We start from the raw sequence: 139,611 nt of genomic DNA, 5'->3' as shown, positions 1-139,611 counted from the left end.
CAAAGGCCGTTCGTGCCGTCGGTTGCGTGCTGATGATGTGCTCTGCACTCTACAGCGTGCAGAACCAAAGACAGACCCTGCCCCAGGGGGCTTGGGCTCCGATTTTTAAAGCATTTGAGGCATTGCTGTGCTCAGTGTCACAACGCTTAACTGATTTGGAGCCTAAATCTCTTCAAAAGGGATTTAGGCGCTTAGTCTAAATCCTATTGACTGGAACCCTAGAAGCCAGGACAAGGGAAAGCTAAAGGAGGGGGCAGCTCAGTGCAGGGGTCTTCACATGGGGGAGGGGGGGTGTTTGTGACTTACCATGTACTGGTATTAGGGTCATGACTGCCCTGCCCTTTCCCATATTGCTGAATGGGAGGGAAGAGCCAGTGGGGAAATGGCTTAGAACCCGTGTGTGTGTGTGTGTGAGAGAAACTCACGGGGAGGGGCAGGGGTGGGAGGGAGCATTGTACAGTGTTGCCACACGTCTTGTGGGCACCATATAATGGGCCAGATCCTCCGTCGGTGTAAACTGGCAGAGCACTGCTGATCTCAGCTGAACCACTGCATGTTGACCTTGGAGGTGTGACACCAATTTACACCGGCGGTGGCTCTGGCCTAGTCACTAGCAGTTGCTTGTGCAAAGAGGCTGGAATGGGCCTAATTTTGTTGTACCAGGCGGCTTTTTAATGGGGATCCAGCTGTGCACGTTGACAATCGGCATAGAAATAAAAAGCTCTCTATGAAGTGGAGCTCTTGAAGACGTTACCCTAACCATACAAATGCTCTCTTCATTAAAGCCTTACTGTAATGAGAATTGTGTCAAAGGCTTTGCTGGAAAACCTATTAAAACAGATTAGAGCATCTATCTGTACCATAAAGAGTCTTTCTAGAAGAACTGCCCATAATTTCCAGCTGTCACACAACAAAGACACTCCTGAAATGCCCTCCGAGCAGACATTAAAACAGGGGAAGTCTCAGTGGCATGGTCCTGCTTTGATTGTTTTCAATGTGGAAAATTCTTTGACCCTTGGGCTGTCATTGTCTGTGGAATATCTGCCTGGAGGAATTATGGTTGCAGGGCTGTTGTAGCCGTGTGGGTCCCAGGATAGTAGAGAGACCAGGTGAGTGAGGTCATATCTTTTATTGGATCAACTTCTGTTGGTGAGTGAGACAAACTTTCGAGCTTACACAGAGCTCTTCTTCAGACCGGAGCGCTGTGTATGATCAAAAGCTTGTCTCTCCCCAACAGAAGTTGGTCCAATAAATGGAGCAATTAATGACCTTTCACTAAACCGAGAAAACTATCACCTCAAATCCCAGCTGACTGTAGGGAGGAGGAGGATACTGCTCTTGCTTCCCCACTTTCGCCCCCAAGTTGGAGCATCCTCTAGCAACTCCTTCCACCGATGTTTCAGCCAGCCAATCAGACAAAGGCAAATCCGATGCTGAAACAATGGGAGGAGGTCGTTTTCACAGAGCTTGGACAAAGGATCCTAGTGTAAGAAGAGACCTTCAAAAATAAGTCGGTAGTATCTGTAGTAGGGCATGGAGACTTTCAATGAGAGCTGGTTGGGTCATATCTCTTTTACCTGTGAAATATTGACACAAATGGAAAACTGTAATTGAAAATTTTTCTATAAAGTGTTTCAGATTTTTATATACATAAAAAAAAAAAAAAACCCCACAACCAACTTCCCCCAACAAATATCTGAATTTATTTGTACAAAACTGGATTATTTTTTTTCTGTGAAAGGTTGCTACATCCGTGTCCTCTTCTACTGGGTTGAAAAAATTGATGGGGAAAAAATCTTCATCCAGCTCCGGTTGCTGCTGGAACATGAAATTGGAGAGATGAGGACAAATACTGGATGAAGGCCGAGTTGTGAGGTATCCGAGGGTGAATTTAGGAAGATTCAGATCAGCATCTATCTTTCTATCTTTCTTTTTCTTTCTAGGTCCTAATCTAATAACTGGTAAAACAGTCCCGCAATACTGGTTTTGATCCTTTTGAGTGTGGAATATAAAAGGAACACTCCTCCATATTCAGCAGCTGCGTCTGCACGAGTAACAAAAAGAGAGAGAGGCAGAGAATCTGCCTTTGTTTGAAGAGATGAGTGTGAAAAGGATCTTTTTTTTTCATATATAAAAGTTTTTGGAATTTAAAAAAAAATAGAGTGGGGGGAGATGAAAAGTGAGGAACCCCAATTCAATGTGTAAAAGTCTCCTATTGTTGGTATTTATATGGTGCCCATTACTGTTGTATCTGAACGTCTCATAATCTTTAATGTATTTATCATCCCATGCGCCTCTGTGGTAGGGCAGGGCTGTTATAGCCATCAGACAGAGGGGAAACTGAGGCACAGAGAGTCTAAATGATCTTCCAAAGGTCCCACCGGAAGTCTGTGATGGAGCCGGGAATTGAATTTGTCTCTTGAGGTCCAGGCTAGCACCCCAACCACTGCACCATCCTCTCTCTCTCTCTCAAGCCATGTTGAGGAGATGCCAGGTTGAAGAACAGACTGTCCAACGAACATGGGGCTTGGTTGTCCTGTTTTCCCCCAGGATGAGGGTTGGGGTCCCTTTGAGGAACATCATGTTGGAACGAGGGAGACAAGTGCTTTCCTAAATCAGGGCCTTCAAGCATCCCTGTACAGGACAGCACTCAACTATGTGTTTAACTTCAAGCATGTGCTTAAATCCCTATTGAATTCATTGGGACTTTAAGCCGGTGCTTAAGTGGTATCCTGAATAGGGATGAATCTGGGCTAAATTCCTCTTTCACCTATGAAGAGCAAAGCAATAAAAGCCTCGTTATTGTGCTAGTCAGTTGGATTTTATTTGTATGGTATGAAATGTATTTTCTAGTTAATGAACCTGCCACATTTATGACCTTCCCATTTTCAGTCCAAGGGAGAGAGAAAAGGAGGGAGGGGAAAAGCCAGCAGTATTTTGCCTGCAACCAGCCTCCTGACAGCAGCAGCTGCCTGGGAACCTGTGTTGACGGGTACGGAGAGGTACAACCGTGGGCTGCAGCCCATGGTCCTTCCCAGGTCAGCTCCAAGCCTACCTTCAGCACATGGGCTGCCTTGATTTAATATGAATATTGAACCCTGGGGATTGTGATTGCCAGAAAATGTGCTTCTAGCGAAATAACAACAGCCGGGGAGTTTGCATCGACCGAAGGGAGCTTTAGAACCACATGGATGGGCTCAGAGGCCCAGTTACATGTTCCTAGCATGCTCTGTGGGCTTTCCAGGCTCTGTCAAAGGTGAAGATGTGAAACAATTCCCCTGCTGGTTTCAGAGTAACAGCCGTGTTAGTCTGTATTCGCAAAAAGAAAAGGAGTACTTGTGGCACCTTAGAGATGAACCAATTTATTTGAGCATGAGCTTTTGTGAGCTACAGCTCACTTCATCGGATGCATGCCGTGGAAACTGCAGCAGACTTTATATATACACAGAGACCATGAAACAATACCCCCTCCCACCCCACTGTCCTGCTGGTAATAGCTTATCTAAAGTGATCATCAGGTGGGCCATTTCCAGCACAAATCCAGGTTTTCTCACCCTCCACCCCCCCACACAAATTCACTCTCCTGCTGGTGATAGCCTATCAGAGGCTCGTTCACCTGCACATCCACCAATGTGATATATGCCATCATGTGCCAGCAATGCCCCTCTGCCATGTACATTGGTCAAACTGGACAGTCTCTACGTAAAAGAATAAATGGACACAAATCAGATGTCAAGAATTATAACATTCATAAACCAGTCGGAAAACACTTCAATCTCTCTGGTCACGCAATCACAGACATGAAGGTCGCTATCTTAAAACAAAAAAACTTCAAATCCAGACTCCAGCGAGAAACTGCTGAATTGGAATTCATTTGTAAATTGGATACTATTAATTTCGGCTTAAATAGAGACTGGGAGTGGCTAAGTCATTATGCAAGGTAGCCTGTTTCCTCTTGTTTTTTCCTACCCCCCCCCCCCAGATGTTCTGGTTTAACTTGGATTTAAACTTGAAGAGTGGTCAGTTTGGATGAGCTATTACCAGCAGGAGAGTGAGTTTGTGTGTGTATGGGGGTGGGGGGGATGTGAGAGAACCTGGATTTGTGCAGGAAATAGCCAGGCTTGATTATCATGCACATTGTGTAAAGAGTTGTCACTTTGGATGGGCTATCACCAGCAGGAGAGTGAATTTGTGTGGGGGGGTGGAGGGTGAGAAAACCTGGATTTGTGCTGGAAATGGCCCACCTGATGATCACTTTAGATAAGCTATTACCAGCAGGACAGTGGGGTGGGAGGAGGTATTGTTTCATATTCTCTGTGTATATATAAAGTCTGCTGCAGTTTCTACGGTATGCATCTGATGAAGTGAGCTGTAGCTCACGAAAGCTGATGCTCAAATAAATTGGTTAGTCTCTAAGGTGCGACAAGTCCTCCTTTTTCTTTTTTTCGAATTCCCCTGCTGTTGCCCTGCCTTGGAGCCCTTGACTCTGTCTCACAGGGTCACGGCTTCACAAGCTGCAGAGGGTTACTGGTGCCAAGTCAATTTGTTGGTTATGGTGACAGCCTGTTGCCTGCTTTCTGTCTAAATGGAGAACCAAACAAAACAGTCCCCCTCCTCTCTCTCCTCTGGTATGACGGGCTCCTTCTCCAGATTATCAGGCCTCTGCTCCTGCACCCCCACCCACATCTCTGCGTCATGGCCTCCTGTGCTCCGTCTCGTGCCCTTCCTCGCTCCCAATGTCCCGAGCATTCAAACACTAGGAGTTGGGTCTCAAAAAAAAAAAAAAAAAAAAAAAAAAAAAAAAAAAAAAAAGAGAGAAAATCCTCATGAGGTTGGTGTGAAAATCCTGGGGATGAATGTTGGGCTCTCTCGGCTCTCCGAGCCTTTAGGATACACTCAGGGTCACATTTTCAAACTGTGAGAGCTGGAAACTTACTTAAAAACTGAGCCCAGAGGCTCACTGAATCACTGGTGTCCTGGAGCTGCAGCTGTAAAAAACACACCCAAAATTGTGGGAGGTGGCAATGCCCTTCATGTCGGGTGCCCTTGGGCCCAGGGCGGAAGGGCACTGCAAGGGCTAGGTGCCATTTTGATCCTGCTTGAGCCCTCGGAACAGGGCAGCACTGATGCAGAGGCTGCTGCAATGGGCAATATTCACCTCTGCTGTGACTCTCTTCTCCTGCATCATCCCCTGGGATGTTTCCTCCCAGTGTCGTCTCCTTACGCCTGGAAGAGCCTCCCACTTCCCCTGGGCAACGTGCCCTCCTCAGGCACCAGATCCCCTCTTTATGCCTTCCCTAAAGCCCCTCTCTGCTGGTCTGCGCAGCGTGACCTCAACGCCTACTTGTTCCTGAACTGTTGTCGCAAGTCAGCTGTGTCTGAGTTAGTCTGAGCTGTTTGGGGCAGGGACTCTCTCTCCCCATATATTCCATGGATACTTCTGCTGCCCATGCTGCAGGGAGTCATTTGCTGGAATCGTCCGGGCATAGCTCACTTAATCAATTCCCTGACGTTGCCGGGGGCTTGGGCATTGGCGCACCTCGGTCCTTCCTGCTCAGTCTATGGCACCTACTAATCTAGTCTCCTGAAGGCTGTAAGACTTTGGCCTAATTCTGGTGGGCATGGGGTTGGCTGGGTTAGTGGGTTGTGATAGGCAGGAGATCAGATTTGGGGAGCGTTTCTGCCCTCCAACCCTGACACTGAGGGAGCACTATGAATAAGGCATTGGAATAAGTAGAGATGAACCCCATCTTCAGCTGAGACCTTGCTCAAAGTTTGGGGGTGTTTGTATCTGAGGGTTTGGTGAAGGCCCATTCCTAGTACCTATAATTACTACCAGCTAGTGAGAGCCTGCAGCGTGTTACCTTTGCAGTCTGCTCTAAAGCCTATTGGAGTCAGTGGGAGATCAGGCTCTCGAACGACATCATGCAGGAGAGGATTGGGGCTGGAGTATAGCGAACTCTGCTATGAAAGGGGTGTGTGTCACGGGAGCCAGGTGGAACGGAACCGCCAGGTTCCTTCAACACGTGTAAATGGCATTTCTGGTTGCACCGAAGCCCCTGTTTGGAATGAAGTTCTTCTGTAAAAGAAAACCCCAGCACTAGGCATCTGAGCTGCAGGGCTCTGGGCAGGGGCTGTAAAAGGCTGTCGTATTTTATTATTTTCCATTTATAAAGTTTAATTGACTGACCTGCATCCTGCGTAGAGGCAGCTGTAGGATTCTGGTTGAACGAGTTAGTGGCATTGAGGACAGAGGCAGCTGGCTCCTCTAGGCGTGTGTGACAGAGAGGCTCATTTATGTGGTTTATGAATTATGTTTCACTAAAATTGACAGGACCATCTATTTAAAATAAATTACGGTTTAAAAATATGAAGGCTGTGTGATTTGTGAGATTGTCTTACACGCACACACATGACCCAGAGTCTCTCCTGGGCTAAGATCTGCTCCTACAAGATGGGAGGAGGTAGCATTAGGGAGTAAGTTGCACTTCTCCTAGTGAATTTGCCTGCTCTGACCCATCCATTTAAGAGCACCCTAGAGGCTGCTCTAGGTTTAACCATCTATGGTCTCTATGGTCTCTATGGGCCTTCCTGTTGTGCTTTAGCTCCAACACCCCTACCCCAGTGGCTTTCAACCTGTGGTCTGTGGACCCCTGGGGGTCTGCAGACTAAGTTTTCCAAAGGGGTCCGTACCTCTGTTTGAAACTTTTTAGGGGTCTGCAAATGAAAAAAGGTTGAAAGCCACTGCCCTGCAGCGTGTGGGCAGTAGGCATAGGCTCTAGCTACCCCATTAGGAGAGAATGTGTCTCTGAACCATGGGGTGTATTTCTGCATGAGCTAAGAGCGCTGAAGGGATCTCAGTGGGGTTGCATGGGGTGCGCAAGGCACGGAGGGCAGAATTTAAACACCAGTAGGGGTCTAACCCAAAGTCTCTCCTGCTCTAGGCTTATCTGCCCATCATGATGTCTGATGTCAAATGTTCTGCCTCCTTCCCTGGTCCTCATCCCCTACCTGTGGGGCGAGACTAACTCTGATTAACCTCTATTGTCCACACTCTAAGGCAGAGGAGTGGGGCAGAATGGGACCTCAGACTGTAATATGTAACTGTGGGGGTAGGCAATATGCTGTTGATAGTTTCAGAGGAGCATGGTGGGTTGTTAAGGGACAGTGAAGGGGGTCATTGAGGGGCATATAGGGTTGTGCAGGGCAGTATAGGGCAGGAGAGTTTAGCTGGAGTAAGATTTTTATCCAGATCAGAGGAAACCCCAATGTGACTGTGATCCTGGGACAAACACTCAATGGTGGTCAGGAAACCGTGCCCACAGGGCCTCTTCCCATAATCCCTTGGGGCTCAATCACAGGTACTGAACTGTGGCTGCAGGATATCCATCCGTGTCAGCGTGAGCTGGAGTCAGTGGGAGGGTCTCCTTTACTGGTGCTGCTTGCTCTCAAAGGCAAAGCTCGAGTCGCCATTACCAAGGAAAATGAGGCTGGTTTTTGGGTTGTCAGAGCCCTGAGGAAGGCTTTAGTGTTTGTGGAGGCTCCAGAACTGGCCCTTTAATCCAGGGCACTGCTGCATTCGTGCTCTGGTCAGCACCTGGTATTAGGAGGTGAGCTAGGTAGATCCCAGCTTCGGTTGTTTCTGCAGGGCTCCAGATTCCAGACTGTCCTTAGTGCAGGACTGTTCTGGGCGGGGGTTGCTTGCAGGAACGGCAGTGATGGCTCTCCTTTGTACTCAGTGTCTGTTGTGTACTGCCTTTTCCCACCTGAACAGCTCTGTGACACTCCTCACCTTGTTCCCTGTAAATGTCTCCGCTTTCTCAAGACCTCCTGCACCCCATCGGTGCTGCACTATAATTCCCAGGGGCAGTCTCCCATCAAGGTGAGGGGTGGGGAGCTGAACTGCAGCCATGTGTCAAGGGGGTTAGTAAAGTCACCTGGGCATCCCAGATAGGAAACTGTGTCCCACAGAGCCCACATGGAGGTGTAAACTGGGCTTCCTGCCCCCACCCCGCAGCAACCATGTATTCTGCCCCTCCAGGATTATGCAGAGTTCCAGCATAGGGTGGGGACACACAATTAGAACCTGCTCCAAAGCCCATTGAAATCAATGGGAGGGAAACGCCCATTGGATTAGGCTTTGGATCAGGCCTCTAGGCAAGGTAGGGGGCAAAGTGAGCCCCCAAGAGCAGGATGGTGGTGTATTGGGGCTGCCCACCACTCAAGAGATGTGTTGGCCACATACAGACAATATATTGGCTGTACAGAATTGTCAATGGACTGCACCTCTTAGGCTGCGTAAACATACATCCTCAAGTCAGCAGAGCCCTCGGTTTTGCATCACAGCGGTCCCACTCCTTACCTTGCTGGGCAGCTCTCCTGCATTGCAGAGAAGAACTCTAAAGGGACGCGCTGCTCACGTGAGGCAGAGAGAGAGGGGAGGCAGGAGAATGCCAAAGCCATGGTAAGTAAAATGCCACCTTGGGTTATTGTACTTTCAGGGCAAGGGGCTGTGATCCAGGACTCTTGAGTTTGACTCCCAACTCGTACTATGGAAAGACACATGGGCCAAAACTTTCCAAAGAGTCCACTAATTTCAGAGGCTTCACCCCTTTTTAGCTTTTAATTTAAGGCCTCCCATCACAGTCTTTGATGAACCAGAATGCGCCTACCAGAATCAGGATACACCTGTCCCCCACTTGTCACTGGGCATTAAGTGCTGCTTAGGCCACAGGAACCCGTTTGGTGGGCCTGATCTTCAGCAGCGCTCAGTCATCCGCAGCTCCAGAGGAAACCCACAGAGGCTGCAGTTGCTCAGCAAAAAAAAACAAAAACAGGCCCGGGGGCGGGTCCTTCAAACTCAGGCCAAATTAGAAGGTGAGAAACAGGAGCCTGCAATGCCTGTGGCTAAAGCCCAATTTCCATCTTCTCTCTCTGGTAGTGGTGGGGCAGCATCTGCCATCTCTGTGTCACCAGCGTGTGCCATGCTCAGGGTCTGAATAGCCCCCTTAGTAACTCTGCTAGGAGCACAGCGCATGATTCTCCCCCATCCCCCCGCCACTGCTTTGTAACATCAAAATAAATCATTTTCTATACCAAAGAGCCTGCAAGGTAATTAATATCCCAGCCATTAAATTTGGCTGTAATACGCTCAATGTTAATAAGCTAGCTAAGAGCTCTGCTGGAAATTAATAAGTTGCAAATGACCCAAGGGCTGCTGCTTCTTACCTCCTTTTCTTCCCTTTACCCACCAAAAAAAATTTTTTTTAAAATCAGAATTTAAATGGAAAAGCAATTTTCATTTATGAGCTGGTATCATTATTATTAATGGAGAATTGTAGGGACTAAAAAGCCTTTCCAGTTAATTAGAAACCTGAGCATCTCTGGGAAGGAAAGAAGAAATCCCAGCACAAGCTGGAGAGGGGGGGTGGATATAAAATGCAGATCCAAAGGAAAGAAAACATAACTTACACCTATGAGAGAGTACTTTCAAATGTATGATCTTAAGGGCCTGGCTTTCCCGTAATGCGGGACTCCAGCCACCTGGGGAGAACAGGGCTGGAGTGCAAGGAGCTGTCTCCAAGCTGTGATCGCCACATGCCCAATGTGGGGATTCCCTCTACTTCCCATGGGCTGGTCTCACTCAGGAGATTGAGAAGAGGATGACCAATCAAGAGGATGACTGAGTGATGATGGGGGCCAGAGAGTTGGTGGAGATGGAGAGGGAGCGGTTGCTGAGAGTAAGACTTTGGGAGAAGGTGCTGGTGCTCCATAGCAGTCTCTGGACGTTCTGACCCATGCTGCTCTGGCCTGTGTGCACTGGGAAGTCCCGGGGAGGGAGGCTCAGGTGGCACATGATGGCTTGCAAGAGACGTGAGGCAGAGTTCTTAAATCACGCAGCTGCCTGGCATGCTGTATTCGCGGGCACAGAGGCTTGTGGTCGCTCTTCTCAGAGCCTTATGCAGCAGTTTTGACTCCTAGCTTCTTTGGTTGGTGTCCAGGTGGAGTTTCAGGTACCTACAAAGCCCGCAATAGATTGGAAGCACCCTACTTGAAGGACTACCTCTCTCCCTGTCTCACACTGCCACAGCTGCGATAAGCAGGGATGCCAAGCCCGATCCCCTTTTTTAGTGGTCTGGGACTTGCTCTCCTCCACCCCCTGGTCCAAAATAGCCTGAATTTGGTGACCTTCTGGGCATGTGCAACTGCTGAGTTGTGTTCCCAACTAGTAGCTGAAAAATAAGGAATAAAGCCAAACTGAATTCTTTAAGGTTTGAGCTTCCAGGGCACTCACAGATTTAATTTAGTGGAGGACTGTGAATGACATGAGTGATTAAAATTAAAGACTTTTATTTTAAATAAAAGTTAGTTAAAGCAAACAGACATCCCAATATAACAGTACATCGCATTGATACCCACGGTCTGAGATGGAATGATGCATCTGTCCCTGGTCATCAGTCCATGGGTAAGAAAACTGGTGTCATCCTTTTTCTAATGGTACCGTCTGCCTACAAAAAGGGAGGTATGCTGATTTTAAACGCTCACAGTAACACCCCACAATTAATTAGGATTACGCCAGAGCTCTTCTTCAGGTCGGTGTAAGCTCAAAAGCGTGTCTCTTGCACCAACACAAGTTGGTCCAATAAAAGATATGACCTGACCCACCATCTTTCTAATATTCTGCGACCAACACGGCTACACCAACACTGCAAATATCACTGTAGACTGTGTCCAAACTATTCACATTTCATCTAAAACTCTTATTAAACCAGGTCAAGTCAACCACCTTTATGACATTACCTGGGGTTATGTCCTGCCTTATTTCCAGCTTTCCTCTGAGCTGTCTCACTTCACTTGACTCCTGTTTTACCAGGCCTCACTTGACTATTGTCAAGCCTATTTTTAGGAAATAAAGTTTTGGGCCTTCTTACATTTCAAGACATTTCTCTATAGCATAAGCAAGCCACTTTCCTCGTGGCCGCAACATGCTGTGAACATCTGTTCTGAAAGTGGGATTTTGGAGAAGGTAGAGGGTGGATCTCCCAGAGCAATGGAGTGGGGGCAAGGAGTCTTTTGGTGACTGACTAAGTTCCTGCTGAACTGATTCGTTTAATGCTGTTGACCTTTCATTGTATAATTAATGGTGTATTAGGGCTTTGGATAGGCATCTTTTTAGTATGCTATAAATCAACATAAATAAAGACTGTTCTGATTAAACCCACTGCTGGAACACACCACCGGAGACTGACGCCTCTTTGGATGAGAGGAACTGGGAGGGGAATTGTGGCAGGTTGTTAGCAGAGGTTAGTCTGTCCTAGGCAGTCCAGATGTGCATGTATGTCTCTCCAGGGACAAGAGCAGATCAGGGTAAACTTTGACGTTCTCCTAGGGTGACCAGAGAGCAAGTGTGAAAAATAGGGACCGAGAGGGGGCTGGGGGAGGGTATAATAGGTGCCTATAGAAGACAGAGCCCCAAATATCAGGACTGTCCCTCTAAAATTGGGACATCTGCTCACCCTACGTTCTCCAAGCAGTGCCAGGATTTGTGTCTGGTCACTTCTTCTCTGACCTGTTGGCATGTGGCTACGGGGAGAGGAAGAGCTTCTGCAAGCCCAGGAAAAGCAGCCAGAGCTCCCCAGTATGCCTGTCCCTCTGACCCTCTCCTGTGTGCAGCCTGAGGTACCAGGTGGCAACTCACATGATATTTGGAGGGGGTTTTGATAGCTGCAGCTCTTGGAGTCATGTGAATCAGGTGAGACTCTGGTCGTTTGTTTAAAAAGAACAAAGTGACTTTCTACCTGATGGTTGTAAAGAGAGGCTGGAAAATGTGACCCCGAATAACTTGGAAAGCAGAAGGCAAAATAAAAAACAAAACACATACTTTGGGGTTCTTTTTTAAGATCTTATGGTTTTTTAGCCAGCCTCATGATGTTTGGGGGCCCAGCTCGTGGTTTTGAACCCACAGAGTTTGACAGCTGCTAGTGCTCTTTTTTCCTAAAGTCCACGGGGCACTGCTTTGGGTGGCAGAGGCCCTTTGCTTCGTGTCTGATTCTGCTAGGCTTGCATGATTCCACCTTGTTTGACGCCCTGCCCTATGCTAGGCCATTGCAGTGACGTTTGGACCCTTTCCTTGTATCTGGGGCTGGTTTCTCCTTCCCATTACATCCTTGTGCAAGGACCGTGGGACTGCGGCATGCCTGCTATCAGCAATTGGACCTTCTTCTCCGTAGAGTCCCCCTCTTCTGGGATACATTCGTGAGCTAGGCTGTGTTGTGCCCCTCTCTGTTAAACCTAGTTGGGGGGTCAGTCAAGTGCTGCTTTCGCTCAGGCCATTCTATGGGCTGAAAGGTGGGGGGAGGGGGGAGAGGGCTGTGAGCTTGGAAATCCTCTGTTCCTCTTATGTTTGTTGTTTGTGTTGCAATCAAGTCCAGGCAATAAAGCCAACAGCTCAGCTGCAATCCGCTGGTGGCCTGTGATCCTCTGCCTTTACCACACCGGCTGCCCTATAGAGCTGGCTGTGGCTTTAGACCCTTTGCTGAGCCAATCCCTGTGCATTAAAGCCAGCCAGCTCTGGCCCTTCTGCCATCCCACCACTGCTTGTTTGTGCTGGGGCTCTGCAGGGCTTCACTTTAAGGTGATCAAAGAGCCATAGAACCTGATCAGCAGGAGAGGAGAGAATGGCGCTTTATCGGTTTTGCCTACGTGAATGCAGCGCTCGGCAGTGCATCATTAGGAAAAGTAAACGGGATTGAACTGAAAGATGAAACCATGGGGCGGGGGCGGGTTAGTACATGTACTGCATTCCTGTTTCTGGGCCAGTCCCTTGCCTTAACCCTGGATGGGCCAAGTCAGGGCAGGATTGCCTTCAAAGCAGTTTGTGGTCCTCCCTCCGCTTTGCTATGGATACGTGGCCGGCAGAGATCACGGTTTCCAGCATGCAGTGCTCCGTGAGACAACCTGCCTGGAAGACTGCCCAGGGTACGGTTGGGTATTAATAAAGAGCAGGGTAGCTGCAGTCAGCCCCACTGCATGGAAAATTAGTTGCATCCCTTCCCCACCATCCCCAGCAAGCTGCAATATGGTTCTTGGGCAAAGCCTGGGTGCCGTGAAGGCCATCAGGTGGCTTTTGCAGGAGCACTGGCTTTTGTAAGCTGCACGCCAGGAAGGAAGGTCTGACTCTCCCTCTCCCCCCCCATGCTCCAGACTGGTTTAAATTGGGAGTAACTCCACTGAAGTCAAGTGGTGTAAAACTGGTGTAAATGCAGAATCCTGCCCCAAGTTCTGCCACATGGGCAGGGTGGCTCTGTGCCCCACAAAAGAACCTAGAGCCCTGGCGATCGAGCTGGTGCCTGAGGGTTGGCGTTTGCAGTGCAAGTCCTCTGTCTGCGGGGATTTGATGAGGCCTGGCAAGCGCTCTGGGTACTAGAGGTGCTGTGCTGTGTGGATTCCTGTGAGTGAAGAGCACAAGAGCAAAGAGACCTGCGCCCAGGACACGGGTGAAAACGCGCATCTCCTGGAAACTGGTTTCCTTCCAGCCGAGGCTGTAACCCGTTTCGGGCGCTGTGAAAGGGGATCAGCTTGCCACTGAGCCATGTGCAAAGTCCTCCCAATTCAGAATGATGTCCCAGGCATCCTGTGGCAGCCTCTTTGCCTGTTTAAAATGCAGGCCAGGTTGGCAGAGAGAAGTTACCACCTGACGGCAGCTTGGTGACGCACAGGCTGGGCTGGAGGTTTGTTTGCTTCCTAATGGACAAGCACCCGCTTGGCCTCAGCAGAGGAGCTGAGGGTTGATGGGCTATAGAGAGTGAATGACCCCCTCACCCTCTTAGATGTGGTCCTGCCAGCCCAGGAGCGAGACACAGGCAGCCTAGGAGAGGCACTTGATCTGTGGGGAACTGCAGGACTTGGGCTTGCAGGGCTGTCAAGCGGAGACCTCCATCAATAGAATCCCTAATTAAAACAAAACTGAGAGAGAGAGAGTAAAGAATGGGAGCTTTAGGACTGTTCTGCTAATTAATTAAATAGTTTAATTATTTAAACCTGGCAGAAGATCCAGGTTTGTGCGGGGGTGAGCGGATTTTAAAGTTGGCGCAAGGTGCCTGGCGGTTGGGCCTTGAAGACTCTTGTTCCCTTTTTGATGTCAGTCATATCCCTGGATGTTGCATTTTTCTTTTGCGACCGCAGTAGTGGTGTGCTTGCTTATTAGCTCTGCTCTCCCCTCCGCTCATTTAGAGTGTGGCATGTACAGCGATCCTCCAGGAATCGGAACCGTCTCCAACTCGGCACATCATTATTCTGTCACTCCAGCTCCTTAGCCTCTCGTCTCTCCCCAGCCCATCCCTCTGGGACAATTAGGGAATAGCTTGTACATTCATAATTATGGACCTTTTCAAACGAGGATTATTTCCTCCAGTCTATCAAGTGAATACATATTTATAAGTTTTTAAAAATGCGCCATCCTTTGCTCAATGGAGTATAATGAATCCATCATGTAAATACATGCTCAGGTGCAGAATAAAAATCTTTAGGGCATTTCTTAAGATTATTAATAGATTTTTTTTGTATTAAACCTTTGAGATCTTGGCTGCTTTTTAAACTAAAAGCAATAATGACAATAAGAAGGATTTAACTATCCCACACTCAAATCACTTAGCATCTCTTTCTCTTATCAAGAGCATCCTGGTGTCAGATGGACAAATAGAGTCTGTTTCTGCTCTCCTTGTAACCCAGGGGGAACTGCATTTACACCAGGTGCAGGAATCACTCCAATGGAGTGTCACGAGGTAGGTGCCATCAGGCCCCTCTGAATCTGGTGGCAGCTAGTTACAAAGCGAAAATGAGTTCATTGGCTGATCCAGGAAGCAGTCTCTTCCTGGGGTGAAGACTCTGAGAATCAAGGTGCAGCTCAAGGTGGCCAATTAGAAGCTCTCTTCCTCTTTGGCCTCTGAAATATTTAGTGGCTACGGAGCTTGGAGCAGCAGCCTCGCCACTCCTGGGTTCTTGAAAGCCCAGGGATTCTTGTGGCACTCCCGAGGGCTTGCCGGTCAACCCTCCAAAGCTGAGTGCTGGGGCAGAAGTTGGCTGGTAGCACTGGGCCTGCTCAATGCTCCGTTGTCTTCCGTGGGGAGCTGCGCAGCCCAGCAATCTGCCCACGCACCCGTCAGTTGCAGGATTGGAGCTTGACTTTGGCGCTGTGTATCCTTATGTAGGTTGGCCAGCCAAGTACCAGTGGAAAAGCGGGCCAGAGGGCAACTGTGGTCTGGAGGATTGAACATAGGGTTGGGGATGAGGGGACCTGGATTCCAGCACTAGCTCTGCCAGTGATTTACTGCCTGGCATTGGGCAAGTCACTTAGCCTTTCTGTGTCTTGGTTTCCATACCTGTAAAATAGGGATATGGGCCCTTTCTCACCTTGTGTATGAAGCTGTGAGATCTGTGATTGAAAAGTGTAATATTTGCTCAGTACGTGTGCTATGCAGTTGCTGCCTTAGGACAATGAGCCATTAAAATAGCACCTGTTTCATTGAAAGCACCGCACGTTCAACAGTGCTAGTTTATAAACTCTGGTGAGTACAAAGGATCCCTCTTCTTTTGTTCTTGGTACCATGGGGAACTCTGTCGCAGGGGCGATCACTTTCTACTGGCTTCCTCACTTGTAGGATGAAATACCCTGAACATCAACCCTCTTCCCATTGCAACTGACCGGGTTCTTGTGCTGTAGGGAAGGCGTACTTAGAGACGGCGGAGGGGTTAATGGGTCACTAGGCTGCTGGGTGGGGTGCAGTTAGGGCAGTTGCTTGTGGCGATGGTTAAATAGTCCCATTTCATAGCAGTGATGGAGGAACCCTGCAGGTTCAGAGATTGGCATTGCTTTGGATGCACAGCTGAGACAGTCGAACCTCCTGCTTTCTGCAAAACTGAGCAGGAAGGAAACCTCCTTGGTGCCGCAGTTGCACTTTTGCATCTGGTTCCCCAGGTGCAGAGGTCACAGTGGGCAAAAGACTTTTGATCCATTCAGTGCTCTCTTTCAGGAAGGCGGTGGGGTCTGGGAGATTTAGCACCAGGTTGGGAGCTGGGTGACCCTGTGTACTAATTCTTGGCTCTGCCACTGACTCACTATGTGGCAAGTAGCTTCATTTTACCTTCTGTACCTCAGTCTCCCCATTTGCACAATGAGGATAATTATACCCACCTCACAGGAGGTCATGAGGGTTAGTTCATCTCTGTACTGTGCATTGAACATTCAATATGCAGCTTATTCTTATTAAAACCTAAAATAAGATTAGGGTTAAGTGTCAGTGGGACAACTACACCTGTGATTAAATTAGGCACCTAATGTAAGTGCTTTGCTGGATTGGGGCCAGAGAGCTCAGCTGCTTGCGGGATCGAGCCCTAAGTGAGAGAGAGGCTCTTGTCTCCTTAATCCCTCTGGCTCTCTGCCAGGTGGAACTTGCTGGTTCCAAACAAATCCCCAGATTGACCCTCTAATCTCATGATGCCTCTCCATCACACTGTCTGGCTTGCACCTGTGAGGCACCTTTATAAGTTTCCAAGCCAAGCTAGGAATAATTGCTGATTCCTATTATGATGCTAATTAATTGAATCCATTTTACCTTCATAGCATGCTGTTAATTAGCTTATTTATAAAGGAGAATGCTATTTTTGGATGTTAACAGTATCCTGAAGCCAGGTTTAATGTTCATAACTGATGGTGCAGAAGGGAATCCAGAAGCCTATTTGGTCTGTACAGTTCTCCAGGCTCTGGGTGTTAAAAGGGAAAGGATTATCTTTAGCCAGAGAAGTGAGAGGGCATTTTACAAACCCCATGCTAGGCGATAAATAGAAGAGGGGGAAGTCTGAGGTCCACCAGTGTCCATCTCCTTACTGCCTGGGGTACTTGCACTTGATGTCCATTAAGATTTGCCCAGTGGACATTGAAAAGAACCATAATTCTTGCCCAATATCATGAGGGGTGGGGGAAATTTTCCTCATTGCAAATGTGATGAGCAGCTAAACCTTTGCATGTAAGTAAGAGCTACTGAAACTGACCATTACTCCATACCAACCAAGACGTACCGGAACAAGTCAAGATCAGGCCCTAAATCTAACCCTATTTAATAGAGACCTGAATGAACCTTCAGCAGCCCGGCAGGAGGATATGGAGTACATAATCCCTGCATGTGTTTCTGGTCCACATGGCCAGCATTCTACTCAACCCCACTGAGAACTAGGCTGGCCCTGAAAGTGAAGGCTACAGTCCCGTGTCCCTGCAAGAATGGATGAATCAGTGAAGTACCCTCTTTCGGATGGATGGGCTGTTCTGTGTTGATGCCACTCTCAGCTGGAGAGTAAGGGAGCAGAAGAGAATAGAAACCATATAGGCTGAGGTTTTCCAAGCTGCCAAAGGGATTTGAGTACTGTTAATTTGAAGGGGAATTAGGCATCAAAATCCCCTAAGGCAGCTTTGAAAATTCCCCCCTCAAGCTGCGTGATTCTGGTGCAGATTTTGAACATCCCAAAGTTCCAACAGTGTCAGCAGTTTGGGTAAAGGGGGTGGTGTTTTGTTATCTCTGCCTTGACACGTGGATAGCCTGGTCTGTGCAGACCTGACGTGAGGAACCCTCTTCTCATTGAAAGCAGGTTTCTCTGATTGAGCTCTAGGAAGTCTGTACTTTTCCGGCTAAAATGAAGTCACCTGTATAATGTTCTTTGATCTAGTTTGGTGTTTCTCCACTGGTGGGCTGCGTCTCCCAGGGGGGTTGCGAAAGGCAGTCAGCGTGGAGGGGTCATGAGGCACCGAAAATGTTCGTGATCTAAAGCAAAGAAAATCTCTCTCCCCCACTGCCTGTACACCCTTACCTTTCAAGGTCAAGTATTCTCTCTCAACCGCTTGGAAAAGACCCTCTCTGGCGCTAGTCTTGTTAAGATCAGTGCATTTATTTTATTTCTTCTATGCTAAATGTAAGAAGAGTAGAGTGACCAGATGTCCTGATTTTATAGGGACAGTCCCAATATTTTGGGCTTTTTCTTATATAGGTTCCTATTACCCCTTCCCCTCCTGTCCCCGTCCCCCCCCACCATGCCGATTTTTCTCACTTGCTGTCTGGTCACCCTAAAGGGGAGGAGAGTGAAAATTGTTGACTTCAGTTGAACGGTGGCCAGCCTGGAAAGTCTGAGATCTGCTGATCTAGTGGCTAGGTTTGGGTAGGGTTGCCAACTTTCTAATCTCATAAAACCGAACACCCTAACCCCACCCCTTCCCCGAGGCCCCCCGCTCACTACATTCCCCCTCCCTCGGTAGCTTGCTCTCCCCCACCCTCACTCACTTTCACTAGGCTGGGGTGCGGGAGGGGTCAAGGCTCTACCTGGGGTTGAGGTTCTGGGGTGGGGTCATGGATGAGGGGTTTTGGGTGCAGGATGGGGCTCCAGGCTGGGGGGTGGGGCACAGGGGTTCAGGGTGCGGGACGAGATGAGGGCTCCATCTGGGGGTGCAGGCTCTGGGCTGGGACCAGGGATGAGGGATTTGGGGTGCAGGAGGGGGCTCCAGGTTTAGGGGGGCTCAGGGCTGGGGCGGAGGGTTGGAGCTCGGGGTTGGAGCGCGGGCTTACCTCCGGCAGCTGAGCTGCCGTGGCTCCCGGTTAGCAACGCAGCGGGGGGCCTAAGGCAGGCTTCTTGCCTGTCCTGTCTCTGTGCTGCACCCCAGAAGCGGCCAGCAGATTTGCCTTCTAGGTGGAGGCACGGCATGTGTCTCTGCGGGTGGTGCTATTCTTGCTCGCAGGCACCGCCCCCGCAACTCTCATTGGCTGCGGTTCCTAGCCAATGGGAGTGCGAAGCTGATGATCAGGGTGGGGGCAGCACACAGAGCTCCATGTTCCCCTGGCCCCCCAGGAGCCAGGCCTGCTGGACATTTCCAGGGCGCAGCACAGAGCCAGGACAAGTAGGGACTAGCCTGCCTTCGCTCTGCGGCACTGCTGACTGGACTTCTAATGGCCCAGTCGGCGATGCTGACCAGAGCCTCCAGGGTCCCTTTTTGACTGGGTGTTCCGGTCAAAAACCAGACACCCGGTCACCCTAGGTTCGGGTGTGATATGCAAAGGAACTGAAGGGAGTTAGGGGCTCATTTCAGTGGTATTTGGCAGCCTAGCTCCCTGAGGTTCTTTGAAAATCCCCATTTTAGGGCCTGATCTTGCCTATCCGAAGCTCCCTTTGAAGAACCCGGGCAAGGAATACAAGACTGAGCCTTACAGACTTGAACCAGCACTGGTTGCAGTTGATGGGAGCCTTTCCATTGGCGGATCAGATGTGCATTGAAGCAAACTGGAACTGACTGCCATGGGTTCCCCCAGCTTTCACCTTCCCTAGTATACTTTCTCCCGTGTTGATATTATCTAAGAACAGGGCTGTTTTGTAATGTTGCAACCCAAAGGTGGTGTTAGGAAGGGTTTCATGAATTGTTGTAGCTTTTTATGGTTTTGATTAAAGCTTTTTTAATATGGGCTTGATTTCTGTAGCATAAATCTGTTTGTTCTCTTTTGGTAAATGTACTTTACAATCTAATTACAGTGGACTTTACAGCCTTAGCTGAGGGACAGGATTAATTACACTCTGCCCTTGCTCGTCTCTGGGTGGCTTTTCTAATTTTGTAATTATTTCTTTTCATGTCCTTGCCCTGTGAAGTTAAGGAACCAAATTAAAATCATCTGAGAAGGTCAGGGTGGCTTTTTTACAAAACCTCCTCAGTGGCTTTTGGCATCATAGCCCCAAACTAGGGACTGTTAAGATCTGAGTCCCATTTGATCTGGATCGTCAAAGTTCAGGGGGCAAGGGTGATTCTCCAAAAGACTTTTTAGTTCTGGACCATCATTAAAAATAAATGTAAGGAAAGTGTCTTAAATACAATATTGTCTAAAAATGGATTATTATCTGTATTATAGCACCTACAGGCTATCAACTGAGACTGATGTCCCATTGCGTTAGGTGCTGTACATATGTCAGGAAGAGCTTACGGTCTAGATAGGGAAGACAAAGAAATGGTAGAAGAAAGGAAGGGTTATTGTCCCTGCTTTACAGCTGGGAATTGGGACCCAGAGAGTTGAAGTGATTTGCTCAAGGTCACACACTGGGTCTGTGTCAGAGCTGGCAACTGAACCCAGATCTCCTGAGAGCCAGACCAATGCCTTAACCGCACAACAATCCTTCCTTCCAGTCAGATTAGAATATGCTATCTTGACGTTGTTGAGGATGCACCTTACCATAGGGACACGAGCAAAGTGTGACAAATCAGGAGAATTTCAAAACGGGGGTTGCACGATAAGATGAGCCCTGTGGAAACAGTCACAAGGAGCCCATGTCATACGTGACTGGCGGCGTGTTTCATGATCAGCCGTAAACTCACACCAGGCTTCTTGGAAGATTTCCCGATACTTGAGAAATTGATTTTCATTGGCAGCCTAAAGCTCCAGAATAGCGGTGGCCTCACGTGGGTTGGCCCGGGAAGTAGCTTTTGAGGAGGGTTTGAAGGGGGATTCTTGAGAAGCAGCAGCGCCAAGCATGTATCATGTGCTGGGTAATAATACGAGAGGACTCCATGTGTCTAAAACTAGACTGGCTCTTTATTAAGAGAACCATTTATAGAGATGGTGCAACTGCAGGCAGCATTCCAGCCATGTGTACACAGACTGAGTGCCGGGTGCCTTCTCCAAACTCTTCCCTCCTGTAACCTGAGCTCTTTCTGCCAGGTTCCATGCTACAAAAGGGGCAGCGCAGAAGGAGGTGTGAGGGCAAGAATGGGAGAAGTAGATAGCAAGGGGAAGTGGTAGCATGGGAAACACTGCCAGGGCTCTGTTACAAAGCAAGGCTAACCTCTCTAAAGGGAGGTTTTCTGTAGGGTGAGCGGTTCTGTAGGGTGAGGGGTTCACACTCATTAGAAGAGAGATTTGAGCCATTTCTTTGTGGGCGGGAAATACACCCATTTCACAGGGGGAAAGGAGTGTATCTGATGCATGGGGAAAGGGCTCATATTTCCTGACCCCATCGGAGTAACACATACCCTAGCCTTCCGGGACAGCGGGCATTCACTTCTCTGTCCCTGGTGCTCTTTGTTTTGTCGTGATTTGGTCACATCCTTGTGTCTAGAGCTTTCGCCATCTTGTACAAGACACCGGTCCTGAACTCTCTGTGGGGTGATGGGTGCTTTAATATTCCCACACCACTCGCGTTGAACAGGTCACTGGGTCCTTCAAAGCACATGACCACAACCTCTTCCAGGAGGGGGCCTGTCAATGGGAATTCACCAACAGTTCACCCTTTGTCAGGGGCATTACAGTGCTTTTACAAGCTGTTTGTGAATTGAGCCTTGCAATCCCCCGGGGAAGGTAGGTAACTAGTCTCCTCGTTAGACCAATAGCCTAAATGAGGCACAAAGGGTTAAGGGCCTGCTGTTCAGAAGTGCTGAGCACCCTGCAGCTCCCGTTGGCTTCAGCTGAAGTCGAGCGCTCGGCACTTCTGGAAATGTAAGTTGTAAGCATTGCGGTGCGGAGAGCCCATGGCAGAGTCGGGAATAGAACACAAGAGTCCTGGCTGGCAATCTCCACCCTAACCACTAGCCCACACTGCCACTGTTGAGGGAGTGGGGAGAAATAGATCCTTCCAGCTCAGCAGACATAATGTAAGGCCCATTTCTCCTCTACCTGCAGATATTGGTGTGAGCTGAGAAAGTCGGAGTAGGGGTGCTGGGGAAACGCATTGGCTATTGAGCTGTTGTATGACTTTGCCATTCATCATGGCCAAAGCCAGATAAATCAAACATAATTACAGTGCTGTTTCCAGTACCCATCCAGAGCCAGGTGCAGATTCTTGTTTGTCAGGAGCAGGGATATTGGGAACGAGTAAATCCATGGGCCTTTTATAGAATTGCCTAAAGAAACAGGATACTGGCTGCTTGTAACTGTGACACTCGGGGCCAGGGCTGGGTCCTAGGGCTTCACTTGTGTGGCACGCAGCTGGCCTCAGCTCCCTTTGTAACACTGGAGGCTTCCTGGTTGTTCTTACAGACCACGCTCTTGTGTTGCCCTGCTTGTCCCTCTTCTTTCCAGGATTCGCTCCATTCAGAAGTTTAACCAGCCGCTGGGTCGGCGCTCAAATAGGTCTGGCACCGGGTTCGTATTTCAGCCTCTGGATCCCTCAGACCAAGAGGGAGCGGAACTGGGGGCTGCAGGCACCTCTAGGTCCAACCGTTTTCTAACCAGTTGCCCTCTCTGAATGCTTTGCTGTGGACACAGCTCCTCCCAGATGAAATGTCCTGCTGCCAGCTGGACACAGCAGGTAGTGTCCCGTGCTGCTAGAAGGAGGTGGCGTATTTGTCCACCCAACATGGCTGGAGTAGTTTTTTAAGGTGACGTGTGCAGGGCACAGAGAGAGAATTCCCCAACAGCTGGGGCTCTGGTGGTTCATGTGACAATTCGCTCCCGTTTCTGAGGACCGTCCCCTTCTTTCCACCCCCACCCCACCTGCCACTTTCTCTGGACCAATCCTGTCCAGCGAACGCACAGTACGTCTCCCAGACACTAACCGATGCTGAGCAATGTTGTGTTGCCTTAAAGGAGTGGCTGATTCTCCCGAGCAGTGGGACATAATGGTGAAATGAACAAGGGGGAAGAGAGGGAGGCCCCAGTATCTCTTCCCGCCCTTGGGGGGGAGGGATGGACTGTCCGGCTCTCGGTGGTGCCAAGGCGTACGGGGGGCAGGAGGAGTCTGGAGCTGGGCGGGCAGATAGGAGCTGACTGGTGGAGATAGCTCTGTGACCCTGAGGCCCCTCAGATGCCTGCTTGTAATTTACTGGGGCCCTGCAGCTTATTAACTGCAGCCCGCAGATGATTAATGACTCTCTTGTTTAATGCAAACAATCCCTCTCCCGCTGCTGCTGATCTTGCTCTTTCCTTGGCCCTGCAGGGAGGGGCGTGGGCAGCTGAGCTGACTGTGTCGCTGGGGTGGGAATAAGGGCTGGTTTGGGCCACAGCCCATCCCTGCTCTCCTCTGCTGGCTGCTCTGCGTGTCCCTACTCCCTGTTCTCCTTGCTTTGCCCTGGTCTGCCTGGCTCCCCCAAGTTGTCCTTTTCCCTGCTCTCTGGCTGGCCCTTCTACTGCTACACTTCCTCTACCTGCTTCCCCCCCCATCTCCTCCCCTCCCTCCTCATAGCCTTATTAACAACCCCATTTGTGTGCACCATCTGTTACACACAGAGACTAGACCCAGCCCTTCCAATCGAAGGGCCAAATCTGGCCTGGTTCACACCTCTCGCTCTATGGTAGACAGATAAGCCCCAAGGACAGGGTGGAGAGGGGCCATACTGGGAGCCCAGAGAAGGGGGATGGTGCAGGGAGAGGACCTCCAGCGGGGTTTGTTTCTTTGGGTGGCCTTGCTTCAGGGTTTCTTGCTCTCCTGGTAAGGGGCAGGGACTGGCACCTGCATGCGAATGGCTGGTGGAGAGTGAGGCAGGGAGCAGGATGGAGAGGAGATGGCTGGGCAGGGGCCAACAGAGACTGAGGATAGGATGGAAGGAGGGAGATGGAAGGGGGAAGGGAATGGAGATGGCTGTTGGGTTTGAGGTGGAGAAGCCCTGGAGGCTGAGATGAGGCCGGGAGAGGGCAGGGAAGGAGAGGCTGGAGAAGTTTGCCCTGGTGAGCTCCTGAGTTGAGAGAGGAGGAGCCAGAGAAGAGCCAGGAGGGCTCCAGGCCAGGAGCTCTCCAAGGGCAGGGGAAGCAGAATCCGTGGCAAGGAAGATGGTGGAGGTGAGAGGAGAGTGGTCCAGCTTGACCTCTCCCCACTGCACCCTGCCATGCCTCACCCAGCTGAGCTAGGGTTGCATTTCTGTACCGGGGCACCTCATGCTCTGCCTCCAGGAATCCCAGCCCAGGGGCTCCAGCTGCAGCTCAGTGATACCGCAGGAGGCCTTCACCACCTAATTGTACCTAATTTATGCAGATCAATACCCCTGTCAATACATATGCCTCTAGTAGCTTCACACTCGCAGGTTGAAATGACCTCCTCAGTCAGACACTGACCTAATTCCAAGTGAATTTCTCTCCAACTTCATCTCCTCCATTTAGATGAGAAACGCTGGGGGCGTAGCAGGGGAGCGTGGAGTGGCTGCAGGTTGGAGTGGGGCACAGCGGGGCCACCGTTGGTCAGATCATGGTCGGGGTGGGGTGCAGCTGGGCTCACAGCAGATCCAAGTGGGATGCAGGGGGATAAACAGCAGTGGTGGGTTTGTGATAATAGGCCCAATCAGAATAGGGAGCAGGGCACAGTGGGCTGCACAGACGGGCAGTGCAGAGACACTGCAGCATGCATGGCAGGAGAGGCTGGTGTGTCAGTGTGTAGGAAGCGTAAGCAGAGGCGGGCGCTGGGGGTGCAGCGTGATATTAGGAGCAGGGATGCGGTCGCCTGCGTGGCAGGTCAGATCAGGGTAGGTGGTAGTTCAGAGCAGGCCGCGCAGCTAGTTCCAGGTGAAAACACCGCTGTGCCTTGGCTTCCCCCCTGAAGCAGTGGCTGGGAAAGGGAGGGCAGCCCCACTCCAGCCGTGCCCCTGGCGGAGGTCTCGCGTTTTATGGGCTGAAAGAGATGGGGGCACAAATAGGCTCCTCCCGCAGCTGCTTGGAAACTGCTACGGACGCTGATCATTTTGCTTTGAGGATTTGACTTGGTGCCCTAATGATTTGCAACAAAGAGTTTACCCGGCTGTTGTTGCCAACTCCAGCAATTTCATCTGTTGTTTTTCATAAAGCCCCAGCCCCTGGAGTCATGTGAATACCCCATCATCTCAGCTTTTATTTTTAATACGTTACTAGCCCTCAAACGTTACGGCCCTGTATCTGGTGGTGTCTCTGCTCCCCGATGGATGGCTCACGTACACAGTACACACGATGCATTTCACAGTGACTGGAAACTTGCTCCTGGTGAATATTTGAGCTGTCAGAAGTAGTGGTGCTAGGAAAGCACAAACGCTCCTGGAAAGTGACCTTGAAAGAATTATGCTGCAACTGTTTGGAAAGTCACTGTAGGCTTCCAACAAATCATCCTAAGCAGTTTCCCTTCCCGCCTCCTCAACCCCTCCCGCCATTCAGATTTATTACGAGAGCTGTGGGAGTGGTTAATGAGTGGGAGGTCAGCCTGCTCCCAAGGGGCAGTGTTGGGCGGTAGGATGGGTCTGAGGGGGGGGTTGTCTGAGCTTCTGCTGGTGATGTAGTGTTCACACAGCTAATTTTAGCAAGCTACCACCAGCCCTGCCAGTGCAAGTCTGTCTACCCAGGCGGGGGGGCTCTGCACTCTGCTGTTCCCCCTCCAACACCCTCACTGGTATGCAGGGGACCAAAGGGTCCTGTTCCCACTCCCCCGCCCCAATCTAGTCAGTGGGAGTTAGGCCATTAAGTTCGATGGCCGCCAGAGTTAGGCCCTGATCTTGCAGGGTCGTTCCAGGTAACCACGAAGGGCTCAGAGTTCTGGCTCCACTAGGGCTGCGCATGGGGAGCGTTGGATGAGTCTGAGGAGTAGAGGGTGGGGGTGGCACGTGCTGCCAGCCGGGAAGAGTCAAAGCAGGGCCCGAGCTGCCCTTATGCGCAGCCACAGCAAGAGGCCACCCTTTCTCGGGGCCCCAGCATCCCATCCGCGCTCTGCAACTGAGTGGCCCTGTTTCCGTCGTCAGGAGAGAGACCGTCACTGCCTGGTCCTCTCGCCCACCCAGCCGCAGGACTGAATGGGGCGACCAGACGTTCCCTCCCAGCGGGTCAGGGCCGTGCAAAGCATAAGGCCGGCCTGCCGAGGGGAGCGAAGCAGCAGGAGCCCAAGCGGTGCTGCTAGCCAGGCCCTGCAGAGCGACTGAGCTGGGGCTGGGTCCCCGAAGCCGGGAGCGAGCGCGGGTCAGGTGCAGAGGCAGACGGGGGAAGTTATTAATTGCTCGGCACTGCCATGTTACATGGCCCATTTGCAGCTTTTCCTTGTCTGTTTTGAAACTGTGAAATGAGGCGCAGTAATCAAGGAGGGTTTTAATAACCATCCTGGCTCTGACATTTAAATTACAGATGGCATTTTCAATTAAACAGGCGCTCTCAGCAGGTTTAATTTAGCTATCAGTTCTGCTCTGTTCTTTAAGTGCTTTCTTACAAACAGTGATGAATTTCAAACGTGTTCCAACAGTGGGAGCGGGGGGCTGTGAGGGGGCGGAGCCAGCCACTGGCGAGGGACCCACGGCCGGGGTGGGATGCGACAGCTACTGTCCAATATCGACTTGTTCGCAAAGCCCCTCGCACACCCAGCTGCCTCCAAGACACTCGCGGTAAGTGGCTGTACATGTGTGTGCATGACACACTCTGCCGTCTTCCCGGCGCTGATGCTCTGTCCCTTGCACGCCATTCCCGTGCAGCCGCCCCCTGTGCGTGCGTACACCCCTGTGTGCTCACATCCTCTCACTCACTACTCCTCGAAACACAGCCCACGCTCCTCTTTCCCAAATACAACCCCCCGACAGGAACACTTATACACCCCCCACCCCCGTTGTCATTAGCTACTCTGCACAAACCAAACGCCCTCTTTCAAGCACTGTGCTCCTCGCAGGAGCTCTGGTATGGCATGTGACGGGGTTAATCACACGGATACCCACAGTTCCCATCATGTGTACAGTATGCAGTCTGTCTGTCTCACACACACACACACACACACACACACACACACACCCCTTTGCAGTTATTCAGCTGCGTTTAGCCCCCAGCCACACACACACATGTTCCCCTCTAAACCCCGCCCTGTTGGGCCTGGGGCCTCCCAGACAAGAGCGAAGTTGTGGCCAGCTCTGCAAACAGAGAAAGCAGCCAGAGGGGACCAGAAGGGAATTGGTGGGAATTATTCATTAACACTTCCTGGGCTTCCCGATGCCTGTGCTTTGCTCTTTGTTAGTTGTTGGCTGGTGACCTGTTGAGGCAGCTTTGTAAGTTTCTACAGTCCCTAGAAGCTGTAGCTTTGCTCCTAATCCCCTGGGGGGCTGTTCCCCAAGGGAGGCTGAGGGTGGCGAGCCCAGGACTACTGGTGGGAGCGGAGGAAGGGCACTGGTGGCTAGGGTTAAATTTCTTTGGCTAGGGTTAAATCTGCTAATGGAAACCCTCTCCTGCAGGCCCAGTTCTGCCCTGCTGGGTGCCCTGGGCTGCCACTTGCCCGGTGCAAAGTGTGTGGGACTCTCCACTGGCTCTGCGAGCGGCGCTCCGAGGGAAGGACACTGTCCTGCCACAAGGAGAAGCTGAACCGGTGCCTCTCCTCCCTAGGTGCTCAAAGCCCCAGTTCTGGTACCTGGAGCGGGGCCTCAGGAAAGAGCCTTAGGCCCCTCCCCATGGCCCCACTCTGCTCGTTGTTACATTAATTCAGCCTTGGGCCCCTCAGCCCTGATTTGGAGGGTCCTTCTCGGAATATAGGGATTACCAGCTTCCGAGCCCTGCAGTGCACAGCTATAGGAGAAGATGCCCCTAGGGAAAATTGCCTCCTGACTTCCATTAATGAAAGATTCGCATGCTTCAGGGCATAAGCCAATTTCTACCCATCCATAGCCAGGTCATTCAGTCCTCAGCTTCTCCCCACGCTGGCCCGGAGGGATTCCTGGATTGCTTGGGGCATGGCTCAGCAGGATGCTGTCCTCCATGTACTTAACCCAACATCTGGGGAAAGGTGCTACCTCTGTGTCAGGGTGGTGATCAATGCGGGAGAGGACTAATGTGGAATAAGGAGACTGCAGCGCATTAGGGGAGCCCGGGAGAGACCCAGAGCAGAATGAGAAGATTGTTTTACAGCAGCTGTCACAAGCAGCCTCCATCTTTCTCTCTGCTGTAAAACAGGGTTCGATAATTTCATCACCACTAATAACATTCCTAGCTATACAAGCTAAGATAATGATAAGGGTAATTGAATCTCATGCTTCGGGGATAAGCCGAGCTCCTGCGGGGGATCAGGAAGGAATTTCTTTCCCCCTTCCTCTGTGCCGCAGCTTTGCACAGCTGGCCACGTGCGCTGGAAGCCTTGGTGCCTTCCTTGTCCTTGGGCTGGGGCAGGGGCTGGAGGCAGGTCACCAGCCTTGGTGAATCAAATGTCCCCCATGGCAACTCCTGTGTCTCTCGGGGACCATGCCCCCTACTGCCCCAGTCAACGGAGAGGACTGAGCTGGTGTCTGCCTCATGCTGGTGCAATGCCAGGAAAACAAAGCCAGGCAGAAAATCGATCCTGTAATTGCAAACGAGAGAGGTGTGAGGATGGATGTGACTGATGGAGGCAATTGGCATTTCAGGGCTTTGGGGAATTATTTGGTTGAGCGCCAAGAACCTTGGCTGGTACCAGTCTCTCCTTTAAGGGCCTGTGTAAATGGAAAGAGGATGGGATGAGCCTCTCCTTTGGGGGGAGCCAGAGAAGAAGTAACATTCTTCTCCAGCTTCGTTCTCGCAGCTGGCTGGTGGCCTAGAGCTGCCCCAGCTTTCAGCAGCTAATTGAAGAGCTAGGTTGGCAGGGCCCTATTGCTTCTTGCAGACTGGTTGTGCAGCCGGGTCACCTTGTACCATGACTGCATGCTCGGCAGGCGCAGGCCGCCTCAATCAGTGGATAGGAGATGTTCCAGGGTTGATTGGGTGCTGGTGCTGGTGATTCAGTAGCGGGCTCTCTTCCTGTACTGCTGAGGTCTTTTGGATGAGACCTAAACCCTTGAGTCTGACCATATGTAGTTCTGTTAAGCTGGAGGGTGTTTGGTGGCTGCCAACCAGTGTGTCTTTTGATCCGTGGGTGGTAATAGGCCTCACTGAAGCTGTGAGGGTGCTAGTCACCTGCATTCAGGTTAATTGATGGAGCAATTAAATGCCCTTTTGTTTAGAGAGAGCTGAAACAATAGAAGCCACTGCCCAAGGTTATGGACTGCATGGGAAAACTTGAGCAAGAACTAACTCAGGAAGAATAAGAAGGGTTTCCCTGGACTGATTACCAGCACAGGGGTTAGACCTGAGTCTGTAAGAAGCAAACAGCACCTGAAAAGGCCTGGGCAGCACTGGAGAGTGTGGCTGTGGGAAGAAGCCTAGAGGGAGAGAGCTTCTTTTGGACACAGGACTGGTTGGAACGGCAAGCTTGGATGTGTGAGCAAGGGCACTGTTCCTGTTTTGTTCCTACTGTGTTCAGAGAAACAAGACTTTGTGTACATTCTTTGTCAATAAACAATATTGCATCAAGAATATACCTGCCTCAATGTATTCTCCTAATGGAAACAACACAGCAAGGCTCCGAATATTGGCTAACCGCTTGGGCCAAGGGACAAAATCATTAAAGAGCCCATGGCATTTTTCACAAGAGGTGGCGTGTTACCGTCAGTATCCTGGCCAAATTTCAACTCAGGTTGAACATCCTGTCCATTTAAATGACTCCTGCAGTTTCGACTGGATACTTTATTTTTCTTCACGTCCTGTCTCAAACTCATAGAATCCTAGAATATCAGGGTTGGAAGGGACCTCAGGAGGACATCTAGTCCAACCCCCTGCTCAAAGCAGGACCAATCCCCAACTAAATCATCCCAGCCAGGGCTTTGTCAAGCCTGACCTTAAAAACCTCTAAGGAAGGAGATTCCACCACCTCCCTAGGCAACGCATTCCAGTGTTTCACCACCCTCCTAGTGAAAAAGTTTTTCCTAATATCTAACCTAAACCTCCCCCACTGCAACTTGAGACCATTACTCCTTGTTCTGTCAACTGCTACCACTGAGAACAGTCTAGATCCATCCTCTTTGGAACCACCTCTCAGGTTGTTGAAAGCAGCTATCAAATTCCCCCTCATTCTTCTCTTCCGCCGACTAAACAATCCCAGTTCCCTCAGCCTCTCCTCATAAGCCGTGTGTTCCAGTCCCCTAGTCATTTTTGTTGCCCTCCGCTGGACTCTTTTTCCAATTTTTCCTCATCCTTCTTGTAGTGTGGGGCCCAAAACTGGACACCGTACTCCAGATGAGGCCTCACCAATGTTGAATAGAGGGGAACGATCACGTCCCTCGATCTGCTCGCAATGCCCCTACATGCTTTGTAGCTCCACATATGAGCAGCTGTTTTCACCTGGAACGAGCCAAGTGTGGGAAAGGGATGCTTGTGAGTGATATTTGAACTTTGCAACAACTTTACTTCACCTGTATCCATGCCCTTTAGCATTCAAATCCTGCAAAGGAGTTGACTCATAGGAACACGTGGTGAAACGGAATTTTAAGCGAATGCTTCTGAATATTCACAGAATGCAAATGCCAAATTCATCATTGCAAATGACAGCACTGGAAACTGGGGATCCAAAGAGTTCCTCTGATCCAATCAAGGGTCTGGAAACCTACCAGCTGACCTACATGTTCGATCAAATTGGCCTGGATTTCATATATAAGAAAGCGCAGGCCAAGAATCCTTCACGGAAATTATTCAGCAAATAATTGTGAATAACAATTTGCACACACACACACACACACACACAAAACCCCCAAACACTGATTTTTGATGATTCACAAACAGGGGTGGAAGGCAAAATTAATTTAAATAAATGCATTTGTTCTGCATTTTTCTCCCAGCTCTTTCTCTCCACCCCAGAGGTGGCTGCAATTCCACAGCCTATGAAGTGATCTTGTTATATCCTTGCTGACTTCAAAGCAGTGTTGTGGGCTTCATGACTTCACTTATGCTTGATGTGAGACTTACAGCAATTTGAGGTGCTGGGATGAAAGGTGTTAACGAAGTGCGTGGCGTTGTTCGTCAGAAATGAACACCACGATGATGTGACTCAGCTCAGTAAGTTCTTCCAGCCCCGGGCTCGTTTCAGAGCACTGTGATGGGGAAGGTGGTACTGGGGCAGGGAGGCGGAGGAGAGACTAGCAGACTGGCACAGAGTCGCATGCTCTGTTCACACACCTGAACACACACCTGTTCATCCATTCCCCTCCATCTAGCCGAGTATTTATATCCCCCCCCGCCCCAAACACACACACTACTGTAATACTTGAGCATCCTCACAACCGTTCTCTGAGGCATGCCAGTGCTATGATGCCCATTGTACAGGGGGCAGCTGAGACATAGACTAAATGACTGGCCCAAGGATACACCGGGAGTTGGTGGCAAAGCAGGGAACTGAACCCAGGTGTCCTGAGTCCTCCGCTAGCTCCCCTGGATCATCCTTCCACTCCCCCTGTCACTTCCTGCTGTGCCTTTCCTTTGCAGGAGGAAACTGAAGAAGGAAGGCGCCATACATGCAGACAGCTGACGACAGCACTTGGGGATTAATTGGGAGAGGAGTGAAAGGTAGCGGGATGGAAGGACCTTTTGGACTCGGACCCATCAAATACCAGGATCCCGAGTCCCTCCTGGGGATGCATGTGCCTCTGGAGTGCTCTGAGCTGTAGTGACAGAGAAAGCTCCCTCCCCCCCACCCCCCACTAGCCATCTCCTGGGTGCCGACCCCTCCCGCATGGGGCTGGCAGTGAGGGGAGGATACACAACCATCTCTGCATGCACCCATCTGGAATTCCCCTTATCTGGGTGAGTGGAGGAAGGACTTCCAGATACCTTCCTCCCCAAGTGAAAAGCAACCTCCAGCATGGCCTGAGCTCTCCCTGAAGTTCTCTTCCCAAGACCCCTTGTGAGGCACTGAGACATGAGCCAAGGGACGTCTGTGGTGTCAAGCACCTACTCAGATACCAAACATCTGAGAGGGGATCGTATTTAGCTGGCCAGGACCAAGCCAGCAAGAGAAGAGCTCCCAAGCAGCATGGTCATGATTGTGATCAGTGCAGAGCAGCTGTCTGCAGAGCGAGGGCTGTGATGGGGCAGGTCTGGCTGCCTGGTGGGACTCCTTAAAGGCTGATGCACACTTCCTGTCCCATGAAGCAGTCAAATCCCTGGGCCTGCCCTGGGGCGAATGGCAGCACAATCTAGCCCTCTGATTCCACGGGCTTTGTCAGCAAAACCCTTCAGTGTTTAGAGTCTCTCTGTCCAAAGCCCGCTCGGTGCATATGGCTCCAGGAGTAGAGTGAATGGTGGCAGCTGTCAGAACCTCCCTCTTATCAGGGGGCGGGGGCCGGTTCCCTCAATGCAGGAGGCAAAGGGGCAGAGAGACAAAGCGGGAGGGAGAGGAGGAATAAAGGGGGGTGGGTATAAAAACCAAGAACAAGGAAGGTAGAGAAAGAGTGGCAAGAAATCCAACAGGGAATCGGAGAGAGATGGAGGTGAAGAGAGAATGACCGGGGGGGTGGGGGAGATGAAGACTGAAAGGGCAGACTGAGAATGAGGAAATGAAGGAGCAATGGAGATTAGGGGACAGAGACTCAAGGTCTGGGCTCCTTGGGAAACACATTTCTGTGTGCAGAGGGGGAAGTGGCAGGGCATCCAGGATGGGGGAAGTCTCCATAAGCTACCCCAGACCAGCTCCCCTAGTTCAGGAAGGTCTGTACCCCTTGCACCATGCCCTAGCTGGCAGGTTGGGAACAGCTCACCCACCTCCAGAGATCTGGGCTCTCCACTGACATGAAGTAGAAGGGGCAAGTGATTCATCTCTGGCATTTGTAAAGCACTACTCACCATAGCGAGGGTGGGCACAAGCCCATAAGGAAGCAGGGGAGGATCCATGCGCTCTGAGTCCTACACTAGTGAGCTCTTCCATTCCCAACTGAAATCCTAACAAGTGGGTCAGTCCAGGTGCCCTGATGTCCGTCATTGTCCTCCTCCTGAACTTGGAATGGCCCAGCGTGGGGATCTAGCCTGGGGACGATTGCTGGACCCAGGATGCTGTCATGGAAGCACAGAGGCATTCGGGCGCTCCAGGACACTTACCTATCCTGGACCTGAGGTCAGTCTTGAGAACCGAGTGGGATGGTCCAGCCGTTCTCCCTCGGAGCCCAGCACAGGTCTACATGTGCCTCTCGCTTCTCTTGGGCTACTCGACTGCCCTTTCTATTCCAGAGTGCCTTTTGGTGGGCCTGAGATCTGGAGTTTCCGGAAGAAGGGCGCCCAGCTGAACAGAGCTTTTCCTGGAAGCAGCAGCCGACAGGGCGTTTGGTATTAATTTCTCCCATTAGCAACTGTACATTATTAATGATTCTCCTCTGACCCAGCGCTGGGCAAAGGGTTTCCGGTTCGTTATTTACTAATCCTGTCAGACGCTTTAAGCGCTTTATGGAAGGCTCCCTTTAGGAGCAGGAGAAGTTTCTCCCTCTGGAGCTTGACTAGGAGAGTTGCTTGGCACCTGCAGTTGCATTACTGATTCCTCATAATGAGGCTGCTGGAATTGATTTACAAGGAAGGCAGTTAAAAGAAAAGGCCCCAGCCTTTAGGGAGCATAGTGTGCTGGGTCTGCTGTGGCTAAAAGCAGCTTGGGTGGTAAACGTGCTCATCTGGAGATCCACCATGTTGGTTAGCTCGTGACTTGATTGACTGATAGTGGATAGACTCAACTCAAAGGGGAAGGGAAGGAGGTAGTGTCCATAATAGCTGCAGAGAGCATGCTGGGAAAGGCACATATGAAAAAGAGTGGACATAGGCTGAAATGTTGGTGTCGTCTGGCAGCCAGGGAGAAGATTGCTCTGGTTAATGTTGGTGAGACGGTCTATGTTCCTGATTAACTGAGGGTCAGGGGTCTTGGTATAAGAAACTCTGGGATTTTCGTGGTCAAAGCCCGGTGTTTCATGGAAATAGTGGGATTTGTGTCCTCCTTTTGGTTTCCTCCTTCGGTGTTGTTTCACATTCATGCAGTACAAAATCTGGATTCCTGTCTTACAGCATCTGCTTCCAGTACTCAGAATTTCTTGCAGGGCACCTTGGCATGGGCTAGCTACACTGCCTGTTGTGAGCAAGGGTCTAACGCTTGGTTGTCTGTCCCAATGAAGTGGTTAAGTCTGTACATGTGTACATGTGTGCAGGCAGTCATGGGCGTACACGCATGCTGGCAGCAAAGTCAGTCTATTCTTTGACCTGGCCTTTCTCCTTCTCTCTTCCTCCTCCTTTCTACATCTCATTCCAGCCCCAATGGTTTGAGCAAACAGAGCCATTATGAACTGCTACCACCATTCTGTGGAGGTTATTTTCTATTGGAGCTAATTATCCTTATCTAGCGATTTGCAGACACACACATTTGGTAATTTTGCAAGGTGGGGATGTGATAGTCTGGAGCAGCTAATTGGTCTACGTGGTCTCCAAGGCCAGCTTCAGACTCTTGATTACCTGTGTGGATGAGCCAGGTAATTACCGCTCTGCGTATTGAGGAAGGCAGGACTTCCATAGGAATAAGCTGGGCTGCAGGGTTAATGAGTCAATTTGAAGGTGCTCTCCCAAGTCAGTAGAGAGGAATGAATCACAGAGCATCAATTGCTCTGGAGGGGTCAGAACCTGAAAACCAGCAGTGTGGCCTAGTGGGGAGGGCACTGGGAGGCGGGTCAAGAGACCTGGTTGTATTCCCAGCTGTGCTGTGTGATACTTTGCCTCTGTTTCCTCTCCCACTCTTTAGTCTGGTCTACCTAGTCTGTGAGCTCTGTGCTGCAGGAAATCTCTTACTATGCGTTCGTACAGCACCAGGCACAGTGGGACCCTGCCCTTCATCGGGCCCATTTAGGAATACACACTATTACTAATATTAAATACTGCCAAATAAAATAAAGTGGACCTGAAATCCACACTGCTTCCTCTGCAACAAGAAAATGTTGGTGTGATTGCCATGATATAACAGGCTGAGCAAGCTCAGCTGAAATGGGTACAGTGTGGACAACAGGACGTCCTAGTTATGAGGTCCTGGCTGTTAGCAGGATTTAAAGCTGCGTCGGTTGAAGACTAGGGTCAGAAGGGGCCTGATTCTCTGTGCTGCCTTGCACCTTTGTCTTGCCATTTACACCTGTGCAAAATGGGTGTGAACCCCTTTCCCTTGTGGAGTGGAGAATTCTGGTGGGGGAAGCATCTTGCACCTGCTTTGCAGAGGTGTGTATATATATGGGCAAAATGTGTATCACATCCCCCTTTACTGATGGGTCCGGTAGAGGATAATTACCTACTACTACTGCTAGCTAATGGAGTCGCTCCTTGAGCTCCAGGGGCAGAGGTCTGTGCTGCAGCAGTGAGGACACGCGGGGGTTGTTACAGCTACCCACGTTACAGGGTAGTGGAGGATGGCACTCATGGAGTGTCCCCATGCTAGGGTGTTAGCGCTTTTCCTGGGCTGGGGGTGGGAATTGTATTCCGAGCATTGCATGTATTATTTTCTGTTTCTCTGAAGCTGTGGGTTTGACTGACTGACTGAATAAGCTTTTAAGTCCCAATCTCCATAATTAAACAGGTAGAACGGAATCGATTCCGGTCGGTGTCATTAGAGATGGATGTTCCTCTTCCCGAGCTGTTGGCTGCAGGCAGAGCAGGATGTGAAGGGCCGGAACCAGGGAGCTGGCAAGTGGGTTAAAAAGGAATCTGTGTCGGAGGCAGGAGCTGGAAAGCAGACCTGCCGAGCGGCTTTCTGGCAGGTACCCAGCGATTTAATGATGTGGTTAACATCTCAATAGCAGGGTGGTGTGTTTGCGGAGGAGGGAGATGGCACCAGCCCGTCGGGATTGATGGAACTGGCAAGAGGTTAAATGTTTACAGGAGATCCATGCGTTCAAGGGACCCCGCCACCAGCATGGCCATAAACCTCAGAGACCCAGGGACGCTCCCAGGACTAGGCCCTGCAGTGCAACAGCAGCCATGCACCCCAGCTCTGCCTCTGCACCTCAATATTAGCCCAGCACCCTTAGACACTATCTGGAGTAACACACAATTCTGCCCTACACCCTAATGTTATCCCTGTACCAGGAGCCCTCCCCATATCTGACCCCTTCACATTGTAGCAAAATATTCTCCAATGCGAGCCCAGCCTCACGCCCTGAATGCAAGGTGGCAGAGGTGACTATCGGTGAAAGGCTGTTAGCATCCCTGGGAGCAGGGCTAGCCTTGTCAAACCCTAGTGACAGCTTGGGGGCTGGCTTGGCAACTCATGTGCCAGGCCAACTCCCCCTACTGGGATGGCAACAGTCCTGATGTAGAGAGATGACCTGAGAAAAATCAGAAATTCAGAGCCTACCTTCTCCATCTGTGACAAACAGCTTTATCTCCCCCGTGGTCACAAACTCAAATGCCTTCCTCTTCATTGTATGGCAGTTGGGCCAACTTTGCCTTTCTTCAGGGCCATACGTGTGCCACAGGTGGTGGGGGAAATGGACTGTACAAAGTCTTGTTTAGCATGGGCTGGTTGGTTAGGAAGGATGGTCTAGTGGGCAGGGCACTGTCCTAAGGCTTCATAGATCAGGGTTCAATTCCTGGCTCAGCCACAGACTTCCTGTGTGACCTTAGGCAAGTCACTTAATCTACCCTGTGCTCTGACCTCCATCTGTGAACTGGGGTAACACCAAGGGCACCCCCAGCAACTTTTCACGGGGTATGCACAGCTACACTCACCATGTAATGGCGGATTGGCTCCTGTCCCACTGGGCTGGGCCTGCAAACCTGCTCTGGATGTTTGTGACCTGGTGCATGGGGCCACTGGGCCAAATTTCAGTGGCATTGTTACCTAGCATACAGGATCCTAGCGCCACTCAGGTCTGACCTGGCCCTGGGTTGTAACGGCAGTCACTGAAATTTGGCCCTGCAGCCCTCTCCATCACGACAGAGGGGCTGCGGGGCTAAACCTGAGTGGCATTGTGACCCTGCGTGCTGGGTTGTGGTGCCACTCAGTTTGAGGGTCCTCTCAAATGGGGGCGCTGGGGCAAACTGCCTCTTTAGCCCCCACTCTGGGCAGCCCTGCCCTCAAATCGGTGCCCCTCCCATGGTACATACCATTAGTGACGTGCATACAGCTGCTGGTGCCCCGGGTAATACTTCTCCACCTGGCGGGGAGGAGCTTGCGAGGCTAAATCCACTGACAATTGTGAAGCACTCGGATACTCTGGTTATGAGCGACGTATAAATACCAACCAATCAAGGCAGGCGAGACAAACACTCTACTGAGGGCATCATTCCCCACAACTCACTAGGGGCCTGTCATGTGAAGTCTGGGCATGCTCAGCACTGATGTTGCTAATTATCCTAGGTGTGGTAGCTTTAAAGCTCTTGTGTCTACTTGTATGAGAATCCCCCAGGGCACAATTAGTGCTGTAAAAGAGCATTGTCCTTAGTACTGGAGACTCACAGGCAAGAAGGAAATTTCATATATTGGTGAAATTCCCCCTGCATAACCATGGGAGGCTGGCTGAGCCAAAGTCCATTAAATTGAATGGAAGACTTTCCTTGTTGGCTTCAGTTGGCTTTGGGTCAAGCCTGAAGTGGGCAGAGTTAAGGTGAAATTCAGCGCTTTCACACCCTGCCTTGCCTGGCTTTGCAAGGGTTGTTTTTTATTTATCAACTCCAGCCACCTCGTATCGATTTTTACCCTCCTGTATAGTCTCTGCCACTTTAATAAAACGTGACCTAACGTGGGCACAGCATAAAATCTGTGGGCTGTATCCGGCTTATTGTCTGCCCTATGACCAGCCCGGGCTCCACTGAGCCAGGATCATAGCCGGCATGCAGGCGGGTGTGATGTTTTTGTGTGCGCTTCTGCAAAGCACTGGCCTTCAACCACTGCCTGCTTTTTAAAAGTTGCTTGGAGACCAAACTCAATTTTATCTAACTCGGCTGAATCTGCAGTGCAGAATTCATGGTGTGAGCAGAAAGGACGGTAGGGGTTTTTTATTATTATTATTTTCAAGGGTTTTTTTTATTTATTTTTACAAGGAAATAATTCATTTTTCTGCTGTTTGAAGAAGGCAGTAATTGATCTAGGGCTTTGCCGCTTGCCTCCCAGAACGGTTTCATTCTTAATGTAGGAATAAAACTCTGTTAGGTCAAATACACGGCAATAAATACAAGAAGCACATTAGCTTTAATATATTGGATTATTCCACTTGGTGGTGACGAAAAATCCAAGATCTAATTCCCCCAGCAACACAAGCAAAGAAAATCACTTTCCCTGTCCATTTTTCACCTCCTAAGTCATTTTTGTCTGTCAGTGCGAGCGCTGCGGGCCTCAGATGGACTCCATTTTTTTTATTTTGAACCGGTGTGAAAGAGAGAAGTATTTCCTCTAACGCCAACTAAATCGGCCACAAATTCACTCAGCGCCTTTTATTTCTGGCGGATATGGATTCCCTCTCTGGCAAGGCACTCGGTGCTGTCAACGCAGCGGGAGCGGTGATGAACTGAACAAGGTGTTTGCTTGGCTACCGCAGTCAGGCGTGGGAGAGTGACTCTGAGCTGGGCGTTCTCCTCTCTCCTCCCAACCCACCAGTGCCTGCTGGGACTCCAATGCCAGAGCACCTCTTCTAGAGCAATTTGCAAATGTGTCATCCCATGACCCATGGCTTCGATCTGGTGCCACGGTGCTCCAGGGCCATCAGCTTCCACTGGAGGCTGCCATCCTGTGCCGCCATTTGCCATTGCCGTAGTCTCTCTCTACGTGCTGTCTGCTTCCATCACACGCTACGTTCTTCCATTGTCTCCCATGACATGCCGTGGTCTTCCACTGCCAGTGTCTTTCATCAAATCTCATGGTCTCTGCTGACTCTTATGGCATGGTTTTCAGTGATATCTCAGGGAAGCAGTGGTTTCCGTTCCATCTTTTACAGTCCCAGAGGACCTGCTCCCCTATTTCGCGTCAGTTACCTGGTAACACGACAGGAGAGGGTGCAGGAAAGCCAAAGAGGCCAGGCTGGAACCTTCTCGTTAAATCTCGCCATCTTTGCACGGCGGGTGAGAAACCTCCCTCCCTCCTGTTCCATTTGCACAACCCCTGATGGTGAGGGACACCTGGAAAGCTGCCGGGGGGGGGCAGGGGCGCATGGCTAAATGCTTCTTCGCATTAAATTCCTCCGTCCTGCCAGAGTTATCGCGACACCAAAGCAGGCCACCTCCACCTGGTCCCTCTCTGCCTGTATTTGTCTAAGATCAGACTCCACAGACATCCTGCTGGCAATTAATTGGCTTTTGTTCAGCAAGAGTGAACAAGATCTCATCTTAATCTTCTTCATTATTTCTCCTTGTACAGCAGAGTCAACACAAGATTAGGTTTAATTTACAAAAAAAAAAAAAAAAAAGCCAAGTCATTACTCATCTCTGGATCGGGATGTTATCTGCTTCGCTTTGCAATACTCTGCATGGCAGTGTGAACAAGAGGAGCTGCTAGTGGCTGCAGGACCCTGGGGGGATTCCACTCACGTGGCTCTGAGATTTCCCTCCTAGCGCCCTTGGGAAGCGCCAGCTTCCAGGGGAGAATAATCTGTTTCTCAGAGAGAAGAGGCTCAGCACAGCAGAGACATTCCGCTCTGATCTCCTGGGTCCGCTGGGGATGGAGAGCCCTGGGGATGGAGCGGTGGAAGGCAAGAAAATGAGTTGACAGACTTTGCCTACCTGGTAAAGGATCCCCAGGGATATGCCCTGCATCCTGCTGCATTGCCTCATCACAGCACAGGCAGGGCTGGCTTCCACTAAACAGCCCCTCCAATGTGCCTCCCTCTGCCCTGGGCTAGAGAAGCTCCCTTAGGGGTGAGAGGTGAGTTCCGTCTTTGCCCTCCCAAGCTGATGTCCCCCGTTAGCGTGATGGGGTTTAGGATGTGGGCGCCTGCCCACAGGGTGGAGTGGCCCTAGAAAAAAAAAATCTCCAAATGTAGGCAGGTCTGGTTGGGTTCAAGGCAACTCAAAGCAGGGGAGACGCCACTGATAGGTATTCCCGACAGGACAGCCTCACGTTGTCTGGAGTCGTCCTATCGCAAGGGATCCAAAGGGGGGGTGGGAGGTTGGCTTCAGAAGTCAAGGAGTTCTTGGGGTGTGTGCACGCATGCCAAGGGGACAGCTGTAGAGATTTGTGTGTGCGTGCGTGCATACTCTCTCTGTCTCACAACCAGTCTGCTTCAGGTCCCAGCGCAGCAGAGATCTGGCATGACAAGCATGTCTCTTCCCCCCTGGTGACCCGCCCGACAATGTTGTGTGCATCTCCATGGAGCACAGCTCCCAAGTGCTACCTGGGAAAGTGTCTCATTACCGAAACCCACTTATCTCCACTGCGGGATCACTGAGCTTCTTCCCTACACTGTGATTGAACATGTCCCCAGCCTCCCGTCAGCCTGGCCCGGCACTCTCTGTGCACTGATTTCTTCGTGGCCCTCCCTTTCTGTCGTCCCCCTCAAGAGTGACAGGTGACTTTCCTGTTTAATGGGTCTTTTATTCCCGCAAGCAAAGCAGCAGTGACTGGATAACTCTGGGCTGCTCAAACGATGCAAAGGAGGTTCTCCAAGGGCACGTGTCCTGTAGCCAGGACTCGGGCTTCAGCATGCATTTGCCCCCAGCAGGCGACCCACTAATAGGCCAGGCCCAGCGCGACTGGCTGCATGGGGGCGGGATGTGAGTGAGTTTTGCAGTTGAACTCAGCCAGCAGCATGCGTCTCTCTCTCTCGTTAGCTAAGCTCCCTTTTGCACCCGTCCTGCTGAGCAGAGATGGGCAGACAGCTGATTTTTCAGTTCAGGGCGTGAAATGAAAAATCACATCAAATCTATAGAGTTGCCAGGGCTGGGTTTTTTCTCTCCAAAATAGAAAACTACAAAATGTTGTCCTGGGTCAAAAGAAATATTTTGTTTCAGCCAAAAGTTGTGTGTATTTGGGGGTCACATAGGTTTGGGCTGCTTTTTGCCCTTTTTAAAAAATAAATAAATCTAACAAAATGTCCGAATGACATTTGCTTTGAAACAGGACGTTGTTTCAAAATGAAAAGGTGAAACGTTTTGTTTCCACAAGGTCCAAAGGAAACGTTTCAACTCCTTTTAGGCGACAAAAAACAACCTGGGGGTGGTGAAACTGTTGGCTGAATTCCACCCACCTTTGCAAATCGTTGGTCGACCCCAAACTGCCCTTTTCAGGGAATAAACTATTTGTCTGAGTGCCCCAGAAAACCATCCGTTCCTATAGTATTAGCATAGCTACTCGGAGCCACTCCTCCGTCAGGCCCCAAGACAGCTAGTCTGAAGGGCCTGCGTTGGCAGGCAATAAAGCATCCACCTGCCTCTCCCCCCAGCACCCTGAGCCTTAGCGTACACCAGAGTCCGTGTCTCCCTCCTGCACAGCCAGGACCTTTGGGTTGAAGCGCAGTATCAAACAAGTGCAATCCATGTCCTGGTGAGTGTGTGGTCAGACTGGTGCTGCTAACCTCTGAGTCTGGGCTCCACGCAGAGCCCTATGGCAATCGGCTGATGCCTCAGCTCGTGATGCAATCGCAAACCAGCCGAGCGCTCGCACATCCAGGATCGAGAGGGACCTCTGTGGGTCCCGAGCAGACTGCTCAAAGGCACTGAGAAGAAACCCAGAGGCATGTGTCCTGCAGGCGCCGTCTGTCAAAAAGGGCATGTATAGAAATGAACATGGCACCATAGGCTGATCAGTCTCCCACTGACAGGTACAATCCAGAGAAAGACACAGACAGGCCACTGCCAGCTGTGACTTTTGCCAACTCATAAGCAGGGTCACGAGTTGGGACCTCTAGGGAAAAGCCGGGTGCTGCAGAAGTAATGCTGGTGGTTGAGTAGACCATACTTTTATTCCTGCGTGGTATCAAACCAATGCCCGAGCATAGCAGACGAGGGTGCCGTGCTGCTGGGGGTTCCTTGAGTTGAGCGTCTTGACCTGTGGTCAACCACGCTCTCGTTGCTCTGTTTTTGGAAGAGTGAGATGTTAGCCAGGACACAGAGATTCAGTTCTGGCTGGGTTAACTGTCATTAAACTTCCCCTGTAATTTGAACTAAATGTAATATAGTATTTCCCTTCCTATGCTAAACAGCTGTGTGTTAGTGAAGTGTTCCACTCCAGAGATGGCTGCATTCATGAACAGGGAAAGCAAGATTGCCCTTCGGTTAGCAAAGAGCTTTGGGATTCCTTTGGCTGAAATGTGCCATGGAAATGGAGACTGAATATTCCTTTAAAATTAGGATGTGCAGAAGAAAAGGAAATTGCTGAGGCTAAGCTACGTCTGGGGGGAGACCAGCTTCAGGAATTGGAAACCAGAATCAAAATACAGCATCAAATTTAAAACCTCTTCAATTATTCCAGATACTTTGCACTGCAGTGTTAACAGCTCCCAAGGAAAGAGTCCGGAAAACCGGAGAGCTAAGAGTCCTGCTTCGCTGAAGCTACAGCCAGAGTGCCCCCTGCTGGCACTGGTGCATTATAACGACCTCTGCCTGCGGCTGTTAACACACCGCCAAACTGGGAGTCTGGAGAAAATGGCGAGAGCTCGGCTGAAATCTTGGCTCTGTTGAAGTCCCTGGGAGTTTTGCCTTTGATTTCAATGGGGCCGGGATCTCATCCCCCCAGCTTTGGAGAAACGCAGGGATTAAAAGCCCCCGGCATTCCAGCCATCAAGGGCATGGAAATAATAATAATGCCTTTATACAGCTTCTTTCCTGGGATTCTTAAAGCACTCCACAAAGGTGGGAAAGCATCATTAGCCTCACTTCACAAATGGGGAAACTGAGGCAGGGAGCAGGGAAAGTGACTTGCCTAGTATCTGAGGGAAAATCTGGGGCAGGACTAGGGACAGAATCCGGGTCTCTTGACTCCCAGTACCCTGCTCTAACCAGCAGGCTACACTGCTCCCTTAAATGTCTTCATGATAGATCCCCAGAAAGGACAGCAGGGGATGGACATGTCAGGGATAGGGTGCGGAGGTAGGGGTAACTTGGCATCAGAGCAGAAGCATATCCTGGCTACCTGGGTGTGCTGATGCCCAGCTCCCTGCTGCTGCCTCAGAAAGCCACTTCATTTAAAGGGAATCAAGCTCCTCAGGAAACTGACTGAAGCAGTTGAGCTAGAGAAACACCAGATTGATTTTCCCCTCTCCTCCTCCTGTTTCTCCATCCCCCGCCCAATCCTGAATCCAGGCAGGGGAGCAAACTCCTCCATCTTGCCACAGAACGCCCCTGTGGCTAATAATAGCTGCTTCATGTAGAAAATTCAATTAGGCCCAACAAAGAGACAAATGTTAGTGCTTCCTCGGCAGGCCCCATCCGGTTCTGTTCTGTTCCTCCGCAAGTGGCTAACTGCAGGGGCTATCATGAAAGAACCCTTTCAGTTCTTGTGTCATTTATAGCTAGGGCTGGCTGGAGAGGGCTTTTCAGAAAGGAAACCTGCAGTGGGGCTCTAGCCTGGTGATTGGCCATTGTGTGCATCGGATGCCACGTACGAGATGGGACACCAGCTGTTGTGGATGCCTAGGGGTTGAATACAGGCTGTGTCTAGCGCTTTTCTCCTGGCATCTCCCTGAGCTGTTGGCAGGTTCGTTAAAGATTAACACCCTGCTTTCTCTGGCAAGAAAGTCAGTGCCGGTTTCCTGGCCACGTTTGGGTAACTTTTCTGCTTTCATAAAACCACCCCCTCATTCATCTACTTCTGCTGCAGGTTCCGACTAGAGAAAGCAGACTTCGCCATTTCCTGACATAGTTGCTGAGGGCTTGTTCGATTGCAGCCACGGTACACCCCAGAGGTGGCTGCAGTGTAATTTGGGGGGTCAAAGGCGCTGTGTAAGTGTGAGCTGCCATTACTCTCCTGGCTGCTCTTGGCCCGGGTACAGGCAGGTGCTTCACTCCTCCAGTCCCGATTTAAAAGTAGGTCTGTTCCAGAATGGCAGATGGTGGCGTGTAATCGAGCCTGGAGAGGAAGACTTTGGTGTTTCTAAGCGTTGATGTTCCTAAGCGTTGATGTTCCAGTAATGACAGGGTTTTGTATTTGTTTTACTGGGGGGGTGAGTTTGTTTAGGGGGAAAAAAGCAGAAGACCGAAAGAAAGAACAACAGAAGTAAAACTGAGACGTCTTTAACACAATCACCTCAGTTTAGGCATCCTTAGTAGACACATCCTTAAGTGAGGGGCCTTTAATCCAGCCATCCTTAATGTGTATGTCCTTAACTGAAGCATCCTTAGCCCTTCCATTTGGAATCATCCCCCCATTTATTCAGTGGTGAAGGTGGGAGGGAATTGCTGGGGAGGTCGCGTTGGTTTCCTGGGAGGCAGGGGCACAGTGTAGCAGCTGGGGCAGGGGGGGTTTCTTGGACCATGGAAGGAGGGAAGCTGAAGCAGCAGTAGGTAGCATGGGAGAGGTGGGCAGGCACCAAAGGATCCAGCTGAGAGGAACCCAGGGAGGATGTATGCTGGCTGCTGCTGCACCAGCTGGTTGAGGGGAGTAACTGCCATTGGATAAGCGCTTGGGGTGAGAAGGAACTTCATCAAAGCTGACTCTGCCACGGGCATTGGGTAAAGCAGTGTGGTTGAGTTGATAGGGCACTGGACTGGGACTCAGGACACCTGGGTTCCATTTCCAGCTGGGCCACTGACCTCCAGGGTGACCTTGGGGAAGTCATGTCTCTGGGCCTCAGTTTCTTCTTCTGTAAAATGGGGAAAATGGGCTTTGTAACGTGCTTTGAGATCTGCTGATGGAAAGTGCTATTGTAAACTCTTTGGGGGCAGGGCCTGTCTTTTTGTGCTGTATTTGTATAACACTTTGCACCGTGGGGCCTTGGTCCATGACGGGGGGAGCTAGGCACTATGGTAATACAAGTAATAAGTAAAAGCTAGGTGGGGCTGCTGTTTACAGAAAGGGCAGGAAACCCTTTGGTCACTGAAGCTGTCCATGGCTCAGCACTTCAATGGCACAGTGATGTTTAAGGGGGAGGGCCCTTCTGCTTCTTTGTCATGGGTACATTAACTCCCATTGGGTCCCAAGTACGACACCGATGGTGGAGTGTTAGCCCCAGGAATTACACTGAAGCCTGTTACATGAGGCAGCCCAAGGATCCAGCCATGCTCAGTTGGCCTAGTAGATGTATGTTGTGAACTGGGAGACAGTTGGATCTCTGAAGAGAGGGGTTGGGGGGGGGGGTCCTTGGGGCAGATTTCATTGTTGGCTGCAGGAGGCAGGTATGTGGGGCTGGCTGCAAAGCAGGGTGCTGGAACACTTTTTAGAGTGGGGGTGCCACACCCCACCCTTAGCCTTGTCTGTGCCCCCCCCCCCACCGCACCTAGAGCTGGGGCCAAGAGCAGGGCCATGGCTCTGGGAGGGGGGGATGTGGACAGGAGTAAGGGGGCCATGGCTGGGGCCATAGGCAGAGCCCTGGGCACGGGGCTGGCAGCTGGGAGCCCGCATGCAGGGCTGGGAGAGAGCCCCCAGTTGCAGGGCCAGCAGCCGGAGCCCCGTATAAAACCTGGGGGTGCTGCAGCCCCCCCCCGTACCCCTGGTCCCTGCACCTGTGCTGCAAAGGGGGGCAGATGCAAAGCATTTAGACCAGACACAAGGGACAGGATTTTCAAAAATGCCTAAGGCCATGTTGGCGCCCCCCCGTGGCACTGCTCCGGGGAAGAGTGGACGCTCCTCCATCAACAAGAGGGTTTTTTCCGCTGATGCAGTTACCCACCTCGCCGAGAGATGGGAGCTGGGTCACTGGAAGATTTCTTCCATTGGCCTCGCTGCGTCTGTGCCGGGGCTCAGGTTGGCGTCGCTCCCTCAGGCAGGGCGTGAAGTTGTTCACGGCCCTGAGCGATGAAGCTAGGTTGACCTAATTTTTCAGTATAGACCAGGCCTAAGGGAGTCAGGCACCCAACTTCCATTGCCTTCCCAGGGGAGTTAGGGGCCTAACTGGCAGAGGTGCTTTTGTACCCCCCGCCCAGCAGCCTGGCCCTGGCAGACTGACGGGTGAGTTGCTGTCCTTACCCACCAAGCCTGGATGCGTGGCGTGAGCGGCTAGAAGGACACCGGAGAGCAGCGGGGGGGGGGTGTGCTTTCAGGCGTTGGGGCGAGCTCAGAAAATCCACATCGTGGACCTGTTGTGGTACCACAGAGCCATCTGCTGGGCACAGGAGATGCCAGCCAGCCACCGTTATGGAAGGTGGGCCCCTTTCCGCTAATCCTTGTCCCTCAGAGCTGGAAAGCCTGGGCCTTTGTTTGAGCTCTTACACCAGGTGTAAATCAGGAGTGGCTCCTCTGTCTTCAGTGGAGTGACACAGGCGTCAAGCTGGTGAGAGGGGGAAATCCAGCTCCCTGTCTAAAGGCGGCAGGGGGCTCTGAAGTGCAGGCATAAAGAATAGGCAGGACCCCACTGGGACCAGAGTCACCCCCACCCTTGGATACAGGCCCAGGGCAGGCATGGTGGTAGCACGAGAATCCCCCCAGAGTACGGGTCAGGGGCGTTTCCGGGAACTCCCTCTGGAAATGGGCGGGAGTCATCCCCAGCCAGGCTCTCTAAGCACAGGGCCACTCCTCCTTTGCCCAAGGATCCTGTTTATCCTGTTGTTCCCCACAGGGCCAGGCTGAGCTACTGGGCCTCCCTCAACCTCCCCGAGGGCTCCTGCTGGCCCATCCACAGGGACTCTTGGACCTCAGGACTTCCCTTCTGTAGACATGCACCGTCAGCCAGTGGAGCGATGGGGATACCCAGTGCCTGAGGAGGTGAATGTCAAGCCTGCCCATGTTACATGGGGTGGGACCACAGGAACCAGCTCAGGTGCAAGGGATTGTATCGTGGCTGGTTGCACGGATCCCTCTGCTGCCTGTATCAATTCCCTAGGGATATTCCAGGCTCTTGTCTCTTCCACGGGGGCTGGCAGCTGATAACTGGGCTGGATATTGACTAGCACCGTGCTGAGCAGCTGAGAGAGCCCCTGTGTGCAGTAGGGCCGGGTACAGAGACCTACCCAGCAAGCAGGGAGTTAACACCAGGCTTCAGTCCCCCAACTAGGGCAAAGTTGTGAAGCAAGGGAGGGGAGTCGGGGCCCAGCCAGGGAGGCAGGTGGCAAGAGGTCTCAGACTCTGAGCAGACAGAGCCTCGTCTCCCATTCGGCAGGGGCCAGCTCACAGCCCGAGGTGAGCCCTTTGTACGAACTGTGTCTTGGCTCCTGGAGCCGAGGGGACGGGACGGGACGTGCTGAGTGAAAAGTTCTTGCTGGCCCCAGACCGGCAGCTGTGCTGTCCCAGCCCCCCGGCCCCTTCGCCCAAGCATAGCCTGCTCCTTAAGGGGACGGGTATAGCTGGGATGTTGGCATGGGCCCTCCCTGTGGGGGATCCAGCATTGAGGCAGGCATCCTGGCCCCGCACCCTTTGGCTGGAAGCAGCTGCCATAGCCCAGCCCCACCCATGTATCACAGGAGGAAAGCATGCTGAGCCCAGAGACACAGACACACCCTCCAGGCGGGGCTCATACACACAGTGCTTTTATTTGTGGTCTTCAGCCAGAGAGACCATCCGCTTGGGACAGGGGCCTAGGATGCAAGAGAGGCCCACGTGTCCAGGTGCAGCAACTTGCAGAGAGCCTGACAGAAGGCCGGACACACGAGGTGGCGGCTCAGAAGCGCTTGCCCAGGGCTTCCTTTGTAATGAAAGAGGGGCCGGGGCTCAAGCAATTGTTTTACTTCCATAACTGACATGGCAAGGCCAGCAGTGCTGGGGCTCTGAACTCCCTCTTTGAGCTGCCCCAGCGTCTCTGGGCTCTGAACTGCCAAGCCCAGAGGTGCCGCCCTGTCCCAGATTAAGCACTGCTCTTGCCTTTTGCAAAAGAAACACGAGCGTGTTGCATTGGCTAATGGCACAGTTTGGTGCTAGGGGTTATGGGTGCACTGTCCTGACAGCAGAGGCAAAGAGGACACACTTTCTCTCCAGCCACCCACTCAGCCTGCTTAAGGGAAGGGGCCGCCTAGGCTCTTCCACTAGGATTGGTTGCCGGGTGGTGGGGGGCTAGTCTCCGCTCAGCTAAGTTTAGGACTTTCTGTTCGGTGTTGTGGGCGTGGCCCAAGGCTGTGTCAAGAGGCAGGAAGGGGGAGGATGCACGTACGTGTTTCCTGGCACATAGGCGTGTGCCTTCGAGGTGGATCTGTGTTTCCAGAGGCCCCGTGGAAACAGCCAAGTCTCATCCTTGGGTAGATGGCGGTTAGCAGCAGCTTCTCTGGGCTCCAAAAGCCTGATTAGCACGGGACTCGCTGCAGGCCCTGGGCAGTGCTCAGAGGCTGCAGTGGGTTCTTAGGCTCTGGAGCATGTGACTTTCTGCATTGCCCGGCCTTCCCTTCCACCTGTTATCTCTAGCATGCGACATCAGAGCCTGGGCTGCATCCCACAGATACCATCCCCAGGAGCTTCAAGCCCAAGAAATTCCAGAGGCGTCAGAGGGGGGAGTCCAGGAGAACGTCCCCCAGAGGAGGAGAGTGAGGGCACTTGGGGGGGGGGCACAGGGGCTAGCATGAAAAGGGGAGTGAGCAGAGGGGAGAGATGAGGAGGATGGAGAAGAGCAGGGGCAGATGGAGGTGGGGCAGAGCGGGGTACATGAGTGAAGTTGATTTGCAGAGGATGTGAACCTGTTACCGCCCTTCCCACCCAGGAGCCTTGGGGCTGTAGCTCAAGGATAGCCGGTCACACCTTGAGCTCTGGTGGTCCCTGGTTCAATCCCTGGTGTGTCAGCTGAGATAGCGGCTCTCATGTATTCCCTTCCCTGGTACGTGGGGTGCAGCACGCAGAGGAGGCTGGGAGAGAGAGCCAAGGTTCCCAAGGGATGAGGCAGAAGATGTTCTTGAAAGGAGGGTTCCTCTAAAAACCTCCCCCTGTCCTGCCTACAAAAAGTGAGAGCCTGAGGTCAGGATTTAGCCCAGTCTAGAGGCCCCTTGGGGAAGCTGGATCTCGTTCCATTCACACTTTCTCTCTCTCCCATCTGGATTATTTCCAGCTGATCTGCCTGGGCTCAGGTCCTGGTCTCTCTCCAGACTTTGGCTTATGCTTCATTTTTAACAAACTAGACACGGCTCCAGGGCAGTCTCCACCTTCATCTCTATGTTCCCTTCCTGAGCCCAGCCTAAGACAAAAGGCACCCTCCTCTCTCTGCTGCTTTGCATTATTATTATTAATAATAAAGAAACCAGCCACCCAGCAATGCAAACTTTAACGAGCTCTCTCTCCCAGGAGGTAGGCAACTGTTGTTGTTATAGATGGGGAGAGAAGCTAAGTGACTTGCCCCAGGCCACAGAGGGGCTCAGTGGCAGAACTGGGACTCGGGGCTTCCTGGTCCTGTGTTGAGACCATAGGGCCATGCCTCTCTCTTGAAGCGTCTAAAAGATGAAGCCTGCATCCCTCTCAAAATGGACTGTATCTGATGCTGGTAAGTGGCACCGTGAGAGTCACTGTTCAGCGCAGCTGCTGGGGAGGGAGGTTTAGGGTCTGAGGTGACGTCAGCCCAAAGGAGAGGGAGGGTCCTGGGATTATTTATAGCCAGCTCGCTCGTTCCCCCTACTCCAACCTTGGCACCACTCCAAAGCGACGCTGGGGGTGGCTGAAAGGGCGTCGGGCGAGTGGGGCAGGAGAGAGCAGTGAGGTTTTTTTAAAGCTTTCTAAGGGTTGGTGCATTAATGGACCCCAAACCAGCTATTCCCAGACTCTGCATAACCCAGTGAGGAAAGATGGGACACACACACACACGTAGTTATATACTCTCAGCCTGGCGCTCCCGCCTCGTCTCTGGAAGCAGCGTCATGCAGAAACCATCCAAAGCCCATGGAGGACCCAAAGGGTCAGCTGTGGTGAACGGGACCCGGTCTAGCTTGAGGGGCCATGGCCTGGCTAGGGCTCCACCATCACGCTGCTGTTGGTCACGCGGACCCCGTACCATCCTTTCCAGAAGAGTGTGTCCTGGCCTCCGTGTTCAAAGCGCACAAAGCGAGCCCCGGGCCCATAGTCGGAGAAGGTGTGGGAGAGCTGAGGGGGCAGAGCGAGACACAATGGCTTCCTGGAAGTCACAAACCACCCCTGAATCTCCCCTTGAGGAGTGAGGCTTTGAACCCAGCCCTGCGGGGATGGGGTCACTAGTTGCTATAGGGAGATGGACTATCTGAGGGTCTTCGGGCCCCACTGCTACACTGGGGCCATCAGCAGCTTTCCCCTTCCGGGCCACTTCCCTCTCCCCCACCCACTCAGGTGGGTGGGTTGGCAGGTCACTGAGCTCCATGGAACCCAGCCTCATGGTCACAGCTGCACAAGAGGAGGGAGACCCCCCCACACACCCAGCCTTCACCCCATCCTGCTCCTTTCATAGCTGAGCTCACCAAGGGAAGCCCCTTCCCATCCGGCTTTGCTTGTGGCCCCGGGCATGCACTGCCCTGTCCCATTGCCCTGGCTCTGCCCAGCCGCTCGCCGGGACTCACCTCGGTCCAGTTGGCAGCGTTGTCCTGCGGAATGGCGACCGTGTCGCTCTGGTACTCGGCCAGGACGTCCTCGTGCTCCGACAGCAGCTTCACGTGCAGCTGGTAGAGGCAGCCGGCGTCACTGCGACCCGCGTACCTGCAAAGAGACCCGAGCTGCCAGCCTCACCCCTCGCGGCCACTCCACAAACAGGCCCGGTGCTGAGTAGCGCGGCTGGGCCCAGGCTGGGCACCGTTCTACGGCAAGCACAGACAGGGGCAAGCCATGTCCAGAAAGCAAAGCCCCAACTGCCTGGATTACTGTGAGCTTGTTCCAGGCTCCCACCGCTGCTCGCTGTGGGGGAGCGCTGGTGTAGACACGGGGCTGGTGTTCTCCTCGGTGTGTCTGCAAGAGGCACGGAGCACTAACCTGCCACCTCTGCTACCACTGATGGATCCATACCCATGTAAGCTATGGTGGAAAATAGGGGTCAAAGAAGCCCAGTGTAGACACAGCTCTGGCCTCTCCTCATCTCCCTCTCTCTGCTTCCCTTGGCCTTTCCCCTCTCTCCCTGCCAGCCCAGCACAACCGCAACCCCCCTACTTACCAGTCCTTTACCACAATTTTAGGCTGGGTTGTGTCCATCAGCTCCTCCCAGTAACCCTCAGCCCTGAGGTCGATGACCTGAGACTTGCGGCACCACCTGGAAGACAAGAGGTTACTGGGTGAGCGCAGCCTTGTTTCCTCATATGCCAGCGTCGGGTAGAACCCAGCCAGAGAAGGGGGCAGCCTTACTCGTAGGAGGTGACGAAGTATTTGTGGACTCCATCACTGGGAAATTCTTTTCCAAAGTCTCCCGGCAGGTCCTCAATTTTCCAGCCATCACCTCCGTTCTCCACTTCCCCCCAGTGCTCTAAATTCTCTGCAGGTAGCAGAACAAGAGAGAGGCTCTGGGTTACAGTCACGTGGCTTCAAAAATCTTTCACCTTCCTACGTGGAGATTTCTTTAACAGATCCAGGCAAGGAGTTTGACTTGTGTTGTGCTTTACTCCACAAGCGAGCCCATTGACTATCTGCAGTGCAAGGTACTGTTTGGTAGGACGGTTGTAATCTGGCCCTCGATTCTCTGCACCACTGCTCTGATCATTGCCTTAGCAGCCTCCCTTCGCTAGAGAACCCTGCCCAGCATTTCAGGCTGGTCTAGGTACATATTACAACGATTAAACTACAGGTGTGACGTTAAATTGCTGTGACTTTGTGTGTGGGCCAGGCCTTAGAGAGATGCTTGTGGGGTCAGATTTAGACCAAATTGCCAGGTTGGTAAAAAAAAACAAAACAAGTTTTTACAAACCCCAACATTGATCGTAATGGTTCTGTGATCATTTAAACAAGTCCAATGAAAACTCTGTTTATTGTATTTCAACATTCCCAGGGCTGCCACAGTGGATTAGTGCAGGAGAGGACTGATCCGTTTCCTTCTCCAAGCTGAAATCAAATGCACACAGCTAACACTTGGCATCAGTAGGGACAAGCTCATTAAAATTTTTAAAGCTTTCTTAAAGCGTTCATAAGAGAGAGAGGTTTTCTTTGTAAAGTTGGAGCCAGGATTCCTTGCTTAGCCTTGTTTAAACCCTCCTCTAACGTGGTCAGAACAGACCAAAAGATCCACCACCACCACCCTTTTGGCTTGAGCATTTTCAGAATTATATTGGAAAGTTGGGAGCAGATCTGCTCAACTGTTGGTGAGTGATACAGCCAGAAGCAGCGTGATCCAGTGGTCTGTAGGCAGAGCAGGAACCAGGGGTTCTTGAGCTCTAAACTCTGCCACAAACTCACCGTGTAGCCTTGGGTACATCATTTAAAAGCAGATTTTTCAAACAAGCACTGCCCATGTTCTCCTTTGAAAATTCCCCTTGTCGTTTTTGTTTTGAGACCCCAATAGTAACCAAACCCTATGCAGAATCCTGGCCCAATGGAGACCCTTTGAAACCAACCCTGTAAGTGAATTGCCACTGAATCCGAAGCAGAACCAAAAGGCACCCAGGTCTCAGACCCTGCAGTCCTGTGCCTTGACCAGCACCTCGTCCTTCCTCCTCTTTGTAAGCTGGAGTGGAAGCTCCCAGGTTGTCGGGGAGGGTGGCTTACAGGGCTTGGGAAGGGTTAAGCACCACAGATGGCGGTGATGTTGTTATGCTGCAGTGGCCGCTAACCACGTGGACCTGAGCACGTGCCCCCTCCTGGAAATCCCAGCAGGTGCTTGTGTAAAGAGGATCCAACACCTGGCCACCATCCCTGTTAATGGAACCCCCAGGCCAGCTGCTGTTGATTTAGTCTCACATGCAGTGAGACAGCTGCTGCATCTCATCCCAACCCAGGGCCTCTTAAAGTGACCAGAGCTGCACAATGCTTAGGAACCAGCCCAGTCCTCCCCTCGCCGGGCGAGGGTGTTACAAAGTTCAGTCACTCGCCTTCGCCGCAGGGGTTCTTGATTAAATTCCTCTTCCTCTTACTCAGGAAGTAGAATGTTTGCCAGTTCTCGGCCTCCTCTTTAGGCTCTGCCCCGGTGAAGCCCTCCTGCTGGCACTTCAGGGTCCAGAGAGCTGCTCCGTCCACGAGGTTCTTCCACTGGCAGCAGACCAGGCGGCACGCCAGCACCAGCTCCACCGCGGGGATGGAGGCCAGGATCTGGATCAGGACGGCTTCAGGGAGGGAGTCCATCCTCCGGCCAGGCTGGGCGGAGCTCTCTGAAAACAAGGGGAGAGGAGTTATACCCTTGAGCAGGTAATTGGTCCATTGGGGCTGGTATCCCACCTTTGGCATTAGCCAATGCCTGCAGCCTGAGAAGAAGGGGGAAAAGACAACCCAGCCCATCTTGCAGCAGTGTCATCACGCACTAGTGTCCAAGGGGGAACGAATTCCTCCTGACCATTGAGCATCTTGTACCTTGAAACATGAGACTAGGTTATTCCTATATTAAGTTCTTACAGAACTGCAAGAACTTTCTTATTGAAGCCTCTGACTTCTGGCAACAGTGAAGTAACAGAAAATTAAAATGTAACAGCCCACGGGTGAAGCCTGTGAGTGCTTGAGGTTGGGCATTTTCACTAGCCAGCCTGTGCCTCGGGAGTGCAATCCTTCCAGAAATTTGCTTATGCAGGAACCTGGCTGTTTGTAGCAAGAGCTGCAAGACACCTGGCCTTGCTAATGGATTCACTTCCAGATGAAAAGCTGCAGGCATCCGGGTGTTGGGTTTCCCTTCATAAGATGACTAATGTCTTGGTGTATGCCATGTAATGGTGCCAAGATACCATGGTGATGGACGCCATGTAAATCCTTGACAATGCGTCAGATTTAGTTGGGTGCGTTCGAAATTTGCAAGCCCTTCATATCACAGTGGCCCCTTTGCTCTCATGTGACAGGACAGGACAGAGTGATGCACTTTGTGTAATGTCACATATCTCAAACGAGTCCCCTCTGACTCTCCAGTCCTCCCTCCAAAGCCTAGGAATCCTAACAACAGGGTCAGAAGTGTCCCTTAGCACTCGCCCTGCTTCAGTGTGTGGACTCGGAAACCTTCCTTGTCACTGAGCCGAGCCCACCCCTGCAGGCCCAGCCTTTGGAGCCAACTGCAACGGAGTAACCAGAGATGAGTGTGCGGGTTCCAGACCACATCATTCATATGGGATGCACCATGACGGTGCTTTTATCCCATCTGACTCCTGCTGTTGAGAAGCAGCTGAGGCTGCAGCAAGGTGCAGTCTGGAGAGGACCTGACCAGATTGGCCAGGAGCAAATCATCGCTTTCTTCTAGCGCTAGGCTCTATTCTGTCCATCTTCTGAGTGCTGCTGGGAGCAAATGGAACCAAGTGGGCAAACCTGGCATGCCATTTGGAGAAACCTTGTCAGCATTATACAGCCAGGCCCCCCCCACGAAGTGCTGTCACTTGAGTAAGGCAGGGCAGGATGCAGAGGCCATTGCTGTTGGTATTCTGAACCCAAAAGCTCAGAGCTCCAGGTGTCTCCCGTCTGCCCTGCACTGGCATCAGATGGCAAAATTCCACAGCTACGAGGGGCTGTATCAGCACCCTGCCACCCAGCCAAGTTACAAGCTCAGCGTTTAACATGAAGGAAATTCCTGAAGGGCAGAACAAGCCAGACTCGGATCACGCAGGCTGCAGTCCCTGCTGACTTCATCATCTGCAGCAGCTTTGCTGCACCCTCCCTGACAAGCTCACTGCGTCTCCGGACTAGCCAGACTCATCGGTTCTCCTTCAATTTCACCGCCTTGCCCGAGTCTCGGCCCCCGCCCTGCTTTCACGTCCTCCCCTGTCCCCTTCCCAAGAGTCTCCCCTTCACTTAACCTGAGTCCATAATGAACTGAACAACTTCCGATTCCAGTTCTTTCCCTATTGGGGGGCATATCCTGGTCTCCTCTGCCCAAACCTTTCCTGTGCCTTGTTCCCCTATCTGCACAAGCCTTAAAGCTGTACTCTCTGCCTTGCAAAGAGAGCAGGAGCACTGCAGGGTTAAAGCACCTGTCCTAACAACGCCCGTAACACAGCAAGGGTGCTGCAGCCTCTCCAGCAGCATCGCAGCCCTGCAGGGAGAGAGGGACAGGAGATGCTGAGACGCTCCTACCTCACTTGCTGCTCCTGAGACGGCTGCACCGTTCTGGATCGGTCTGTCGCAGGCAAGTAACTAATGCTGGCTTCGCTCTGCTAGAGCATGGAGCTGGCAGAAGGGGTTCCTCTCTTAAAGGGGCAGCGCATCATCCGCTGCAATCCAGGAGGCTCTCGGGTATTGGCTCTTGGGATATTGCTGACCTGGCTAGAGTGTTACCTAGCGGGGTGTGCGTGAGTCTGGGAGACAGGGACTCCTGATTTCTAATTCAGGCTCTGTGTGAGCTTGGGCAAGTCACTCTGCCTCCTGACCAGTCAAAGGGGGACGGGGTGTTTACACCTACCTCCCGGGGTGTTGGGAGGATGAACGTGCCCTTTGCCACCCTGTATTGCCCCGGCATTAGGTGTTTCATACAAGAGCCCAGGGCAAGGGGAGACCAAACTGCACGTTAATGTGAGGGGCCAAATAGGGCGTGCTGTACAGGGCTCACTCCAGCTGTACCCCGGATCTATCCCTGACGCTCTGCGCTGCAGCATTGGAGGTGCTTGCCCACTTTGAGCACTGGCTGGGGGGCACCCGGTGGCTGTGAGATGCAGGTTCTCATGTACCACACTGCTGAGGGTGGTATAAACAGCTAGATAGATTAGATAGAAGGAGGCTCCCGTAGGGTCTGGCTCTCTAGGGGCAAAGAGAAATCCCAGCTGGGGTGTAGGCCAATGCCACCTTCCATACCCAGCTACTAGGGAATGGGAGAGGCTAAGACCCGGCAGCTCATCCTCACAGACTCTGTTTTGTGTTAACAATGAACCACATGAGTAAATTCAATCTCTAAATGCAACTGACATTCCCTTCTCGAATCTGCCCCCTGCCTTACTGTCGTCTTCTACATCCGTTTGGGGCTCTCCTCATCCCCTTTGGAGATCTGCATAACCATGCCTCAACTCCTGTTTCCGCCTCCTCCCACTGTCTCACGCTCCTCTCTCCTCCCCAGCGGCAGGCAAGCAGCCGTATTCTCCAAAGCAGCCGTGAACTTGTGGGCACCTCCACTTTTTGGGTGCCCAACTTGAGACCCCTTGGGACTCCTTTTCAGAAAGGTCAAATGCCTGCAGCTGTGATTGCAGGAGACCTACTCACATGCATAGAATTACTAGTGTGCATAAGTGCTTTCAGGAGCTGAGCCTGTACTAGTTGCCTGGTCCAAGTCGAGTGACGGGCGGAAAGAGAATGGGCCCCGTAACTCTTGTCCTTCTGCATGCAGGGCTCAGGAATGTGCTCAGTGCTTTGCCCAGTAAAGCCAGCGCCAAGTGACAGTGATTAGCCACAGGGCCACAGGAAGGTCAGCGTTTACAGTAAGAGCATGATGTGGAGATTCAGTTTTGTTAAGAGCAAATCTTTACAGCTCCTAGGCACTTAGCATTTTGATTGGTTTTGGTATCGATGGTGAAAAGTAAACTGGGTTTGTAAAATGATTTCACTCCTAATCATCCAAGTGTGATTAGCAGCTACGGGGGTGGAGAGGGGTTTGTTTATAACTTTTTTTTTTTTTTTTTTGGTCCTAGACATCCCCTTACTCTCATTTATCTAAATCATGTTTCTTGTTCTTTAGTTGAGTGAATGCCCACTCTGTGCTAGACGCTTTCCAAACACTTCTGCTCCAAGGAGCTCTCAGTCCATGGCAGAGGGTTGGGCAAGAACAATAATTACTTGCGTACATAACTCACAAAAATGGTTCCCTCTGTCTGAAGGTTTTTTTTCTTTTTTAATAATGAAACTTTTCCCTTCATTTTGGTTTTATTCTTCTGCCTCTTGTAACTTTAATTCCTCCCTGTTAAAGTACATTTTTCCTTGAGATGAAGCAGATTCCTATACCCGAATAGCCAGATCCAAGTGATAACAGACGCTGTGGGTACTATGCAGGGTGCCCCCCCGGCTGTCCACCCAGCTTGGCCCAAGTCTACGCGAGCAGTGATTTGCAGCGTGGTACGGCGATACTGGCCAAGCACGCCTCTATCAGCGTCCCTGCACTTCTGTCTGCACAGCCGCCTCTAGTGTCCGGCCTGTCTGCCAGCGAGTGTAGACGCAGGTATACAGGCTCACTTTTGCTGGTACAGGTTAGGGGGCCTGCAGTCACCTCCCACCCCGACCTGCAGGCCCCCTAACCTGTATCAACAAAAGTGAGCCTGTATACCTGCGTCTACACCCGCTGGCAGACAGGCCCCCCACTAGTCACGCCTCATGGTACCCTGTCCGACCTAGCCAAGCTGCCAGGAGTTCCTAGCGTAGCTGCGCCCTGGGTGCTTGTCCCTGTAGTACCCAGCCCGTCTCCCTTTCTCGCTCTTCAGCTTTATGGTTTAGGGGGGCTGGGGTAGCGCCCAGGAACCCCAGTCGTGGCCCACGACCCCGGTGCGCTCGGTGCTGTACAAAGACCAGCCCCTGCCCTGAAGAGGTGACTGTGAGGAGAAAGGAGAGACCAGGGCTGGCTGACCGCCAGAGGGAGCTCAGGGCCGGCGTGACGATCGCGGCACACCGGCAGTTTTACCTTCCTTCTCCTCGGGCGGCCGCGGCAGCTGGCCCCGGCTCCTGGACGCCGGGATCTGGCGGGCGGTGAGCTGGCGCGGGGCAGGAGGGAAGCGGGGCTCCGGGGGCGCCCCGCGGGGGTGGGAGCCGGGGATCGGGGCGGGCGCTCCGCCGGGGTGGAGGGAGGTCTGGGCCCCGCGAAGGGAGGGGTCGGTTCGCACTTCCTGGCCCTAACCCGGGGGAGGAGACGCAGGCGGCGGCCCGGAGCTCGGCTGCAAGCGGCTGGGGCAGCCTGGCCCGGCCGGGCGGAGACAGGGTTTCTCCGCCCGGCAGCTGGGCAGGAGCCGGGGGCGAGGGGGCCCCGCTGCTGCCCGTGTATGGGGCTGGGGGCCGGGATCCCTTGCGGGGGTGAGTCGGGCTCCGGGGGCGGGGAGGGCGCTTTGCATGGCCGAAGGGAGCCCGTGGTGCTGGGCACCCCCCCCCGGGAGGTGCTGGGCACCCCCCCCCCGGGAGGTGCTGGGCACCCCCCCCCCCGGGAGGTGCTGGGCACCCTGACACATTTCCCAGGCGCCAACTAATGGTACCAGCTTGGAAATGCAAAAAACAAAAAAACAAAAACAGATTCCCCCCCCCCCCTTCCCGCAAGGCACGCCTGCCACAGCCCCAATCGCAGGGCAACTTCGCCTCCCCCCCACCCCCACCTTTGAATGGAGTTTCTCTTTAGCACATGGCTCAAAGTCCAATGTAGCGGTGGCCTAAGGGCCAGATGTTCAGAAATTTGGAAGAGCCTAAAGACATAGATGCCGTGGGGGGGTTTCAGAATCACCTATGCAGGTTAGATGCCTGACTCCTGTAGGGGCTCACGCATCCAGCTAAGCCCCATCTGCATTTTGGACACCTAAATATCTGGCTTTAAGAGCCTTGCATAAATGGGACCACAGTTCACCCTTGGTGAGAGATATTGGTGGCTATCAGGTTCCATTTTTGCCAGTGTAGCCACAGCCTCAGTGCAGCACTCTGGGATGTCTGCCTAGTGCAGTGCTTTATAAATCTGACTTCCATGTCCTAACTCCCTTTCCTCCTCCTGCCTTTCCCTTCTCTCACCACAATTCAATGGGAGACCTGCTCTGCTTATTGTGTTCACACCCTTTCTGGGCAGAACGTGCCTGGTGACTCTCTCCCTGGCCTGTATTACAGGCTGCTGGGGCCCAAAGAAAGATGGCAAACATCGGTGACCTGCCCGAAGATGTCCTGGTGGAACTCTTTTCCCTGGTCCCCGCCCGGGAGCTGATCTGTAACTGCCGGCTTGTCTGTGTCCTGTGGCGGGATGTGATCAACTTAGCCACTGTGTGGAAACGCAAGTGCCAGCGGGAGGGTTTTAATCATGAGAAGTGGGACAAGACTATCCAGGACTGGAAGATCTTCTACTTCCTCTGCAGCCTGAAGAAAAACTTACTCAAAAATCCCTGTGCTGAAGGTTTGTTCCTTTTTATGGGAAAGTGGGGGTGGGAGGGGAATTCCCCAGCAGCTAGGAGGCTGGTCAGTTCATAGCCTTGCCCAAGGCCTAATCTTTCGGGCCTCGCCTGTGCTGTGGATTTGCCCTGGCTACAGCCATCTGTGTAACCACTAGCGTAGGCTGGTAAAGCTGCACCTGTAACCAGGACAAATCTCCAGCATAGGCAGGGCCTCGACAGCATGCAAGTGGGATGCCAGTTTAAATGACACGGTGATAAAATCATCGGCTGCTGCACCCTTGGTCCTTCCACTCCCCCCAACCTGCGTTGGCCCCAGTGCAGCTGAGCAGTGGGGAATTGATCCTTAGGTCGCTCTAGGATAGGCGAAGGGGTTTGGGCAGGCTCGCGCTCCTGTGGAAGTGCGTAGCGGGAGCCTTTGGTACGAGGCTGATGTAAAGGGGCGGCAGCACGTCGGTTTGCTGGGGGGCCTGGTCTGTGCTCCAGCACTTGGCTGTGAGTGAGTGCTGCTGTTTAGAGGGAGTGCTGGCTGACGGCCAGGCTCGCCCATGGAAGAAATGGGTAGATTAGGCTGGAGGAGACTCTGCAGCAGAGAAACTAAATACACCTCGAAATCACTGGGAATGGATTCCCAGTCTGCTGCGATATCCCGGGGACAAAGCTGCCACCTCCCACCCCGCCACTCACTTTTTAAAGTGAAAACTAGATGCTTGCGGAAAATTGAGGTGGGGGCTGAAAACTTCACGTTCTCTGACCCTTCTCTCCCTTTTGGGGATTAGCCCTCTGTTGCGTGGCCTCACTGTCCCCTTTCTGATCCCTTCCTAGAGAGCTTTGAGTTCTGGAATCTGAAACCGAACGAGGGAGATAAATGGAAAGTTGAGGACCTGCCTGGGCATCACGGAAGAGACTTTCCCAGCCCACAAGTGCGCAAATATTTTGTCACCTCTTATGGGTAAGAATCAGATTCTCGTGCTCTGAAACTGGGCCTGGAGGGAAGAGGGCACCCTGGCTGTTTGTTTGACAATGGGTGGAGGCATACTGCCACCCAGGCAGTGTCTCAGGGGCACCCAATGGCTATAAAACCAGTAGAGGTTTTTTGGTGGAGACGGGAAGCTCCTCACAGATCAGATTTTTGTTTCTCTTCTGATAGAAGCATTGGCCAAACAGCTTGTGTAAAGGTTTGGGAAATGGGTTATAACCTAGACAGAAGCTTTCCTCGCAGTCCTTTGCCGGTAAAATGGAACGAAGTTTGTTCCAAACCTGTGGGACAGTTGGATTCGGACTCTGTGTGTGTGTCTGGGTCCAGCGACCCTCAATGAAAGCAGTTGAGTAGGGGTCAAAAGTGAGGATTAGCTGCTGTTGAGTGGGCAGGATGTCTGCTGCATGACACCATGTGCTGTCTGGGCTAGCAGCATGTACCGCATGGTACCTGGGTGTTACTAATCTGGGGATGAGCCCTGGGCTTTAACTAAAGAGAACCACTAAACTCCAGTGGAGAGACGAAGAAGTAGGCTCAAATACAAGTTGCATGTGATGCTAAAAACTTACATGATCTGTTCCCAGGAAGTGTCTAAAGTCTCAGCTCATTAACCTAAAGAAAGAGGGTTACTGGGATCAGCTGATGGATGAAATACGGCCTGATATTATGGTCAAGGACTGGTGAGTGCATGCATAAGAACTAGGCTCTCTGCATATGCCAGGACGACTCTGGATTTCAGCTGGGATGACATCAGTGGAGTTCTTTGACTCTACCTCCAGGGACTGTAAAGATTTAATAAAGAACAAGTCAGACTTGGGTTCTGTTCCTAAGTCTGGAAGGGGTCATGATCTAGTGTTGAAAGTCACAGAGCCAGGACTCCAGAATTCTGTCACTGGCTCACATGATGTCCGTGCCTCAGTTTCCCCTCCAGGGCATGATGATACTCCCTGGTCTGTACAGCTCTTTGAGGTACTCTGAAGAAAAATGCTAGGTAATAGTAATCCCACCTTTGGGTTACTACAGAACTGGTGATGCCATTACAGATATGGGGCGCACGCTGGCTTTCCCATCTCACTGGTAGGCTTCAGCTCCATTTCCGAGTCCCTGTATAAAATGACTGACCCTTGCCATGCCAAGAGCAGGGATGGCTTGTCTCTGGCAATGGGCATCCCCAGAAGGGTGACTGTCCCGGCAGGTGTGTGTATCTTCCCAGTGCCTGACCTCTCTCTGTCTCTCCAGGTATGCTGCCAGGTTTGACTGTGGGTGCTGTTATGAACTCTCTGTGCAGCTGCTCTCTGCAGACTACATCGTCCTTCACGAGTTCCGACCCGAACCAGTGGTCATAGAGCAATGGAGTGATGCTGAGTGGAGAGAGGTGAGGAATCCAGGGAGTAGCTGTGTGGGCAGCAGCTTTAAATCAGTGCCGTGTTTCTAACATGTGACTCTAATCTGAACAGTGGCGGGATAACAATGGGTCCTTCTTCCCCAGCACATCTGCTCTCTGTGGGCATCCAGCCCTAAAGTTATTCCGTAGTGGCCCTGCAGAAGCCACACAGCTGTGTGAGAGTGAGCTAGGTTCAGTAGGGATTGCAGATGCTCAGCGCTTCCCGCATTTATTTCAACATGGAGGGGTGAAATAAATGCCTAGCGAATAGAGAACATGACCAGTCAGGTCCCTCGTGCTTTGTGTGGACATTCTTCTGATTGAGAATGGAGCAAAACTACTTCTTGAACCTCGACCAACTTTATCATGAGGTTTCGAGGGCCTTGTCTAAACAAGAAAGTTGCCCCAGTTTAATTTTGAATTGGCTCTTAAACCATTATAGTTAAACTGGGGCAAAACACTGTGTAGACACTATTTTGGTTTGTTTTAAACCTGTTCCTAATCTAACTAAACTAAACAGATAAGCCACTCTTAAACCAGAAAGAAAAGGAGTACTTGTGGCACCTTAGAGACTAACCAATTTATTTGAGCATGAGCTTTCGTGAGCTACAGCTCACTTCATCGGATGCATACCGTGGAAACTGCAGCAGACTTTATATACACACAGAGATCATGAAACAATACCTCCTCCCACCCCACTGTCCTGCTGGTAATAGTTTATCTAAAGTGATCATCAAGTTGGGCCATTTCCAGCACAAATCCAGGTTTTCTCACCCTCCACCCCCCCACTCTCCTGCTGGTAATAGCCTATCCAAAGTGACAGCTCTCTACACAATGTGCATGATAATCAAGGTGGGCCATTTCCTGCACAAATCCAGGTTCTCTCACCCCCTCACCCCCCTCCAAAAACCACACACACAAACTCACTATCCTGCTGGTAATAGCTCATCCAAAGTGACCACTCTCCCTACAATGTGCATGATAATCAAGGTGGGCCATTTCCAGCACAAAACCAGGTTTTCTCACCCCCATACACACACAAACTCACTCTCCTGCTGGTAATAGCTCATCCAAAGTGACCACTCTCCCTACAATGTGCATGGTAATCAAGGTGGGCCATGTCCAGCACAAATCCAGGCTTTCTCACCCCCCCCTTTTTTTCCCCGAGGACACACCCACAAACTCACTCTCCTGCTGGCAAAAGCTCATCCAAACTGACCACTCTCCAAGTTTAAATCCAAGTTTAACCAGAACGTCGGGGGGGGGGGGTAGAAAAAAACAAGGGGAAATAGGCTACCTTGCATAATGACTTAGCCACTCCCAGTCTCTATTTAAGCCTAAATTAATAGTATCCAATTTGCAAATGAATTCCAATTCAGCAGTTTCTCGCTGGAGTCTGGATTTGAAGTTTTTTTGTTTTAAGATAGCGACCTTCATGTCTGTGATTGCGTGACCAGAGAGATTGAAGTGTTCTCCGACTGGTTTATGAATGTAGCCTATTTCCCCTTGTTTTTTCCTACTCCCCCCCCCCCCCCGACGTTCTGGTTAAACTTGGATTTAAACTTGGAGAGTGATCAGTTTAGATGAGCTATTGCCAGCAGGAGAGTGAGTGTGTGTGTGTGTGTCCCCGGGGGAAAAAAAAGGGGGGGGGTGAGAGCCTGGATTTGTGCTGGACATGGCCCACCTTGATTATCATGCACATTGTGTAGAGAGCTGTCACTTTGGATGGGCTATTACCAGCAGGAGAGTGGGGGGGTGGAGGGTGAGAAAACCTGGATTTGTGCTGGAAATGGCCCAACTTGATGATCACTTTAGATAAGCTATTACCAGCAGGACAGTGGGGTGGGAGGAGGTATTGTTTCATGATCTCTGTGTGTATATAAAGTCTGCTGCAGTTTCCACGGTATGCATCCGATGAAGTGAGCTGTAGCTCACAAAAGCTCATGCTCAAATAAATTGGTTAGTCTCTAAGGTGCCACAAGTACTCCTTTTCTTTTTGCAAATACAGACTAACACGGCTGTTACTCTTAAACCAGAGTAAGAGCACACCGGAGTATTTTAAGTTATACTGGAACAACTTTCTTGTGTAGATAAACCCTAAATTTAAGGGGCACTGGCCGCGTCTGTTCTGTGTATTAGCCCTGACTTTGCAGCTTTCCTTGTGTATAGGAGGGTTTGCTCTTGAGCATGTAGGCTGGCTGCTGGCCACAACTGATTGAAGTCAGGGTAATTCCCAGTGTAGACAATGCAATTGTCAGAGGAATCATTTTTATTTTATGTTTTAAACAAATGTCCTGACTGTTGCTAACCCTATTATTAAAACCTGAGCACTTTAAAAATTGAATGTGCCTATTCCTGTTCTAGTTTGGTTATTTTTCATCATGGTGAATGTGAAGCTAGACCAGTGTAGTTTCACTTCTGTCTCCTGCTTTTAGCAAAACTTTTTGTTTGGTTGGTTTGCAAGGCTTAAAGGAGAAAATTTAAAATCCAAATACTTCCAAATAAACCTGCCTCTACAGGAATTTAACAATAATCGCACTGTAAACAGATTTCTCTATCTCTGGCACCAAATCACCCATCACATATTAATTGAAAAGCTTTGAAAATTGATCTTTGTTCCCCTCTCCTGTAATGTCATTTGTTTTCTACACTGTGTAAGCTGTGAATCCAGTTTAGTTTCACTTTCAGGCTCTTAGTTCTTCCTGTTTGGGTTGCTCATGCTGCCAGGAACTGTTCGCTAACAACCAGCTATTCCACTGGCATTTCCAAATCCTCTCTGAACTTTTTGCTATAAGTTTTTTGTCAAAGCAAATTTTTATTTGTATAGAAAAGCCAAGCTGAGTCAAATGTCAGTAGTTTCTCTTTAGTGTGTCTTTAATTTTGCATCTGAGTTCCCTGCACCCTTTGTTTTAAGGCCTGTGATGTACCTCTTTCCTGAAAGTATTTTCAAGTGCCTGCCTTAGGCCTCAATCTTACTTAAGATGGGAGAGGCAGCAGCCAGAGGAGTGATTGCTAAGCAGCAGCTGGCCCTGAGTGAGGGGGGAAGGGGAGCTGATCTGTCAGAAAAAGAAGGGAAGTTTGATAAAGGTGACCAGAAAAGGATTAAGAAATTGGGTGTGTGCTTTGTATGACTTAGATAAAGAGCTGAAGAGGTAGGGAGGGTGGGGGGTGTTTCTCTGCTTGCTTTTCTTAACTTTAGACTTAGGAGGAAGATTGATTTTTCCTAGCAGCGTAGCTGGGAGAGAGGGTAGATCTCAGAGGTGGCATTTTGTGGGTGCTCACTTTATTTCAATGTTTTCTCAACGCGGCGGCGGGAGGGAGGATAAACCTCCTAAATGTGAAGCCAGTGTAACTGGTGCAGTGACGTCAGCCTCAGGCCTTGTCTACCCTAGAATGGTTTGTCAGCAAAGGTGGGCTTAAAGGGGGGCCAGCTTCCAGTCACCGCAGCGTGGGGTTGAACGCGTGGAGCAGAGCGGTCACTGCTGCAGGGACAGGGGCATCATGGGCCTGTTGCTGGAGGACTCTTGGTTGCAGTGTAGGTAATGCAGCATCCACACAGGCACTGGGCTGGTAGAGCAGTCCAGGTGGATGGGCTCAGGTCACTCGAACTCGTGTAACTTCACTGGCGGGAGGTCAGGGCGGTGCTGGCAGGACTCAGATTTGAGCATAGACGTGTGCACGGCTGTGCCAACAGAAGCCGAGTTTTGCTGGGAAATCATCATCATTAGTTGGTTGCAACAGTGCCTCAGAGCCTGAGTCAAGGACCAGGACCCATTGCGTTAGGTGTGATGTAAACTCAGAACAGAAAGACAGGCCTTGCCCCACAGAGCAGCCAACCTAATATAAGACACATGACCGAGGGATCCAGACGGGCTGCACAGGGGAACAATGAGCCAGTACTGGCCAGCAGGATAGGCAGTGGTTGGTGCACACCAGCAGCCTAAACCTAGTAACCTAGACCAGGCCGCGGTGATTTCATGGAAGATGCGTCAAAATCCCTGCAACTGGTTTGAAACCATCAAGTGATGATTCTTCACCTGCAGTAGCATGAGTCTGTGCTCAAGGTCCTGATTTAGCAAGGTGCTTACGTCCTTTCCAGTGCTGTGCCTAGGATAACAGTGGTTAAACGCCCCAGGCCCGTCTGCACCACTTATCCCCTGCCATGATGAACTGAATGTGGGAGAAGTTGGAGTCTCTAGTATCCTACTATGGACATCAAGGAGGCTTGCAGGCTAGACAGGGCCTGGATTTTTGATGTGGAACTTTATTTTAACCTTTTTGGGCCTTCTGTCTAGAGCAACACAAGCTTCTCTCTCTTCCAGCTGAGAGAGGATGTTCATGAGCTAATTTCTGCACAAGGTCAGAGCTCTTACTTTACCATAGGGGATGCCTATACTGTTTAAAACCCCCCCACGCTGTAGCAACACATCTCAAAGCCTGGGTCAACTGACCTGGGCTCCTGCTACAGGGCTAAAAATAGCCCGCTTGGGTGGGAGCCCAGGCTCTGAGACCCACCTTCTTGCTGGGCTGACCTGCCTCTGAGACTGGCTGCCTTGGCTTATTGTTGAGATTTTTGCAGTACAGACATGCTCACAGTCACAGGACTGGGGCTGAGTTCCTGAGGCACAATGAAAGATTATTTTTTTTCCCCCCTTTCTTTCCCCTCAGATCTCTTACACCTTCCACAACTATGAGGCTGGAGTTCGTCACATCCTGTTCCAACACGGAGGACAGGACACCCAGTTCTGGGCAGGATGGTATGGGTGCAGAGTGACAAACAGCAGCATCACCATTGAGCCAGGGATGTCACTGTAGAGAGGCCATGGGGCAGGTGCCGGCTCGGGGCTCTGGAATCAAAAGGCCGCTCATAGCGCTTGAGGTAATCTACGTGAGCTCTTCCAGTTCAGACTTGGGCTGGTGTCAGCGTTTTGGTTTTTTTGCTGCCCCCAGCCTCTCCGTGACTGTATTTTCATACCCTGTCTGAAGAGCAACTGCTCCTGGGTGACACCAAGCTTCCTACAAGCTCTGCCCTCTGAAGTGACTTGTCTTCCCTGCGACTCCACATTCTCCTCATGCATCTCTCACCAGTGACATCAGCTAGGCCAAGCAGCTGAGTGTCTTTCCCATGACAGGGCGTGTGCTCCGGGGCTCCTGTCAGCCAAGGAATCTGCCTCGTCTAACCTGCCTGGCCTTGGCTGCAGCACCTGTTTAAAGGAGACCTTCAAAGGGGACAGGAACTGAGCGTTTCTATAGAATATCTCACAGGTTTAAGAGCTTGAGGGGGCGGGGAGGATGTAACAGTGTGTGCTAACTCAGCACCCTGTCCCTCATCTCCTCCTCTGTTCACACTAATTGAGCTTGGATTGAAAGACAGGCCCTTGGCAGAGGAGGCCAGTTAACTGAGTGGGGGTAAGGCTGAGGGGCTTGGTGGGTGGAAATATCTCCAGCAGCTACACCCATGGAAGGAAGAGGGGGAGCCTGGAGGAAGGCAGAACTGGCTGCTACTACTCCTGTCCCCCTTTGCTTCTGGGTCAGGGTATGCTGCAGGCTCGCTGTAAACCAGGAATGGACCTTTTTGGCCTGAGGGCCACATTGGGGTATGGAAACCATGTGGCGGGCCATGAATGCTCACGAAATTGGAGATAAGGGTGTGGGAGGGGATGAGGGCTCTGGGGTGGGGTAAGAAATGAGGAATTCAGGGTGCAGGAGGGGGCTCTGGGCTGTGGCAGGGGATTGGGGGACCCTCAGGGGTGCAGGCTCTGGGCAGTGCTTACCACAAGTAGCTCCCGGAAGCATGTTCTGCTCCGGCAATGAGGCAGTACCTGCAGACGGGGCAGTGTGCAGAGCCACCTGGCCATGCCTCCACGTACTACGTAGGAGCTGGAGGGGGTGGGGGGTCATGTCAGCTGAGTCCTGGGAGCTGCCCGGTGCTGGGCAAGCCCCCACTCTCTGGTGGGAGTGCCAGAGCAGGGCAAACCCCCGACCTCGCTCCCCCGTGGGAGCTGAGAGCCAGATTAAACGGTCTGACGGGCCGCATATGGCCTGTAGTTTGTCTACTGCTGCTGTAAACATAAAATACACTAAACCAGGGTGGTGGTGAAGGAGAACTGGTGTGGTTGTGGTCAGTGGTGAAGGCCTGAAGGAACTCTCAGGGGACCACGTGTGGACAGGGACCTTTTGTTGTTTTCCCTACTTTATTGTCAGGATTTTTAAGTCTTTATTGTGGCACTTTGCTTTGGAACACGAGCTCGCTGTCTCCCCCTAAATTAGGAGCTAGGGTTGTTTTGAATCTTTCAAGAGCTTTGCTTCCAACTGTTAATAGTCTGAATTAAAGTGTTTTCTTGGTATCTCTAATCAAACATCTGGGTTCTCCAGGCAGCCACAGAAGCTTCCTTGGAAAATAAGGTGAGACTTCTCTGTGTAGTGTGTAAAGCAAGCAACAACAAAAAATTGCACAGCCTCTTTTATATGCTGAAAACAAAATCAACCGACTGGACCTAAGCCCTCTTCCCCCTGTATGTCACCTTGCCATGTTTCCTACAGCTTGGAAAGAAACTAGACCCTGATTTCATTCTTGGGTGACAGCTGCAGATTGACTAAGGAAAGTGAAGCTGAGGAGACCAGGTTTGTAGCTCTAGAGAACGCTAGCCCTGGGCATCATTGCTTTCGTGTGTGGACAGAGGGAAGGTGCAGAGTGATCCTAGCACCCACGAAAGGGAGTTGAGGGTGAGGAAGAGAGGGGTTATTTTTCTCTTCATAAATTGTCTGCCTTACACCTGAAGTGCTTATGCTAAGGGCTAGCCACTAGGAATGAATAAAGTGATATGTATATTCCTAGTCTCTTTCTTTACTCTCCTTTGTCTAATGGAGTTCTGCTCTCCGATACTGGGCGTAGGGCATCAGGTGATTCCATGCTGGCTGTCTGACTGATTCATCATCAAGGGAGCTCAGTTAAGTAAAGGTGTTTCTTTGCCAACACAGTCTAGGGCCCAATAGTCAAACGATGCTCTTCCCTGTTCTACCCTCACCACTACAAGATTCTGTGGGCCCCTTTGAGGCCTTTTGCAACCATGTTTTTTCTAAAGGGTGTTGTATAAACTTAAGTGAAATCCCCCTTACACTGCTCCCAGTAAAGTCAATGGGAGTTTTGCCATAAGTTTCAATAGTAACAGAGTTGAGCGACTTCAAGTGCTTTTTGAAAAACCCCTCCCTCAAACTCCTCTTGTAGGAGCACAGACAAGGAACAGACTCCAGCTTGCAGAGTAACAGCACTGCACATCAAAGAGGGCCCTGACTTGGCGGGGAGGGGGGGGTCGGCAGCAGCTGAGCAGCAGATGGGCCTATGCTATATGGACAATGCATCTGCCTATTGTTTCCCACACAGGATGGAGTAGAGACCCTTCATAGAGAGGCAAGAGGCTGGTGCTGTATTACCTTTGCCATGGGAACCTCCTCTCCTTGAGAGAAGCCTGAGTGGTGGCAGCATGTCACCAAAGTAGCTGTGATGTAGACAGGGTGTGTCCCAACACCTTGTGCACACAGCCCTAGTTTCCTGGGGACCCATGGGATCGGAGGGCTGGATCCCTCTCCCTCTGGAGCTGTAGATGTACAGGAGGAGATTGGGACTCCAAAGGAATCCAAGGGACGTTCTCCACCCCTCCTAGAACTTTCCCATGGAAACATGGGCCATCACTTGTGTCTAACGCTGAAAATGGAGAGCAAGTCTACTGCGTGCAATGGTGCCAGCTACACTTGGTCACAAAGTGAAATTGGACTCTGACCAGTACAGTCCTGTACATCTACCACACCGGGGGAGGCTGCCTTTGACACAATTCAGGCTAGCTCCATGATGGTAGAACTCACTCAGTATTTATTGACAACTCTACAGATCACTCACCTCACAGTGGACACACACTGTAGATAAGGCCCCACTCATCCCTGCTGTAAGTCGAGCGATTTCAGTGGAGTCACACTAGCTTAGGCTTCCAACAGAACACGCCCAAGTTATCCAGCTGGATGCTCAGAGGGACATACACAGAATGGACATGCACATACAAGTACCAATGTGAAACTGAGCTGCCCTTTTAAGGCTTAAATCGGGATCATAAAGAGCAAGTGAGAAGTACACTGAGTCCCACTTGCAGTTTACACTATATCCCTCACTCTTTGCAACTGTGGATTTGCTGTGACAATCTGCACGTACACATACACACACAGAGCAAACACCTGTTCACACGTAGGAGTCAGTTCTATGTATAGCGGTAAGAGCACTTTAAACCCATAGGCAGCATGGCCGTCAGGAGCTGCTCAAAGGACATTGTCACTTAGGAAGCCAGCTGAAGAAGCACCTGTTAACAAGGTAAGTTGCATCCCCCTAGAAGACACTGGATTCCACTGGAAGATCTGAGGCTTGGCCAAGGTTGAAGGTGATGGGAAGAGTCAGCATCAGGTACCTTTGTGGGCTCTTTCTTCTACATAAAGCTGCATCTAGGAGAGAGTAACAGAAGGGATCCAGAAAGGTAACCCTGCAGGGTAACCTAACAGGGCGAGTGTAATAGCCCTGGCAGTATTGGTTTAATACATTCTTAGGGGAACTGTACTGTAGAGGGAAGAAACTAGACAGGTCTTCTATTTGTATGAGATGGTGTAAGCTGGTGCTGTGGGGCAGCAACAAAAAAGCTAAGGATTCTCACCCCATAGATTTATTCTTGCTCTAGGGCCTAATCCTTCACGAGGACAGTTCCCAAGGGGAATTCTGGATGCTGGGCACATTTCCAAGAGGTGCTCAGCCCCCCCGCCCCGACTATTAGTGGGCAGGGGTTGCAATAAAACACACAGCTTTGACAGATGGGACCTACAACCCAGCCCTCCAGCAGTGGCTGGGCCGTGGCCTCTCTCACCTCTGACGAGCAGAGCTGGGTGTTCTTTGGCTTGCCCAGTGGGCACCTCACTCCACAGCCCCTGTACACACAGATGGGCTGAGCCGGGCTGAACTTACTGGTGATGGGACAATAGGGTCGGTGCATCCTGCTACAAACAGGTTTCATACTTTAGCTGGGGAAGGTCCTGCCCTCCCACGCTTGCCTGGGCTCAGTGCACTCATTAATACCAGCCTCCTGGGTCAGCAGCTCGTGCTGGGGTAAGATACATCACAGCAGTGTTAAGCCATTGCCCGGTAGATGATGGCATCAGGAGACAGGTCCCCTCACCCCAGGGAGTTTGCATAGATTGACGTAGTGCTCATGCGAGCCTGGGCTAGAGCGCTCCGCTCACCTTTAAGATATCCGAGGTCATGGTCTTCAGGGGGATTAGCCGGGGGTCATGCATGTGCACGTCCTGCTCATCTGCCAGGATCCATGGGAAATCCTGGTGGCAGGAATAGAAGAGGCTTCTTCAGAACAGGGGCAATGAACTGCAGAAAGCACCCTCCCTTTCTGGGCTCCTCAGAGGGCTGGAAATGGGAGCAGCGGTGGGTGGAGGCGGCAGGGACCCACTACTGCCCCTCCCTCTGGCCTTCTGCACCCCACAAGTGCTCCCCCCATCCCCTCCTTCCCAGTCATGGGGTCTATGGTAAAGGAGTAAGGAGGGATGTGGGGGGAAGAAGGGGAACATGAGGATTTGAGGGGGACCATAGATCAGGCTGGGGGAGGAGCAGAGACAGAGCACACACCTCAGCAGAGGGACATGAGGTGGGCAACCCAGCCTGGCTGGGGAGGTAACAGGGAGCCCACAGCTTTAAAGACTAGTTTATACTGGAAAACCTTGCTAATCCACACACTGGCAATGCCCACCCTGCCCATCCCTCAGCCAGGGTTTAAAAGCAGAGGCTGAGCTGAGGTCTCCAATTACTAAGGGCTCATTACCCTATGCACGCAGAGACCTCAATCTCCTCCTCCAATTCCCTCCCCAGACCTCCACTTTCAGGCTTTACCTCTGCCCTGGGGCTACAACATAAGAACTCAAAGTGGGTTACGTATCCCATAGGGGAGAGGGGGCTCAGCACCTTGCAAGATCAAGCCCTTAGTGACTTGCCCATCTGGAAGACAGGTATGCTATTTCCCCAGTGGGGTGTTGTAAAGATGTACCAGCTAACATGCAAGTAGGCTGCTGGCCTGTCCACCTGGCCTTAGGGGCACTGCCAGCCTGCCTGCTGTCTGGTTCAGGGCCTTCTTCACAGGGTTTCAGCTTGAGTTGTTTCACGTATAACTGGTAAATTCCACATCTCAAACTAGTCCCCTTCCCCTGACCCAGGGGCTACCAGTCAGCACCTCCCATGACTGGCGGCTCTTCCCTAATCCTCCTACAGGTCATCTGCCTGGGATCTACCTTGCTCTAGGGCAGTGGTTCTCAAACTGTGGGACGCCAAAGTGGGTCGCAACCCTATTTTAATGGGGTCGCCAGGGCTAGCTTAGACTTGCTGGGGCCAAAGCCTGAGCCCCACTGTCTGCCTGAGGGCTTCAGCCTTGGGCAGTGGGGTTGAGATTACAGGCCCCCTGCTTGGGGCCAAAGTGCTTTGGCCCCCAAATTCTGGGTGGCAGGGATGAGGCAGGCTCTGACTTCAGTCCCTCCTCCCGGGGTCATGTAGTAATTTTTGTTGTCAGAAGGGGGTTGCGGTGCAATGAAGTTTGAGAACCCCTGCTCTAGGTCCCACCTGAGGAGCCAACCTACTTCCTATAGCCCTAGTCCAAGGGTCTCCAACAGGAGCCTTCCTGCTCCCTGCAGCTCTCCCAGCTGGGCTACTTGTTAGCTTTTATAATCACCTGATCAGTCGCAGGCGTGGCTGGGCCCAATGCCCCTCAAAAGGCCAGACACCTGCGACACTGCATGTAAGTTTCACATGCAAAACTTCACACCTTCCTTGTTAAGGAGAGGTCTTTGGAGAGCTCTTCTAGACATCAGGAATTGCTGTGGCCCAGCCCTTCCAGAAAACGATAATATAGTCCCCCCTTGATGAAAGGAGAATCCAGAGCTGCAGCACCTTAATTCACTTCCATCCTTCTTTACTGTGCAGCTCACTGCAAGCAACAAGCAGACAGAGGCATCACCTACCTTTATCACCTGGATCTTCTCCATGTTTCGTGTGGCAGCCTCCCGCGTATGAACCAGGACAGTGAAGGTGCAGCCTACAAGGGAAGGGGCAGAGATGAGAGGAAGGCACTGTAATCATCTGGCCAGAGGCCTGGGAGGTAACAGGGGCCAGGGTATTATCTAGACAGTGCCCAGACAGAGCTAGCTCCTCTGTGTGTTTCATCCACAGCTAGGTAAATACCAAGACATGTTCCTTTCCAAAAGGGACTGGGAAGGTAACCTGTCATTTTCTGATCTCTCTGGACTTTGCTAGTGCTCTCCTTAGCACCACAATTCAGAAACCGTGGACCCCTCCATGGTCTCCACCTTCCCCTCTCCTGTAAACCTAACACCACCTCCTGGCCCCTGATGCAACTGGCCCAGGGCACCTTTTATAGGATTCGGATTTTGCTCCAGTGCTCGTGATCAAAATTTTTTTTATCCTCACCTCTTGAGCGGGATGCTCTTTACCAGTTGGCTGCTGTCTTCCACCCAGAGCTGGTTGCATTTCAGTGATGCTGCATATGTCTAATATGCACCATGCCCTGTGATCTTTTGGGGATTAAATCCCCTGTACCTTTTTTTAATCTCCATTTCTGCCTGTCTGGGTGGCAGTGAGCCCAGCTATGCAAAACAAACTCCCTCGTGTGTTTGTCCAGGAAAGACATTTTACCACCCCTTACGCAAAGAAAATCCGGCAGCGAGGCTATCACCGGAGCAGCAGTCCGAGCCCTCCCTATAAAGGGAATGCTTTCAGTCCTACCTGGGGGGTTGTTGTCGAGCACAGCATCACACACGCTAATCTTCAGGATGAAGGCACGGAGCAACTGCTCCACATGGGACAGCAGCGAGTCTGAGCTGGGGAGGAGACAGAGATCATTAGGGGAGATCCCTGGCCCAAAGGGAGGGGTAGTTGTTTCTAATATCAGCTCCCAAAGTCAAACACAGTGAGAGGGAAGCAGGCACTGGCTGCACTGGGCTGGTAGGAGGGAACCTTTACCTGATGGAAAGTAGAGGTGGCTGAGTGATCTCAAAGACAAATCTCTCCACTGGATGGTGCTCTTTATCCAGGATTACTACCACCACCTTCTCCACATCATTCTGCAAGCACAGACACCGGGTCAGGAGCTCTCTGCCAGACGGTCCCTTTTCCTCTGCTTCCCCATCCCCATCTCTGATGCTCCCTATGAATCAGGAACATACTTATCTGCTCTAACCCCACATCCCTTCAGTGTTTTCTCAGTGCTTTAGAAAGGCCGCTGGATTGCTCTGGCTACAATCAAATGCCCTATCAGTTTATTATCGGATACGATATCCCTGTTGGGGGACTACCCCCAAGACTTGTAGGGAGCTGCAATCCACCAAATGGGACATTTCCTGCTCTGGCTACTGCTACATGGAAAGGCAATGTGCAGCCATCATAGGCTTCCACTTCCCACAGGGGATTAGACACAAGGCATGCAATATACACACTCCCAACTCATGGGCAATACAAGGCAGAGGACAGGTCACACATTCAGCCCAAGTATCCTGGAGTAGTACAGTAATACTGTGCTTCCACATGCTCAGAGCAAGAGAATCCACAAAGGGAGCGTGTCAAAGAAGCAGAGTTCAGAGGGGCACCAGTAAGGCAAGTTTGGCTCCATAATTTAGTTTATGTAAAAATAAGCGTTTAAAAATCCTTAAGCCAACAAACTATTATTTATTGAGTTACAAAGAGTGCTTAAAAAAATAAACCAATGATATTCCCCTGGAGCGTTGGCTACCAACTACTGCAGCTTTGTGGCTAATGCTCAAAAGTGAAATTGATGAAAATTAACCAGGAAGTGAAACTGCCCTATTTCAAGCCTCCAAAGGGAGAGGAATGCCAAACTGCGAAGATTAAAAAACAGACTAAGGCAATGAACTCTGCACAGCCAGACCTCACTGCAGGATCGGGGCCTTAAGCAGGTGTCTAACTTTGCTTGAATTAATAGTCTCCCTCACTTCCATAAGGCTGTTCACATGACTAAAGTTACTTGTGACTAAGTGTCTTCAGGATTTATAACACCCACCCCTTTTTTTTTTTAAAACATAAAGTGTTTCAGTTTTAATCATTTGTAACAATCCATAGTTAAGGACATATATATATTTAACAGTCTGCTGGTGTCCCTTCACCTGTTTCAACCTAAATAAATGACCACCACCAAACCTGGACCCTGGCTTTGGGGACTACACCAGTGGTCCCCAAACTGTGGGATGCATCCCTCCTAGGGGGGTGCAGAAGAACTTTGGGGCGGGGGGAGGGAGTGGCAGACCTGGGCCAGCCCCCATGGGGGGGCAGGGAGAGAATGCCACGCAGCCTTGCTCTGCCCCCAGCTCTGCTCCGGCCCTGTCCCCAGTCCCGCTCCCAGCCTCGGCCCCCAGCCATGGTTCCGGCCACAGCCCCCACCCACAAGCTCGACCCCTGGCTGTGGCTCCGTTCCCGGCCCCAGCCTCGGACCCCTTACCACGTTTCCCCACTCCCCCCGGGAGCTGCGGCCCCGGCCCCCAGAGTGAGGTGCAAACAGGGTAAGGGGGTATGTGACCCTGAAAAGTTCAGGGACCACTGCTTTATACAAATCTCTGCACCAAATAGAGAAAACATGATTGCTTACAAATCCTGTTTCCACAATATCAAGACAATTTATTTTAAAGTTCTCTATTTGTGACTAGTGCATTTGGGGCGGGGGGATGTGCCCAGCACGAGGTCTCTGGCATGGCCTCACCTTCTCTAACAGTGGCTTCACACAGTGCAGCGTGTCCTGGATGTACTGATTCAGCTCTGGATGACAGGACATCTGTGCAAACAGAATGAGAATTCAGATCAAATAGCAGAAGGGCTGGTGGGCTACAGGGCCTCAGGGGGTTGCTACTGTGATGGAATATTTTACCACTAGGTTGCCAGTTCAAATCCAGCAGAGGTAAGTGGTGATTGGAAGTTGTTGGCATCTGATGACTATGCAGTGGCTTAGGGGAAATAAGTCTAGTGGTGTCTGCTGACAACTAGCCCAACCGGTGTCCACCTCACAATTGGTCTTTCTTAGAGACAGTCCCTCCCAGCCAGCATTACAGCACACTGGGGGGGGGCAGCATGGGAGAAATCTGTACTGTTGTTGCCTGTGATCTATCTGTTCTGTGCATAAGTGTAACGCTTCAAACTCCAGGGTTGTTACTTCATCCCTTTTCAGGACCACTCACTTCACTTTGAAAATAATTCAGGGTTTGCGTTTGTTCAAATATAAGCTAATTCAGTTCGGCACCAGCCAGAACAAATTAACCCCTAATATTTCATTCATGGCCACAAATGCCATTCTAATAGCACCTCCTTGAGCCTAAGCATTAACAATACCTGCCTCTTCTATAGTGCTTTTGAACATACAGCATGCTCCCTCTTAACTGTGTATTCCCTCATAGCCATAGAGCTACAGGACAGACTCCTACCTGGACTGGTACATTGTATTTTTTCCTCTTCTGAAAGATCCCAATGGGGTAAACTTCTCTAACATAAAGGATGAGGTGAACAGCCACTTCAAGAAACTCGGAGAGAACATCTGCAACCACTGGAGAACAGAACAAAGAGGTGGTGGAGCAAAGCAGGTGAAGAAAAACAAGCCCAGCAAATATTTCATGGCTGCAGGAATCTGTTGGTTAACTGCTGCCCATGATCATCATCTTATCTGTACACTGCTTGTTTTATGAACTGCAGTGACATGACTGTCCTCCCAAAGTGTTTTACCCTTGAGATCACGGCATTCACCACTGAGATGTAACCACCTCTAGGGTGGAATGCGCCAGCCATTTAACACCACAGCAACACTAAACAACCCTTTATGACCGGAAGTAAAGAAGAATCCTGTATCCCGTTGAAACTGCAGGTGAACTGGAAGAAGGCAGAATTTAATGATACACCCATGTAAAGATATTATAATTATGCCAGTTGACAAGGATTATAAGTGCTCCTTACAGGTCTCACTTCCAAGTAATGAGACCAGAGCTACCCCTGCTTAGATTGTGAGTTCCAAAGACCACAACAGGGCAGCTGCAGTGGTCATCTTAACCTCTAACCTGCAATACAACCCACCAGCAAGGCATAAAGGTGTCCCATTTTCCCAGGACACATTTCACCCCATTCGCAGCAGTAGCTGAGGGTTAGAAGACCAACACTCCAAGGCAGAGCCAGCTCTACCTCCACATGACTCCCTGTGCCATCAAGAAGCCTCGTGAGCTTCTGGAGAGCAGCGTGCTTTGCTACCTTGTCCAAAGTTGAGATCCTGCCGAGTGAGGGTGGTCATCTTTCCAGTAACCTGGAAAGGAATTGGGAAAGGAGTTTTTCCTCTCAGCTCATGGCGCCATTCAGATCCCTCTCCCCAGTTACCTCCATACCCACAGCAAAATCCACACTCTAGATAGTTGTGCGCACACTAACTGCTATTACACAAACCAACAAAGGTCCTGATTTCCAAAGGCCGCATAGCCCCCATCTACTTGAATTGCCATAGGGGTTGCTCGCAGATCCGATCTCAGGAACCCAGTTAAAGCGATAGTGGGTTACAAATCATAATTTTGCACAAGATGACATCTGTCCTCGTGTTCTTGATAACGCCTCAAATTGCAAATCTGAATGTACTCAGATGGGTTTCTGCTGTTTGTGGGAGTGCTGTAGATTTTACCATAGATTTTAAAGGTATTTAGGCAGGGCTGCCCTCAGTGTTGCAATGCCTAACTGATTTAGAAGACTACATCTCATTTCCAAAAAGGATTTAGACACTTCAGAACCTAAATTCCATTGACGGTCACTGAGCGCAGCAATGCCTAAATACCTTTAACAAAAATCTAGGCCTCCACCCCGGGACATACAGGGAGTCTGTGGCAGAGCAGGGAACTGCCCCAGCTCTCCAGTGTCTCATGCTCGTACCTTCAACCTCAGACCATCCGTCCTCTCACAAAGACCCTAATCCTGCAGACACCTGAGGACAATTGCAGGACAAGACCACAGTTTTTAATCCCTAACCCTCCCCCCGGCCCCAACATAAGGTTTACTAAGGTGAGGACAGAGGGCCATGGGTCTGACCTGGATAGCCACCAAGATCAACAGGAGTCCTTCCCTCCATTACAATGGGTTTTGGATCAGGCCCCAGGTGTATCCCTGGATTACAGTAGATAGGAAAATGTACTGATCCACTCAGCCAAATGCAGGGCTCTTGTCAATGGGTTTGGGAGGTCCCAGTGGATGGAGGGTGTCTGAGTTCTTAATGATGCTGTTTGGAAGCTGAGTGTCTTATCAATGGAGACATTATTACTACTTTAATTTGGTACCATCAGATTTTTTTTAATATATCTTTTCAGGGCAATTGGCCAGACAGGATCCTGAGCAAACCTGGGTTTGGCAATCGGGGGCAGTCGCTCGTAAACCCAGCAGTGCACCCCCATCTCACCCCCCCCCCCCGGTGATCGGTTCACTCTCACAGCACAAGGCCACCCCCAGTAGGGCTTCTCCCGGGCAGCAGGTGGGCGGCTTCGCCCCCCACATCCACCCCTGCGCTGGGCACCTTGCTGGGGGGCGGGGTGTTTCTGTGAGAAATTTGGCACCTTCCAGTAACAGGGTCACATGTGGGCCCCCCCCACCCTGGTCTCATTTCAGGGCAGACGGAGGACCGAGCCCACCTACGCTCCCTCACATTCTAGGAAACATTCTGTGCCCCCCTCTCCCTTTCAGGGCCCCCCCGGAGAGCCCCCCCCCACCAATCCAGCCCCCTCTCCCTTTCGGGGCCCCCCCGGAGAGCCCCCCCCCACCAATCCAGCCCCCTCTCCCTTTCGGGGCCCCCCCGGAGGGCCCCCCCCCACCAATCCAGCCCCCTCTCCCTTTCGGGGCCCCCCCGGAGGGCCCCCCCCCACCAATCCAGCCCCCTCTCCCTTTCGGGGCCCCCCCGGAGGGCCCCCCCACCAATCCAGCCCCCTCTCGGGACACCCCCGGAGAGCCCCCCCATTATAAGCCTTTCTCCCCCCCGGCACCCCCTGGGCCCGCCCTTACCGCGGGGCGGCGGCCGCTCCCCGCCCGGGGCCCGGTTGCCAGGCTCGGGGGGTGTCCGCCCGGCGCGGCCCTTTGACGTGCCTCGCCGCCCCCTGCCTTCCGCCGGGTCCTAGCGCCCGCGGCGCCCGGCCGCTCACAGCTGGAGGGCCCGGGGCTGGGGGGAGCCGGGGGCCCTGGCGAGCTTGGTGTGGGGATCTCCGGGTGGGGGTCCCCCATGGGCGGGAGGCTCATTGTGAGCCCAGCTGCGCGGTGTCCCTTCCTCTTCAGATAAAGGGTCTCCAGAGTGCGTGTTCCCACGGGACAGGCAGGGCCTGAGCCAGAGGCAATGGGACTGGGAGCCTGGCAAGGGGCTTTGAATCAGGCCTTTGAAGGGGAGTCCGGGGGTGGGGGGGAACGACGACACTGTGGGGTTCAAAAATCACCTTAAAAACAAACACATTTCAGAGCTCTTTCCTTAGTAACACGCTGGAAATTGAGTTTAGCACTAACATGCTTCTCTTCATCTGATGGTCTCATTTTACAGGTAGGGAAACTGAGGCACAAAGAGGTGAGTGACTTGATCAAGGGCTTTCAGTGAGTCCCTTTCCGATTTTTTTCTACTCATTTTTCAGCACCATAGGGATGTGCAATGCTGCACTCAGAGTGGTGGACATACTCTGGAATTTAGGGCCCAATCCTGCAAACCATTATTCACACAAATGTTCCCATTGATTTCCCTAAGAATTATTCCTGCCAACGAAGGTAAAGGTTTGCAGGTGTGAGTTCTTACATTACATAAGAAAATATAGGAACAGCATTTCAGCTTTGTCATATAATCATACAACCATAGAGTGAGAAGGGACCGCAAGGATCTAGTCCAGTGGTTTTCAAACTTTTTTTCTGGTGACCCAGTTGAAGAAAATTGTTGATGTCCCCAACCCGGAGGGGGCTCAAGGCTGGGGCAGAGGGTTGGGTGTGGGGCTGCGGGGTGGGGCCAGGAATGAGGGGTTCAGGCTGTGGGAGGGGGCTCTTGGGTGGGGCAGGGGTGCCAGAGGGGGTCAGGGCTCTGGGTGCAGGCTCTGGGGTGGGGTCAGGGTTGAGGGTGTTGGGGTACAGGAAGGGGCTCTGGGTTTAGGGGGGCTCAGGGCTGGGGAAGGGGCTTGGGACACAGGGTTGGGGTGCGGGCTTACCTCCTGCAACTCCCGGCCAGTGGCGCAGCTGGGGTGCAGAGGCAGGCATAGTGCCTGTCCTGGCACCGCAGACCATGCTGCATCCCGGAAGCGGCCGGCAGGACCGGCTCCTAGACGGAGGCGCACAAGTGGCTCTAAGCAGCTCTCGCCTGCAGGCACAATGCCGCCCCCCACCCCCAGCTCCCATTGGCCAGTTCCCAGCCAATGGGAGTTTAGAGCTGGTGCTCAGGGAAGGGGCAGTGTGGAGAGCCACATGGCACCCCCTGCCTACAAGCCAGACCTGCTGCTGGCCACTTCTGGGGCGCAGCGCGGTGTCAGAACAGGTCAGGACTACTAGGTTTTACTGGCCAGCTGCCAAGGTCCCTGGGTGCTGAGCAAGGTGACCCAGTACTGGGTTGTGATCCAAACTTTGAAAACCACTGATCTAATCTAACCTCCGGCCAAGATGCAGGCTTTGTTGTGTCTAAACCAGTGGTTCTCAGACTGTGGGTCGAGACCTCAAAGTGGGTCGTGACCCCTTTTTAATGAGGTTGCCAGGGCTAGTGTTAGACTTGCTGGGGCCTGGAGCTGAAGCCCAAGCCCCACTGCCTGAGGCCAACGCCCAAGGGCTTCAGTCCTGGGCAGCAGGGCTCAGGTTAAAAGCCCCCCACCTAGGGCTGAAGCCCTTGGTCCTTGCCACCCCGCCCCTCCACCCCCGCCTGGAGCATCAGGGCTTGAGTGGGCTCAGGTTTCGGTCCCCCCTCTTGGGGTCATGTATTAATTTTTATTTTTTTTGTCAGAAGAGGATCATGGTGCAATAAAGTTTGAGAATCCCTGGTCTAAACCATCCAAGACAGATAGCTATCCAGCCTCATTTTGAAAATCTCCCTCTTAGGGGGACACATTTAGGTCAAATTTGGCCCCAAATTCTGCTTCTTTAAATCAAAATCCTTTAAACCAGTTTGAAGAAAGACTGTGACCAACAGAAATATCTCCATTCATTTTTTATTAATTCCACTGAATTTTAAAAAAACAAACAAGTAAACATTCCCTTTGGTGTTTACAGCCCACACTGGACATCATTGTGTCACTGCTTGACAGCCAGAAAGCAAAATTCTCTATATACACATCATAAATAAAGACAAAGGAACTGACTTCCGTGATTTTCATTGTCCAAATTTAAATGCAAACGTTAAAAACAAGTTTTCAGAGTCTGTCATTCTTAATAATCTAAAGTGATATGAGTAGCACAGGAATGGAGAATTAATAATTAAATATATATACACACACATATACACACACACACACTATGAATTTTGTTGAGTCCAATCACCCTTGATGAGAGGCAGGATGGTCCAGCGGTTAGAGCAGCAGCCTGGGCACAACACTGGCCCAGATGCACTGCAGTAGTTGTGCCGCTGTAGTGTAGACATAGCCTTAGTGGCGCTGTGCCTCAGTTTCCCCATCTGCAAAGTAGGGATAATGGCACTTCCCTACCTCAGAGTGGTGTTATGAGAATAAATGTATTAAAGATTGTGAGGTGTTTAGATACCACCCTGTAGAAGTACCTTAGATAGATTGATTCTCCTATCTCACTCAGTCATTCCACCTTCTAAATTTTCAATACCATATTTAGTTTGACAGGGGATCATTACATTGCACAGTCACTTCAGATTTCAGATACTCCACTTTTGTGCACTGGACCCTTTTACTATAGCGCTGATGGCGCGGGAGCTGAGGAGGAAAGCTTCTAGATCTAAAAAAGAAAAGGAGGACTTGTGGCACCTTAGAGACTAACCAATTTATCTGAGCATAAGCTTTCCTGAGCTACAGCTCACTTCATTGGATGCATCCAATGAAGTGAGCTGTAGCTCAGGAAAGCTTATGCTCAAATAAATTGGTTAGTCTCTAAGGTGCCACAAGTCCTCCTTTTCTTTTTGCGAATACAAACTAACACGGCTGCTACTCTGAAACCTTCTAGATCTAGTGGGACTTTTCCGTTTGCCATTTTAAAATCTGTGGATTGGGGGACAAGGCTCTGGTGAAATCTAGAGTCTTTTGCAACAGGCCTCTGCAGTACCAGTTTCCCATTCTGCATGCCAAGCTTCAGCCCTCCCAGTGCACATCTTCTGGGCCCAGTCCTGCTCCTAGCGAGGCCAATAGCAAAACATCGCTTGGTTTTAACAGGATCAGAACTGAGCCCTTTGAAATGAATGAATGCAAAATCCAGCTGTGCGCTGAACATTATGGCTCAGATCTGAATCACAAAACCAGTGAGGCCATGGCAAATTAGGGTTGCCACACAACCCAGGGGTACTTTCGTTTGCCCAGACGCCTTAACTCCCGTGAGTAGTTCCAAAGCAGTCAGCAGGATTACTTCCCTGAGTAAGGAATATTTATGAAGGAGGAGGGCAGGACCAGGGTTTACATTAGCTCCACAAAGCCCCAGTGATCGCCCCCAAAAGTCCGTGGATCTGCCAGAAACAGAGAGTGTGAAGCAAAGGAAGGAGGGAAAGGATGTGGGGGAGACCATCTGAACCATCAACCACCTCCTGGGAATTAAAACAATGTCTGTGCCAGAAGCAGTGAGGGGGAAGTGAAACCCCAGGTGTGTCCTGGCTTCGTAGAGACCAGGGTGGAAGAAGGGGGTGACTTTTTCTTCTCTTCTCCCTGCCAACACAGATGTCTTCAAATCAGGAGCTTGTGGGGGGGATTTCCCCCACTTTTACAGCCTAGTATGATGTGTGTGGGGGGGGGGATCATCAAACAGCCTAACGACTCCCCCCTCCCCCTATTTGTTCCATCCCATTTGGCAGCAATGGAGACTAATCTCTTTGGGGACCGAGCCGGGGCTCGCGGGCGCGGGACAGACGCTCCCCCAGCTGAGCAGAGCCTTGATCTCATTGTGTCTTGCGGCTCGCTGCACCGTGACTCCGGAGGCGGCCCCAGTCCACTGGGACGCGCTGCGGGTGTGAACGGGGGCGGGAGCAGAGCCCCGGGCCGGCAGCGGCTGCAGGCAGGTGAGGCGTGGAGCTGTGCAGCCCCCCCCCCCCCCCCCGTCCCACCTGGCTCCTGAGCCTGGGGGACTTCCCTTCTCCTTCTCGCAGGCCTGGCATCAACTTCTCCCCCCGGGGGGCTCCCTCCTGCCTTTGTCTCCTTGCCTTTGTCTCCTTCTCTCTCTGGGGACCACCAGCTGGGGGAGCAGCCCCGCGGGGGCGCGCCGGGGCTCGGGAACGCGCACTCTCCCTTGCCTCCTATTGCAACGCCAGCCCTTGTGTATCTCCGCACCCCACCCCAGCTCTATTGCTAGCAGCTCCACCTGATCCCCCTACCCCGCCCCCCTTTCCGGACTGCGCCCCCCCCCTCCCCGGGGCTTCCCAGCTCCTCTGCCGGCTCTGCACATTCCCCCGCTGCCGCTCGCCTCGCCCTCCCCTGTCTCCTCCTCTTCTCGAGTGTGGACAGCCCCCCGAGCCAGGCAGATCGGCTGCTCCCTGCCCTTCCAGCTGACTCCAGAGCCGAGGAGCTGCAGACAGGTAGGCAGCGGATCTCTCCCTCCCTGCACCCCTGACCTTGTAGCTGGGCTCAGTCCTCTTCTCTGGGGCGGGGGCAGGGAATGGGCAGATTCTCTCGTCCTTTGGAGGCCCCCCCCCGCCCCTCACCCACACACCTTTCCTGCCCATCCCTCCCTCCCCGGCTGGGAGTGAATGACTGAGCCGCGGCATAAACCCCTCAACTTCCCGAGGCTGCCCCGACCCCGATCCCTTCCCCCTCTGGGGTTCAGCGCCCCGCATTCACAGCCCCTCTGGAGGGGGCTCCCCATCCCCCCCACACACCTGGGCTGCTCGGGATCCCGCTCCCCCATGCCACTCTCTGCTTTGGTCCAGGTAGCCTTTGCTGATTTCAGTTACAGCTGCTGATACTTGGGAAGGGGGAGGGCGGGGGGAGAGGTGACCCCTTTACATCATGTTCCTGCTTAGAATCTCCCGGACTGGGGGGAAGGGGGGGGCTCACGCTGCTGATCTCATGTTTTTGGTTGGTGCCAGTCTAAAGTCACTTTTAGCCAGAGATGGCTAAGCTCGGGGGAGGCAGCCAGGCAGCCTTCAGCTTTCATTGCGATTACATGATTCCTCTCATTAGTGCATTGTTTGATTTGCTGTTCAACCTCCCTGTGCCTGATTCCCCCCCGGATTTGTGGCTGGTGCAAAAGCTGTGGATGGAATGCAGCTTCATCCATTCAAAGGCACCTCAGGCCTGGTCTGTTCCGAGTCTGGTCGCTCACCGGGGTTTATTAGTTATTTCATTGCTTATTTCACACCCAGGCTCCTTGCCAACAGGGTTCGTTATTTCTGCTGTGGCGGGTTCCTCCGAGTCAGCATGATACAGTAACTATCATCTGCACAACAGATGCCAGTTATGTGCCTTACTGCAGGGCAAGAAGGTGGTGGGACTCAAGAACCTGAAATATTTATAAAGCATCCCCCGGATTAGGTCTGTCTAGCTAACTGATTGGGCCATGACTACTGGGGTCAGTCCTTACGATTAATCATCTGCTTGCCCTCCTCCCCATTCATGCTGAGAATCAGACACAGTTGCTGTTTCCCGGCTATTTTAAATCTTAATCACTTAGAGGCTCTGAGTCACTTTAAGATCCTGGTACTCCATTCACGTTGTCTTCCTGAGTTTGCTTGTTTTTGCTTTCCACCCTTTGTTTTCCTCCATTCAGTTATCCAGCTCCCTTTGCACCTAAGAGTAACCACACTGTCCCATTGATCCTAGACCTCTCCTCAGCTTGCATTTGCTCCATTGTGAAAAGTTACCAAGATGGAAAGCTTCTTTTTTCCTGGGGGGGGTTAAGCTACTTTATTCACAGAGAAACACAGGCACACACCTCTCTCAATTGCTCCCTGATTGTCCTCTAATCTTCTTCTGCTGGTGAAAGTGGGACTGTGATTCTGAATTAAATGATTTTGGCATAAGCTATTGGCTTATTACAGCTGGTAATTCATCATATAGAATTTATGTGACATTCATCCAATTCATACCTGAAGTCTTCCATCAGCATAGAGTTTGGATGGAAATTGGTTTGTATTTTCATTACATTTCCCTTTTATAAACCTGTGCATTTCTCTTGTGAAATCTGATTTAAAAAATCAACACTTATCACCCAAGGAATAAGGTCAATATCTTGCTCTAAATGAGCTGATACATGGAGACAAATCCACCCCCTGAAATGATCAAGCATATTGGGTCAAATCCCCCCTGGTGTAACTCCACTGGGTGTTTTTTATCAGTTGGCTGAATGCTTTTCAGTGGCGTGCGTGGTGTGCTTTCCTATTGATCGTCCCCCATTTGTCACTCTGCTTTGTGCATGAAATTAGAGATTCTTCAGTGCCGTGGTGACAGCAAGTGACTATATCTTGGATGCTAATCTCTAACTCATTGCCATTTTAATCTCATTATTGGGAAGAGGAGACCCTGTTTGATAGCAGGTCACATGTCTCTCACCAATGATGGCTGTGTCAGGTGTTTTGTGAAGTCCCGGGGGAAAGCAGAGCAGAGGGCACTGTATATTCATCCAGGTGCCCCTCTTCCATTTCCGTACCATGTCCTATCTGTCTATTCTACCTTCTAGGACATTGGAGGCTCAGTCCTGCAACCCTTTTGATTCCTGTGAGTGCCATAGTTCTACTGACATCAGTAGGGTTACTCACATAAGTAAGAGTTATTCCCAAGGGTACGGGTTGCAGGATTGAGGCTCAAGGTAATAGGAAGGCAAGGCCCATCTCCAGCACCGCTCAGAGCCAAAGTGTAAAACCCTGGAGGCTAGTGGTGACCTGATGGCAAACATATAAATTTAAACCTCCTACAGTATGTGAGCTGCTGAAGATGGGATTTCTTGAGTAACTTTAGATGTGTGACACTGCATCTCTCATCAGGTCTCAGGAGGGCATCCCAGCTCTACCACTGACCTGCTGTGGCAAGCCACCAATGCCAACGGTTTCCAGTGGTCACTGATTTTCAGTGCTCCACTTGAGACACCATGAGGCCATCACAACCCCAGTGGGAGCTGTGGGTGCGCAAAACCCTAGAGACCTGATTTGCCCTGGGTTGCAGCTTGTGCAGTCATTCCTGCCAGTGCAAAGTGAGCACGATGTGGACATAAAACCCTGCCCGTTTGGAATGGTAGTATTATACACTTACTTTGCATGAGGTTTCATGACGACCCAAGGTGCAGGACAGTGGAGAATCAGGCCCCTTTAAGGTGCCTTGAGTTGAGCATGCAAAAAGGGGGATACCCAGAATTAGGTGGCACTTTTGAAAATGTGGGTCTTACCCCTCTGTCCCTCTCTCCACCCATTAATAAAACAGGGGTAATCTTAAGGAGCTGCCTCTCAAGTGCATTGTGCAGCTAAGGTCCGTAAAGCACTCTGAGATCCTTCGATGAAAGGGGCCATGGCAATGCAAAGCATTTACATTAGCTGCTGTGGGCCAGGCAGCAGGGAGAGACCATCTCTGCCATCTAGGCTCAGCAAGAGGCTGCGTAGTGAGTGTGTGTGTGTGTATTTTTAGGTGTTACTGAGTATGAGGCAGGGGGCTGTGAAATGGGACAGGCATGTATTTTCCCAAAGCCCATTTGGTTCTGTGTCAGATTCACAACCCTTCCACAATCACAATATGGGCCAAACTCAGCCCTCATACAAATGAACTAAATTTCCCATGAACCCAAGGGGAGCTGTGAGTGTTTTGGGCATTGCTAAATTTGGCCCTGGGACTTTCTTCTGTGTAACAGCTTTTGCAGTAACTGTAAAATGCCACACCGGGTTAAATAACGACAGAGTGAGAAAGAAAGATTAGCAGGAGCTGCAGAGAAGAAGGCTCTTTCACCAAATTTGGTGACCAGGGACAAGGAGGAGCCCAGGGGCGGACAAATGAAGGGGGAGCAGGGTGGGGAGTGAGGAAATGAAGCAAGTTCATGGACTGTTTGGAAAAGGAGGAGGGCCGTTTTAAAGTGGATCCTGAAAGGAACAGAGTGACGTGTGCAGGAGGTTTGTGCTTCTTTGTTTACGCGAACTAGGTCTGAAAGAGGATGCCTGGGCTGTCAGCGCTGGTACAGAAGCTGTCCAGACAGAAAGCTCTTTACAAAATCGGTAACAGGAATATGCAAGAAATGCTCCAAGCCAGGGACGAGGCAAGGGGCATTTCCTATATCGGGGAGAGGGGTGTTTGAGATGAGTGCATATAAGTTGGGGATGCTGGTGAAGGGGAGAGAAACATGTGGATCTCTCCCCGGACTGCATATGAAGTTCCCTGCACTTGCCTGCAGAAATAGAAAACCACATGGAGAGAGCCCCAGCAGGGAAGAGAAACCTCATTTATCTGCACAATGCCATCCTCCTAACTCCAGCCCACACACTGTATGTCTGCTCGCGCAGACCAGAGCTTACCCATTCTATTCTCCTCCGGGCCCTTCACAGACCATCCGTCACCCCCTGGATCCTTCTTTACAGTGAGCCCTGGCACGGGGAGTTGGGATTCATTGTCCATCACGCCTGCCAGGCACGCAGGCAACATGCACAGATGATGCGGGAGACATGTACATTTGTCTGTCCCTGCAGCTTATGTTCCTCTATCTGGAGCGCAGTGAGAGCTGTGCCCTGTAGCACTCCCACAGCGAATTAAATTCCTTAAAGCCAGGGATAAATCTGGCCCAGAGTTTCTGTTCAATCCATTTTGATTCAGCCCTGGAGCACACAAGCTGGTTTCCTCTCTGCTGTCTGTCCAGCAAGAGTCCCAACATTCTTTGTTCATGGGCTCAGAGCTCCTGCTTCCCTTCCCCCCCACCCCCCATCTTCAAGATATGGAGTGGGAGGCGGCAGGGGTGAGGAGGGAATTGTTAGATATTTGAATGAATTTGGCATTGGTCTGATGTCTTTGCTTTATCCGCGAGGAACCACCTTTAAGTTAGGGGCAGGAGATGGCTGCATTTCAGAGGCACTATAATTCCCTGGTTTCTCTCTGTCGTGACTACAAATGACAGAGCACATTAGTGCCAATTACATGGGTGGTTTTTGTGCTACAGATCCCTGCCCACTCAGAACTGGTCTGAGCCCCAAAAAACTCATATTTTATATCAGCTACTGAACAGCCACTACTAACCCAAGTTGGATTCAAACTGGTGACCTAGAAGTGGAAGGCTCTGTAGCCCATTAATAATCCCCTGTCTGCACTGAGCATAGTTTTAGGACCATTAACAGGCTTGGTAGTATTTGCTTGAGACCCTTCACTCTGTTAGCGGGTGTTGATCCTGCAGGGAATGTTAAGTGGGTCCTGCTGATTCACTGAGGGAGGCGACTCATTACCCTGCCTGGATATAGAGGAGGCAGGGGTGACTCTCTAGAGGAAAGAGGATCTAGGGTGTGGGCCAAGCAGCACTGAAGGAGGAACCCTGGGAGCAGCCAAGCCTGGGGAAACTTTATAACCTTTGTTGATTAAGCCAGATCCCAGGAAGGAGGTGAACTTCTGTGTCTACACTATGTACAACTTTGTTTCAGAGCAGGTGCGTGAAGGCATCTCCTTGCAGGGCCAAATTCCGCTCTGACTTAACCCACCATGTGAACCTACTGAGGTCAATGCAGAATTTATCCTGTTATGAGGAGAGTGGAGTGGAGGTGTCAGACTGATGCTGGCTGCTATGTCTCTGACAGCGCAAGGGACTTGGTGAGAGGCTATGCTGGAGCTTGGTTTGGAGGGAGGAGGATCAGGAGCCAGACTGGCTGCTGATGGGAAGAGCAGCAGCGGGAGGCTGGAGAAGATGCAGACCGGTGTCCAAAACTAATGGGTTTGTCTGTGTAAAGCAAGGGATACCGCAGATGGGAAGGGAGAACTTGCAGACTATGCAGGAAAAGAGGATTGGGCCCAGGTAGATGGGAAGTAGAGGTAGCATCCAGATCTGGGCATAGGACTGGGTAAGGCAGAAGAGGATGCACTGTATGGAGGAGTCCCATGTTGACAAGGGGCATGGTAGGAGTTGCCCTTTAATGGAGCAGCAGTTCCATTAACTCGGGGCTGCTAGAATTTATGTGTTTGTCCTTAGAGCCATGCAGGCAGGAAAGCAGCATAAACACTTCTTAGCTCGTCTGATGACAGGTGCTGTATAATATAACGTATTTATTAACTGCATTATTATTGCAAACCTGTGCCCTCTTCCCCATGCCCACAGACCTAGTGCAGAGTGGAGGTATCACTCTGGCCCCTGCAAGATTCCAAACTGTATCGTGCCCTCAGGGAAGCTGCTAGGTCCAGGGTCTGTGCGCTTCACTTTCCCAGTTGGTGAAGAGCTGCAGTGAAGTTCACAACAGCATTTAGCCCTGCAGGGGTTTTCTGCATCTGATTCTTTGTCACCAGGTCCCCAGAAGAGCGCATGGCTGGGGTAATGTTCATGTGAAAAGCAAAGGCCTCGTGGCTGCACTAGTGATTGTGATGTGCGGCCCACGCTAGAGCAGCCTGTTTAATCCACTCTTGACACCTGCTGTTCCTTCCGCTTGGCATCCTCCCATTTCTCCTGTGGATGAGAAGGTGAGACACTGTTCCCAGTCCTCAGAATTCAGAGTTGCCAAGACCCAGCTGGTTTGCTCTAATTTAAAAAAACGATGAAATTGTTCTGGACAGAGAGATACTGTTTTTGCTCAACAATATTTATTGTTTCACTGGCCTTGGAGTAGGAACTGCAGATGCTTTGCTAAATGGATTCCAAGTTGTAACTCTAGATTTTGCATGAGCCAAAATGAAATGCGATTTTGTAGCATGACTCTGTTGGCAAATAAGATATTCCAGTGCCTCGCAAAGCAATTCGTAGACAAGCGGCTTTCCTTGGTCATTAGCAGCCCTAAATAAAGGCATGGGTTCTGTCTACATGAACATTGCTTGGGCCTGAACTTCCAGGGGAGGGGGTTTTTTCCCGATGGCAGTGGGAAAGTATGGAAGGGGTTGCCTCCTTCCATGCTCTAAAGACCCACGTGGAGTAACTGCAGGAAGGTTGTGGCCAAGCTTGCTGTGGAATGAATAAACAGGGCTTTCACTAGGGGACTGAAGAATTCCTTCTTATGAGCACATCAGTTGCAGAAAATCTGCATACAATCTGAATACAAAGAGAAGTAAATAATATTCCTTTGCCCTCGCCATTCCTTCTAAAGATCTCAAATGGCTTTACTGACTTAATAAGCCTCCCAATGCCAGTGACACAGTAGCCCCATTTCACAGATGCGGAGACTGAGGCAAGGAGCGGTGAAGTGACTTGCCCAAGGCCACAGAGTGGCAGAGTAGGGAACAGAACCCAAGAACAGCAGCCCAGAGTCCCAGTCCCAATTCCCTATACTGCACACGAGACAGCCCTCCCACCCTTGTCAGTCCAACAGATGACTGGAAGCATTTGTTTGCTGCCTGGCTACCCTTCAATGGAACACTTCCAGGGTTTACTCAGACCCTGCTTTTCTTTAGCATCCCTAGGGCAGCGCATGCTGGGCTCCTGGTAGCACCTCTGGAGCTGCCCTGCCCCAGGCCCATCGCCTGCCCTACAAGGCCACCGGCTGCTTCCCGTTCTGTTCATCTTGACATCTTCATCTCAAGCAAGCCAGCCATGAGGAGGCCCAGAATGCACGACAGCTGGTACTGTCCTTGGTACTGGCCAAAAGCCCCACCATTGCCCGTAGGAGCCAGGATCGCATCTCTAGCTCCTCAGATGGCAGGAGGTAAAAGAGAAGGGTGGGGGGCTAGTCAGAAATCAAAGGGAGGCATCACCATTGATTAATGACCTTCATTTGCACATGAAACTGGAACCTCTCCTCCCCTGCAGGCCTTGCATGTGCTGCTGTGACCAAGGCTGGAATAGGATGAGGTAACCAAGGAGGAGGGACTCATTCATTGCCCGCCTTGAGCCTCTTAGAATCATAGAATCTCAGGGTTGGAAGGGACCCCAGAAGGTCATCTAGTCCAACCCCCTGCTCAAAGCAGGACCAATCCCCAACTAAATCAACCCAGCCAGGGCTTTGTCAAGCCTGACCTTAAAAACCTCTAAGGAAGGAGATTCCACCACCTCCCTAGGGAACCCATTCCAGTGCTTCACCACCCTCCTAGTGAAAAAGTTTTTCCTAATATCCAACCTAAACCTCCCCCACTGCAACTTGAGACCATTACTCCTTGTTCTGCTACCACTGAGGACAGCCTAGATTCATCTTCTTTGGAACCCCCTTTCAGGTAGTTGAAAGCACCTATCAAATCCCCCCTCATTCTTCTCTTCTGCAGACTAACTAATCCCAGTTCCCTCAGCCTCTCCTCATAAGTCATGTGCTCCAGCCCCCACTCATTTTTGTTGCCCTCCACTAGACTCTTTCCAGTTTTTCCACATCCTTTTTGTAGTGTGGCACCCAAAACTGGACACATGCTGTGTTCTCATTCAGTCCCGAATCTTGGCCTTCCTCCCACTCCATACTGCTGCAGTCCTGGCCTCCCCGCTACACTCCATGTGCATCCAGTCTCAAGAACCCTCCTCCTTTGCTGCACTCCTGCCTGCATGTTATTGTCATTGAACCCTGATGTCCCAAGTGATGAGAGGTGAGGCTAAACTGCCAATGTGGGTTCTGGACTCCAACTTCCCCCAGAGGTCAGGGCTCTTCCTATCTGGTGAGGTTTGGTTTTGGAATGTTGGGCCGATGCTCAGTTTGACTGAAATCAAAGAAACTGCCCATTTATGCCATCTGAGGAGCAGGCCCAGGGCTCTAGCCTGGAATGTCCCCTGTACTTGTTGGTTCTCAAACTCACTCCTTATTCATGTTAAGTCAGCATTCCCTGAACAGGAGACTCTCTGTAGCACAGAGCAACTGCAGAGCCAGCGTTTTCCCACGTAACAGGCTCGTTGATCGGACAATGTCTTTCCTTTGGCTATTTTCCTTGATGCAAGATTTTGTGAAATGCAGGAGCTGCAAGGATTGCATTCTCTTTGCCAGGAGAAGACATTGAAGGGGTGAGTAAGTTCAGCATGTGATGATACTGCCTTCCGGGCACCCTCCTTCTGCTGCTCACCCTCTTAAGTCAGCAGTGTGACATAGAGGGAAGAGGGCAGGAGTGAGCGTCAGAGCACCTGGATTCTGTTCCCAGCTCTGCCGGTTTGTGATGTCGGCCAAAGCACTTAATTTCTTGGTGTCTCTCCCTGTTCCTCGAAAGGGGATCACAACACTTGGCAGTCTTTGTAAATCATGTTGAGAGCCTCAGATTAAAGCCATATTCAATTAAACTGAAAGGCAGAAGATTTCAAACAGATAAAAGGAGAGATGCTCTTTTTTTTCTTTTTTTTTGCATACTGCACGGTTGGCCTGTGGAACTCATTGCCACATGATAACATGGAGGCCAAGAGCCTAGCAGGGTTCAGACCAGGATGAGACTTTTATAAGGCTAACAAGAACATCCAGAGTGGTGCTATTAAGGGATAAAAATACAATCCCCCAAGGCTGGAGTGCAGCTGTGGGTCCAGTGAGTGTGCTGTGTTTAAAGGGCTGATCTCAATCCTGGTGTGGGAGCGGGGAAGATAGAAGGGGGTTTTGTGGGCTCTATAAGGCCTGGATTCTTTGATGAACTTGATGTTGATTATATGTTTATCTCAGGTGCAGCAAGGCGCCCAGGATTATGGCATCTTCCTCCTGCTCCTTGTCCCCTTTCTTTTTCTTCTGTGTCCTGGTTCTCTCTGATATCTGCCCAGTGGGCTCCTTGGACCCTGGCACCCAGGACAAAAACATCCCAGAGAATAACAACAACCTGCAAAACCAGGAGCTGTGGCAGCATCAGCCCCAAGCAGGGCACCACCGCAGGCCTGGTGGAGCCAAGAAGGACAGGGCCCATGGCATGCCTTCCAGAGGGCAGGTGTCTGGAGAGGAGGCCCTCAGGCTGGCAAGTGGGACTCCAGCAGGAGAGGACCAGGGAGCAGTCCAACGGCCTGCTGCCCTGAAGCAGCAGAAGGACGTGTTTCTGGGCTTTGAGTTCCCATATCCTGAGAGGGAGAACCAGTCCCCTGGGTCGGAGAGGGGGAAGAAGCAAAACCGGGAACACCGGCGGCACAGCCGCAGGGAGAGGCTGAAACAACACCGAGGTAGAAGACCCCAAAGGGACCTGGGTCTCCTGGCTGCTTCAGAGGGCAAAGTGTGTGTGTGTGTGTGGCTGGGGAGGGGCAGTGTGTGTGGGGGGGAAGGTGGCTTTGGAGGGGCAGTGTGTGTGGAGAAGGGGCGGTGTGTGGGGAAGGTGGCTGGGGAGGGGAAATGTGGGAGCGAAGGGCAGTGTGTGTGCGGGGAGGGTCAGGGTGTGTGTGCGGGGGAAAGTGGCTGGGGAGGGGCAGTGTGTGTGTGTGGGGAAGGTGGCTTTGGAGGGGCAGTGTGTGTGGAGAAGGGGCGGTGTGTGGGGAAGGTGGCTGGGGAGGGGAAATGTGGGAGCGAAGGGCAGTGTGTGTGCGGGGAGGGTCAGGGTGTGTGTGCGGGGGAAGGTGGCTGGGGAGGGGCAGTGTGTGTGGGGGGGAAGGTGGCTTTGGAGGGGCAGTGTGTGTGGGGAAGGAGCGGTGTGTAGGGGGAAGGTGGCTGGGGAGGGGAAATGTGGGAGCGAAGGGCAGTGTGTGTGCAGGGAGGGTCAGGGTGTGTGTGCGGGGGAAAGTGGCTGGGGAGGGGCAGTGTGTGTGTGTGGGGAAGGTGGCTTTGGAGGGGCAGTGTGTGTGGGGAAGGGGCGGTGTGTAGGGGGAAGGTGGCTGGGGAGGGGAAATGTGGGAGCGAAGGGCAGTGTGTGTGCGGGGAGGGTCAGGGTGTGTGTGCGGGGGAAGGTGGCTGGGGAGGGGCAGTGTGGGGGGGAGTGCATCAGGGTTGTGGGGGTGAGGGAGGAGGGTGATTGGGAATGGGCAGTGTGTGTGTGTAGAGGTGTACAGGGGCATGGGAGGGTGTCTTGGAGCAGTGTGCTTGGCTGGTGTGATCCGGTGCATGGGCATATGTACAAAATATGCACAAGAAAATGTGAAAACGTTGAAATCTCAGGTTGTAACAGTTCATTGCTGTTTTGTAAAAATGATCTGATTTTGGGAGGGAAGGAAACCCTGACATTTCATGGGGGTTGTGATGTTTTGGCCTTGTTTGGGGGTTTTATTGTTGTTGCTTTTCCTCAACTAGTCCGGTTTACAAACACATCTCAGCAATGTTCAAAACCTCCAATCTTGACCTTGGAACTTTACCAGAATTGAAAATCCATCCATCCATACATACATGCATAAAGCAATTTTCATCCACATTATTTTTATTTATTTATTTAGCATCAAAACTTGAATTCTCACGATTTTCAGTCAAGCCAATTTAGCAAAGTTGTGTGAAACATAAATTTTGCAGGTGCAAAATTACACTAACAGAATTAAAAAGTCACTTTAATGTAACAAGGGGGCTGCTTTGCCTCTCAGTTCAAGCTGTGTATATGCACGATTCCACGGGCCAGTTCCTCAGCTGCTGTAAATCAGCATCGCTCTGTTAGAGCTATTGCAGCTATGCCAATTTACACCAACTGAGAATTTGGCCTCTGATATTTCCCTGGGCTCACCTCAATCTCTTTCTGCCCTCCCTAAAAGAAAGAGCCCTTGGTTGCTTTCTTATGGGACTGACTGCTTCACACAAGGTCTAGGTGGGAGAACACAGAACACAGTAGCTGGTTTCAGGCAGTATTTTTCCCGGACAGTTGCTATCTTCCTGTGTAGACATAAATTTAACTTAAGGTGTAAATTTAAACTGATTTAATTAAACTTGTACAAAGGGCTGTGTGGACAGTCTTATGCCAGTTTATCTTAAACAGTCAGTTTGGAACAGATTTACACGGAACCAATATAAACTCCTCTCAAACCGAAATAAGTGTGTGCACACAGTGCTTTCTGGTGCTATATTGCTTTCAAACTGATTTAAATTCAACTATTACAGCTTACTAATGAAGGGTGGACTACTCAAAAGCACTCAGCCTTATTCTACTCCTATTGACCACAGTTGGCATTGGCTGAATCTCATAATATAGTTTTAAATCAGTGGCCATGCCCTGTTTCTTTCTATGGAATTCCCAGATAAGCTCTTCAGGGCAAAGGTTATTTTGTTCTGTTTGCACAGCACCAAGCACCCTCGGCTGCTGGGCCTCCTTGGCACTTCCACAACACAGATTATTAATAATAATAATTAATAAATAATAGTCTGTGTCAGCCCCTTCTGAACTTCTCCTGGGAGAGATAGATTTGGAGTGAGACGGATTTGAACTGCTTTTCCCACCCCACAGACCTTAAGGTCCAAGCGCATCTGATGTCTGTATCCAGATTCAAAGGCTGCAGGTGGTGTTGTGGTGTAACTATCCCCAGGGGAAATTCTGTGGCCCCTAGCAAGGAAAAGGATGAGGAAGATGATGTCATTGTCCTTGTCACCTTCTGTAGGCAAAGGCCCTGACCCTGAGCCAAGCTCATTGTATAAGAAGCCTGAAAACTTCGAGGGGCAGTTTCAAAACCTCCAGGTGGAGGAATTCACGGGTCTGGCTCCCACAGTGCTCCCCTTCACCATGCTGGAGACAGCAGTTTCTACTGAGGAACCACCAGCTCTTCCACCCACGTCCCTTCGGCCCCAGGTAAAGGTGCACCTGTTAAATGCACTGGACTCTCCACCACTGCAACTGGCTGGAATTTTCAAAGCAACCTAAGGGAGTTAGGTGCTGAGCTCCCCTAAGTCATGCTTGGTGGTGGTATAGAGGCTGATGGTGCCTTGCTATCCCCATCTGGAGCCAGCAGGATCCTGGGAGAGGAGACAGGTAGCTGCTTGGTGCCCCCATCTCCCTCACAATGATCAGCTCTCTACTGAAAAACACCCTCTCCCCAACCAGTGTGAGACCCCAAGACTTCCCCATGAGCTACAGTTCCCTCCTGCCCCTTTCAGGCATCTACTTTCCAGGTGTATTGTCTGACACAAAAGCTCTCCTAAAAAGTGCAGCTCCTTTCCTCGGAGACACCAGAGCACCTCCTCACTCAGGAAGATCTCCTCCCTTGATTGAGACATCTCTCCTCACCCCTGCTAGCCACTCAGCTTCCCAAAAGCGCCCTGGCATAGAACAAGAGCTCACTTTGAGAGACAGCATGTCCCAGTGGACCCAGGATAGGCCTAGAAGCCAGGAACTCAGGAATTCTTGCCCTGGGCTCTGTCACTGACTTGCTCTAGAGCCACAGGGTAGGATTTTCAGAAACACGCAGCATTGACCTAACTACTCCTGTTGAGGTCGCCTGGAGTTTAATCCTTGGCTTCACTGGGAACAGAGTGAGGCCAATGCTGAACAATCTGCGAAATGGGGGTAAAAATCCCCACTTCTGGGGGGTTAGTGTCCTTAAAGTACATGCTGAAATTTGCCTGCGGGGCCCTACAGAAGGGCATACTATTTACTGCTTTGCTTCTTGTCACCTGCAGGTCCGTGTCAGGCAAGATGGGGACGTGATGCCCACCCTGGATATGGCTCTGTTTGACTGGACAGATTATGAAGACCTCAAGCCAGAAATGTGGCCATCTGCCAAGAAAAAAGGTATCCAACTTCCATGGGACCTACTATTGCTACGTGTACCCTCCAACATCCCTCTCAGGCTTGGGGTTCCCAGCTATCCAGGAAACGGAAGGACAGACATGGGGGGCTGGGGAGTAGGAGAGACAGACAAAAAGCTTAAGTGGTCTTATTGCATCAGTTAGATTTTGCAGCTGATTATACCTAACACACCCCTGCTATGGCTGTACCCACAGGGCGTGCTTGTCAAGATGAGGATTAGCTTTATAAAGTTCCATTTCTCTATTGCCATGCAAAACGTACTGAATCCTTTGTCTACCACGAAGGGCATTTTGAGGGCATAAGGCATAGATTTGCCAACTTCTTCCTTTTATTTTATTATCTGACACACATCGTGCTCTAATCTGTTCGAGTCTCCATACTGAGCGAACTACATCTCTGCTGTATCAAGTGATTTATCTGATATTGTCAGGTTCAGCTGGAAAGAGAACAGTGTTAGTGTCAATGGCTAAGGAATCTGTGATCATTTTTCAAGAGCTAATCCATTAATCTAGCCATTGAAAATATTGTTTTTATAACTATCTCCGTTAGCTGGGGCTGATTCTTTTGACTCCTACTAAACCCTCCCTCTATCCGCTTGTATTTCATGTTCTGGAGCAATTTGCCCTGAGCTGGTCCAGAAGATGTGGTTTGGGTTAGGTTCAGGCCAAGGGAGATTTCAATAAGCAGCAAAGCCTGTGAGGAGCAGAGATGAGACTTGAACTGTAGAAGTTTGGATCCAGATCAGAACATCTCTCAAGTTTGAGGCTGTTTGGATCTAGGGATGGTTTGGTTCTGGGCCTACCTCTAGGAAGGAGTGCTGATCTCAGAAGCTTTCAAAGGCCTTCTGTTCCCCGTGAGCAGTGCGGGTGCTGGTCATTTGGACTAGTGAGAAGGAACATGGGAGAAGGTCAAAGTAGCTTAGCACCTACTAGAGAAATGCTGCTCCTTAACCACCCCATTTGGCAGGAAGGTTCAGGCTGCTGGAAAAGGTACAGCCCCATTGAATTCCATCAGTTATTTGCTCTTCTCCCTAGAGAAACACCGTAGTAAGAGCCCCAACAGTGGAAATGAAACCATGGCAGCTGAAGGAGAGCCATGTGACCATCACCTTGACTGCCTTCCAGGTGAGCACGAGCCTCATAAAAACAAATTTCATTCATTGCAGAGTTGGTTGCAGACTCTGGAATGTTTGGAATCCAGCCCTGGATTCTGTGGCTGGGGTCGGGGGAGGGAGGGGTGACATCCCCCTCTAATTTATTCTAATTTTGAGAAATGGGTGATGTGGCAAGGTGAGTGTGGAGTCTGCTGTGAACATCCATTTTCAGACAATGCACTGTGTCCTGGAGGAATTCCTGCTCAAGGCGGGTGCAGGTGGGGAGATAATTCAACAGCATTCTCTCTCCTTTTGACCATCTCTTGATGGCTCGCTCACTGTGTTGGCAGGATCCTGCTGTGACTTGCGTGAGCACCTCTGCAAACCGCACAATCGAGGCCTTAACAACAAATGTTACGACGACTGCATGTGCACTCAAGGTGAGTTCAGCTCATCACTGGTGGGAGACCCCCCAAGTCCTTGTTTTCTGTTTATCGCTGGTTCAGTGGCTGGCTACAGAGATTATAGCGGGGAAGTGGGGTCTAGCAGTTTGAGAGCCGGGACCCCTGAGCTCTAATCTTGTCTCTGCCATTAATTTACTACATGTCCATGGTCAAGTCATTTAATCTCTCTATTTCCTTACCTGCAAAGTAGGGAAATTAATCCCTCCATTCCAGTCTCGGCGGAGGAGTGTTAGCAATAATCCATTAATGTCTGTAAGGGGCTTTGAAGATGCACCGTGCTATATACTTTCTAGGTAGATTTTTCTCAGAGGTGTACATGGTAGCAGGATATTCTAGACCAAGGACCTTATTCAAACATGATGCTGCTCTAAATTGGCCTCAGGAGCATGCTTCTATGGAAATCCCAGTGGGGCTGCCCCAGGCCCTGTTTCATGTTTAGGCTGGTTAAGTTAATGACAAGTATGTCGATATCCCATGAGATACGGTGGTAGGATAAATTTGGAGTTGAGCGAAGCTCTGATCATATGTCAGGTTTCAGAGTAACAGCCGTGTTAGTCTGTATTCGCAAAAAGAAAAGGAGGACTTGTGGCACCTTAGAGACTAACCAATTTATTTGAGCATGAGCTTTTGTGAGCTACAGCTCACTTCGTCGGATGCATACCGTGGAAACTGCAGAAGACATTATATACACACAGAGACCATGAAACAATACTTCCTCCCACCCCACTGTCCTGCTGGTAATAGCTTATCTAAAGTGATCATCAAGTTGGGCCATTTCCAGCACAAATCCAGGTTTTCTCACCCTCCGCCCCCTCCCCCCCCCAAACTCACTCTCCTGCTGGTAATAGCCCATCCAAAGTGACCACTCTCTTCACAATGTGTATGATAATCAAGGTGGGCCATTTCCTGCACAAATCCAGGTTCTCTCACCCCCCTCCAAAAACCACACACACAAACTCACTCTCCTGCTGGTAATAGCTTATCCAAAGTGACCATTCTCCCTACAATGTGCATGATAATCAAGGTGGGCCATTTCCAGCACAAATCCAGGTTTTCTCACCCCCCCACCCCCATACACACACAAACTCACTCTCCAGCTGGTAATAGCTTATCTAAAGTGATCATATGTGTTTTTCTTACGGGGGAACTGAATGGCCTGGGGGCATTGGTAATGAAATGCAGAATCTTTCCCCTCTTGGTAGACAGGCCTGAATGCAGCTCAGAGCAGTGGTATCCAAATACAAGTGCCATCTGTTCAGTGACCTGTGACATCAGTCTAGTTCCCAGTGGACAACTGCCCACATCATAAAATCCATCACTCAAAGGCAATTTTGTTGGCTGTCTCGTTGCAGAAGCCAGGGAGACTGAAGTCCCCTCTCACCCCTGAAAAGGTCTCTCTCTAGGGGAAGCTTTCACTGCCCAACCTGTGCTGTCCCTGCTCTGTGGAGCAAAAGAGGGCTCTTGTTCCCAGGGCTGTCCACGCAGCACCTTCCAGCAATACCAAGGGCCAGCCCCTAAGTTAGCGTACCTCATTGTCTTCAGTGGAGCTACCTGGATTTGCACCAGCTGGCCCAACATTGTAATTACTGTGACAGACCCAGACCAGTGGGGTACAGGAGTCCAGTCGAAGGCAAATATACTGGCCACTAGATCAATAGTTTTCTGTTCCCTGAGTGACCAGAGCAGGAGCTGCCCTAGAGCAATCAGAAACCTACTAGAACCAATTAAGACAGGCAAGCTAATTAAGATACCTGGAGCCAATTAAGAACTTACTAGAATCAATTATGGCAGGCAGGCTCATCAGGACACCTGGTTTAAAAAGGACCTCCCATCAGTTTGTGAGGGGGCACACAGGGAGTGAGAAGGTATGCTGCTGGAGGACTGAGGAGTACAAGCGTGATCAGGCTTCAGGAGAAAGATCCTGCAGTGAGGATAAAGAAGGTGCTGGGTGAAGACCAAGGGGAAGTAGCCCAGCTGTCACACAGCTGATACAGGGGACATTGTAGACAGCTGCTATCCATAGGGCCCTGGGCTGGAACCTGGTGTAGAGGGTGGCCCCGGGTTCCCCCCAACTCCTGATCGGACACAGGAGGAGTTGACCTGGTCTGTGAGAAACGCCAGAAGGGAAGGTCTAATTTGGAAAGGGATCTGGCCTGTTCCCGAGCCACTAGGTGGGACCCAGAGACTGCAGGGATTGTTCTCCATTTCCCCCATGCTGGCCAGTGACGAGGTTAGCTGAGTGGACGGCAGATTTGAGCCTCTAGCAGAAGCGGCCAAACTGAGGGCTGCCGTGAACCTCTGAGGCGAGCAAATCCACCCAAAAGCCCAGGACCCACCACGGCAGAGGAGGAACTTTGTCACAATACTTTCCTAGTTTGTAAAGCATGTTTCTGATTGACAAGAGGCTAACTAAGAAGAGGCACCAAAAGACAAATGTGCCATGTCCCAGCCACAGCTGAATTACTTGGGCAAATTCCCAGAGTGAAACACCCTGAGCTGTAGCTCATGAAAGCTCATGCTCAAATAAATTGGTTAGTCTCTAAGGTGCCACAAGTACTCCTTTTCTTTTTGCGAATACAGACTAACACGGCTGTTACTCTGAAACCCTTATTAGGAAGGCTGTTCATTGGTATCTTCTTAAAACAGAGGCTGCTTTCCCAGTATACAGATATTCTTCACCAAAGGCTACCTCAACCAGCATCACATATTCCCTACACTTTAGGACTTGATCCAAAACCCACAGAAGTCAATGGAAAGACTCCTATGGACTTCCGTGGGCTCTGGATCGGGCCCCAGTCACTGCTGTCAGAAGCCTCTGCCTCCTCTCGTGAAGTTTAAGAGCGATAAAGTAGCGAGGGGAGCTCCCCGACCATTGCTGCTATTACAGCCACACGTTAACCCTCATTTCCCAGTGGAGCGATCACTTAGACAGTAATAGGAAGTAATCGGGGGAGACCAAGCAAAACGTCCTACGGATTTTCCTTACTGTTGTCAGTGCGCTCTATGGAATTTCTGAAGAACCCGTGAAACGCTCTGTCAGCACCAATGAAATCTCAGCTATAAACAAGCAGACGTAGCCTTTGATCAGTGAGCTAAATAGAGACAAGAAAACAATAAGCCCTACGAGGCCCAATGCAGGGGATGGGACTTCTCTGCCATTCTGGTCCAAATGGCTCACCCAACGTTGTGTTCATGGGACAGTCCCCATTGTGGTGGGTTCTGCCATTGAGCCTGTGTGTCGCCATGAGTCACGTGCTCACTGCTGAGATTGCCTCCACTTCCCCTACTGTAAGATGAGGACCGGCCTAATTCCTTGAAAGCTCTATTCACCAGCACACACGCAGACTCCAGTACAATTCCGTGTGTGTGTGTCTATGCACGCACACCCAGATTACTCCCCAGAGCAGTTGGACCATCTCACACTCCTCATCTGTGTCTTCCATGCAGGGCTACGTTGCTACGCCAAATTTCACCGGAACCGAAGAGTGACCCGGAGGAAAGGGCGTTGTGTGGAGCCGGAGTCAGCCAGTGGTGATCAGGGATCTTTCATTAACGTGTAGAAGAGGGCAGAGATTCATTTCCAACCCGGAGGGTCAGGGACGAGTTATTTATAACTAGCAGTGGGGAGGGGTGGGGAAATTACCAAATGATTGAAGCTGCAGGCTCTGACTGGGCGAGGCCCCAACGAGACTGATTCTGATGATGAGATGAGGGTAGCTGTTCTCAACCTTTTCTATCCCAGGACCGCCCCCCGGACATCTCTCCCATCTTGCTGGGACCCCCTCTCCCATCTAGCAGAGGGATTGTGGTCCCCTGACACCTGTTCATGACCCTTGAGCTGAGAGCCTCTGAAACAGGGGAAAGGGGCCTTATATCCTCTCCGCTGAGAGGGAAAGAGAATCCAAGACTCTCTCACTGCAGCTAAAGTTGCTTCCTTTAGGGCGAATGGAAGCCAGGGCTTAAGTCTTTCCCCTTGGTTATTTCTTGTGAGAAGACTGGGAGGAGCTCCCCTAGGAATCCTAGGTTCTGGGACAGGTGGGTGGGTGTCCTTGTTCTCTCCTGCTTGGAACCTATATGGGAGATCAGAGAAGATGACCAGGAAATTGGATACCCTGAGCCGGACCATTGCATGGGACATGCCCATTCTCTGCAGCCCTGAAATTCTTGCTTTCCCTATGGCTTATCGCCCACAGCCAGTCAGTCTCTTTTCTCTGCCTAGGACTGTGGGACAGTGATGCACAGCTAGGCAGTGCTTTAGTGATATCTCCTGCCACACACTAGACAAACACCTGCCTTCGCTGGTGACTCTGTCCAGAACCCTCACTTCAGTGTCTGTGTGGGGTAATTTGGAAGATAAGAACCTGAACCTCAGCCGGTGTATGTGGCTGCTGCTCCACTGACTTCAGGGGAGTTGGGCCCATTTTACACCCCACCTGAGGATCTGGGCCTAAATGTGCAGGTGATGAGACACTGGATCTTAGATCTGTTCCTTGCTTTGCCAGAGACTCGCTGTGGGGCCAGGGTGAGTCACTCTACAGCTCTGTGCCTCTGTGTTTCCCCTTCCGTAAAATGGAGATATCTCCCTCCCTCCTTCAGTTCATTCATGTTGGTGACCCACTTTTCAGACCCTCAGGTGCACTGTGCTACAGAAGGGCAAAGTCTAGTTATTGCGGTTGGCGAGGGGTGCCAGCCGGCACGCTGCCTTTCAGAGGACCAGTTGCTCAGCATGCAGTCTGATCTGAGTGACCAGGCAGGTTCATGAGGGGGCTCTTGGCAAGAGGACTCCATTGGGGGCTGGTGCAGTTAGCCAGAGGGTCCGTCCCTGGAGTCAGCACCGCGGCATTGGGACACAGGGAGATGCTGGTTTTGCTTTTCTTCAACCAGCAGCCAAGGCTGGAAGGAGGGTCACCTAGCCATGAGGCCATGCCCTATTTTTATTCCCACTGCAGTTAGCAGACTATGCGTTCCCGAGGCTGTCCCCTCCCCATCCCTTCCTCTCTCTCCCATGGAGGACAAGCTGGTTGGGACGGGCTGAAGATAACATCCTGGCCTGCAGCTCTCACTCATTTGGTTCTCCTTTGGAGTGTGGGGTTTTTTAATTATTATTTTTAGGAGTTTTCTGGGGAAATGCAGTTTTCCTAGTGAACAGACAATAAAGTTTCTGGTGAAGGAAGGTGGGGCAGGGCTGTTACCTTGTAGTACATCCTGTGACGTGTTGCATGCGCATTTGATTGCGATGTAAATAAAGAGATGATAGTTAGCCTTTCCCCAACTCTTTCTGCTTCCTTGCCTGCCTCCATCCCTGGGACAGGAGCCCACCAGAGAGCCTTTGTGAGGCTAGGTCCATGACCTCTGAGGAACACCTAGGTGCTTCTGACAATGGTGCATAGGAATTGTGCTACTCTGGGGCTCCATCCAGTCCCATATACCATCTCCAGCATCAGGTGCTTCAGAAGAAGATTGGAAACCAGCCTGGCACTAGGCAGCTATGGAATAACCTGCCCACAGAGAAAGGTTTCTTCCCAACTCCCAATAGCTGGAGTCTGTCTTATGCTCTGACGTCTGAGGGTTTATAGTCCTTCCAATATTCTTTTTGTTGTTCTTGCCATTATAACTCTGGGTACGCTTGTTAGGCATATAAATGTCCAGTTCTTTTTTAAACCCTGCTAAGTTCGTGATCTCCATAATATCTTGTGGCAATGAGTTGCCCAGGCTAACTTCACTGTGGGAAAGAGTGGTGTTGGTTAGACAGTAGGTGTCATTCTCCCTGAGTCAGTACTGGGTCAGAAAGGTGACCACACGGCCCAGGACAGTCCCTTTTTTACGCCCAGTCCCTGCCATCCCAACATTTTTTTCGAAAGGAGGCATTTGCTCTTGCTGACTTGATCGGTTGGCGGAGCAAACAGGACAAGTACCCACTTTGGTCAAAGTGGGGTGCAGTGTGGAGGAACATGTGTGGGGCAAGCAGAGATGCCAGGCTCCCCTCCCTGCAGCGGGGGAGGCAGAGCTGGGGAGGGGAGGCAGCATTGCAGCTTTTGGGGGCGGGGAGCAGGATTCCGGGGAGCGGGGGCACAGCCTCCTGACGGCCCCTTCCCAGGGGTCTAGCCACGGGCAACAGTCTTGTGTGGGGAGAGGGGCACTCAGGCAACTGGCTCGGGGGGTCCTGTTTCTCTTTGGGAAATATGGTCACCCACCCCAGTGTGGCATGAAAAGGTTCTGGGTGGCTTGAGGTAATGTCTTGTGGCTGTAAAACCAAGATCTCAGCCCTTTTTGCAGGAGTGAGTAATTATATTCTACCTCCCTAACTTCCCTCTGCTGTTTCATCAGGATATGTTCGTCTCCATTTTCTGCCCTAAAATCTTGTGTAATCTTGCAGATTTCTTAGATCTGGCCCTTAGTTTGCTGATGACAACCATGTTCAAAACCTAGCTGATAGGGCTCTGCCAGGACACCTCTTTCCAACATGGTTGTTGCTAGTCTGATTGTGCCATGGGCCCCAATTCTGCCATGAGCTCTGCGGGCGCAGATCCCCGTGCGCTGGTGAAGCCCCGCCCCAGATAGCGGCGCTCTGTGTAGAGGAAGGGGTCTGCCCACGTAGAGCTCACTGCAGGATGTGGGCCATAGTGTGTATTCCCTAGTGGGTGCAAATCATCATATCAAGCTGTAAGCAGATTCAAACAGCAGCAAACGCAGTGACAAATCACTGTGCTGTTAGGCTTTATGAGGGACCTCAGCCTCGCTTTTGTTTTCATAGATGCAATTAAGTGCGGGTGCAAAGAGCAGCATTTAGACAACCAGTTCCCTGGCTGGCAGGATTAGTTAGCTGTTTAAAGGTTACATTAGGCGATTAGTGCCTGCAAAAATGGATGCTGCTGTTCTAAATCAAGGGATACTGCTAGATCTATCACTCGGGTGTGGGGACAGGGGGAACAAAGAATCCACTGCAAAAAGATAAAAGCTTTCTAGATCAAGACATGATGTTAAGGGGATTGACTAGAAAAGTTCTACCCAGAGGTGAGCTTCAGCCTGCGGGCGCCGTGCTCAACTGACTTAGCATGAGATGGGAATGCAACCGCCTGATACCTGCAGCAGTTCAAAACCTGCCTTCTGAATTACAGTGCAACCGAAGGAAAAGCTGTCAAGTAAATAACACCCCAAGCTGTTGAATTTGAGCCCAGCAGCATCTCAGACCCCACCACAGAGCAGCCTGGCTCAGGCTGCAAGACCTGACTTACTGCTGAGGGGCCACAAAGCTTTTCCGAGCTAGCCCGTGCAATGTCTTCGGGAACGTGACAGCCCTTGCAGAGAAAGAGGAGTTATGCTAATGCTGGTTACATCTATGGATTCTCCAGTTCTCTTCCAGGGTGTCCCAGCCCCGCTGCAGCAATCAATGGCCATGCTGCCTTTGGAGCATTAACCCCAGAAAAATCAGAGGAAGGAAAATCAAAGAAATCCCAATTCTGCACGTCACTTTCAAAGGTTAAGCTCTTGCAGATGAAGCATTCATGCAGAGTCAGCTTCTCTACGGCTGCAGGCGGTATAGGGCCTGACCCAATGGGCTCTGGAAGGTCTCCCACTGACCTCAATGGGCTTTGGACAATCCCCAAACCAAACATAGCAGGACTTCATGGAGCAATTTCAAAAGCGCCCTTCCTTAAGGAGTGCACATGCCGTTAAGGGGAGTGAGAGATCCTCCCCTAAAATTCAGCTCTAGAGAAATGACACGTGGTGTGGAGCTGCTGCTTCAAGGTGAGCGTCATTAGAAATGAAAGAGAGAGGCCAACCTGCTGATTTGCCATAATCATGTCAGCAGCTGCCTGCTCTGCAAATATCGCTGAACCTCGGGGCCATTCCTGTCCACAAGTGACAGTTGCCGAAAAGATGAGTTAAAGGGAGATGAGGAGGCTCTTTGCAAGCCCCAGAGAGGCACAAATTAAACCATTTGGGAATCTCTCTCTGCTCTGTAATGGGCTGAACTAATTTTAGCTTCGGGGTGGCTTACTGCTCATTACGCTGTCAACCCACAGTGCAGGCAACTGCTTCAGGTTCAAGCCATTGAAGCACTGCGCGTTTGAAGCCCATGCTATTCAGGGTCTGTGTGTCATAAAGCACGGTGGAAATGCTGCCATTTGTACATGGTTTCCATTAGAAAGAATCAAGGCTGCTGGTTCCCTGGCTGCGCCTTGCATGAGCATGTGTTTCACGAGTCCCTAAAAGCAGCCTCCATCAGGCATTCTCACCTACCTTGGTACGATCAACCCCAGGGAAGTATCCCATGAGTGATCTCTCAAGGCTTTTGATTGAGGCTTCATAAGATGAAGACTTGCTCAAATCCTGCATCTGCTCTTTGGTTTCATACTGTGTGCCCCGGGATCAAGAGGTGAGTGTTTGAAGCTTAAATGTCTTACCACAGGTTCTGCAGAAATGGAAATCCCACTCACAATTAATACAAAACAATTCAGGGCCTGATCCAAGCCTATGGGAGTCAGTTGGGGTCTTTCACATTGTCTTTGGCTCAGACCCTGAGCAAATAGAGAGAAAAGCAAGATTGACAGCCCTGGAGAGGGAGGGTCTCTCCATCACCACAGAACAGGTACAGACAGCATGGGCACCAGTGCCAGCTTCCCCCAGTGCCCTGCTAATGTGCTTCAACCTTGCCCTTGAAGGACCAGACTCTAGAGGGGAGAATGCTCAGTGGCCTTTAGCTTCCCTATTATACCGCCAAGAAGGGAGCCAGCTGAGTGATAAATTCCAGGCCAGTAGCAATTGGACTGGTACCACCAGCATATTTGGCATAGGCCACCAAGCAGCCTGCAGGTTGTCACAGCTCAGCTGAGCTATTCTGAACCAGGGAGCTAGCTGTGAAGAGCTCCATGCCCCATTAACGAGCTTTTGTGCTGCTGGATTCTCCCTGGAGCTTCCGTAACTTCCTGCTTATCTCTTCCACTGTGTTTGTGTTGCTTTAGTTATCGGGCCCAGGGAATGCAACAGGGGCAGCCGGAGAGAGTGCAACAAAGTTAGACAGCAAGGCAATTTACAAGGTACAAGCAAAACACAGCAGAGATCAAAAATAGCCTTGATCCGCGTGGGAGCTGTGCAAATGCACCAGGCATATAATGGCTCTAGTTGTTTTCAGATCCATGGGATCATTAAGACATTTCTGAGTCACTTGAGTCCATGGCACACAATCCCACAATGATAACTAGGGATGAATGAACTACACAATACACTGAAGAACAAAGGGAAGGAAAATGCTTGATTGTACAAGAGGAAATGAATGGCATGCACTAAATGGCAATCACATCAATCCAAGTGATGGCACTCATAAACTATAATAGTACATGATGTCTTGCTCTGGACTGAATGAAAGTGTTGAAGGGTGTCAGGAGACCTGCACAGTGCTGCATCTACATCGTGCTTTTGCGAACACTTCTCATGGAGAATAGATTGCAACAATAGCATGGAATTGTCTTTGGAATGACACAAAAAGAAAAGGAGTACTTGTGGCACCTTAGAGACTAACAAATTTATTTGAGCAAAAGCTTTCGTGAGCTACAGCTCACTTCAGCGGATGCATGCAGTGGAAAATACAGTGGGGAGATTTTTCTATATATATATATGACAGTGTCCTTTTCTCCAGTACTGGGGTTTCCAAGGCATTGGCTGGCTACACCGCTGGACAGGAAGAGGAGCGCTCCCCACAATGCGCCACTAGGTAGTAAGCCAGCAACAAAGCCCACTAAGTTATCTTCCTTTCCCATTTGTCCCATCTTCTCCATTCCATCTCTACACTAGGGATGAAGTTCCCAAATCCTCAAAAGTGCCTAATTCCCATTGGAATCAATGGGAGTTAGGTATCTAAGTACCTTTGGGGATTTGGGCCAAAGTCCCGGCCCTACTGAAGTCAATGAAGGTTTCGATGTGGATTTCCGTAGAGACTGGATTTTCACCCTAGGACTTCAGTATGAACATTTTCCACAGTTACTATCACTAATTCAGCTCGAGGGCTGGCTGTGAAGGTGAAAAGGCTGGTTTATGATTATTATTTAACACTTATATTGCAGTAATACCTAGAGGCTAACCAGGTCAAGGTCCTAGGCTCCATATAACCACATAGTAATGACAGTCCCTTGGCAGACAAGGCATTTGCTGCCATCTGTGTTTTAGCCACTGTGTTGTCTAGACCTGTCCTGAACAGGGTTTCGATGTCACGGGGTTCGTGCTTAAAATGCAATCAGTCACCTGGATTCCTGTCTGCATTAGCACCTCCCCACGATTGCTACCCTTGGTGGAGCTGCCCCAGGGGGACACTCTATGGAAATAATCCGAGTGCTGATGCAGCCCTGGATTATAAACTCTTCAGGGCAGAGCCAATTTGGGTTTTGTACAGGGCCAAGCACAATCTCTTTGGGGCAGGCAGTGTCTTTTCATTCGATATTTGTTCAGCTCCAAGAACAATAGAGCCCTGAGCCCTCATTTGGGTATCCAAGAGCTACAGTAATACCGATAATAATTGCAGAGCCTTAACAAATAATAAATAAAACAAAGGTAATAAATTTGCTATGAGGATTGGGCGAATGAAGCCATTAATTACACCCTTGTAAGAGTGTGTGGTTGGTATAAGGGACCAGTCCGGCAAACTTTACTCAGGCACATGGTCCTGCCTCACCTGAGAGATCCCCTTGAATCATGTGCCCTGCAAGGCCAAAGGTTGTAGCACAATCCAGGAACCCCATAAAAACACAAGTTGTTACTGTTACCAGATGACCAACTTGTGTTGGGAATGTGTCAGCTACCACAGTTCTGTACCATGGCTGTGCAATCCTATATGGCCAAGATTTTTAAGAGTGGCTACTTGTTGTGGTGGTCTCCATTTTTAGGAGTCCAACTTGAGGCACCCTGATTTTCAGAAGGGTTTTGAAAATCTCAGCTACAGATTTTTGTAGTGTAGACAGGGCCCCTGCGTGAAACAGGGAAATGAGAGTATAAAGAGAAGCATATCCTAGCCGAAATGGAATGTGGAAATAGTGAGTCACGCTTCAGTCTCTTACACAATTGAAGTGGTGCAATCTGGGAGAATTCGGGAGTCTTTTTTGGTTCATTATAGCAGTTGCTCGGATCTGTATGTACAGCCAAGCTTCGTCTGGTGCTGGAAGTGGTGCAAAAGCCTGGGTTAACTAACACACGTCCTGCCTTGTATGTTTCCGAACAGAACTAAATAGTAATAGCTGCAATGTTTGGCATCTAAATCTAGCTGGTGAGCCTCCACCTCCTTTGCTGGATCTGTTATTTATAATCCACATATTCTCTGAGTGGTTTTACCAGATTAGCAGTTTATAAATAATAGGTAGTTCCACGTGGGCATTTAAACAGCACTTTCTACTCAGATATCCCAAAGCACACTACAAACTCCACAGTCAATGGAACTAGAGACATGATGAAGGACTGATCACATGAGCAGGAGACAACTCTAAACTTGTGGCAGGTTTTAGACTCTTTGGATACAAGGCACTATATAAATTACCAGCAAGGATCACAGCAATGTGTCATGCACGACCTTGTGTTACACCTCTGAAACTGTACAAGAGATTAAGGAATGATATATGCACTTTCACATTCTGTGTCAGCTGTGAACTTCTGACTTCTCTCTCATGGCCCATCCACACTTTGAAAATATACCACATTTTGGAACTTGGTTACAAAACAGCCCCTGATTGATTCAAACATTTCAGTCTTTTGGTGTAGACTAGTAAAGTGTCTTCTGGGGTTCAAAAGGGAGTCACCCTAACTTCTTTGGCCTTTTTATTTCCTTTGAAATAACTCAGGGAGACTTTCGGTCTAGTGGTCTTATTAGGACGCAGGCAATCATGAAGTCTACTCCCTGCTCTGATGTTGACACAGCATATCACCTTGGGCAAGTCACTTTAACCAAAAACCAGCTTCGGAAGGGAGCCAGTTTATATCCTCTGCAAAAGTGAAACTAAACCCAAACGCACAAGACTAGCTTGAGGGAGGGGAAGGGACAGGATCTAGCATAGGAGAGGGGAGACTGATGTATTTGCTGAGGAAGTCATAGTAGTTCAATCATCTCATTTCTCCCCAGTACACTAGTACACTTACAAGCCCTGAGCTAGACCTGCGGCCACAGTTCCTTCTCTTGACAGTGATAGAGACAAAAAGAATGAAGAAGAGACCTTTAAAGGGGGAACACATTCTCTTGGTCTCTTTCTCTGTGTGCTCATGAAGCAATCATGATTGTGAGACTGCATATTTTTACACACTCTTAGCTCCCTATGTTTTCCCGTCTATCTTCTCCTATGTCTGGGATCCCCCTTTTTCACCTAACAATGGCTCTCTGCCTGGTTCCTTATCTCGGACCTTGCCAGGGTACCTGCTGAGTGACTCAGCATGATAAGGAGGCAAATGAAAAGGATAAGAGAAGATAGTTCTCTGATTAGTTTGGACTCCCCAGTCTGAAACCAGTGAGACTCGGGAAAGGTGGGAATGTACGCTCAAGGAGAGACAGACAGACCAACAGGAAAGACAGCAGGATCAAGAGGTGCACCACATCATCCTGAAGGACCTACAACAACAAACCCAGATGCTAGAGCACATTAATGAGCAAACACCCAAACCCCTGCACTCTAGCAGCCATTAAGCAATGTTGAGAACGATTCCTTCTGGCCAAGGTCGTACGCTTCCTCCTTGAGACTCCAATCCTTCCAGCAGCAGTGTCCCCAGCCTTCAGTCTGAGTAAGCAATAATGAGAACTGCTCTGAATGCGCCCACTTCCTGCTTTGATGAAGCTGTGCGTGGCCAACTTGCACTTTAGTTCTTTGAAAATGAAGTTTAATAAAAGTCCTAGTTTGTGAAAACCCAGCTTTATTTTCCTTGTCTTATAATACAGAGGGGAAAATCCCCCAAAGCAATAGCCCCCCTTCCCCAAAAGCAATTGATAAACCCATTAGTGTATGTACACTAACACAAAGTAACACACTGGGTAACGCACACCGTCAGAGGACGCTCTGAATTAGGAATATCTTCCTCACTGAGATCTAGCCTTGACATGAAACATCTCCATCGGCCCTTCAAAGGCCATTCCACAGCCATCGTGCACTGGCCCAGGTGATAGTTAAATCTTTCTTTGCTTTTGTCCAGGTTGCCAGTGCATGGCTTCATGAGTCATGGAAGCAAAGGGTAGACTGGGTCACCAAGAATCACAGGTGGCATTGTGACGCCATTAAAGTCAATCAGACAGTCCGGAAAGAGCATCCTTGCTTTCAGCTTTTCAAAAAGTCCTGCGTTCCAGAGCATCGTGGACCTTCCCTGGCCAGCCAACATTAAATGTCAGTAAATCATCCACAGTGACCCACCGATGCTTTTGTAACCAAGGAGAAGTACCCCTTTCTGTTTATGTACTCAGAGGTAAGGCGAGAGGGTGGTCGAATTGGGGACGTGCATCCCATCTATTGCTCCCCACAGTTAGGGAAACTCATCGAATCAAATCCATCTAGTAATTCTTGGAGGTTGCCTGGCATGACAAGTCTGTGCAGCAGGACACACTTCATGGCCTTGAACACCACTGCCCCCACCACAGATTTTCCAGCACCAAACTGGCTGCCCACCAACTGATAGCAATCTGGTGTTACAAACTTCCAGATAGTGATCGGCTCTGTTTCCCTACTGTCAGAGCAGCTCTCCTCTTGGTATCTGTAGGGCTGGGCTGAGCTCAGCACACAGCTCCAGGAATGTGGCCTTCTGCGTCTGAAAGTTCTGCAACCACTTCTGGTGGTCTCAGATTTGTATCACAATCCAGCCTCACCACTTGGCTCGTTGTATGGACCCAGAACTGCTGCTCCGTGTGCCGTCGGTCAGTGAATGCCTGCAGTGAATGCAGCTTCATCCTCCATCTGTATCTTCCACTCATCTTCAGTAACCCTGCTGCTGCTGAATGGCTGGCTGGTACCGTATGCCTTGTCCTGTCCTTGAAATGGACAAGACAGCTGCGTTGATCAGTGCGGCATCCAGATTTCTGCTAGTGAGAAGGACAAACAGCGTGAAAGAGTAGATTATAAAATGGGACAGATCTCTGGAAATTTGTCCCCAGACTTGCACAATTCCCTGGGAGGGGTGATGCTGTCCCACAATACATGGTGACAGCCCCATTCTACACTGCAAAAATTTCCACAAGGTAGCACACCAGACAGCAGCGTGGGGGACACCGGGATCCTACCACAGTGCCACACGTCTTTTGCCGATCCTGCCTGTTTCTGTGAAGACACGCTGTACTGGCAAAGGCAGCCCACTGTGAATGCACTCTGCCAGAATAGCAATGCCCATAGCACTTCTGCTGCTAAACTTTCTAGCGTAGACAAGTCTTCTCCCTACATACATGAACTCCTGACCAATCAAACTCAGTAAATCTTAAACAAGCTGGTGCAGACCCACTGTCTCCTGCATGAACACCCCATCTCTGTTTTCCATTTATGTATTAGATCAGACACTCCAGTGATGATCTATACCACATAGTTTGACTTGGGCTCCGTCTCCCAGCCTTCTGTAGATATTTTGCAGTCAGTTCCAAGAGCTACAGATTGGGCAGCCCTGTGGTTTCACATTGCATTGCATAGAGTAGGAGGACTTGTGGCACCTTAGAGACTAACCAATTTATTAGAGCATAAGCTTTCGTGAGCTACAGCTCACTTCCTCAGATGCATATCGTGGAAACTGCAGCAGGCTTTATATATACACAGAGAATATGAAACAATACCTATTCCCACCCCACTGTCCTGCTGGTAATAGCTTATCTAAAGTGATTTCCAGCACAAATCCAGGTTTTCTCACCCTCCACCCCCCCACACAAATTCACTCTCCTGCTGGTGATAGCCCATCCAAAGTGACAACTCTTTACACAATGTACATGACAATCAAGCTGGGCTATTTCCTGCACAAATCCAGGTTCTCACATCCCCCCACCCCCATACACACACAAACTCACTCTCCTGCTGGTAATAGCTCATCCAAACTGACCACTCTTCAAGTTAAAATCCAAGTTAAACCAGAACATCTGGGGGGGGGGGGGTAGGAAAAAACAAGAGGAAACAGGCTACCTTGCATAATGACTTAGCCACTCCAAGTCTCTATTTAAGCCTAAATTAATAGTATCCAATTTGCAAATGAATTCCAATTCAGCAGTTTCTCGCTGGAGTCTAGATTTGAAGTTTTTTTGTTTTAAGATAGCGACCTTCATGTCTGTGATCGCGTGACCAGAGAGATTGAAGTGTTCTCCGACTGGTTTATGAATGTTATAATTCTTGACATCTGATTTGTGTCCATTTATTCTTTTACGTAGAGACTGTCCAGTTTGACCAATGTACATGGCAGAGGGGCATTGCTGGCACATGATGGCATATATCACATTGGTGGATGTGCAGGTGAACGAGCCTCTGATAGTGTGGCTGATGTTATTAGGCCCTGTGATGGTGTCCCCTGAATAGATATGTGGGCACAGTTGGCAACGGGCTTTGTTGCAAGGATAAGTCCCTGGGTTAGTGGTTCTGTTGTGTGGTATGTGGTTGTTGGTGAGTATTTGCTTCAGGTTGCGGGGCTGTCTGTAGGCAAGGACTGGCCTGTCTCCCAAGATTTGTGAGAGTGTTGGGTCATCCTTTAGGATAGGTTGTAGATCCTTAATAATGCGTTGGAGGGGTTTTAGTTGGGGGCTGAAGGTGACGGCTAGTGGCGTTCTGTTATTTTCTTTGTTAGGCCTGTCCTGTAGTAGGTAACTTCTGGGAACTCTTCTGGCTCTATCAATCTGTTTCTTTACTTCTGCAGGTGGGTATTGTAGTTGTAAGAAAGCTTGACAGAGATCTTGTAGGTGTTTGTCTCTGTCTGAGGGGTTGGAACAAATGCGGTTGTATCGTAGAGCTTGGCTGTAGACGATGGATCGTGTGGTGTGGTCAGGGTGAAAGCTGGAGGCATGCAGGTAGGAATAGCGGTCAGTAGGTTTCCGGTATAGGGTGGTGTTTATGTGACCATTGTTTATTAGCACTGTAGTGTCCAGGAAGTGGATCTCTTGTGTGGACTGGACCAGGCTGAGGTTGGTGGTGGGATGGAAATTGTTGAAATCATGGTGGAATTCCTCAAGGGCTTCTTTTCCATGGGTCCAGATGATGAAGATGTCATCAATATAGCGCAAGTAGAGTAGGGGCTTTAGGGGACGAGAGCTGAGGAAGCGTTGTTCTAAATCAGCCATAAAAATGTTGGCATACTGTGGGGCCATGCGGGTACCAATAGCAGTGCCGCTGATCTGAAGGTATACATTGTCCCCAAATGTGAAGTAGTTATGGGTAAGGACAAAGTCACAAAGTTCAGCCACCAGGTTAGCCGTGACATTATCGGGGATAGTGTTCTTGACGGCTTGTAGTCCATCTTTGTGTGGAATGTTGGTGTAGAGGGCTTCTACATCCATAGTGGCCAGGATGGTGTTATCAGGAAGATCACCGATGGATTGTAGTTTCCTCAGGAAGTCAGTGGTGTCTCGAAGGTAGCTGGGAGTGCTGGTAGCGTAGGGCCTGAGGAGGGAGTCTACATAGCCAGACAATCCTGCTGTCAGGGTGCCAATGCCTGAGATGATGGGGCGCCCAGGAATTCCAGGTTTATGGATCTTGGGTAGTAGATAGAATATCCCAGGTCGGGGTTCCAGGGGTGTGTCTGTGCGGATTTGATCTTGTGCTTTTTCAGGAAGTTTCTTGAGCAAATGCTGTAGTTGCTTTTGGTAACTCTCAGTGGGATCAGAGGGTAATGGCTTGTAGAAACTCGTGTTGGAGAGCTGCCGAGCAGCCTCTTGTTCATATTCCGACCTATTCATGACGACAACAGCACCTCCTTTGTCAGCCTTTTTGATTATGATGTCAGAGTTGTTTCTGAGGCTGTGGATGGCATTGCGTTCCGCATGGCTGAGGTTATGGGGCAAGTGATGCTGCTTTTCCACAATTTCAGCCCGTGCACGTCGGCGGAAGCACTCTATGTAGAAGTCCAGTCTGCTGTTTCGACCTTCAGGAGGAGTCCACCTAGAATCCCTCTTTCTGTAGTGTTGGTAGGGAGACCTCTGTGGATTAGTATGCTGTTCAGAGGTATTTTGGAAATATTCCTTGAGTCGGAGACGTCGAAAATAGGATTCTAGGTCACCACAGAACTGTATCATGTTCGTGGGGGTGGAGGGGCAGAAGGAGAGGCCCCGAGATAGAACAGCTGCTTCTGCTGGGCTGAGAGTATAGTTGGATAGGTTAACAATATTGCTAGGTGGGTTGAGGGAACCATTGCTGTGGCCCCTTGTAGCATGTAGTAGTTTAGAAAGTTTAGTGTCCTTTTTCTTCTGTAGAGAAGCAAAGTGTGCGTTGTAAATGGCTTGTCTAGTTTTAGTAAAATCCAGCCACGAGGAAGTTTGTGTGGAAGGTTGGTTTTTTATGAGAGTATCCATTTTTGAGAGCTCATTCTTAATCTTTCCCTGTTTGCTGTAGAGGATGTTGATCAGGTGATTCCGCAGTTTCTTTGAGAGCGTGTGGCACAAGCTGTCAGCATAGTCTCTGTGGTATGTAGATTGTAATGGATTTTTTACCTTCAGTCCTTTTGGTACGATGTCCATCTGTTTGCATTTGGAAAGGAAGATGATGTCTGTCTGTATCTGTACAAGTTTTTTCATGCAGTTGATAGATTTCCACTCCATACGGCTAAATGCAGTGCCTTGCATAATGACAGGTTTCAGAGTAACAGCCGTGTTAGTCTGTATTCGCAAAAAGAAAAGGAGTACTTGTGGCACCTTAGAGACTAACCAATTTATTAGAGCATAAGCTTTCGTGAGCTACAGCTCACTTCCTCAGATGCATATCGTGGAAACTGCAGCAGGCTTTATATATACACAGAGAATATGAAACAATACCTCCTCCCACCCCACTGTCCTGCTGGTAATAGCTTATCTAAAGTGATTTCCAGCACAAATCCAGGTTTTCTCACCCTCCACCCCCCCACACAAATTCACTCTCCTGCTGGTGATAGCCCATCCAAAGTGACAACTCTTTACACAATGTGCATGACAATCAAGCTGGGTTATTTCCTGCACAAATCCAGGTTCTCACATCCCCCCACCCCCATACACACACAAACTCACTCTCCTGCTGGTAATAGCTCATCCAAACTGACCACTCTTCAAGTTAAAATCCAAGTTAAACCATCCTGGCCACTATGGATGTAGAAGCCCTCTACACCAACATTCCACACAAAGATGGACTACAAGCCGTCAAGAACACTATCCCCGATAATGTCACGGCTAACCTGGTGGCTGAACTTTGTGACTTTGTCCTTACCCATAACTACTTCACATTTGGGGACAATGTATACCTTCAGATCAGCGGCACTGCTATTGGTACCCGCATGGCCCCACAGTATGTCAACATTTTTATGGCTGATTTAGAACAACGCTTCCTCAGCTCTCGTCCCCTAAAGCCCCTACTCTACTTGCGCTATATTGATGACATCTTCATCATCTGGACCCATGGAAAAGAAGCCCTTGAGGAATTCCACCATGATTTCAACAATTTCCATCCCACCACCAACCTCAGCCTGGTCCAGTCCACACAAGAGATCCACTTCCTGGACACTACAGTGCTAATAAACAATGGTCACATAAACACCACCCTATACCGGAAACCTACTGACCGCTATTCCTACCTGCATGCCTCCAGCTTTCACCCTGACCACACCACACGATCCATCGTCTACAGCCAAGCTCTACGATACAACCGCATTTGTTCCAACCCCTCAGACAGAGACAAACACCTACAAGATCTCTGTCAAGCTTTCTTACAACTACAATACCCACCTGCAGAAGTAAAGAAACAGATTGATAGAGCCAGAAGAGTTCCCAGAAGTTACCTACTACAGGACAGGCCTAACAAAGAAAATAACAGAACGCCACTAGCCGTCACCTTCAGCCCCCAACTAAAACCCCTCCAACGCATTATTAAGGATCTACAACCTATCCTAAAGGATGACCCAACACTCTCACAAATCTTGGGAGACAGGCCAGTCCTTGCCTACAGACAGCCCCGCAACCTGAAGCAAATACTCACCAACAACCACATACCACACAACAGAACCACTAACCCAGGGACTTATCCTTGCAACAAAGCCCGTTGCCAACTGTGCCCACATATCTATTCAGGGGACACCATCACAGGGCCTAATAACATCAGCCACACTATCAGAGGCTCGTTCACCTGCACATCCACCAATGTGATATATGCCATCATGTGCCAGCAATGCCCCTCTGCCATGTACATTGGTCAAACTGGACAGTCTCTACGTAAAAGAATAAATGGACACAAATCAGATGTCAAGAATTATAACATTCATAAACCAGTCGGAGAACACTTCAATCTCTCTGGTCACGCGATCACAGACATGAAGGTCGCTATCTTAAAACAAAAAAACTTCAAATCCAGACTCCAGTGAGAAACTGCTGAATTGGAATTCATTTGCAAATTGGATACTATTAATTTAGGCTTAAATAGAGACTTGGAGTGGCTAAGTCATTATGCAAGGTAGCCTGTTTCCTCTTGTTTTTTCCTACCCCCCCCCCAGATGTTCTGGTTTAACTTGGATTTTAACTTGAAGAGTGGTCAGTTTGGATGAGCTATTACCAGCAGGAGAGTGAGTTTGTGTGTGTATGGGGGTGGGGGGATGTGAGAACCTGGATTTGTGCAGGAAATAACCCAGCTTGATTGTCATGTACATTGTGTAAAGAGTTGTCACTTTGGATGGGCTATCACCAGCAGGAGAGTGAATTTGTGTGGGGGGGTGGAGGGTGAGAAAACCTGGATTTGTGCTGGAAATCACTTTAGATAAGCTATTACCAGCAGGACAGTGGGGTGGGAATAGGTATTGTTTCATATTCTCTGTGTATATATAAAGCCTGCTGCAGTTTCCACGATATGCATCTGAGGAAGTGAGCTGTAGCTCACGAAAGCTTATGCTCTAATAAATTGGTTAGTCTCTAAGGTGCCACAAGTCCTCCTTTTCTTTTTGCGAATACAGACTAACATGGCTGTTACTCTGAAACATTGCATAGAGTGAATCTCATCACCTGAGTCTCTTCCTACTTGCCTCTCCACATACACAGAGGGACTGATCCAAAGCCCAAGTAAAGTCAGTGGGTATCTTTTGTCATGAAGGCCAATGGGCTTTGGATCAGGCTCATAGAGCAGGAGAATGTACTCTCTCACTGGGTAGGAATTCCTTGTAGGGTAAACTCGTCTTCTGGGAACTCGCTTTTCAGAGGATTTGAATCCTATTCAGAGGACTTGCTTTTCTTCTTTTTCAGCCAGTAAGGTTAGCGATATCAGGTGGCTCAGTTTACAGTTTGTACAGTCTTGTGTTAGTTATATTGCTGCTCTATATACTATATTGCTATTTACCCCTGGTTTTAATAAACCCACTGACTGAGCCAATGTTTGCAAACCCTCAGCTTTTACTAGGGGTACAGCTGGAGCAGCGGGGACATTTTAAAGCAGAGAGAGCCAGCAAGAATCAATGTCCTTGAGTCCTAAAGGAGGCTAGCCACTGAGGAGAAGAGGTTTCAGAGTAGCAGCCGTGTTAGTCTGTATTCGCAAAAAGAAAAGGAGTACTTGTGGCACCTTAGAGACTAACCAATTTATTTGAGCATAAGCTTTCGTGAGCTACACCTCACTTCATCGGGTGTTTCTCTAGGTCAGGAGAAGGATTTATCACCCTTTGGGCTGGGGCCCTAAGAAGTCAGGCAGCAATGGAGGGATGTGCAGTGACATTTGAAAGGCCCTGGTCCTTTAGGAATATGCACACCAAGAGCTTCCAAAAGGGTCTGGCCTCAGGCAGGATGTTTTTTGCACGCTGGCTTTTAAACAATAGCGTTTGCACCTGCAAAAATCTTTCACTGTCACCTTTGATTTGCAAGCCAGGAGGGATGGGCGCAGCCATGCGAAGGGGGCTGTGCACAAAACGCCATGTCAGTGGGTGGGTGTGCGCTACCTGCCTGGATCCCAAAGGTCACCCTGGAATACGGGGCAGGTGGCCAGCCGGGCCATGGCATCCTCCCTTACCACAGTCTGGGGGCAACCGGCATCCACACTCCCTATTACTCAGCAACCCCCAGCCCCACTGTCCAGCCCCAACACTGCCTCTGTCCAGCCCCAGCCCCCCGGCCAGCCCCACTCTCTGTCCACCTGGAGTCCCGGGGTCATTGCCCCACGTTCCCGGGTCCCCCCTGGCCGGGGTCCCTTTCCTCGCGGGGAGGGGGTTTCATTCTCCCTCTTTAGGGGTGGGATGACCGACCTCGGGCGGGGGCGGCTCTGTGCATCCCCCGGCGGGGAGCCCCCGGCCGCCCCAGCGGCAGTCACAGGAGGGCGCAGGGTCCCCCCCCGGGGGCAGAGCCAGCCCCGCAGCGCCCCGCCCCCGCCCAGCCGGGCCCACGTGAGACGCTTCCAGCACAGTCACGGGTGCAGGGCGGGGCTGCGGAAAGTTTGGAAACATGGAGGTGCCCGCTGTGAACCTCAAGGTACCGGGAGGGGGGACGCAGAGGCTGCGGCTCAGCGACCCGTGGGGGTGGTGCTGGATCTCCCGGGAGGCTGCGGAGCTTGAGGTCCCCTCCCCCGAGGCGTGTGTAGGGGGGGGGTCTCCGTGCAGCGCCGAGCACCCGGCAGCCGGTTAGCGTAACCCTCCCCCTGCTCCTGAGCCCACGCGAACGACGGGGCAGACAGCGGGGCTGTCCTAGGGGCACAGCGCACCCTCTGAGCGGGGGAAAGAGCTAATCTCACCTGACCTTTACGGTCCTGGTGCATAGCCCTGAGCCCACCGCCCCCTTTCTGTCCACACACAGATCAGTCTGACTCCGGGCCCCAGGCACTCAGGACTCCCGCTCCTAAGGACGCTGCTAGGGAGGTGGGTCAGAGCCTGGGTCGCCCTGTAACTTGGGTCCAAAGTCTGTCATTTTTTAAAATGTAGACATAGCTCAAGCTGAAGACCCAAACCAGCAGGTCTGCGTTGCACAGCAGGGCTGTGTTAGCATGGCTGTGAGACCCCTGGGGCCAGCAGCTTTCAGTCCAGGTTTCAGGGCAGTGTGGATGCTCAAACCCTGTTTTGGGTGCAGTGTAGATATGCCCCTAGGGAGGCTACTCTCTAACCGCATAGATGAGGACACTTCAGACTGGAGGGTGGCTTTTGTTTTGACAATCTCCCCGTAAAGATCCCATGACTCTTGCTGTTGACCAAGCATTTGCCCAAGCAAGGATCATAATTCCCCCTCTGCTGTAGGATGCACTGGATACAGATGCCCCTGGCTGTGCACTCTGGAGAGAGCTGCATTTGCACAGTACAGTGTGACTTGTCACTCTCTCGCTGACACTGGATGTTGGTTTTATCAAAGATAGTGACTCATTCTCCCCTCAGAGGAGCAAATTTTTCTGTGGCTCAGGAGGGAGCCGCAGTCTTGGGGGATGGGTGCTGGAGACCTGCTTTCTCGCTCAGTCTGTTTTTGTCTTCAAACCTCTGCAAGAATTTCCCATGGCTCCAGCCGATGGTGCTTCTAATTTGACTTGTGCCAACTAGAAGCTTGGAGGCCAGATGGGGTGCTGGGATGAGAAACTGGACTAGGACTCTGCCCTAACAGAGCTGGCATGTGCCAATCGGTTTTGGGGAGAGTGCAAAGAAGTTCCTTAAACTCTGTTACATTCCTGTCATGTATTTGTGCCACCCAGGACAGGGTCTTGTTGTGCCAAACATCAGAAAACATGCACGTTTCCTTAAAGAAAGGAGGGAGTATTTATAACTAAGTTTCCTTCTTGCAACATTAACCCAGTTTGTTGTTAACCCTGTCATGCATTTCTGACCTACCCAAAGCTCCCTTTAACTACAGGGCAAGTTCTGGGGGCAAGAAGACTGCAGCAGAGACAATTGGTTAATTAACTGTGTTTTTTAGCGGCCAACACTTGATCCAGGATAAAATTGTGTACAAGTTTTCAGGTTCAGAATAGGCTTGGCTGCTGTTGGGCAGAGCATTTTTGGAAGTGAGCCAAATAATACTTAGTCCTGCCTTGAATAATACTTAGTCCTGCCTTGAGTGCAGGGGACTGGACTAGATGACCTCTCGAGGCCCCTTCCAGGCCTCTGATTCTTTTCTGGCTTTGTACAGCTGAAAACGGCTATGTATTTTTAAATTGTAGGGCATAGTTTCTAATCTTCAGGGCTTGAAACCTTTACTGGATAGCTAGTGGCCAGAGACAGATGCCAATGAGAGGCCTCTCCCAGTATGGATCAGAGTCAACACCTTGGTGAGAAGCCTGTCCTCCTTGGAGAAACCCCAGCTGCCAGGAAAGGGGAGGAAGCTAGAATTCCTCTGCGGGGGGGTGAGTCCTTGGACTCTGCTCAGGGACTCTTTGAACTGGTGTTTGACTTGGCTGTCTGATAAATCTGAGACTTTCCGCACATTTTCACCGCTGTAAGAGAGCAATGCCTTTCTCCTCAGAGCTCCCTGGCTGTTAAGTGGTGTTGAGGTCTAGTTTATCTTTCCCTACCCTCCATTTTATTTTTGGTATCCTGTTCTGCATTAATATCTTCAGGCCCTTCCTCAGCTGCTTTCAGCTTTGCCCAACCTGTAGCAGGAATGAAATTGATATGTATCTTGTCATTTTTGTTGCTCTCTGAGGGGTTAGGAATAGCTGTGAAATTAACCACAGTCCTGTTAATTTTACTTGGCTGAAGCTTGAGGAAGTTAGGGGAACCAGCACTGGAGCGGTCAGCATACAGACTTGGGAAAACACCCCTGGTTAAGTTTGCATCCCGAAGGCTGAGTTCACAACCATAAACTCTAGTTGCTTTTATGTGGCATGTTAAAACGGAAGTTTAGATTTTACAGGTTCGTGGCTTCCCGCTTCCCTTTCCAAGGAAAGCTTTTTTCACTTGCTAGAGGCAAGTAAGGAAATGGTGTTTTCAAGCGCTGGTCATGTGGCTTGCACATTGTGGCGTTTTTAGAACAGTGAATTCTGGGTGACTTTTACTATGGATAGTCAGGGCTATTGTGAGAATTTCTGGTGCTGGGGAACACTTGAAAGATCTTGCTCTAGTCCATGTTTTTAAAGTCTTCTTAACTTTGTTGTCTGAGCACCATAAACACAAAGCATAATAGTGAGAAACAAGGACATCTAATTAAGATAGTAAACAAAACATGGACTAAGTATTGGTTGTACAATGGACAGGGGGGAAAGCTGTTTTGAATTAAATTTGTCTCTTTAAAGTTTGGCTCCGCTAGGCCTCCTTGGGAAGCAAGGGCCCTGGGAATTATCTTGGTGGCTTTTTTTTCTTAAGTGACTTCATAGGTGCTGGAATTTGAAGTGCGGGGGGTTCTGCAGCACCCCCTGGCTTGAAGTGGTTTCCATTATATATAGGGTTTACAGTTCGGTTCAATGGCTCTTAGCATCCGCACTATACAGCTTGTTCCAGCACCCCTGAGTGACTTGTGAAAACAAGCAGCGAGACAGAAATACAAACTGATATCTGTTTATCTTTAGAGTATGTGGTGCAGGAGCTTCCCCTGGTGCTGCCTTTCTAGCGTATCCCATCAAGACTCCGGTGGGAGGATGACTAGTTCCCTGTATCTCTTCACCCCTGTTGTCTCTGTTGAACCTGCCTGTTGTGTTGTGGATCCTTATCATATTACAGTAGCGCCTAAAGGTCTTATTGTGGCAGGAGTCAAACAAATATATAATTAGAGAAATCCCTGCCCCAGAGAGCTTACCATCTAAATAGACAAGAAAGACCGAGAGTGGGAGGAAGGAAATATTATCCCCACTTCACATGTTGGGACCTGATAGAGTGACTTGCTCAAGGTCACACACAGGGAATTGGTGGCAGAGCTAGGGATTGACCCCAGATCTCCTGAGTTTCCAAGCGATCATCCTTCCGTTCAGCCTGGAAGCCTTTAAAAAGGAAGCGTGGGTACAGGGGCTCATCCAAAAACCTTTCCACCTTTAACGTCTCTTTCACTTCTAGACGGAGGCTTAATAATGGAGTTTGTTTCATTAGAGGAAGACATTTCAGCCATCAGGGATTAAATCTTTGAGCAAAAAGAAGGGAATTAATCCTTCCCACATCCCACTGTAAGAGCCGGCCTGCAAAGTGACTTGTGTAATCTGGTATAGGCGAAGATACCATTAGACATGTATTCTTGACACCATACTGATTTAAGATGCTGTTCTGTACTGGACTGAGACCACCAACTAACCTCACAGCTGTCAGAGAAGGATATCTTGTCACTACCAGCCAAGCCTAGTAACCAGGAAGGAAAAGGCCCCATATTGCATTGCCAGTCCCCTAAAACGGTCAGTCCTGGAATAGCAAGGTTCTGACCCTCCCTCCCTCCCTCATCTGTGTGGTTAAGCATGCCTCCTAATTTAATAACTGCAATATTGGAACAGACAACTTCGGGGTGGGGGGGAGCTACCTAATTATGTTAAATGGTGAGGTGTTAGGGGGTCTAGTGAGTATGTAACGTGCAATTAAATTCTACATAATTAAGAGCTGCTCTGATATTGTGGTAGTCTCTTGAGTAAATCCTATTTGCATTTCTCCTTTTTATACAGGCACATCCTGTGTTTTACTGATTAGCAGCTTCCGTTTGGTCTGCAGGGTGAAATGGGGGAGAAGCAGCATTTTGTAGCCTTTCATGAACAACTGAAATAAAAATCAACATTAAAAACCTGTTTAAATGGCTTTTGATGTTGTGACAAAATCCAGCCTACCCAGCGTTAATGCTTAGTCGCAGCTATACCAAGGTATTGCATCTATACAGGAACAATATTGCATCTTAAGTCGTACGCACTGTGATATCTAGGCAGAACGGGGTAAGGTAAGGATGAGGGGCCACTTTTCATTTTGAATTTCCTGGTTTTTGCTTGTTTGTGTTGCAGCTTTATTGGTTATTCACATTTTTAAAAGCAACAGTCTTTGCATTAAACGAGAGAGTGGAGGAAAGGTCTTATGACCAAGGCACGGTGCTGAGATCCAGGAGAGACCAATAGCATCTCAGAGCTGTCAGTTTGTCCTGTGTTTGCACAGCCCCTAGCACTAGGGCGTCCTGGGGCTCTTAGGTGCTACAGTAATACAGATAAATAATGACCCTGGGTTCAGTTTCCAGCTCTGTCACAGCCTATCTCTGTGACCATGGGCAAGTCACCTCACCTCTCTGTACTTCCGTTTGTAAGGTGGTAATGCTACGACTTCCTTTTTCCATCCTGTCTCTTAGATTGTTTTCTGAGGAAGGGAAGTTCCTTTATTGTGTTTATGTGGTGTCTAGCACGAAGCCGAGCCTTGAGGCCTCTAGGTGCCCCCGTGAACAAAGAATGACACTTTAGTGTATGCGTTACATATTAGATGGATCAGTAAATGCAATGAGATCAGAACAGTTCTGCGCCCAATCCCTACAATATCTAGACATGCCAAAACCGTTCCTAAATTTGAGTGTAATGCATGTGGAATGTAAGGGCTAGATAGAGACCCACTGAGAAGTCCCAGTGATTTCAATAGGCCGATTGCTTGCGTAAGTAAAGGTATTGCCATGTGGCCCTAAATGATGAAGCGTGTTGGGGTCCATGTAATTTTCATTAAGCACCTCTCTCTTACGATACCTTTAGTGATTGAAAACTCTGAAATGAGATCTGGAAAAAAGTGTTGCAGTCAGTATGAGCTAATTGATTGCATCTTCGATTTTTTTCCCCCTGTGGTTCTACATTGAGGCTTGTCGTGTTTTAGAGAGATTCCCACCCATACCTTGTACCAATGGAACATACGGCCTGTGGTTATCTGCAGGCCAAACGTGTCTTAGGGAGCGGTAACGGAGCCCAAATTGTTTGGACTCAGCAGGTTCAGTGTGTCCTTTCTCATCCTGCTGTTAGTTCAGAAAGAGTGAAGCTCTGTTTGTTTCAAAGCAGCTGGTGGAAGTTCACAGTGGAGGCTCTGTGCACCTTGCCCAGCTGTAAATCAAATTAAACACAAATGGCAAGAAAATATCCTGCAATGCGTGGAGAATAAGAGTGTCTCCTTGGTTACAGAAGATCTCAGATCACCAGTAAGAGAATGAGCAGCACAAGCATTTGCTTTGTTATAAGCTCCTATCATCTCTCATTTGCCTAATTAAACACAATGGCAAGAGCCATTCATGTAAATATTTGTATTGTGACACTGCTTGGAATGTCATTGCCATGCAAGGAGTTGGGACCTGATTGTGTAAGTTACTGAGCACCCTTCCATTTCCATTGACTTCAGTGAGAGTGGAGGGAATTCAGCACCTTGCAGGATTGGCCCTGGATTTTTTAGCAGGCATCTGGGAAGGCTGAATGTCACTGTTGCTGTCTTTGGACCTGGCAGGGCTTCGCTGGGGCTGAGCTATGTCTCTGAACAGAATGGCAGGAGGGGAAGGGAAAAAAAGTATTAAACCCTCTGTGCCAGCAGGCAGGGACTTCTGCTTAGAGCTGATACAAAATGGCCTTGCAGTGGGAGCTGGGGCCCCCGGGCTGGAACACCTATTCAGTGGCGTTTTAAATGTGCTAATCAAGTGTCAATCAGATTGCCAGGCTTTCTGTTCAAACTGTTTTCTGGTTCCAAAAATCAATAACCCATTTAAAAATCCTAACCAGGCCCTGGATAACCTGCTCAAAGAGGTAAGAACAGTAACAAACTGCGACCAGATCGGAAAAAGCCCAGCAGCAGAGGCCAAGGGGAATGGCTGTGTCCATTCTGCAGCTGCAAACCAGCTCTTTGAACTGTTTATTTCTATGGCCTGGCTGGCGCTCTTTGCTTTCCTTGCCCTTTCAAGCCAGAAAGTACCATTTCACTCCAGTTCTCCACCATTTCTCAGACTTGCTGACCTGTCTTCTCTCTGCTCTCCTGCAGGCAATCGTTCTGGTGCACTGGCTGCTCACGACATGGTAAGTCATTTGTACGCTACTCGGACCTGGTGAGAAGAGGGGGTTCAAGAGAACTGAGAATCGGCTTGTGATGGGTTGGGTCAAAGAAACTCCCTCAAGAATGTCACTAGATGTGCTGGGATCCCACTGAGAACAAACCCCTCTGCCAGAAAAGGCTTCCCTCCACTTCCGTCTTGCTGAGCTAGATGCACCAGTCTGCTCCAGCACTGACCAAGAGGTTGGGCCACGCTCTCCTGCAGTTCACAGAAATTAAGATTCACTTAGCCCAGGAGTTTCTCAGTTAACAGGGACTTTCCCAGCACCCAGTATTCAGTCTTTCTGGGAGCCTAAGGGTATGTCTTCACTACCCACCGGATCGGCGATCGATCCATCGCGTCTAGTCTAAACGTGATAAATTGACCCCTGAGCGCTCTCCCGTCCACTCCTGTACTCCACCGCCGCGAGAGGCGCAGGTGGAGTGGACGGGGGAGCGGCAGCAGTCGACTCACCGCAGTGAAGACACCACGGTAAGTCGATCTAAGTACGTCGACTTCAGCTACGTTATTCACGTAGCTGAAGTTGCGTAACTTAGATCGATTTCTTTCCCCCACATCCCCCAGTGTAGACCAGGGCTAAACCCTGAATACATCCATTTTACTCTGTATAAAGTTTATACAGGGTAAACTCATAAATTGTCTGCCCTCTATAACAATGATAGAGAGAGATGTCTTGCTGTTCGCTCCCCCAGGTATTAATTACTTACTCTGGGTTAATAAACAAACATGATTTTATTAAGTATAACAAGTAGGATTTAAGTGGTTCCAAGTAATAACAGACAGAACAAAGTAAGTCACCAAGTAAAATAAAGCAAAACACGCAAGTCTAAGCCTAATACATTTAGACACTGATTACAGATGAAATCTCACCCTTAGAGATGTTCCAATAGGCTTCTTTCACAGACTGGACTCCTTCCTAGTCTGGGCCCAATCCTTTTCCGACCAATGTTGTAGGTTATGGCCTGGGTCCAGCAATCACTCACACCCCCGTAGTTGCTGTCCTTTGTTCCAGTTTCTTTCAGGCATCTCTTTGAGGTGGAGAGACCATCTCTTGAGCCAGCTGAAGACAAAATTGAGAGGCTTCCAGGGCCGTTTATATTCTCTTTCTTGTGGGCGGAAACCCCTTTGTTCTTTTGTGCAAAATCACAGCAACAAGATGGAATTTGTAGCCACCTGGGCAAGTTACATGTTCATGAATAATTCAGCTTTTTGCTGGCCGAAGCCATTGTTTACATGTTAGTTTGAACATTCCCAGGAAAGCTCAGATGTGGATTGGCGTCTTCCAAAGTCCATTGTCAGTTAAGTGTTTCTTGATTGGGCACTTACTGAGAATAGTCCTTTCTCAAGAAGCTGACCAAATGCTTCACTGAGGCTACTTAGAATCAAACACATTGAGATACAAGTACATAGCCAATATTTATAACTTCAAATACAAGAATGATACACACATACAGACAGCATAATCATGACCAGCAAATTACAACCTTTCTATAGACACCTTACTTGACCTCCTTTGTACAAGTTTTGGTGCAGCTATAGGACCTTGGTTGCAACAATGATCTATATGGTCACAGTTCATGTCAGTAACGTCACACAGCTGTTTTAGTGTGGGGGGAGCACTCTCCGCACAGCATTGTTCTCTGCCTGGCTATAATATAAGCACAGCATAGTGGCATTGGTATGGACCCGGGGTGGCTTCGCTCTTAAATCATGGCCTTGCCCCACAACCCTTTTCACAAGTGGAGCTGGGTCCTGTTTGGGTGGCAGCATAGGGCAACAGCCAAGGAAATGTGTCTCCGAATGACTCACTGATGACTCTTCTCTCTGTGTCGGTCCTGGCTAGTGCTCCAGCGTGGTGCTGGGGGGACCTTGCTGCTGGGGGTGCTGTCTTTCAGATGCAAGGTAAAAATGACCAACCGCACGGAACTTAACACTTGGCTGGTGTAAATCGGTTTTGTTCTGTTGGCTTCGAGAGAACGACTTGGGAATCAGGCCCACGGCTTCCTGTCTATCTCCTACCTACTTACATGGCCTCGCAGGAGGGCTGCCACCGACTCAGCAGTCCCTTGTGCCCGGAGTTCCCTCTGTGCCGGCCACCCTCCACTCTTCTCTCCCTCTTAGAGCCACTCACAGCCTCTCCACAGCCTTTCTTATAAGTCCTGCTGCCCTCCACTTGGGGCTGCATTAATGACCCCCAACGGTTCCACCAGTCGAGCCCATCACCACAATCCAACAGTTCGCACTTAGCTCTGGCTCTTCTGCCGTCCACACAGAGCTCGTCCCTTGCCACAGCCAGCTCACTGCTGACTCTCCCTGGAGTGTAGCCTTCTGGTGGTGGCTTCCTTCTCTTGCCAGCATCTCCCCTGTGCTGAGGAAGAAGGCTGATTATATACTACCTGCCTCAAGAAAGCTCCTCCTGATTGGCTGGAAGAGAGGGGTGTCCTGACCCATCCTACCCTACAGGGCTCCTGATCCCGGGCCCTTAAACCCCAAGACACTGTTTCTTTTCCTCCCATCAAACTCCTAATTCCCTGGGAGTGCTTCCTCTCTTCTATTACCTGGGTTTTTCCTGAGCCTTTGCTCATTCCAGCTTCTTGGAACAGGGTGTTCATATGGAGCTCTACTTCTCCCTTCTGCAAGTCCCCTTCCAATGGAGCTACCCTGCAGGACCTAGATTCCCCAGGGCTGGGTTCCTCCAGCCCCAGAATCAGATGAACACCCACCCGCTAACAGAGCAAGTCTGAGTGGACCGGGTCAATCAGCACACTCAAGCTGACCCCCTTATATGTCCCTGGACTCAACGGGCTGGGTCAAGCAGCACTTTCAACTGCCACCTTTATATGCCCCCCCGTTCGCATTACAATTGTACTGGTAGTAACCCACTCGATGAGCAAACCCCACAGTATTTGGGATGCTACAGGGATCTTTAGCTTAGGTAAAAGAAGCGTTGCTGCAGAGTAAATGGGGAAGCTGAAAACACAAGAGTAAAGTTCAGAGAGAGAGAGAAGCAACTAGCTTAACCATAAAGTTATTTACTGGATAATCGTGATAACTACACAAGGAGGGCTAAACAAACATAAGTTACATTATTAAAGGTTAATACCTGAGGTAGAAAAGAGAACAGAGAGAGAGAGGGAGGGATCTCACCCACTCCATGAGGCTTGAACTGGTCAGGGTTCCCAGGTGATGGTAGCTCAGGGTCCTGAGTGCTGGAGACAGGCAGAGCCCCCAGCACAATCAGTCAGGAGATGGAGTCCCAGTGGAACTGATACAGAGTTTGGGTCCATGCATCAGAACACTTACATTAACATAGTTTGGGGTTTTTGTAGAGAAACAACAATGGTTCAAGGGAGAACACTAGATTTGTTTATGGGTAAACTGATGACTCAAGGGTTTTCTTTAGGCTAGACAATAGGAGCTGATCACTCTTGGCTATGGGTGGTGTTCCTTGCAGGAAGCTCACAGTGCAATTAGGCTGCTTCAGTATTTTGGATATCAATCAAAGATTCATTACTAGAATTGGTCTGATAACTGTTGAGCTGGGTGTGTGCAGGCGTAGGTTCATTAGCATCTGGAGCAGAGATCCCCCATGATGCAGTGCTTCCCTGCTTTTCTGGTCCCAGAGTTCAGTGCGGTTCTCTGTTGTCCATTCTGTATGCTAATGGAGATGTCTCCCTGTCCCATCTTTCATGCAGATGAGGCTAGGGGAGTGGCCTCTGTTCTCCATTCTGTATACTAATGGCGATGCCTTAATCTTGTCGCCCTTGTCAGGAGGAGTCTAGGTGTGTCTCCCAATGCCCTTCACTGCTCTCTGCAAGTCTTTTCTCTGATCGGTTTTGGTTCAAGCAAAGACTGTTGTGTGTCTTTCATGAGTCAGACAGGCTAGATACTGTGCCCTGGTTCCCCAAGAACACAGAGCTGACTGGTATCAATACATTTTAACTTTTTGAATCTCAACTTCTACTGTCATTAAATAATTAGTCTGAGTCCCTCCATAATTTCCTGCGACTGTGGAAATTTAAATGGATAAAAATAAAAAAGCTTAAAAATAAACATTGATATTTAGCTGTTGAAATTATTAAAAAAATGAATTCTGCCAAGCATGCATATGTGATTAGATTTTTAGATGTAAATAAATCTCCATAACAGGGTGGAGGTAAATATATAGCTGCAATGGAGGCCAGCTGGGAACAATGTTCTGAACAAACGTCAAGAGACCCTAAAGAAACTTGCCTTTTGTTTAAAATCCTAACCCTTTGTAGGGGATTTGATTGTGTGAATTGCATGTGAGTGCTGTAGTAAATGCTTGAGCTTAATTGGCCTCATAGCTGATGTTGGGATGATAGATATAACTCTGGGAAAGGTGAACTGAGACTGCAGGGGAATCATCCGCTTCTTGCGGGTGTTGATACAGAGATCCTGTAGTAGCAAATGGAGAGATCTTGCAGTAGTAATTCTTGGCTCTTACTCATGATTGATCCAGACAGCCTATAATTCCTATATATATAGAATTCTAGGGGTGGGGAAATAATCTTTTCATATTGCTGGAGTCAGTTATTAGGATAACCCCGGAGTCTGAAGCGCAGGGGAAAACCCAGCATATTGCTGGAACAGATCTAGCATTCCGTATCGAAATCTTGCAACACAGAGATCTAAGGGGGTTGAGTTCCAGTGGTTAAACTCACACTAGTCACATCAGACATGTTCTGAATGGTTTTTTTGTGCCTTGTTTGCCAGGGGATGCTTGGGGCTTCCGCCATCCTACGCATGGGGAAACTTCACCGTCCTGGCAGTGGGGGTTTGGGCAATTGCTCAGCGAGAGTCCATCGATGCAATAATCATGGTAAGTCAGGGGGCAGGCACCTTCCTGAACAGGCTCTGTAAGAGGGTGTTGTGGGGAAGACGTCACTGCTTTTAAGGAGAGGATAGCAAAAATTCCTGAGAGTCTAGTCCACTTTTCAGCTGTGCTCAGAATTGAAAAGGGCACTTCCGACTCTCAAGCGGCCAGATTTTCAGAATAGCTCAGCTCTCATTTAGGCACCGAACTGAAGGTCAAAAGTGTTCAGCACCCATTGTTTCCAGTGGGATCTGCTGGGTGCTGAGCACTCCTAGCTGAACCCCTTAACCTTGCATCGTGTTAAACTCGCAAGAAAAAAAAGATGATGATGCCACCACCACCACCACGGCTTTAAAACAAACCACAAGTGTTCAGCTTGTTCGTAGAAATAAATGGGACTGCCTCTTTGAAAGGGACACGTTCTAATTTAAAAAACAGTCTCTCAACTTTTTGCCTACTACTGGTAGAAGTAAGACCAAAGATGACTATAACTGAAACATGGTGGAGAGAATATTTTCTCCTTTTTAAGTCTTGTGTATTTGACAGCATCTTGTCGGGTCAGTTTCAGTGTTTCCCCTGGATATGCAGTTAGTCCTGTTGTTCCCTCCCATTTGTGCAGGCCTTTCAAATGATGATAAGGGAAAGAAATATTTTTTTAAAATTAGGAAATTTGATTGTGAAGCCACAAAAATTGGCAGGGGGACTTAGGCAGGTGTAGGACAGGGAAAGTACTGTTAACTTTTTGAATTAACTAGGCCCTAATCCTGGAAAAACGTACCCACATACTTATCTTTAGGCATTGTGAGTGATCTTATTGAAGTCTATGGGATGAATTACAGCAGTAAAGTTAAGTATGTGTATAAGTCTGATGTCCACAGTTCAAGAAGGACTAATAAATTGGAGAGGGCTCAGAGAAGAGCCAGGAGAATGCTTAAAGGATTAGAAAACCTGCCTTATGGTGATAGACTCGAGGAACTGTTTAATGAGGGAAAATTAAGAGATGACTTGATACATTTATAAGTACCTACATAGGGAATACATATTTGATAATGGGCTCTTTGGTCTCTCTGACAAAGATCTAACAAGATCCTATGGCTGGAAGTTGAAGCTAGACAAATTTTAGACTGGAAATAAGGCATACATTATAACAGTGAGGGGAGTTAACCATTGGAACAATTTACCAGTTCTCCATTAGAGACCATTTTAAAATCAAGACTGGATGTTTTTCTAAAAGATAGAATCTAGTTCAAACAAGAATGATTTGGGGTAAGTTCTATGACCTGTGTTATGTCAGACGTCAGTCTAGATCAGGGATGGCCAACCTGAGCCTGAGGAGGAGCCAGAATTTACCAATGTGCATTGCCAAAGAGCCACAGTAACACAGCGGCAGCCCCCAGTCAGCTCCCCCGCCCCACCCTCCAGCAGCACCGCTTATCAGCACCTAACCCTCCATCCCTGCGCCTCCTGCCCGCCGCGATCAGCTGTTTTGTGGCGTGCAGGAGGCTCGTGGTGCGGGGCGCAGGAGGAGGAGCAAGGGCACGGCAGACTCAGGGAAAGGGGCGGGGGCCTTGGGGGAAGGAGGGGAGTGGGGCTGGGGCCTGGGGCAGAGCCAGGGGTTGAGCAGTGAGCACCCTGTAGCACATTGGAAAGTTGGCATCTGTAGCTCCAGCCCCGGAGTCGGTGCCTGTACAAGGAGCCGCATATTAACCTCTGAAGAGCCGCATGGGGCTCCGGAGACACAAGTTGGCCACCCCTGGACTAGATGATCTGGCCTTAGACTCTATGGTACATCTTTAGAGAATGCCTGCCAGGAGCTGGTTAACTTAATCTATTAAGCGACAAAAGTTTTTTATTTTATTAACACAGAATATTAAATCTGAAAATTAAACGAATGTAATGTACTCTCTGTGCTTGGGCCTGGATACCACAGTGAGGGGTGGCAGTATAAAAGCACTAGGATAGACCATTAACACTACATGCTTGCTCTCGGCATTTCACTCAGCTTGGACAATGCAGAGAAGCGACTCAGTTTCACTTTGCCTCTCATGTGCTCGCACAAAGCTACGGTTAGGGCCACAACCACTTCAGAGGAATATTGAAATCCTCACATATGGTATTCTTTTAAATCCAATACCACCTGAGTCCCTCATTGGAACTGCTACTGCAGTACAAATATGAAATTTGTGTCCACCTTAGACATGTCAAACCTCATTTCGTACCAACGGCTTTTGGACCTAGCCTGACTTGGCAAAGAGTCCCACTGAAGATGCTGATCTGCTCCCTCCCAAGCTCAAAGTGCTGAATGTATTTTAAAAATAAATCTCTCTCTTACCCTGGAAAATACAAATGAGAGGGAAAAACGGTCCCTGAGAGGTGAGGAGAGATAATTGTAAATATGAGACCGAGTCATCCTCTTAGGAAAATCCATCTTTTACAGGGAAAAGTGTAAGGTGTTAAGAGATGAGCAGGAAGGGGGTGAGACACCTGTCAAGGGGGTGTGGATTCCATATGCTAGACGCCACCATGGTTACAATTTCAGGCTGGCCTGGAGGTGAGGTAAGGTAAAGTAAAGCCGGTGGCACGTGAATGCAGGTCTTCAAGGATGGAGACACGTTACATCCTGAGACTCTGATTTCCATTGTTTTGGGCTGTTTGGCTCTTGGTGGTGAATCAGATTTCCAATCAATGTCCTTGTGTTTCTGATTTCCAGTTCCTGACTGGCTTGTTGATCACGATCCTCCTGGACATCATTAACATCAGCCTCTTCTATCCCCGGGGTAGCTCTCTGACTGACCTGCAGCGCTTCGATGCAGGCATGGCCATCTTCAGCCTCCTCCTCAAACCCTTGTCATGTCTCTTTGTCTATCAGATGTACCGGGAGCGTGGGGGAGAGTACGTCGTCAACCTAGGTAGGAGGCCACACATCCATGTAGTCTGCCCTTTCCTGTTGTCAGTCTGAGCTTATTCTGCCTTCTGGATCCTTCACGCCTGCTCTCGGTCTGGGATACGCACAGCTGGATTCTGCCTGTTCTAGTGGGTCTCTCTCTTGCCCAGTCTGTGTTCTCCCCTTGTCCCCTTCTTGTGCTCCCACTTTGTCTCATGCTTTGTGGATTTTTTATGTTCTCCCTCTTTTCCCTTGCAGACCTGGAGTCCTCGTCCGACAGCCGCTTTACCTGTGACGGTATTGACTCCAGTGGTATCCCCCTTGTCCGGCGTAACTGAGCTGCCTGTCTCCTCTTCCCTTTCCCTTAGCTGTGTGTGTTCCATGGTCGGGCTGGAAGCCTTTGTGTCTTTCTTCCTCACCGACTAGTTCTGTTCCCGCTGGCTGTGACTGGGGCAGAAGGAGGGAGGAGAAGGGAGAAATGAAAGCATGTTGAGAGAACGGGGGCAGGATGTGGGGTCAACTGAGCATAGATATGAAAGTCTGGCTTCTCATCCCAGCCTTGCTGTGACACCTTGGGCAAATCATTTTAATCTGTGCCTCAGTTTCCCCTTCTGAAACATGGGGCTAATATGTTCCTCACTGGGGGGGGGCAGTTCTGAGGAATAGCTGATGTCTCCAATGTCCTGGGTAGGTGAAATGTGTCTCTAGTTGACAATTCCTCAGTGACCTCCTCTGAGACAAGAGCGTGTTAGCTGCTGTGAAATGACCTTCTGCAGTGTGTACAGGGCAAGCCCTGAGTCTGAACTAGCTGGCTTGCAAATCCCCACTGAGCTTCTCTTTTGTGGCGTCCTTGGCAGAGGGTCCTGCAAACAGAGGCTGCAAAGCGAATTCTGGTCCTGTTGGACTGTGCCAGTCATTAGTCTTACTGCTGCCCTCCTCCCCCTTCCTGCAGAAGGTACCATGCACTTTGGAGCCTGCTTTTTGCCTCCTAAAAAACCTCCTGAACAGCGGCTTTCCACCCTCGTCTCTTCGGAGAGCAGCTTGGGCTAATGCACCACTCCACCGCTCCTGGCTCTGAACTCCCTGGCTGCTAGGAAAGTGGAGATGTGTTAGAAGGTCCTTGCTTTGCTGCTTCTGTGCTCCTGCAGAGGGTAAGGCCTCCCATGCAAGGGAGCGCTGTAGTATCCAGAAGATGGGATCAGCTTGGGCACCTGGGGATGCCAGCTGCAGGATGCCAGTCTCATCCCACCTAGTGTAATGGGGAACAGCTTTGATGCCTGCCAGTCTCTCTCCTGCCATGCTGTTAATGAAACTGCAAGCAGAATGCAGAGATGCCAGCCCCCGTGGGTTCTCAGCACAGTCTTGCCAGGCATCTTGGCACAAGCCTCGTCCATCAGCTGCTTGTTGTGCTTATAACCCAGACGTAACCATCTACTTGCTTGCGGCAGGAAGAGTAGGTGTCATTGAGCAATGAGTGCTGTTCCCTTCACCTCTCCAGGTTTTCGGGGCTATCCCTTCCAGCCCAATGGTGAGCCCGGGACGTGGATCTCGTCTCTAGCCCTAGGCATCTCCGTCACTAGACCGAACTCAATAAAAACGGTAGCACTAGTTTTCTGCGCTAGCCCAAACTGGCTTCACTGCAGCCTTTCGGTACAAGGTGTGAGTCACTGATGTGAGGTTAACACGTTCACCAAACGCCCTTCCTGTTAGCTTTTCCTTGTGGCACCTTCATGCCACTAGGTCTGTCCCATCGCAGTGCAACTATCCCACTTTGTTCCACTTATGTATTTTCCTGGTCACTTCATAGTCGGTTTCGTTCTATGCAGAATAGCCGTCTGTTGCTTGGCAGCTCCCCCAGCCCCCTGCCTGCTTTCAGCAGGAGTTGTCACATGTGTCAGTGACTAGCATTGATTTAAATAATTTTCTATCTCATGATAGTTGATCAGCCTAGATAGACAAAAAGCTTCTCTCTTTCTCTCGTTGCACCGGGACTGCATCACGGCTCTGTAAGATGCTTAACACAGCAAACCATGTTTGTAACATAATCAGGGCACGGTTGTATTAAAAGACAGTGCCTGAGTGTGATACACTTTGCTTTGTAACTCAGAGATATGAGGTGGGCTTATTAGGAAGAGAGACTGATGGGTGAATCATGCATTCAGCTCTTCACTGATTTCCACCAGCCAGACATTGTGCCCCTGGTATTCATGTATTGCAGCGTAGATTTAGTCTCCCCTGGCTCCCACAGGAAACTGTTCAAACAAGCTGAAACAAACAGTAATTGTGGGTCTGGCTATTCGACTCAGCTTCATGGCTGCAAGAACAGTACCTCTCAGGGAATGAAAAGCAGCCCTGGCTTGTTGTTCTGAGTGAGGATCTAGGACTCATCACGTCCACCTATTAAAATTATTTTGCTTTGGAAGCCTTGGACCAACCCTTCTCCAGCTTGTTCCTGGTCCCATACGCCTTCCAGGAACTGTCTCTCTGCATAAGTGTTAGGCCCCTTCTTCATGAGAAATCTAAAGTTGGACTGGAGGCCACTCTTATAGCATGATTGTACTACACCATTATTAAAACACCTGACACGCAGTTGTAACTGTAGAGGACCTTGGGGAATCAGTGTTTGTTATTCAGAGCTAATGGCAACAGTGAGGGGTCTAGAATTAGCCATACTGCAGCCGCACGCTGGTCTGTCCCTTCTGATATCCTGCACCTGGCCATTGCCCGTTTCTGCTTCAGAAAAACTCGTAATGCAACTGGCAAATGGTGCATTGCTAAGCAAGGAGGTTGGGTGAGGGCGTTCTGCCTGCCCCCCGTGCTAATTGTACTTGGAAGGAAGAGTGCTTTTATTTGAATGAGCATAATTACAAGTAGCATGTGTCACAAAATTCCTTGGGTGCAAGGAGAGCAAGGATGCAATGAATGTGATGCAATGCTGAACTACGTTTATTTGACTTCCTGAGCTGGCACTGTCTGAAAGCATCATCTATTCCTCCCCATGCAGGTTTCCTCAGCGTGGGCCGGGATCGCAGCTCATACCAGTCGATTGATCAGCAAGATGCGCCTTGCCCGTACCCTGATCTGGACAGCAAGCCAGCCCCACATCCTTTCTGAGGCTCCCCCTTGCCAGAAACAGAGAGCAGGATCTCACTGATGTCCCCTACCCAACAACAAATTAAAAACTACCCCTCCCTGTTTCCCCCCCCCCCCCATTGGAGTAGGCTCTAAAATGAGCAAGCAGGAGAGGATCTAATTTTACTCTCCTCCCTTTGAGCATCCATCCCTTCCTGAAGGTGTTTAGGTGGACTGGGTCCTGCAGTGAGTTCAGAATGTCCTGGAGATGTCAGTTTAAGAACCACAGGTCTGTCTAACCCTACCACGCCCTGCCCCACAATGTCACTATTGTCTGAGTAATTGCAAGAACCTCCCCTGTAGTCTCCCAGATCCAACGCTCTGCAGCTCCTGCATCAGTGATACACCCCGCTACCCAAGATGTTCATGAAGAAGCTAGCGTAAAAGGCTCTTTTAAATGTCCATCTGATTGGGCAGCAGTCTACTGAGCCAGTGGGGGTGACGTTGGTCATATGGATAAAGCTCACAAGTGATTACTGCTGGTGTTCACAGAAACTCTCCAGTTTCCGTGAGGTGTGGTGGATGCTCATAAAGTTGTGTTCATGCTGGTAACTGCCCAGGCTAGCTGAGAGTAATTGCACACAGCTGGGCTGAGAGAAGGTGGGTCTGCGGCCCCAAGGAGTTCCTATGCTCCCTCTGTCTAGCCTTGGGTTTTCATTTGTTGTGTGTATGCAGGTTTCAAGTCCACAAGGACCCTGTGCAATGACTGTTACTTGTGCATTGTAAATATGTTGTGCCTTAAAACACACTTTTTGCCTTCACTTGGCATCTAAATAGAACTTAATTTTTTTTTTCTAAAATAAAAGGAGCACCTTAGCACTGACAGAATTCTGTGTTAAAAATTACACCACTCGCCCCACTGCCTCATCTGTAATGTGGGAAATTCCTGATGAGTTAGAATTAAGCCCAGTGGCATGGGAGAGTGATAAAAAGAGAAAAACAGGCTTTTATTTCCACTAGGTTTCTGGTTCAAGTCCAGCACGGGCCCTTGTGGGGAAGTTTGCATTGTAGTTAATCAGGGTGGAGGGTATGATGTGTCTTTCTGGGACTGCCACAGAAATAAAGGTCTGTCTCATGTGGGTATCCCATTTTAAAAAGATACTGCAAATCCTCTAACCATCTCTTGTATTCTATTTATTATTAATCATCAGACTTCACATTTTTTCGAGTGCCTTTTGTGGGCAAATCACTGCGGCTTACAAACAAATCACAACATTCCTGGAAGGCAGGAGCTCCGTATTCAACAGATTGCTAAAGGGACGCAGAGCGCCTAAGATCCCTACCCCAGCTCACTCCGGAAATCAGTGGCAGAGCTAGTGATAAAAGCCTGCAATCTTGGCTACTAATGATTTATGCTGATAATTAAATAACACTGTCAAAAGAGACCCCTTATTTGAATATACGCACAAGTGCCCTTGTATTCAGATATGCTAGATGTAGCAAAAGTGAACAAATGTAGCCCACCCCAGCATGCATAGCGCTGCTTCGGCTCTGAATGCAGGCTTTACTCTGTGCCTGCAGGAGTGTACAAAATCCAGGATTTCCCAGAGATCCTCCTTTTTAAACTGGCAGCAGGATACACTCAGACAGAAATGCAGAAGGTGCCAGGTGGAATTACACCCACACCCCTTGATTTGCAGGGTTTCGGTTCTAAGGTGTTTTTCATTATCCGCTGGGGGTAGTTTTCTGGATTCAAAACTATCTTTGTTGCTAGGTATCAGGGGGTAGCCATGTTAGTCTGTATCCATAAAAACAGGAAGGAGTCCGGTAGCACCTTAAAGACTAAGATTTATTTGAGCATAAGCTTTCGTGGGTAAAAACACCACTTCTTCAGATGCACGGAGTGAAAGTTACAGATGCAAAGACATAAATACACTGACACATGCAGAGAAGGGAGTTTACCTCACAAGTGGAGAGCCAGTGTTGACAGGGCCAATTCGATCAGGGTGGATGTGGTCCACTCCCAACAATAGATGAGGAGGTGTCAATTCCAGGAGAGGCAAAGCTGCTTTTGTAATGAGCCAGCCACTCCCAGTCCCTATTCAAGCCCAGATTAATGGTGTTAAATTTGCAAATGAATTTTAGTTCCGCTGTTTCTCTCTTAAGTCTGTTTCTGATTTTTTTTTGTTCAAGTATAGCTACTCTCAAAGCTGTTCTAGAATGTCCAGGAAGGTGGAAGTGTTCTCCCTCTGGCTTTTGTGTAGTACCATTCCTGATGTCCGATTTGTGTCCATTTATTGTTTTATGTAGCGACTGTCTGGTTTGGCCACTGTACATGGCAGAGGGGCATTGCTGGCACATGATGGCATGTATCACATTAGTAGACATGCAGGTGAATGAGCCTCTGATGGTGTGGCTGATGTGGTTGGGTCACCACCTTCTCATCTACTGTTGGGAGTGGACCACATCCACCCTGATCGAATTGGCCCTGTCAACACTGGCTCTCCACTTGTGAGATAACTCCCTTCTCTTCATGTGTCAGTATATTTATGTCTGCATCTGTACCTTTCACTCCATGCATCTGAAGAAGTGGGGTTTTTACCCACAAAAGCTTATGCCTAAATAAATCTGTTCGTCTTTAAGGTGCCACTGGACTCCTTGTTATCTTTTTTGTTGTGTTACTCAGGAGTCCCACTCTGCTGGGACTCCTAAGTAACACAACTTAGTAACACAAAAAATAATAGCAATTAAAAAAACATAGGCACAGCTTTTGTAGGACCTAAGTAAATGCAAGCCTTCCTCTGGTGCCTTGCCTCCCCTCTCTGGAGCCAGCACCTTTTGCAGATAAAGAGAACCAGCAGTGTCTTCTCTTTAAAATCTAGAGACTTTTAAAGAGGAGCTGGTGATTTTGTGGGGAGGGTTCAGACTCAAGATTTTTTGATTGGTGGGGGTTGGCAAGATACTTCTGGTAAGGGCCCCTACGAAGTGGATGTTATGACCCTTATTCACGGATGGGGAAACTGAGGCACAAAGAGGTTCTCTCCCCTCCCTCCCCTTCTTCTGGTAGTTTTGTTTTTAAACAAGATCAGGCAAGTCTGCTGGCT

General features: G+C 50.2%; 5 protein-coding genes across 17 annotated transcripts; 3 read left to right on the top strand and 2 right to left on the bottom strand.

The window, feature by feature from the left end:
- Positions 1 to 47,290: 47,290 nt before the first annotated feature.
- Positions 47,291 to 57,907, bottom strand: FBXO2 (F-box protein 2). 2 transcript variants are annotated; one of them, XM_073317215.2, is made up of 6 exons: positions 57,416 to 57,907; positions 52,725 to 53,000; positions 51,052 to 51,178; positions 50,864 to 50,959; positions 50,280 to 50,415; positions 47,291 to 49,833 (listed from the first exon to the last, which is right to left on the bottom strand). In XM_073317215.2, exons 2-6 carry the CDS (start codon positions 52,972 to 52,974, stop codon positions 49,699 to 49,701), a joined length of 744 nt encoding a protein of 247 aa, XP_073173316.1. In that variant the 5' UTR covers positions 52,975 to 53,000; positions 57,416 to 57,907; the 3' UTR covers positions 47,291 to 49,698. The 2 variants fall into 2 exon arrangements, with proteins under 2 accessions (XP_073173316.1, XP_073173317.1); XM_073317216.2 differs by lacking the exon at positions 57,416 to 57,907 and adding an exon at positions 54,895 to 56,145.
- On the top strand, positions 57,373 to 68,065 carry LOC140900257 (F-box only protein 6). Of its 3 annotated transcripts, none has more exons than XM_073317211.2 (6): positions 57,373 to 57,480; positions 58,591 to 58,870; positions 59,691 to 59,817; positions 60,429 to 60,524; positions 61,084 to 61,219; positions 65,897 to 68,065. In XM_073317211.2, exons 2-6 carry the CDS (start codon positions 58,612 to 58,614, stop codon positions 66,041 to 66,043), a joined length of 765 nt encoding a protein of 254 aa, XP_073173312.1. In that variant the 5' UTR covers positions 57,373 to 57,480; positions 58,591 to 58,611; the 3' UTR covers positions 66,044 to 68,065. The 3 variants fall into 3 exon arrangements, with proteins under 3 accessions (XP_073173312.1, XP_073173313.1, XP_073173314.1); XM_073317213.2 differs by lacking the exon at positions 57,373 to 57,480 and adding an exon at positions 57,639 to 57,801; XM_073317212.2 differs by lacking the exon at positions 60,429 to 60,524 and having other exon boundaries at positions 57,375 to 57,480.
- Positions 68,066 to 69,078: 1,013 nt separating this feature from the next.
- MAD2L2 (mitotic arrest deficient 2 like 2) lies at positions 69,079 to 78,445 on the bottom strand. The gene is made up of 9 exons (XM_073317217.2): positions 78,348 to 78,445; positions 76,569 to 76,620; positions 75,758 to 75,876; positions 75,043 to 75,114; positions 73,296 to 73,396; positions 73,059 to 73,153; positions 72,278 to 72,351; positions 70,502 to 70,594; positions 69,079 to 69,715 (listed from the first exon to the last, which is right to left on the bottom strand). Exons 2-9 carry the CDS (start codon positions 76,606 to 76,608, stop codon positions 69,674 to 69,676), a joined length of 636 nt encoding a protein of 211 aa, XP_073173318.1. The 5' UTR covers positions 76,609 to 76,620; positions 78,348 to 78,445; the 3' UTR covers positions 69,079 to 69,673.
- Positions 78,446 to 82,557: 4,112 nt separating this feature from the next.
- DRAXIN (dorsal inhibitory axon guidance protein) lies at positions 82,558 to 102,939 on the top strand. Of its 8 annotated transcripts, none has more exons than XM_073316681.2 (9): positions 82,558 to 83,028; positions 88,901 to 89,071; positions 91,348 to 91,514; positions 92,152 to 92,633; positions 94,971 to 95,158; positions 95,986 to 96,097; positions 97,150 to 97,239; positions 97,559 to 97,648; positions 101,120 to 102,939. In XM_073316681.2, exons 3-9 carry the CDS (start codon positions 91,462 to 91,464, stop codon positions 101,230 to 101,232), a joined length of 1,128 nt encoding a protein of 375 aa, XP_073172782.1. In that variant the 5' UTR covers positions 82,558 to 83,028; positions 88,901 to 89,071; positions 91,348 to 91,461; the 3' UTR covers positions 101,233 to 102,939. The 8 variants fall into 8 exon arrangements, with proteins under 8 accessions (XP_073172782.1, XP_073172786.1, XP_073172784.1 ...); XM_073316687.2 differs by having other exon boundaries at positions 82,560 to 83,028; positions 91,468 to 91,514; XM_073316685.2 differs by lacking the exon at positions 88,901 to 89,071 and having other exon boundaries at positions 91,452 to 91,514.
- A 16,218-nt stretch (positions 102,940 to 119,157) lies between these two features.
- Positions 119,158 to 137,395, top strand: AGTRAP (angiotensin II receptor associated protein). Of its 3 annotated transcripts, none has more exons than XM_073316408.2 (6): positions 119,169 to 119,258; positions 123,337 to 123,528; positions 125,645 to 125,679; positions 130,452 to 130,557; positions 133,262 to 133,460; positions 136,440 to 137,395. In XM_073316408.2, the coding sequence occupies exons 2-6, from the start codon at positions 123,505 to 123,507 to the stop codon at positions 136,547 to 136,549; spliced, it is 474 nt and encodes a 157-aa protein (XP_073172509.1). In that variant the 5' UTR covers positions 119,169 to 119,258; positions 123,337 to 123,504; the 3' UTR covers positions 136,550 to 137,395. The 3 variants fall into 3 exon arrangements, with proteins under 3 accessions (XP_073172507.1, XP_073172509.1, XP_073172508.1); XM_073316407.2 differs by lacking the exon at positions 119,169 to 119,258 and adding an exon at positions 127,558 to 127,616 and having other exon boundaries at positions 123,528 to 123,602; XM_073316406.2 differs by lacking the exon at positions 123,337 to 123,528 and having other exon boundaries at positions 119,158 to 119,258.
- The last annotated feature ends 2,216 nt before the right edge of the window (positions 137,396 to 139,611 follow it).

This window comes from Lepidochelys kempii, chromosome 18 (genome assembly GCF_965140285.1).
Source record: "Lepidochelys kempii isolate rLepKem1 chromosome 18, rLepKem1.hap1, whole genome shotgun sequence".
NCBI lineage: Eukaryota > Metazoa > Chordata > Testudines > Cheloniidae > Lepidochelys > Lepidochelys kempii.
This window is presented reverse-complemented; position numbering and strand designations above follow the sequence as displayed.

Excerpts from the sequence above, each read along its gene's own strand:
- DRAXIN (XM_073316685.2), top strand. The coding sequence starts at position 91,462 with ATGCAGGAGCTGCAAGGATTGCATTCTCTTTGCCAGGAGAAGACATTG. Across the intron at positions 96,098-97,149 it reads GCCATCTGCCAAGAAAAAAG|AGAAACACCGTAGTAAGAGC; the intron begins GTATCCAACTTC and ends TCTTCTCCCTAG. Across the intron at positions 97,649-101,119 it reads CGACTGCATGTGCACTCAAG|GGCTACGTTGCTACGCCAAA; the intron begins GTGAGTTCAGCT and ends TCTTCCATGCAG.
- MAD2L2 (XM_073317217.2), bottom strand. The coding sequence starts at position 76,608 with ATGACCACCCTCACTCGGCAGGATCTCAACTTTGGACAAG. Across the intron at positions 75,877-76,568 it reads GGATCTCAACTTTGGACAAG|TGGTTGCAGATGTTCTCTCC; the intron begins GTAGCAAAGCAC and ends TCTGTTCTCCAG. Across the intron at positions 70,595-72,277 it reads AGAAGATCCAGGTGATAAAG|GATTTCCCATGGATCCTGGC; the intron begins GTAGGTGATGCC and ends TCCTGCCACCAG.
- FBXO2 (XM_073317215.2), bottom strand. The coding sequence starts at position 52,974 with ATGGACTCCCTCCCTGAAGCCGTCCTGATCCAGATCCTGGCCTCCATC. Across the intron at positions 50,960-51,051 it reads TACTTCGTCACCTCCTACGA|GTGGTGCCGCAAGTCTCAGG; the intron begins GTAAGGCTGCCC and ends CTTGTCTTCCAG. Across the intron at positions 49,834-50,279 it reads ACGCTGCCAACTGGACCGAG|CTCTCCCACACCTTCTCCGA; the intron begins GTGAGTCCCGGC and ends CTGCCCCCTCAG.
- LOC140900257 (XM_073317211.2), top strand. The coding sequence starts at position 58,612 with ATGGCAAACATCGGTGACCTGCCCGAAGATGTCCTGGTGGAACTCTTT. Across the intron at positions 59,818-60,428 it reads TATTTTGTCACCTCTTATGG|GAAGTGTCTAAAGTCTCAGC; the intron begins GTAAGAATCAGA and ends ATCTGTTCCCAG. Across the intron at positions 61,220-65,896 it reads GTGATGCTGAGTGGAGAGAG|ATCTCTTACACCTTCCACAA; the intron begins GTGAGGAATCCA and ends CTTTCCCCTCAG.
- AGTRAP (XM_073316406.2), top strand. The coding sequence starts at position 119,232 with ATGGAGGTGCCCGCTGTGAACCTCAAG. Across the intron at positions 125,680-130,451 it reads CACTGGCTGCTCACGACATG|GGGATGCTTGGGGCTTCCGC; the intron begins GTAAGTCATTTG and ends CTTGTTTGCCAG. Across the intron at positions 130,558-133,261 it reads CCATCGATGCAATAATCATG|TTCCTGACTGGCTTGTTGAT; the intron begins GTAAGTCAGGGG and ends TCTGATTTCCAG.